The sequence below is a fragment of the Stigmatopora argus genome, chromosome 10, assembly GCF_051989625.1.
Source record: "Stigmatopora argus isolate UIUO_Sarg chromosome 10, RoL_Sarg_1.0, whole genome shotgun sequence".
In the NCBI taxonomy this organism is placed as follows: domain Eukaryota; kingdom Metazoa; phylum Chordata; class Actinopteri; order Syngnathiformes; family Syngnathidae; genus Stigmatopora; species Stigmatopora argus.
This window is the reverse complement of record NC_135396.1, coordinates 16,732,250-16,859,232: the sequence shown is the minus strand read 5'-3', so window position 1 is coordinate 16,859,232 and position 126,983 is coordinate 16,732,250. Positions and strand designations below refer to the sequence as shown.

Sequence of the window (126,983 nt, the reverse complement as noted above, 5' to 3'; positions counted from 1 at the left end):
CTTCAGATCCCGTGACAAGGCACTCTACAGCGCCAACCTGAAGAGGCATTAAGGCTGCTAAAGCAGAATACAGGGGGAAGATAGAAGGGCAACTTGACGACCCCCGAACCATGTGGCAGAGCATATGGACCCTCACCAAATGCAAGAACCGAGCTGCCACTCCTGCGGACTCAGATGCGGCATTGGCAGAGGACCTAAACAACTTTTTTGCCCGCTTCGAGTCCCAAGCCCACCACCCTGTCTCACCCCATCAACCTCGAGTACATCCCACATACAGCTCAGGAAGAAGTCCCGCCCCACTGATGGTGGAGGTAGTGGATATGAGACGTATGCTCCGATCAGTCAACCCCCGGAAGGCCACAGGACCGGACAGAATACCAGGAAATGTACTTAAGGCCTGTGCTGACCTGTCTTCACGGACATTTTTAACCTTTCACTGGAACAAGCCTCCGTCCCAACCTGTCTGAAATCGGCCACCATCAAATCAATCAAAAGCCTTTATTGTCATCATACACAGCTGCGTATAACAAAATTGGTGGTGCTACTCCACAAATGTGTTTTCCCAGTAAAAAAACATAAATAAGAAATATTAAAATATAATACTCAAATACTCCCATATAATGCTCCCAACTACCTCTTTGTAATGTCTTTTGTTCAGTGTTTTTTCCCCTTAGCCTGTTATCTCTCGTTGGCGGAGCGATCGTTGATTCAAGACTACTTCTCGTTGGCAAGTGGTCGTGCATTATCCTGTTGTGAGGACATTTTGACCTCGATATTGACTGAAAGTCATTGTGGAGGCGGGGCAAACAGAGCCAACCTGGCCGGGAGAAATGTAAAACAAAATTAGAATTAAGTTTAGTGTAAGGTTAGATTAAATTTATTTTTGAGTGTCTGCATCATAATCCAAGTTCATTTAAATTTGTTTGTTATATTATGATTCACCGGTGCAAAAAGTCACCCCGCTCGAACCCCCGCCCCTTCTATGTCCCTCTCTCTCTACCCTCCGCGTAATCCGTCTAATTTTAGTCCTATTAAACACATTTTAGTAATATTAAACCATTAGTTATGTGTTACTTTGTTAATAGATGGCGAATTAGAAGAAATAAAAAAAAATCCAATCCAATATCCGGTTTTGGGTGTTTTTTCAGAGGGTTGGAACAAATTTGTTTTTAGTTCATTTCAATGGGAAACGTTCATTCGAGTTACGAGAATATCAACATGCGAGCTCAGTCCCGGAACGAATTAAGCTCGTATCTCGAAGTACCACTGTATATAGTTCGCAGTCTAGCTCTGAATGCTCTGTTGACGCCAACATCTAGAGGCAGGAGTTCTTTTGTAAATCCACCCTAGTGAATGAAGGCAGCTGTCAATTGGTTGACAAAAGAACTATATATCCCAGTAGTCACTGCGCACTACTTTTTCTACGGGGAAAATAGAGTCGGGGGCTGTTTGCCGTAGTTGCGAGCTGTTGCGGCTCAATATTGATCCATATACAATATATAAATATATATATAGTTCACAGTCTAGCTTTGAATGCTCTGTTGATGCCAATCTGGCGGCTGGAGTTCCTCTTACCGTGGATGCGAGACCTGTAGAGGATGGTGTAGCCTATCTACTGATTTATTTTATTTTATCGTGATAACAATTTTAATATTGGTCCATATATAAGGCGCCCTGTCTATTTTGGAGAAAATTTAAGACTTTTAAATGTGCCGTATAGTTGTGAAAATACAGTAATATAAAAATGCAAGATAAGATTGGAAGATAAAATGACAGTCACTTGGCAATTGCTTGTTCATATTGTATCAGTTTTTGGAAGTATAGAAACATTGTTGTCATAGAAACTTGACACTGATTCATCGGACTTTGCCCAAAGTTTGGTCGTTGTCATGGAGACTTGACACTGATTAATCACTTTGCCCAGAGTTTGGTTGTTGTCACGGAGACTTGACACTGAATAATCAGACTTCGCCCAAAGTTTGGTTGTTGTCATAGAAACTATACTATACTCTGTTTTCCTATCTAAAGACTGACCCACTCGTCATTCGGAGAGAGTTGCAAGGACAACAGACTGAGTGGTTCACAGCTGTATGAGCTCTCTCCCCATCCTGCAGTCTGGTAATAAATCTATTTCCTTTAAATTGATCTCACTCTTTCTTAACCTGCGCCTGAAGTTGTATTACAGATCTATCATACTTTGGTGCCAAAACCCGGGACCCAACATGCCAACAATTGCCAGAGTGGCGAGGGAGCACGACAAAGGGAAAAATAAAGACTGTCGACAGCATCCTCCATCCCTCCATTGAAAGGGCCAACCCGACGGACGTTCCCTCGCCGCTCCGGTGATCTGGTGACGGGTTCCCGAACTAAGGCAGGTTCGGAACGAGAAAGATCGTGAGTTCACCCTTTGATTTCTGTCTCCGTGAATTGTGATAATTTGAATAAGTATTATTACTGCGGTAGTATTGAATGTTTGAGGTCTGGGACCAACTTGTGTAGAATATAAATGTTCGAGGTCTGGGACCTACGTACGTAGAACATAAATGTTCAAGGTCTGGGACCCACGTACATAGAACAGAAATATTCGAGGTCTGGGACCAACGTAAGTAGAACAAGAATAGAGTCAGGGACTCCGCTAAGAGACGAAGTCAGGGACTTATCTTGGTGTTCAGAAATATTGGTTGAATCACAAAGTATTGAGATCAATTTTGGGAAATTTAGACTAGAATTGTTGTTTAAACTATTAAGTAAGTGATTGTGGGTCAGAAAGCGACAAGGGAGGTAGGTTTGTTGCCAGACTGCAAAATGGAAATCGGACAAGTGTAACGCCCCCCCCCCCCACTCACTCACTCAGTCACTCACTCAGTCACTCATTCAGTCAATCTGAATTTGTGAATTAGACTTTAAGTATTAAGAATTGTTTGTTAATGATATCAAACATAAAAATATCGCAGAAATGGCATTCATCCAAATTATTAAGTAAATTGTACCTGGCTGGTTTAGATAAAATAATTGATTCAGGATAGGCATGATTTCCCTAGGACGGAAGAGGCATGGAATGTTTTCAGTGCACGGAAAAGTCCCTGTTTTGTCCTGAGCGGGTGAAATATGCTTTGTCGTGGGTCATATTAATTATTAGAATATTAATGATATACAGATTGCATAAGCATCGAACAATTGATGTCAACCAAATGACATTGACCTATTTCCTTTGAGAATGATTATTGCTGATAGGACAGCAAATTTGCAGACCACTGATGTCTGATTAGGAGTGTGAGCGTGAATGTTTGTATGTCTTTTTGTGTTTCTGATTGGCTGGCCACCAAGATATAATCAATCGATCAGATATCAAGGTGTTAAAGGATTTAGAAATTTGAAATCGATTTCTGAAATCGCCAATAAGCCCTTTTTCAGGGATGGCGGCAAAGGATTTGGAAATTTGAAATCGCCAATAAGCCCTTTTTAGGGATGGCAACGACAAATTATGAAATATATATATATATTTCGTCAAATGAAATGTGTGTATATATATATATATATATATATATATATATACACACACACACATACACACACACACATTTCGTCAAATGAAATTTTTGATGAAAATGCAGCAGCAGTACTCTGGAGGAACAAATAATCTACTCTGCGAAATGGGGAATTTGGGACCACAGAAGAAAAAAAAACAAAGACATTGATTCATAGTGATAATGGCACTTAAATTGTGTTAACAAAATAATTGACAGGATTGGTAAAAGGTTCCATATTTCGTTATGAAATCACTGCGCCTACATAACGAGGTCAACCGGAAAACAACATATGAAAATCGTATTTGGTAGACCATACAAATTGCCATTATTCACTGCACGATTGGAACTGGATGATGAGGCTAATTTGGCTAACTACATAAAAAGAAAATCTTTAAAGAAACGCATTGAATTAGGGTTAGAAGAAGGAGACTGCTTCTCAACAGGAAACAGACTGGACCAACGGTGGTGCCAGGAGCCTGGGTGCTCTACCTGCAGTGTAAAGAAGAAGCACTAGCACGACCTAAAGTGGGAACGTCCATATCAAGTGTTGCTGACCAACCAGCAGACATGAAAATAGCCGAGAGGGGGATGTGGATCCACCTTTTGCACTGGAAGAAGGTTCTCTCAGTTGAAACGTTTGGGGAGACAGGTGAGATAAACTTTCTGGCGTAATAAAACGAAACGGCAACCACTCCAATTTGATTGGAAAGATTATTGCTCAGCGAGCAATGCCAAAAAACCATAGGGAAATATTTTATATTGTCTCCATATGCAAAAAAGGTGAAAGCGTTTGAATTGAGACTAAACCTTCTTACAAAGTTTTAAAATAAACGACCAGAAAAAGAGAAGCTACAATGGGAAACAGGAGCCACTCAACACAAGAACGGCCTCTATGCAGTAGAAAAAAGCCATATGTCCCACGATCACTGTTTGAAGTGATTGCCAAATTGAGCCATGGGAGGAGCCATGTCTCAAGAGGAGGGATAGTATATCCCAGAGGTCTCCAAACATACTTTAATTTTTTTTGCAGAAACTGTCTCACCTGCTGTAGACAACTCTCAAGGCAAAGAATGACCCAAGCGCGGAACAAGGCAAACAGGGACATATCCCTTCGAGGTTCTGAACATGGATTTCATCAAACTGAACCAAAGTGGCAGATACAAGTACTGTCTTGTACCAAGTGGGTTAAAATATGCCCATCCAAGAAAGCTGAAGAGAAAGGAGAAGCAGATTCTCTCACTCACTGGTTATGTAAAATGTTCCAAGAAAGAACTGTGATAAATGCAAATGATCTGCCGACATCTTCTCTGCCTCCCACACAAGAGGTCCTGTCCCCAGGCGACCTGGTACTCGTCAAGGTGATAAAAAGAAAGTGCTGGTCATCTCCACGTTGGGACAGGACCTCACCGTGTGATTTTGACCGCTAACTTCACCAAGTTGGGCACCACCGTCAAAGCTGATGAACAAGTGTTGGAGCTCACGACCATGATCCAGTGTGGGGGTCGGATGTCCCCCTCGAACACAGACACTGGTCAGTCTCCTCCAAAATCCTGATGGCTCTGTTCCCCTGGTTCTCGTCAAGGAACAGCAGAGAACACCCTACGTCTGGAAACCATTGACTCCAGATCCCAGGCCTATGTCAACGCATCAGTCCGACTACAACAAGGCCGGGAAGTCTAAATCACCGCCGTCAAAATCGAAGGAAGAGACACCTGGATACATCAGTGCCACTGTGGACAAGTACAAGAATGAAGTGGTTGGTCATAGTCATCACCGCTCTGTGTTCCACCACATGGGGGACCTCCCGGAACCTTGGTGCACAGCCGCTGGAGGAGAGTGCCCCTCTAGCTGATTCCGGAGGCGGTCAGGGGTCCTCCAGATCTGCAGCCCGTCGGCCAGGACGCCCATCGTCGTCCAGGTCCCGTTGATCACCCCACAGCTTGCTCACTTGGGGATACAGGGGACCGACTACAAGAGATACGGTTCCACAACGAGGATGGCTTGACTGGTTCCTCTCGGGCTCATGGAGACAGACTCTTTTGAAAGCCCTAGTACCGTTCGTAAATGTTATTTCTCTCGTGCTTGTTATCCTAACCTGTTGTTTGCCCTGCTTCTCAGCTTTGATCAAATGTACCATTGTTGCCACAGTCGAACGTACCATGATTGTCAGTTTGATTTGTCGGTGTAAACTCCAGTTCGAAGTAATTTGTGAAGAATTTTGTTCAAAAGTAGTGTCGCTAACAAATGAGGTTCCGATATGTTTATTCTCACAATAGGAAGGAATTTTAAGATATGCTGACTCACTATTTGCAATTGCTTGTTAGTATTGCATCAGTTTGGTGTGAGTAATGAAAAATGTCGAGTCATGTTGAGACATCAGATCTGCAGTTGTTTGGGCGTATCAGCCCACACCCTGTTTCTGTCATTGTCTCTGTGCAGCACCATGTTTTTTATTACATATAAATAGACGCACAAACTGTTAGTTCGGAGAGAGTTGCGGCGAATAGGCTGTGCGTTCGCACCCGTTCGAGCTCTCCCCATCTTGCAGTCTGGTAATAAACTGATCTCCCTGAAATTGGTCTCCCTCTTTCTTAACCTGCTCCTGAAGTTGTTTTACAGAGATCCAACAACTGTCCTATAGACCTTTCCCTTCATTGTCACCTTTAAAAAACAAACCTGATACTACCAGCTTTTCCAGCCTGCCTGCACATGATTTTTCACTTTTCCACATTCTCCATCAGCCTGCAATGTTGGCCCAACGTACAGTGGTACCTCGACATACAATCTTAATCCGTTCCGGGACTTAGATCGTATGACGAGATTCTCGTAACTCGAGCGGAAGTTTCCCATTGAAATGAATGGGAAACAAATTAATTCGTTCCAGCCCTCTGAAAAAAACACCAAAAACAGGATATTTGATTGGAAAAAATGTTTTATTTCTTATAATTCACCATATATTGAAAAAGTAATAAATAACGAGTGGTTTGATAGTAATAGTGTGTTTAATAGGAGTAAAATTAGACACATTTCGCGGAGGGTAGAGACAGCAGCATACACGGAGGCGGGGGGGGGGGGTGTTCGGGGGGACTTTATCTACGGCAACAATGCACTCGTAAACGAACAAACAAATTTAAATTAATTTGGATAACTATATACAGACACTCAACGTTTAAAGAAAACTTAATTCTAAATTTGTTGTAATCTTTTTTACCTTAGGTAGTTCTACGGGTTGGCACAACCTGGCCGCTCCGCCAAAGTCTTCAAAACGAACGCATCAAGAGTTGTTTGTTTTTGTCTACCCTTCAAAATATTTCGATAATGTCGCATACAAATGTCATCACAATACGATAATGCGCGACCACTTGCCAGTTTGTCAGGGTGAGTCTTTTCTATAAAATCCGAAACCTCTTGCCACTTCGCGAGCATGTCTTTAATATCTTTTGTAGCCAGGGGCCCCGCCTCCTCCACCACCTCAGCGCTACTGAGTTCCGGCAACAAATGTTCACTCTCCTGTAGGTCGATTAAATCCTGTGTCATGAGTTCTTCGTGGTGCTCGGCGATTAGGTTATTCACATCTGCCTCATCAACCTCCAGCCCCAAGGAATTTCCAAGCGACATGATATCATCCACGAGTTCATCATGTGCAGCAGCTGCTGTTCCAAAGTCACTTTCAGCGGAAGCTGGCCACAATTTTTTCCATACTGAATTAAGAGTTCGTTGTGTGACGCCCTGCCATGCATGGTTAATAATTTTCAGGCAATGGACAATATTAAAGTGCTCTTTCCAAAATTCACAAAGGGTTAGCTCTGTCATCTGTCACATCGAAGCATTTCTTGAATAAATACTTCGTGTACAATTTCTTAAAATTTGAAATCACTTGTTGGTCCATGGGCTGGAGGAGTGACGTGGTGTTGGGCAGTAGATAGAGCACCTTGATGAATTTATATTCATCCACAATTTCCTCTTCGAGACCAGGAGGATGACACGGGGCATTGTCGAGGACCAGGAGACATTTCATTGGCAGGCTTTTCTCTGTCAAATACGTTTTGACTGCCGGACCAAAGCACAGATTAACCCATTCTGTGAATAAATGACGCGTAATCCAAGCTTTCGAATTAGCTCGCCACATCACTTGTAGGTTTTCTTTGTTGATGTTGTGTCTCTTGAAGGCACGCGGGTTCTCCGCATTGTACACCAGTAGCGGCTTAATTTTACAGTCACCGCTGGCATTAGCACACAACGCTAGCGTTAAGCGGTCTTTCATAGGTTTGTGTCCCGGTAATGCCTTCTCTTCTGCCACGATGAATGTCCGCCTGGGATGGGGGATATGGTTGACGTATTCCTCTCGTATTGCCGAGCGAGCTCGGTAACACGTACCCCATGCTCATGTTTTTCAATTATTTCGCGTTTCATGTCCATTGTCAACGGTCGCCTTTTCTTAGCAAAACTTTGCAGATCCATAGTAATATTGTTTACCTCGTATGTAAATGTAGACCAAGTGGGGGGAAAAACGGGTGTGGAAATGCCAAGTCCGCCCACCAGTGCTCGTAGACATATTTTATACACGAAAGAGATGCAAAAAAAGACAGTGCCATGGCCACCTGGCTTGGTCGCATCAAGAAATTTTGACCGCATCACGGGCGAATTATTCGATCGAAATTTCCCTCGTAAGACGAGAATATTGTATGAAGAGCGGTCGTATGACGAGGTACCACTGTACTTGAAGTCCTTTACATCTACTCCTTGTATCTTCACTGTTTCCTCTGGGACTTTCTCTTTCACACGTGTTGCTTTACTCTTGCTCACCTTCAATCCACTCATTTATACAGCAAATATCCACTTCTCTAAATTATCTTCTACCTGCTACCTCATCTTACTGCAGCTCACAAGATAATCTGTAAACATCATATTTCACTAATGGACACTTCAATTCAGTAATACAACTATCTACACGTCCTGAACTACTCTGACCATACTTCTCTGCTACTACAGATTTCCTTATGCAGTACTACAGTTCCTCTCTAGGTACCATGTTATACACATTCTCAAGATCTAAAAAGACACAATGCAGGTCCTCTTGACTTTCCATGGAATTCTCCATTGCTAGCCTCATCACAAATATTGCAACCCTTGGTGTTCTTCCTTGGAATAAAGCCATGTATCCACGGCAACACACTCGTAACCGAACAAACAAATTTAAATTAACTTGGATTTATATATATATATATATATATATATATATATATATATATATATATATATATATATATATATATACAGACACTCAAACATACGTTTAATGTAACTTTACACAAAACTGAATTCTAATTTTGTTTTAATTTTTTGTTCTTTGTGTTGACTCCACCCGGAGGTTCAGCGGTTTTTTTAAAACGAACGCATCACGAGTCGTTTGTTTTTGCCTTCCCTTCAAAATATTTCGAAAATGACGCGCACAAATGTCCTCACAATACAATTACGCGCGACCACTTGCCAGCTTGTCAGGGTGCCTCTTTACTACAAAATCAGAACTCTTGCCACTTCGCTAGCATGTCTTTGATACCCTTTGTAGCCAGGCGGCCCCCCTCGTCCACCTACTCCTCGCTACGGAGTTACGGCAACACCTCCAAATGTTCACTCTCCTGGAGCTCGATTAAATCCTGTGTCATCAGTTCTTCATGGTGCTCGGCGATTAGATCATTCACATCTGCCTCATTTACCTCCAGCCCCAAGGAATTTCCAAGTGACACGATATCATCCATGACAACGAGCAAGCTCTGTGACATGGGAAAATGCAAGCTCCGCCCAGTGCTCGTAGATATCTGTTATACACGAAAGAGATGCGGCAGAAAAGTGCGCTGCAATGATAAACAGCCTCATGTCATGGCCACCTGGCTTTCTCGCATCTCAAATGTTTTCTCGTATCTAGAGCTAATTATTTGCTCGAAATTTTCCTTGTATCTCGAGCATCTCGTAGGTAGAGCTGCCCGTATGTAGAGGTACCACTGTACAAGGTTTAGACTTGAAAAAATAATTAAATAAGAGTTTTCAAGCCTGTGTTAAGTGTGAAAATATATTCAACTCACAAAATTAGAATATAGGAATAAGTGAGACCTAATATCAGGAGACTGAATAAAGCCCTAGACTCTATCGAAATTATTATTATGAATTAGTAGCATTAATATAGTAGGCACTGATATATTTAAACGTAGATATATTTGGACTATAAAGTAATTAAAAATGGTCTTTATAACATCAGAGCCTTGTTATCAACACACAATGCTCTCCCATGCAAACAGTTTGCCTGGGTGAATGGCCAGATTTTGGCTTGGGTGGATGGGCTGCTGTAGATTTTAAAGTTCAAATTTGTTATTGAATTTAATTCATTCCCCACAGGGTGACATTTGGTAAAATCTTTCAACTGGAGAAAGATAATGAATACATATAATATATAAGTGTAATTTTGGATTATGTGTTGACAAAATCAGCCTTCCAAATTCAATGGTGACAAAAGAGAGAATAGTTGTTTGCTAAGATTTAAAACTAAGAGCAAAATTATAATTTAGAATAATTTAATGTATGTCAATTTGAATGTTCGGAGCGTATCCCAGATGTTTTATCAATACCATGGAGATCAGCCAAAGCAAAATTACATTTCTAAATCACCAAAGAGGGAAATGTTTTGTGAATGTTATGCTAAATTGGACGTAACTACAGTCACACCTCTACTTACAAATGCCTCTAGGTACGAAATTATTAAGGTTATGAAATATTTTTATATGCAAAGGAGTACCTCAAGATACGAAAAAGATCCAACTTACGAAATCCCCCCCAAAAGTAAATTTCCTTATCCGTAATTTTATTTTGAAAATATTGTTGCAGATGCATTGTTTGAACCGGAGAACTGCGCTACATTCCACTTTGCTCCCATTGGCTGTCTCACAACAACCACTATCCATGTTTTAAGATTGTCTGTTACATACCTGTCAACCTCGGCTAAATGTTCCCCTTATTAAGCGAGAAAAAAAGTACAAATGCGACGCGGTATTTACACGCACATACATAGGGCACACGTTCATTCATTCATTTTCTGAACCGCTTTATCCTCACTATAAACATCTAAAATTTACAACAAAATGCACGGCTTTATGACGCGACGGTCAGAGGGGAATGCACGTGCGCATATCATGCCTTGTCCACTAAAAGCTCCCCTTATTAATGATTGCAATTCCCTTAAGCGATAAAAACCTACAAATGCAACGTGGCACATTTTCACACACACACACGTCACCAGTGGCGGGCCGTGCATTTCACATCTACGCCTTCATTATTGCTACTTCTGAATCAATCCACCCCTCAATAACTATTTTATGGCTATGAAACCTTTACTGCAGCGACAGCTGCGACACATAAAAAGCATCAATAATAACCTCATACAATTAAAATATTATTTAGGAATAGAACTACATTTCACTCAACAAAAATCCTTTTTGTTTGTACACAAAAACCCTCCTTTCTTTCCTCCTTTTCTATCGCCATCGAAGCTAATGCTGAAAGTCGAGCCTGTCCTGTCGTATTTCTGGCATAGTAAGTTTTTATACGATTTAAGGCTGAAAACGTCTGTTCCCAGTTGTGACAGGCTTGCTTTCTTCGGAGTTGGCCGACCTTTCTTAATGATGTGCAGCGTTTCTTGAAAAGTCCGTCTGGAAAATGGCTTTGACAGTAAATCTGCAACCATATCAATTTCTTCTCCTCCTTCAGCCATTGTGGGTTGACAAAACCGCTATTAAATCAACACAACAATATACAGACGCTCCCCTACTTACGAACATTCAACTTACGAACAACGGTACATACGAACATGTCTGCAAATTGCGTTTAGGTCGAAAAATGTTCCTAAGTCCAATTTTGTATTTTTTTTCCGAGTAGTGCTTCTTTCCGCCGCTAATACCGACGCCTGGCGCTGTGAGAGCTCAGCTCACCCAGCATCTACCTTCTTCTTCGTTGCAATGCGGAAGTGCGTGAATGTATCTCCAGTGTGCACAGAACCTTTTTCATTTGTATCATTAAATATCTCATGCATCCATTATTGAATATGGTTGGTAAAAAGCTAAAGGCTTCTATTGAGGGAGTTGCAAGGAAGAGGCAAGCCATTTCATTTGAAACGAGTGGCAATAATAACGAAGCTTGATGCGCGTGAGAGTGGTGAGCGTTGCACATTCAACACCATTTATAAACAGAAAGATCGAGCAGCAGGACCCAAATATTGAACATTGCACAAAGTTTGCAAATCAGTTGAATGATGCCATACAGTGCTACCACATCATTTATGATGAAAAAAAGAAGAAAACTGTGCAATCGTCATTAGATCGCTTCTTTCGGCCAGTTTCTAATACATAAATCTCTCTCTCTATACAGTACTGTACATATTCTCTCCATTTTATTAAATGTTTTTTTCAGTACAAACCAATGCGTGTTACTTATACAAGCCTTAAACATACAAATGCACTTATATAAACCTTCAATATACTTATATAGGCCTTAAACATAAATTATAATACAAAATATAGCACTGAATCAACTTACAAACAAATTCAACTTATGAACAATCGCTCGGAACCTAACTCGTTCGTAAGTAGGGGAGCGTCTGTATTTGCTTGTGCCGCTCGCTCCAGGTGCAGTTTGGTAGCTCTGGCTAGTCCACTCTATCACTAGCCAATCATAGTTTGTGAAAGCGATGACGTATCCCTATGCCTGCGAGAAGGCCTCGGTGTCGCCAACTAGAAATCTGATTGGTTAAGGCAACAGTTTTATGGACGCTTATTTTATGCTACAGGGCCTGCAGAACTGATTGTGAAGGCCTCCAGGTAGATTTCTGACCCTGGCAACAAATAATGGCTGAAATGTGATTGGATAAATGCTTAATATGAAAATGCACATCTGGAAGCAGCGCAACTAGGGGAAAAGCAATGAAAGGAAACTGACAGACAATATGGAATTATTTAATTCCATATTTAAGTATTCATGGGCAAAAAATAGTAATTAACATCAGTCTGTGATTCAGATATTTTTAAGGGTGAGCACTACACTGCTACGGACATAATTCCTGGTTCTGCTCACGTTACTTCCTTTTCGTTCGTTATCTTACAGTCGCCAGGATTTAATTCCATAACAGCAGAATGCCAAATTACAAGATTCCGTAACTATCACTTATTTAGGTCTTTTTCCGAGTAAACGCAGCTCATGGAGAAGCACCACCAATTTCGTCACACGCAGTTTCTGGGGGTGATGACAAGTAGGCTTTTTTGTTGTTGATAATGACGACAGGGCCTATGTCCGATTATTATTATTATTATGAAATAAAACACAATTTCGCTTAGATTTTTTTTCTTTTTATTTCTTGTTCGAAAGTGACAACTATTCCAGTAATATTACCATCGTGATTTTTAGAAAATATATATTTCGACATTAGAAGCAATTTGGCCCCCACAACATCTTAAACTTCTGGTAAGAAAATCAATCATCAGGTTCTCATCAAGATAGACTTTTCTTTTTTCAAAATGATAATTTGATATTTTGCATTTACAAAGGCAGGCATATTAACTTCCTTATGATATTGACCCTAATAATGTGCTTTTGATTCATCCAGTATCTCAGAAATACCACGTGATTTTTCCTTAAAATTTTCCCTTCAAAGTAACACTTTTGTACTCCCTATTAAAACCCTGAATATGGAGGTGAAAATTGTGAATCAGCGGGCGGCTTATACATGAGAAATTGGAAAATTCCATAATTTTAAGGCAATTTTAAGGGTGTGGCTTATACTTGGGGTGGCTTATAAGTAAATACGATAATTTTCGTTAGTGTCATTCTATTGTCTTGGAATCAATTGAATTCTTTGTCATTGTACATAAATACATATACATACTTTGTATATTGTACTTTGCACAACAAGATGCATTCCAGGTACAGCCCAACCGGAGTTATGACATACTACAGTAATCCCTCGATTATCGCAGTTAAGGTAGACCAGACATGGCCACGGTAAACAAAAAAACGCGAAGTAGGGTCACCCCTATTTAAAAATTTATATATATATATATATATATATACATAAAAATGGGAAAATCCACGCTGAAATTCAGCACTGAAGTAAAACAAAATTTTAAAATAATAATAATAATATAAATATATTTACATATATATATATATATATATATATATATATATATATATATGTAAATATATTTATATTATTATTATTATTTTAAAATTTTGTTTTACTTCAGTGCTGAATTTCAGCGTGGATTTTCCCATTTTTATGAACTTTTAAAAATGTATTTTTTTTTTTACTTCAGTGCTGAGTTCTAATAGCAAGCGGAGGACAGGGGAATGGCTTCCGCTTGAGTTTCAGCATGGATTTTCACATTTTTATGAACTTACAAAAAAATGTAATTAACAAAAAAACATTTCCCGAGAAAAAAAACACGATGTAGTGAAACTGCGACAGTTGAAGTCGCGATATTCGACTGATTGTTGTACATACATTTACAATACAGCCAGGCTGCCTGCCGATTCGCCATTGGCGGTGCTCCTGAATCATTGTTAAAGTGAAACAATGGGTTAGGATGGGTGAAAAAGATGTGGCCTTGCACTTCCCTTTTAAGGAAGAGGAATGATAGATATGGAAAATAAGAACATTAAAAACATGAAAATCTGCACACTCGACTGCACAAGAAGACACACTGACACCATATAAGGTATGGATAGGGTTGGACGAGGGGATCTGTCCCGAGAGATTAGATTAGAATGTTCCAAAAAAACGTCCAGGACTATCATAAAGAAACTAAGATAATAGAACAATGACTGCCTCCCACACGCGGACAGGTGGAGTGGAGTCGTAAAGGTCGTGAAAACATTAAAGTAAATGTAAGTTACAAAAAAAAAATTAAATCTGGCCTGTCGCATCATTGTGTGGCCTGAAAAAAGTAAATGAGTGCCGACTTTGTTTTAATAATAATAATCGGACATAGACATTTTATGATCAAATTCAAATGAAGATTATAGATGTATGAGAATATTTACTGTTTTGCCTTTTTTAAATTAATAATTCAAATTTTTAATCCAAAATTATATATATTTTTCTTTTTGTGTTGGTTTTAGTTCAAGAGGCATTTTTTAAAATCTGTTTTAGATCTATAACAAATCGAATATTCTGGGATTTTGATAAAGTTCTTTTAATCATTTTTTTAAATATCTAAATATATCTAAAATGTTTCCTCTTTTCCCTTTTATTTTACACTGTGAATAAACAGATTTTTAAAAATGCAATAATTTCCTTTTTATACAAACAACAACGTTAAAACACATGATAGATTCAATATTTGTCCTCTTATAATTAAAACAATTTCCAAAATACACTACAAGAGAATATTTACTATTTAGAGGCTTAGAGGATATTTGTTCCAATATGAATGTCTAAAAATGATCTATTGATCAGCACGATCGAGAAAGCTGAAAATTTATCGATTAATTTTGGCAGCCTAACTGAAAGACGTACCCAGCCCTGCGGATGAAAGCAAAACTACGACGTGGCCCGCGACAAAGAGTGAGTTCAACAGCCTTGCAATAATGGAAGGACAGTTCTGATTGGTGCACATTTGGTTAATTTGTGTAAATACTTCAGCAGGAAAAGAAAAACAAATCTAGTTCTCAATCTTAACAAGGAAGCAATGATCATAATAGAATATGACCTAATATACCCTATTTTCACACCTTTAGGGCTCACTCAAGTCTAAAATTTTCTCTAAAATGGTCGATGCGCCCAATCGGTCGGTGCGTGTATGTACACTAAACTAAATTTTTGTATGGCCCTGACCGCTTAAGTGACTGGTTTTATTTCTTGCCCGCACGCTACTTATTGTGATCAACCCAGCGGACGTTCACCCTAAAAATAGCCTCCATGCGCATTCCAAGCATTACGGTAAATCCATTCAAAAAATCCCAGGGGAGTGGCAAGGCATTTAACTTCCGTGTGCTTGCAGCGCTTTTAACCCTCAAAATCACTCAATACTGAAAGAAACAGCATATTAGTGCTATGCGGAGGAAATGCCTGGTGTGAATGACAACACAATGCAGGTGTGAACGCTTGGAAAATGGACTGAAGCCATGGATTAAACACAATTTAACAGCTTTGCTAACGGATTGCTAACAGATTGCTAACGGATGGCCAACATTGTAGTTCAACATTATCAAACTTAGTTTTGCTCGTGCGGTCTTTAAAAAACCACGCTAGTGCCAAGCCTAACATAGGTACGCTAGCGGCTAGCATAACATAGGTACGCTAGCAGCTAGCATGACATAGGTACGCTAGCGGCTAGCATGACATAGGTACGCTAGCAGCTAGCATGACATAGGTACGCTAGCGGCTAGCATGACATAGGTACACTAGCGGCTAGCATAACATATGCTAACCTAGCGCCTTTTTGGACGAGGCGTCCAATGTATTGACAAAAAACTGAAAATATACCCGCAAATGAAACTGCGCCCTATCACACGGTCATGTAAAAGAATGACCCTAACTCTAAGGGAGGTCACTAATTTTAGCCGCTTGTATCTAGTCCTTTCGGTCACCACCCACAGTTCCTGACCATAGATGAGGGTGGGAACGTAGATCGACTGGTATATAGAGCCTCACCTTTTTGCTTAGCTCTTTCACCACGATGAACTGATGCAGAGTCCACATCACTGCAGACGTTCTACGGATCCACCTATCGATCTCCCGCTCCATTTGTCCCTCACTTGTGAGCAAGACCCTAAGATACTTAAACTCCTCCACCTGGGGGAGGGACCTGATCCCTGAAGGCATGCCACCTTTTTCCGACTGAGGACCATGGTCTCAGATTTGGAGGTGCTGATTCACATCCCGCCCGCTTCACACATGGTTGTGAATCGTTGCAGCAAGAGCTGGAGATCACTGCCTGATGAAGCCAACACAACCATATCATCTGCAAAAAGCAAAGATGCAATACAAAGGCCACCAAACCGGACCCCCTCAACGCCACGGCTGTGCCTAGACATTCTGTCCATAAAAGTTATGAACAGAATTGGTGAAATAGGGCAGCCCTGGCAGAGTCCAACCCCCACTGGAAACGGATCTGACTTACTGCCAGCTACGAGGACCAGACTCTGACAGCCGTCATATAGGGACCAGACTCTGACAGCCGTCATATAGGGACCAGACCCTACGCATCAGGGTTTCCAGATCCCCATACTCCTGGAGTACCCCCTACAAGACTCCCTGGGGAAAATGGTCAAATGCCTTCTCCGTGTCCACAAAGCATGTAGACTGGTTGAGTGAACCAGAGTGGGGCCCCAGTGACCCGCATCCGGGCGAGGAAATACGGTGTTAAACAATGTTTCTCATCATAAGAGGTCTTCTGAGCTATTCTTTGTCTTTTCCCTCACCTCAGACCAGTTTACCATGGGTGACCCTACCAGGGACACGAGGCCCCAGACAACATAGCTCCAAGGATCACTGGGACACACACACCCCACCACAATAAGGTGATGACTCATCGGGGGGGGATCGAAGACAATCTGCAAAAGAAATAAACACAGTGGCTCCTGTCTGGTGATCACGTGCTCACACCGACTGGAAAGATTCAGGTGCCTCCGGTACGTTTGCTCTGTGAAAGGATCCTCCACGCATTGGATGCAGTTTCCTTATAGAGCCTCATCCACGGGTTTAAAAAATGTTGCATATCAAATGCCCTGGACGGCAAGGAAGATGACGTGCTATGGGAGGAGCCTGAGGATGGGAGTGAGGACAGTGACGCTGAGCACAGCAAGGAAGGCGATGTTTGTGAAGAGTAATGTTCTGACATGACCGATCTCAGCGACTCTCAAGTTTAAATCAGTTTGCATTATTTTATTGCAATGTTTTTCCGTATTCACATTGGTTTCAAGACTCTTGAATATGTTGTTATAATTTGTTTCAGATGTACTGTAATTATTTTCTGTATAAAAATTAAATTTGGTTTTCAAAAAGTCTTTGTTAATTAGAGTCTGGAAAAAGAGGGGTCATTTTATATTCGGGCCGATACGATTGCCCGAAGAAAACAGGAAAAGGCAAGATGACGTCTTTCTTCTACAGTGAAATTTTGCTTCTTCTTGGGTTGGGTGGCTCTCAGCGCCGAAGAAGAGGTGGCCTGACTTCCGCCGTTTTTCATCTCCTGTCTTCCACTTGCGAGTTTCAGCGTGAATTTTGACATTTTTGATTTGGATACTTAATATAAAACACTGATGTACTAAAACCGAGAAATGGTGAAGGATGACAGTATATTATTCTGCTGTCCACTTTTGGTCACAATCTAGCCATCGGTTCTTCTTTTTGGGTGGATATTGAGAGTGAAAAGAGGAACCTGCTAAGTCATAGGCTGATTTTTTCAAATGTTAAGAACCCAACTGATCCTTACTATCTCTAAGCAGTTATTTTCCTAAATTACCCAAAACACTTATTCCCTGCATAGCAAGAGTGTGGCGAAATTAACCTCCTTAATTCCGTTGTTTAAACGGGAGACAGGTTTATTCCTTACATTATATTTATTGAGTGGTTTTATTGGTTTTGTATGTTAGTTGGTTTGTATTTTTTTCCACTAGCCATCAAGATTACTTTGGCCAGAAAAATAATTGTATATTGACAGGTTGACAGCAACAGCAATATTGCTAAACGAAAATACAAGGAGTAGCCTAATGTTGTAAGTCCAGACTGAAGAGACAAGGCTCCATCTAGGCTCCACTTGAACAGGCCTGCACCTTCCAAATGAGGAATTAATTTAATGAACGAGCCGAGTGATTTCACTAGGGTTTTCGCGTCAGCATTGTCATCCTATTCTTCACAAATTCCCACGGCTCAATTCACACGACAGTACAACACTTCGTGTTTGTTGACAAATGATAGGAATGCAGGCTCATACTTGAATCGGTGTCCTACTTACCTTTTAAACATCACCTCCATGTCTTTAATCTGCTTCCGGGAGAACTCCTTAAATTCAGTGTAGGGATTGAAAACGCGACTAGCCCGAGGTGGCGCGTTACCCTCGTTGATGTCCAGCCGTCGATTTAGTTTAGCAGAAAGCTCGGACGAAGTATCGCCACAAGCGGCCTCTGATTCTTGGTAATTGGCCGGGACGCAGTTCTCCTCCAGCTCTGACCTCGGCTCAGTCTCTTCATAGGTGGCAAGTCGTGATTGTAGCTTCTTGGCAAGCTCTTCAGACGCCATTCTGTGGAGGACGCTGCTCACGGTGACTGTCAAACCTTGGAAGAACGTAGTCTTCTGGGATCCGCTTGTAGTTCTACTTCTAGATCCCGCATTAAACAGGCTAGATGTCTGAAGGCAAAGTTGAATTGTAACTGAATTGCGGCCATTTTGCGTCGGACGGCTTTTTCCCCGTCATTAAAATACTTTTAGCTCCCTGAGTTCTTGACGGGTTTACAAATGGCTGGGTTTATATAAAAATATATTGGATTGGATTGGATAACTTTATTCATCCCGTATTCGGGAAATTTCGTTGTTCCAGTGGCCAGAGGGTGAGGATGCAGGAATAGGAAAGGCATTTTAGATATAAATAGATAGGTAATAAGTAGGTCAAGAAATAAATACATGAATAAATATATAATTAAATAAGCGTGTTGCTTAGCACATATATACATACATACATACATACATACAAATAAATGTACATGCATGCATACGGTAGGTCTTAACACACAGCCATTTTTTTGTTAAAGAGCCTGACAGCTGATGGGAGGAAGGATCTGCGGAAGCGCTCCTTCCTGCAATGAGGGTGCCGCAGTCTATTGCTAAAGGAGCTTCGGAGGGACTCCACAGACTCATGCAGGGGGTGGGAGGTGCTGTCCATGATGGACATCATCCTGGTCAGCATCTTCCGCTCTCCCACTTCCTCCACAGAGTCCAAAGGACAGCCCAGAACAGAGCTGGCCCTCCTGACCAGCTTATTCAGCCTGTTCCTGTCCCTCTCCGTGCTCCCGCATCCCCAACAAAGCACTGCATAAAACACTGTAGATGCCACCACAGTGTCGTAGAAAGTCCTCAGCAGTGTCCTGCACACTCCAAACGACCGTAGACTCCTCAGTAGGTAGAGGCGGCTCTGGCCCCTTTTGTACAGGGCATCTGTGTTTGTGGACCAGTCTAGTTTGTTGTTGAGGTGAACACCCAGGTACTTAAAATTCTCCACGATTTCAATGTCTGTACCCTGGATGTTCACCTGAGTGGTCTGTTGAGGATTCCTCCGAAAATCGATGACCATTTCCTTTGTCTTACTGGTGTTGATGTAGAGGTGGTTTTGCCTACACCAGTCAACAAAGGCTGTGATGACTCCCCTGTACTCCAGGTCGTTCCCGTCCGTCACTCGTCCAACAATAGCGGTGTCGTCAGAGAACTTCTGGAGGTGGCAGGTGTCTGTATTATGTTTAAAGTCCGATGTGTAGAGGGAGAAGAGGAGTGGAGAGAGCACTGTGCCTTGTGGGGCCCCCGTGCTGCAAGCTACCACATCAGACGTACAGTCCTGGAGTCTCACATATTGTGGTCTGTCAGTGAGGAAGTCGATGATCCATGCGGCTAGGTGGTTCCTTACTCCAGCCTCTTCCAGTTTCCCTCTCAGTAGAACCGGCTGAATGGTGTTGAACGCACTGGAGAGGTCAAAAAACATCATTCTCAGCGTGCTTCCCGCGTTCTCCAGGTGTGAAAGAGACCTGTGCATCAGGTAGGTGGTAGCATCTTCCACACCAATGCCTGGACGATAGGCGAACTGCAGAGGGTCCAGCTCTGCATTCATCAGGGGGCTGAGGTGATTGAGGATGATTCTCTCCAATGTCTTGATCAGGTGAGAGGTTAATGCTACCGGCCTGAAGTGGTTTGGCTCCCTGGGGTACGCCGTCTTAGGAACTGGGACCACGCAGGAAGTTTTCCACAAGTTGGGGACCTTCTGCAGACTGAGGCTGAGGTTGAAAATATGCAGAATCACTATACCAAGCTGATCCGCACACTCTCTCAGTAGTCTGGAGCTGAGGCCGTCTGGACCGGTAGCCTTCCTTGCCTCGATCTTCTTGAGCTGTTTTATCACCTGATCGACAGTAATGCAGAGACCGGTGGAAGGGGGGGAGGAAGAGGAGGAGGAGAACGAGGGGGGAGCGTTGCTTCTGGTCTGGGGGGTCAGGGGAGTGGGGGCAGGACTGAATCTGTTAAAGAACTGATTCAGTTCATTGGCCCACTCCCTGCCGCCAGACTCCGGGTCTCTCTCGCTGTTGCCTCCATGGCCCGAAATAGTCCTCAAGCTCCTCCAGACCTCTTTGGTGTTGCCTCTCTGGAGTTGGTTCTCCAGCTTCCTCCTGTAGATGGTCTTACCCTTCCTTATCTCTCTCTTCAGCTCCTTCTGGACCATTTTGAGGCTCTCTTTCTCCCCAGACCTAAAAGCCCTCTTCTTCTTGTTCAGGAGGGCCCTTAGATCCCTGGTGACCCACAGCTTATTGTTGGAGAAACAACGGACCTTCTTGGAGGGTACAATGTTCTCAACACAGAAGTTAATATAATCTGTGATGCAGTGGGTCAAGCTGTCAATGTCATTACCATGTGAATTGCACAGCACCTCCCAGTCAGTGGTCTCAAAACAGTCCCTCAGTACCATGCTGGTCTCCTCGGTCCATCTTTGTATGATCCTCGTGGTAGGTTTTATTTTCCTCACCATAGGGATGTAGGTGGGGATCAGATGGACCAGGTTGTGGTCTGAGCGGCCCAGTGGGGGGAGGGGGACTGAGCTGTATGCCTCCTTTGTGTTGGCATACAGCAGGTCCAGAGTTTTTTGTTCCCTGGTGTGGCACTTCACAAACTGAGTGAAGGTGGGGAGAGTAGAAGCCAAGGGAGCATGGTTAAAATCACCAGATATAAGAAGGAGAGACTGGGGGTGTGACGTTTGCAGCCGGGACACAGTGGCGTGAAGCAGCTCGCGGGCGACTGTCGCATCGGCCGAGGGACATATATAACGTGCGAGAACTCCCGGGGGATGTAAAACGGCCTGATGCTAACAGCTACTAGCTCGATATCTCGAGTGCAGAGTCGCTCCTTCACAGTAATGTGCCCGGGGCTGCACCATCTACTATTAATAAAAACAGCTAGTCCCCCCCCTTTCTTCCTACCGCTCTCCTCAGCATCTCTGTCCGCCCTCACCAGCTGAAAACCGTCCAAGGAGACGAGAGAGTCCGGAATTAGTTCATTCAGCCAGGTCTCCGTGAAGCACCTAATGCAGATATTCCGATATTGTCGTTGTTGTTTGGTCAGCGCTGTTAGGTCTTCCATCTTATTGGGGAGAGATCTTACGTTCCCCATAATAATAGATGGAATGCTGGGTCTGAAGCCTCGCTTTCTCTCCTGACATTTTCGTCCAGCTCTGCATCCTCTTCTCTTCCTCTTTAACTCCTCGGGGAGGTCCAGGTCCAGGGGAATCCAGGTGTTGCGTAGCGCTAACAGCTGATCCTTTGTGTAAGACACCGGAGGCATGGCTGAGTGGGTCAAAATATAATGTCCAGAATTCCCAAAGATAAACTAAACTAATAGCTCAAAGACTGCCTCTCGCACAACTTGAGTCTCGGAGTAGAGTCTTGAAAGTAAAGTTTTAAAACATTAAAGTTTGGAATATAATATATAAATCAAAGTAACAGGTAAAATCTTAAGAGACAATAAAATGTAAAAATAAAGGATAAAAAAGCTCTAAAAAAGCCCTAAAAACACAGAATACAAGTGAGGGTTTAGGGAGCCACTGCAACTAGCAGCCGCTTTGAACGGCGCCTATGATGAAAAAAATAAATAAATAAAAAATAAATAAATAAAAAAACAAATATATATATATATATATATATATATATATATATATATATATATATATATATTCATCTGGCTGTGATTCACACTAGGTGTTGAAGTAAAGAAGAAAAAATACTTTCAAGTATGCAATACAGACGCTCCCCTACTTACGAACATTCAACTTACGAACAACGGTACATACGAACATGTCTGCAAATTGCGTTTAAGTCCAAAAATGTTCGCAAGTCCAATTTTGTATTTCGCGTCTTTTTCGGAGTAGTACTTCTTTCCGCCGCTAATACCGACGCCTGGCGCTGTGAGAGCTCAGCTCACCCAGCATCTACCTTCTTCGTTGCAATGCGGAAGTGCGTGAATGTATCTCCAGTGTGCAAAGAACCTTTTTCATTTGTATCATTAAATATCTCATGCATCCAATATTGAATATGGTTGGTAAAAAGCTAAAGGCTTCTATTGAGGGAGTTGCAAGGAAGAGGCAAGCCATTTCATTTGAAACGAGTGGCAATAATAACGAAGCTTGATGCGCGTGAGAGTGGTGAGCGTTTCACGGCCATTGAATCGTTCGACCGTCAGTACCATTTATAAACAGAAAGATCGGGCAGCAGGACCCAAATATTGAACGTTGCACAAAGTTTGCAAATCAATTGAATGATGCCATACAGTGCTACCGCATCATTTATGATGAAAAAAAGAAGAAAACTGTGCAATCGTCATTAGGTCGCTTCTTTTGGCCAGTTTCTAATACATAAATCTCTCTCTCTCTCTACAGTACTGTACATATTCTCTCCATTTTATTAAATGTTTTTTTTTTCAGTACAAACCAATGTGTGTTACTTATACAAGCCTTAAACATACAAATGCACTTATATAAACCTTCAATATACTTATATAGGCCTTAAACAAAAATTATAATACAAAATATAGCACTGAATCAACTTACAAACAAATTCAACTTATGAACAATCGCTCGGAACCAATTGCGTTCGTAAGTAGGGGAGCGTCTGTAAATGTAAAACTTTAGCTTTTATGAAAATTGAGCAGTCTGTAGCTTTTTGACTTCACGTTTCATGCACTATGATGTTAGGTTTCATGAATCCGTCTGTTAGACGTATAGTTTTAGCACCTATCCCTAATTCCTTAACTCAGTCTGATCCCGTCTAACAACTGTGCGTGTTCAGCATCGAAGGAAGAGACAAGGGTTTGCGAGTTACTTCACAGATGATTTATTCCTAATATATTGATCGTTACAGAGCTCCGGGCCCCCTCCCAAATAATAAACCAGCTGAGCGTCGTAATGCACAGTGGCGGATGAGAAAGACAAAGTCCAAAACCCGAGTTTGCCCAGTTATAGTGATACGAAAATGAATATTCATTCGCTGACACAACTGTCTTGAAGGATGCCTCTTTGGGATGTTGCATTTGTCCATTCTTCCTTATCTCCCTCCGCTCCGCTCAGCTCTGGCCTTGAAGCTCCTCTCCCCTCGGCTCTGGCTTTCTTGAAGGATGCCTCCTTAGGATGTTTCAATCGTCCATTGTTCCTTATCCCCTCCGCTCTGGCCTTGGAGCTCCTCTCCGCTTGCCTCCTTATCTCTGCTGATCTTGTAGCTGTCTGTAATTCAACCTCACAAGAATCTTGGACAGAGAGCTTTTGTTTATTGTAAAAGCATTTATAGGGGAACCTTCCGTTTGCGTGGTAATCGAGTTAAAACAATTGTTTAATCATACAATAATAATATATAAAGATGAAGTAGCTGTAATAAAATATATGAGTAAAATATGTCATAGTCTTCACTAGATTATATGGTTAAAATATGTTATAGTCTTCACTAGATTATATGGTTAAAATAGTCTTCACGTCCGATGCAAAATGGCCGATAATTGACGACGTCCGGCCCCCTTTATCTGATACCTTAAATCGTATAGCTTTATATTCATTTTATCTTATTATTAAGTGTTCTTATTTTGCCCTGAATGAAGACAAGAGAAAGACAAGACATTATTGATGCTTCAAAGGTCAATTCTCTTTATGCACAAGGGAAAAGACAACCTCATAGATATGACCGCCAAGCTATCTTGTACTCTCGCTCCCTCGAAATCTGGCTCTCTCGCTCCCTCGAAATCTGGCTCTCTCGCTCCCTCGAAATCTGACTCTCTCGCGCCCTCGAAATCTGGCTCTCTCGCTCCCTCGAAATCTGGCTGTCGCCCTCTCTCTCCATCTCACTCTGTCTCCCTGTCTCCCAGTCTCCCTGTCTCTCTGTCTCCCTTGAAATCTGTCTCTCTCGCTCCCTCGAAATCTGTCTCTCTGTCTCTCTCGCTCCCTCGAAATCTGGCTCTCTCGCTCCCTCGAAATCTGGCTCTCTCGCTCCCTCGAAATCTGGCTCTCTCGCTCCCTCGAAATCTGACTCTCTCGCGCCCTCGAAATCTGGCTCTCTCGCTCCCTCGAAATCTGGCTCTCGCCCTCTCTCTTCATCTCACTCTGTTTCCCTGTCTCCCTGTCTCCCTGTCTCCCTGTCTCCCTGTCTCCCTGTCTCCCTGTCTCCCTGTCTCCCTGTCTCCCTGTCTCCCTGTCTCCCTGTCTCCCTGTCTCCCTGTCTCCCTGTCTCCCTGTCTCCCTGTCTCCCTGTCTCCCAGTCTCCCAGTCTCCCAGTCTCCCTGTCTCTCTGTCTCCCTCGAAATCTGGCTCTCTGTCTCTCTCGCTCCCTCGAAATCTGTCTCTCTGTCTCTCTGTCTCTCTCGCTCCCTCGAAATCTGTCTCTCTGTCTCTCTCGCTCCCTCGAAATCTGGCTCTCTGTCTCTCTCGCTCCCTCGAAATCTGTCTCTCTGTCTCTCTCGCTCCCTCGAAATCTGGCTCTCTCGCTCCCTCGAAATCTGGCTCTCTCGCTCCCTCGAAATCTGTCTCTCTCTCTGTCTCTCTCTCTGTCTCTCTCTGCCTCTCTCTGCCTCTCTCTGCCTCTCTCTGCCTCTCTCTGCCTCTCCCTGCCTCTCCCTGCCTCTCTCTGCCTCTCTCTGCCTCTCTCTGCCTCGCTCTGCCTCTCTCTGCCTCTCTCTGCCTCTCTCTGCCTCTCTCTGTCTCTCTCTGTCTCTCTCTGTCTATATATATATATATATATATATATATATATATATATATATATATATATATATATATATATATATACATATAGGTACACATACACGTACACATACACGTACACATACACGTACACATACACGTACACGTACACATACACGTACACGTACACGTACACGTACATACACATACACATACACATACACGTACACGTACACGTACACGTACACGTACACGTACACGTACACGTACACGTACACGTACACGTACACGTACACGTACACGTACACGTACACATACACATACACATACACATACACATACACATACACATACACATACACATACACATACACATACACATACACATACACATACACATACACATACACATACACATATATATATATATATATATATATATATATATATATAAGATACATATTAGATTAGATTAAAGGTGAACGGGATGAATAAAGGTTAAGATAATCTAATCTAATATGTAATATGTATATATATATATATGACTTTGTTTGCTTAGGTTTTTATTTTATTTTCCTTACAGTCCTAAATTTTGGTGGCAACTTGAAAGATGCCAGAGGTTAATCTTTTTGACAAAAATCTGATTCCATACAAAACTGAATACATTAAAGAAACATGCAAGGGTTCAAGCTTTAAATGAGAGAGAGAAGTTTGGCTTCCTGTCTTTGTGAATGTTTGATTTAGGTCGAAGACCACATGCAGAAGCATTGCCAGTTGATGTGAAACTCAAGACAATTTTCTGGCACAAATAGTGTCACTCACTGGCTTGTTTCGAAAATATTTATTTCTTATAATGTACACTGTACAAAGGCATTAAAACATATGAGACACAGTGACATCTTCCCCTTCACAGTCATTTGCTGTGGAGTGCTCCTTCTCAATCAGCTATACAGATTTTTTAAAGAAAACAAACAGATTTATTGTGTAATGATTCTCTACAATATTTATGACTATACAGGCACCCATTTATGTGCTACAACGCATAATATGATTGTTTTTATTTGTGCAATGATTTTTCAAACTCAAAATGCAATCATCTACAAATCAGTAATTTGTCAGTACATAGTTCTTTTTTTTTGTTCACACATGTTGGACATGTCATTCATTGCCATCAGCCATTTTAGGCTTCCTTAACCACATGAAATATTCCTTTAAAAAATAAATCAAAACACTCAAACACAACTCATGTTCTTTCCCCTACCATTATTTTTGAAGACTAAATAAAATTGGGCTGCTACAATAATACAAAACTGTCTGCTCATTAAACCCTTGTGATGACTCCATATTCTGCAACATATATTATGAAATTATTTGTTAATGAGCAATTTTGACCTTAGGTTTGTGTGAAGCAGTGAGGGCTCAAGCACATATATATAAATCTTACTCCTAACAGTCTTTTAGTCTAGATATAAGGATACGATTGTCTATGGATGGATAAGTGGTTGGCTTTTTTCACAAGTATGTGAAGAGAATGATTTTAAACCAGCACATTTGTTTGTTGTACAGTACAGATTTTGGATAAAACAAGATCAGATAGACGATGCAACTTGATTGTTATCTGTGAGTCTACAGTATGCTATACATCTGGTCTTCAATGGTCACAGTTAAGCAGCCTCAATGCCATATTTAGGAGGACAGCTAGTGCAAACATCCCTTATTTTGGCCAAAAGTTTTGAGAATGACACAAATGTTACATTTTCACAAAGTCTGTTCCTTCAGGGTTTTTAGGTGTTTACTAGATGTTTCTATCATATGACGACATACAATTAGAAGCATTTCACGTATAAAAAGCTTTTACTAAGAATTACATGCAATAGGTCAATATTTGCAATGTTGACCCTTCTTTTTCAAGACCTCTAAAATTCTCCTTGGCATGCTGTCGATCAAGTTCTGAACCAAATCCTGACTAATGGCCGTCTATTGTTGTGTAATCAATGCTTGAAGTTTGTCAGAATTTGGGGGTTTCTGATTGTCCGCCCGCCTCTTGAGGATTGACCACAAGTTCCCAAAGGGATTAAGATCTGGAGAGTTTCCTGGTCAAGGGCCCACATTTTTTTGTTCCTTAAGTCATTTTGTTATGACCTTTGCTTCTTGATCACCAAATTGCCCTTGGATGGTTGGGAGAGAGGTTCAATTGATGCCAACATGCACCAGGGCGCTCAAGAAAGTCCAGCAAGCCACAGGACCGTCTCCTGAAGTTGTTTCAGCTACAGGATCGGGCCACCGCCAGTATAGAGCTTGCTCACACATGGCAGCAGGCAGGTATGAGTGCACCTGCACGCTCAGTAAGGCGAAGACTTTTGGAGGAAGGCCTGGTTTCAAGGAGGGCAACAAAGAAGCCATTTCTCTCCAACAAAAACATCAGGGACACTGATATTCTGCAAGGACTGGACTGCTGAGGACTGCGGTAAAGTCATTTTCTATGATGAATCCCTTTCGATTGTTTGGGGCATTTGGAAGAAGGCTTGTTTGGAGAAGACGAGGTGAGCGCTGCCATCGGTCTTGTCTCATGCCAACAGTGGAGCCTCCTGAGACCATTCATGTGTGGCGTTGCTTTTTGGTCAAGGAAGTGGGCTCTTTCACAATCTTGCCTAAAAACACAGCTAAGAACAAAGAATGGTACCAGAACGTCCTCCGAGAGCAACTTCTCCCAACCATCCAGGGGCAATTTGGTGATGAAGAATGCCTTTCCCAGCATGATGGAATACCTTGTCATAAAGCAAAGGTCATATTAAAATGGATTAGGGAACAAAACATTAAGATTTGGGGCACTTGGCCAGGAAACTCTCCAGATCTTAACCCCATTGGAAACTTGTGGCCAATCCTCTAGAGGCAGGTGGACAATCAGGAACCCACAAATTCTGACAAACTCCAAACATTGATTATGCAAGAATGGATAGCCATCAGCCAGGATTTGGTTCAGAAGTTGATCGACAGCATGCCAGGGAGAATGGCAGAGGTCTTGAAAAAGAAGGGTCAACAGTGCAGCATTGACCTATTGCATGCAATTCTCAATAAAAGCTTTTTATACTTGTGAAATGCTTCTAATTGTATGTCATCATACCATAGAGACAACTGGCAAACACCTAAAATCCCTGAAGGAATAGACTATGTGAAAATTTAACATTTGTGTAATTCTCAAAACCTTTGGCCATTACTGTACTCTTTACACTGACTATTCCATCAATATATTGATGAACTCAGTTATTTGAATATTCTGTACATTTCAACGCCAATTAACATTTCTACTTTAATCATTTTGTGTTAATGAATTTTTTATGCGTAACAGTGAATTCCGATATTTGCGTGGGCAGAATTTTATAAAACTGATATGATGGAATAACAATGGAACCGATCATCTAAGTAAGACTTGAGTCTCACTTTCTTTGAACGGTAGAATTTTTTTTTAAGAATCAGAACAATTTGTTGCTAAGGCTTTCACAATTGACAGACTTTATAATGTCATTTTGTACAGCCTCATCATCACACCATTAAAGATGCAGATATTTCATCTTTCACTAGGGAGCGCATCATTTGGGTGATTCAAATGACTTTTACATCCAGTGTGATTGAGTGACTAAAAGTGCTGACTGTTTTTGAAAGGCCCAAAAAACACATTCAGCAATGTTAAATGCTATATTAAGACTCACATGTGGCCCAAATAGGATTGTGTGGATAATAGTCAACAGCATTAATTGAACTAAATATTACGACCAGGATAAACTTGTCAGTCTCAGCAAGTGTTTCAAGCAGATCGTCATTTTTTACTTGACTCTACACATTTTTGGGGAAAACTTTAAACATTATAATAGGTGAAGTAATTGGAGCTTCAGGAATGATTTTTTTTTAACTATATAGACATAATAATGATCACTCAGAAGTGGTAATCTGTCGCAGTTTAAGAATCTATCAAACGAAGAGTTCATTTTCCTGAATTGTCTCTGGTGTTAGAGCCACACAGGACATACCTTTTAAAGCTTGCTAACTACCTGTACAGGCCCACAAAACATTGGGTGGTAGACATCTAATCATTGGGTGATTTTTTGGGTGGTAGACATCTAATCAACAATTCATAACTCCATTGTTCTCAGTCTTTCCTCATCTTTTCATTGGAATAATTTTAGAAGTACAGGTTTTGCCCAATGTCACCTGGCATAGGCCACAACACCCCATTACTTTGAACAATCTAGGCTGTGTAGAATATGAATAGAAACATATATAGAAACAAATATCTTTATTCACTCTAAGTGTTCTTTAAATTGTGAAAAAATATTTTTTTCAATGGATCTTTTTGGAATTTAGGGGGAATAAATTATTTAATACATAATAAAGTATCTGAATTGTGAGAATGCAAACTTCGTGGAGGCCAAATTGGGATAATTATAAAAATGATTCATCATGCTATGTTATTCTGCTGCACCACTGTGGTTGAGTAGAGAGCATGTCTGCCTCTCATTTGTGAGGTAGAGTTTGAAGTAGAGTTCCAGCTCACCTGTGAACCTAATGAGAAAAGACTGTAAAATATATTTTGTATATGTATGTTGGGCCTGTTGGGTTAAACCCATGAAAAAAATGCCCTTTTGGGATCATTAACAAATTGAATTGATAAGGACGGGAGACTTGACATTTAAAAATGATTCAACACAAACTAATTTCCCAAATCAGCTTTCCATCTTACAAAATACTACTCCATCTTGTCATTCCCATCACCATTCATTTGCACAACACAGTCCTTGTCCAAAGGGTCTTTCGAGTGCATAGTGTCAAAGTGATGGTTGCTCACTACATACCTTCCGCATGCATCCAGCGCTAAGGGAGGCACAAAACAACGGTCAAACTGGATTTCCTGGCGAAGGTAGGAGGTCCTCTTCTGGCATGTGTCTCCTGTTCTCTCCTGTGAGGCTGACAGGAACACCACCAGCTCAAAGTGACTGGATGTACCTTCACGCAGGGCGGAATACAGAGGGCTACGGCGGTCGAGTGGGTGGTAAAAAGTTAGTGGGAAGATGAAGAAGGGGCAGCGATCTTGGCCTAGATGATCCACGTCAAAATCCAGAGAGGTTTGATGCAAGGGTTGGCCCTCATGCTCTTCATAGAGCACAGCACTCACCTTCACATCCACCAGAGGCCGCCCTAGCAAGTTTGTGGCTCTTAACATGAGGCAAGTTTGACCCTGGTGCTGGCCCACCACACCCTGATGGCTGAACTGGATGCCTGCTGCTCGCTTCTGAGGACAAGAGATCTTGGCCACAAATGCACCTGATAGACAATTGAGAATCAGCAAATGACATTGGTGACTCCTTTTTAAAGCAAATATTAGCTTTTTGCGATACCTATACTAAAAGGTTAACTGTCCAGAAAACTTTCTCTTTAACCACGTCTGTTTCTACCGCGTGCTAGGGTAATAAAAACTTTTTTATATACCTAATCTATACATACAGATTACAAAATTGTACCCACGGTTTAGTTAGCCTCTGCGGGTGCAGATTACTAAACAGTGGGTTCAGTTTAGAAATCTGTACCCACAATTTAGCAATGACCCTGAAATGCTAATCACCAATTTAATTTAATGACCATGAACAATGTCACTTTCAGGTGTTGTCCTTTGAATTTATGCTGCTGTAGTGTCTGTGTGCATGATTGACCGAGTGTTTAGCCTATTTAGCTTTATTAGCCGTGACCAGACAAAAGTGTTTCTACTGATGATCTGCGGTTTTAAAGATGGATGCTGGAGCCGATCCCAGCCGACTACAGGCACCAGGCGGGGGACACCCTAAATTGGTGGCACGCCAATTGCAGGGCACAATGAGATGGACAACCATTCACTCTCACACTCCTGCTTAGGGGCAATTTAGAGTGTTCAACATGCCTACCCTGCATGATTTTGGGATGGTGAGGGAAAACCAGAGTACGCGGAGAAAATCCAAATAGTGTTAATATATAAAACTTAATGTATAACTTGCATCAGTTGTCATCAATGTTATTGTAACACATTCAATGCTATTATTGCACTTTGTATTAAGCACTAAATACAGTACGATTTTCAGTTAAAAAGCAGGAAAGGTTTTTGCATTAGAATAGCCCCAAAGGCCTTGCCTCCCCCTGAGGAGAGGTGTGGTAGACCTCACTGTATATTCCTGTTTTGACAGAAAGGTCCAATTACATATTCCACAGCCAAACAAACACTTATGGAAGAGCATTTCCAGTTGACTTCTTCCATTTGGTCCCAAACATTTGTGTAATCAATCCAGGCCAGTTCATATTGGTCAAAAGAAGGGTTGAGTAAATGCATGTACCTGTAATGAAAGCCTCTAACATGAGTCCCAGCAGCATCTGCACGGCCAGAAGAGCTATAGCACTAGGACAGTCGCCACTGGGAAACATGGTGCCGTAGCCAATAGTGAGTTGTGTCTCAAGGGAAAATGAGAAAGCGGCAGTGAAGCTTGTAATGTGTTTCACGCAAACCACGTGCCCTTGTGGGGGTGCGTCATGATCCAGCACCTCGAGGTCTCCATTGATGTATGCCAACAAGTACCAAAGACAGGCGAACAGCAGCCAATGGGCCACAAACGATGCACAGAAGGCCAAGAGGACCCATCTCCAACGCAGACCTACTAACTGTCCCCACATGTCATGCAGGGCTAACAGCCACGCACGGCTGGGCACTCCCAGCCATGAGCCTGGGGGACACAATGGTTGGCGAACGGTGCAGTGTCCATCTTTGGTGACCAGACGTTGCCGGCTCGGTGACGAGAGAAGAGGGGAGGAGGAAACCTTGACATCCAGAATGCTGTTATTGGATTTGCTTGTCATCTTTAGAGTTCCTGAAATAAATTGAAAAAAAAAAGAATTTGTGAATAAAGCTTAACCGCCGACATCACCTAGGCTATTATTTACATGATTGACAGACATTGCACAATTGTAGATACATTCACCCTATTAAGTGTCATCCAAAATACAAATTTGATATTTCTTTTAGGAGTTTCCAATTCATGATGTCCATACCACAATGTATGTTTAGCCTTATTGATCTTAGTCAGAGAATATACAGTACATGAACTCTGACGGCCAGATGTATGTCTGATAGGCTGAGAGCTGGAGTCGTGTCCTCTCCAGAGTTTCTATTTCTATGTCAATATTGTTGCCAGGTGATTAGAGCACTTCCCAGCAGGAAATCTGTCCGTGGAACACAGCAACATGCAGAGTAGGAATGCGTTTTTCCATCTGCAAGGAGCTTAAAACTTACCACACTGCACAGCCTTTTACTGATGTTGTTCATCAAATCCTATTCACATTTAATGCCATTTAAGTTTATTTGTACTTTTCCCATTGGATGTTCAATCATTTTGCACAATGTTTTGGGAATCTTTTAAATTCCAATTAAGTAAAAAACAAAGTAAAAACTTTGTTTTTAGGTGAGCATAAAATCATAAATGTTATGGTCGAGTAAAGGGTAAACTCCATTTTCTAATCATTATTTTTTTTAACGTGCACAATTTCTCGGATGCGGTACATAAGCCATTCTCGTGTTTCACTTTGTTTATTTGGTTTATTTAAAGTTGAACATACAAGCTGAACATTGTCAAATGATTTCATATGTGGTCCATGCCGACGCGGGCGTCGTATAAAGTGGGGAACAAATGGCCTACGCTATGGGTGACACAACAATGTCAGGGTGGAAAGATGTAGTGATGATTTGTTTGAGCAACCAAAGTGGGCTGTTGACGTCGACCTTGTCCCACTCTTATCCTCTGCTTGTGCCCTGCGATTGGCTGGCCACCAATTCAGGGTGTCCCTTGCCTAGTGCCCATAGTTGGCTGGGATCGGCTCCAGCACCCTGTAGAGAAAATGAATGAATGAATACACTACTAAGGCAAACATGATTGCCATGTTAGGTTACTGCGTTATACTCCTGCATGCCACTTTGGAGGGTTTTGGAAGATTTGGTGCCTTTTTTCCAGCTTCAATCAATGAAGCACTCCTGGCAAATGAGATGCATCCATTTTCCTAGATATGAGAACTTCCCCCATAAATAGTAGAGAAGAAAAAAAATCAATGTTATCTTATTAAACAATGTGATACTGCTTCTGAAACTGGTCCAATAGGGGAAGATGACTTCAGTTTTAGAAAAGTTATGAGAGTACAGGTGACAAACTCAAAACATGGGGGGCCAAATCCACTTCATTTGGTATGGGCCGCTAAAGTAAATTATGTGCATCAACCTTATGTTACATGCTAAATTAAAATTTACATTAAATTTAAGTACTCCTCAATGAATGATTAAGGACTAACAAAGAATTTACCTATTGTTTTTTGTTCTTGATTCTTAAAGAAAAAATTAAATAAATAAAAAATGCATTTTGTTTGTTTTTAAGTAAACAAAATTAAGTAGTGATTTCATCTCATCTCATCTCATTTTCTGAACCGCTTTTTCCGCACTGGGGTCATGGGGGTTGCTGGAGCCTATCCCAGCTGAATCCGGGCCAGAGGCGGGGGACACCCTGAATCGGTGGACAGCCAATCGCACACTCACACCCATACCTAGGGGCAATTTAGAGTGTCCAATCAGCCTACTATGCATGTCTTTGGAATGTGGGAGGAAACCAGAATACCCAGAGGAAACCCCCGCAGGTCCGGGCAGAACATGCAAATTCCACACATGACCTGGATTTGAACCCGAGACCCCAGAGCTGTGAGACCGATGCGCTAACCACTCGCACCACCGGGCCACCATAAGTGGTGTTCTATCACATTTTAATGAGTCAAGAAAACGTAAATATAACTGTTTTTTTCTTCAGTAAGTTTACTTGGTCACATCGTGACACCGGACGAGATAGAAATGGATCCTGCTAATGCGTGCGTGGTTCGGGATTGGCCCGAACCGACCAATGGAAAGAAGGTGCAGAATTTCCTGGGGTTTGCTAACTTTTACCGCAAGTTTGTCCGTAATTTTAGCACATATACAGCTATTGCAGCTCCGCTACGTGTCCTTACATCACCAGTTACTCCTTTCAAATGGACTCCTTAGGCCACCGAGGCCTTCTGCCTTCTGAAAAAGGCACTTTCTTTCCGCCCCAGTGCTCACTCGCCCTGACCCATGACACCAGTTTGTGGTGGAGGCGGATGCCTCAAATGTGGACCTTGTGGAAACTGACGGCTGCTGAGGGAACTACGGTGTTGGTGATGAGGAGCTTCTTGCTGTCAAGGCGGGGATATAGGAGTGGAGGCACTGGTTGGAGGGGGCTCTGCTTCCCTTCATTGTTTGGACAGATCACAAGAACCTTAGAGTACATCCGTAAAGCCTAAGATGCTCAATCCCAGGCAGGCCCGGTGGTCGTTTTTTGGGGGGGTTAAATTTCGTACAATATTACAGGCCCGGCTTCAAAGTCCCAGAACACAGCGTCTTGGCCTATGGTTGACCAGGTAAAACACGGAATCGGTGTGGGCCCAGTACTGTGTTTCTTGTTTTTGAGTTTCCTGCCCTGTTCAAGTTTTTGGAATCATGTATTTTGTGTTGCTTCCTTGAGCTGGCCTGTGTTCATCTCCAGATCAATAAACCTTTGTCCTTGAACTTCCTCTGGCCGTCTTGTGCATTTGAGTACAAGCTGTGTCTTACCCACCCAAACCATTGTATTTTTGTTGACTGAACATTTTGACATACCACATTACTGTATGTTAATGGTAGCCATTAAGGTGTTACAGACATTAGTACTTTCTACAGGGTTACTTAATGTAAAAAAAAATGTTAGCGTTGTGTGCTGGTTCTCTGCTACTCCGCCTCTACTACATCTTTGCCAGCTTTCTCAGGTCCAGGTCATGTTGCCATCTGTAGTGCGCCTGGGAAGGCATTGTCTTCTAGAAGTGCTAAGGGTTTTTGTTTTGAGCTGGGACCTCCCAAATGACTGGCGCAGGTAGTGAGTATAGGCAAGTTGGTTTCATAGGTTTGCCAGTCATGGAGCCTGGCTTGTGGAATCTTCCCAATGTCTGACCAGCTGTTTTTCTGATTTCCAACTCCCCTGCACGTAGTCCAGCTTTCTTTAGATGGCCTCGAGGCGATAGTACTAGTTTTTCATCCTCGGCTTTGGATGAGAAGCATGGCAAATTTCCCCATCCTAACCCTGCTCTTCCTGCCTGGACCCTGCCCACGACCTTTTGATATTGGAGTCCTCTTTTGGCAAGTGGTATAGAGAAAGTCCTCGGATTACATTGTCCTAATCCTACACCGTTGTCCGCCATTAGTGTTTCAGCTCAGGTAGTTCATAGTGCTTGTCTGTGTATGTGCGCTGGGAATATCTTTGCCTTTTTGACCCTCCATTTTTCACATTGTGGCCCCAAAGAAGAGAGTTGGGTCTTTTAGCGATGCTGGTTCAGCCAAAAGAAAAGCAATTATCATGGAAAGGTGTTAAAATCAAAGTTAAACCATAGCACAAAAACACCTTGCTTGTCGCCAAAAGCAATTTTGTGTTCACACAGAGCTTTCATAGCAAGTTGTTGAGGTCCGCAAAACAAAACAACTTCCGGTTTACGTAAAAATAATTACAGTAATGGAACAAATTGGCTTCCATGTATGATGTTGATGTTGTGGATGTTATGTTTTTTGTCCTCTCCCCAATCACAATGCGTGTTTGGCTGGAGTGAGACAGAGAGGAGTGAACGTGTTGGCCCGAGCACGAAAGCTGTTTTGGTTTAATTTTGGTGGCGTTGGCTACTTTGTAATTTTATGACTTTTTTCCACGTAAGATTAATTGAATTTGCTTCCAAAACTGTATTAGAAACTATATACTGCAAGTATAAAATATGCCGTGGCAAATTATACTAGGTGGCAGCACCACTAAAACATAATTCCCGACATACTGTGATCATTCAGTACATCGCATTTTTTCAAGTATAAAAAAAGACGCAAGCGTAAGACGGGATAAAAAACATGGCGGGAGTTAGAGCCCCGCTTCATCTTTGGCGCTGAATTGGGTGGCACTCAGCGCGTAAGAAGAAGCCATATTTCACCATAGAAGAATGATATAAAAAGGTCAAGAAGGATGACTTCTTGCTTTCTTCTGTTTTGATGCGAGTGAATTTCCCGTCGTGCACATCACCTGCGCACCCTGAAGATTTCATCGATGATCCAATGCCTCTCGAATCTGAGTACAGTACTTAATGTATTTACATTTTTTTAAATTTATTGATTATATTTAGATATTAATACGTTACGGTCTTTTCATATGCCCATAATTGTAATAGTTACTAAATACACTTCTTGATAATTGTACTTGTGTACTTGTATTTTTGTATAGGCGCGAAAACATGTAGGATGGTATGTAGTAATAATAGGGGTGATCCTACAACGGGGGTTTTCCATTATCATGCCAATCTCTGATCTACATTATCCACAATATTTGAGGGATTACTGTCTACCCTTCTGCTCCTCGTCCAGATTATTGGAGTTAGTCATTGATGCTATATTGAGTGGGTTTCCAAACAATTGAGCTATTTTCAAAGACTTGGGGTGGAAAGTAATGCATGATTCTCGCATGAAATGTAATTTGGGCTTGTTTTGAATGAAACTGGTTGGGTTTTATGGTGTGATTGGGCTGGAGACTATCTTTCCAATCTGGCAACCCGGGAGACAGTTGCCAACGAAACTCAATTTGATGTGTTCAACCGTTTAGACCGTGATGACAGGGTGGAACCTCATGGAGATTCCTTCTATTTTTCTAGACCAATCTTACTCCGTGTAATCACCTGAAACATAATAGCAAAGTTTAGTCTCAATCTGTCCAATAGTTATGACACAATTTGACATTTGAAGGGTGCTTACCTCACTTCCCTACAAATTCATTGGGACCAAAGTGCTGGTTACACTTTTAGAAGGCCACACCTCATTACCATTCCAATCCTGAGTCTAACCATCCATTAAATCATGTAATTAATCTCACAGGGGCATTTAGGTGAACCTTGTTGCTACATTAATACATTAGATCAGGGGTAGGGAACCTATGGCTCGGGAGCCATATGTGGCTCTTTTGATGGGTGTATATGGCTCTCTGCTAACCTGTGTGGTAAAATATGGGAACCGCTGGTGAGAGACCACCTAAGTCCCGAACGCACCAATGGGAGCGTCACACTGTGGCGCCGACACTATCTCTTGAGGTTTTTTAATCATAATTTTTCTTCATTATGCTCTTCTGCATGCATGCTCTCATTGATACTCATTGATTAGCAACAGTGAAAAAATGTTCTTAAAAAAATTCAGATATTTTTTTACTTTCAAAGTGGTGAAATGATTAATAAATCCACACATTTTCAAGTATTTTTACGTTTAAATTCTGAGTATGGCTCTCAAGGAATAATGTTTGAAAATATCAATTGTTTATGGCTCTCTTCGTCACAAAGGTTCCCGACCCCTGCATTAGATACTGGGAGCGTTTTTGTAGGTGCAGAGGAACCAACAATATTGCTGTCCCATAAATAGAAGCAGGATTTATTTGCGTAGTAACGTTAGCACAATTAGATAATAATGCACACAGGTATAGGAAACAGTGGTAGCATAATTTGACAAAATATCTAAAAATGTGTTAATAAATGTGTCACTGCAATGGTGATGCATTTTCAGTTATAAAATGCACATTGGAAAAAAAATTACACATGGAGGTCTTTTGCACACATCTTTATATTGTATAGAATACGGTCAGCTCTACTTACTAATGCCTCTAGGTGCAAAATCTTCAGGTTTCGAAAGCTTTTTATATGCAAATGGTGCCCCTGAGATACGAAAAAGATCCAAGTTACGAAATCCCCCAAAAAGTAAATGCATTCCTTATCCGTTATTTAATTTAGAAAATATTGTCGTGGATGCATTGATTCTCATTTTAAAACATCGCTACACTCTACTGGGCTCTCATTGGCTGTCTCACAACCCACCATTTTTCTTTGACCCGTTGTCTGCTTAAATTTATGCTTGGAAGAAGCTGTGGCCGGGTGCCTTAGAGTCTATGGCAGGGATGCTCAATACGTCGATCGCGAGCTACCTGTCGATCGCGAGCTACCTGTCGATCGCTAAGGTACTGTTGGATCGCATGGCAGTAAGATTTGATCCAGTCAAAAAAGACAATAAAATTTTAAATTAGACTTGAGCTGAGAAACAGTGACATCGCGAGTCCAAGCATGATTACTACCTGCCTACACTACTGTCCTTACTCGCATCAGGTATATCATCAGCATACATAACTGCTGAACTTTGTCATTGGCTCAGCATACATAACTGCTGAACTTTGTCATTGGCCCTTAAAAAAGGGTAGATCGCGCAAAGTTGGCTACTTGAAAATTAGATCTTTAAGCTAAAAAGTTTGAGCACTGTGGTCAAAGGTTTAGATGGACTCGCAGTCGAAAACAACTCTTCATGTTTCAAGATTCTCTTATGGTTTTTTCACCGCCATTCGTCGTTCGTCATCTTGAAGTTTTTTGTGGGGGAAGCTGAGGCCGAGTGCCTTAACCTGAACAGCAGCCTGGGGTGGGCGAAATTGTGTCGTGGGGGCAGGAGATGGGGCATGTGGTCAGTAATGAGGACGTTGACGAGTTGGTTAATGTGCACCAAATCGAACTCTCACTAGAGCATGAGGAAATGTGACACTCTGCATTACACGAGGAATTCAACAAGGTGGCTGAGGAGGAAGCAGCCAACATTGCATCAGCACAAATCTGAAAAAATGCGGGAGAAGCGAACTTTCCGACTTCGTGGAAAAAACATCTTGAAAAATTGTTCACGAGTTGTGCAATCACCCACTGTGACGACGATTGTCTTGTGCATTTGAGAAACATTACTAAGGAAACTTAAATCCAAACAGGTAAGAAGCAGTGGCGATAAATAAAATAGATGAAAAATTAGATACCAAGAAATCATAAAACATTAATGAAAAAGCTTAAAAAATCATTGTAATGTTTTGAATTACTAATTTTATGTTTATCAGATTGTGTTCGTGTTCTTCCTCTTGTTCCCCTGCGTTTCAACAGATATAGATCTTGTATCTTGTTATTTATTTTAAGACATTAATAAATAATGTTCTTATACTTTTCTCTCATTTTTGTGTGTTTCTTACATCTTTCATACAAAATTGGGACACTTTGACCAATTTTAAAGGGTTTAGTTGGTAGTTGTGTGAGTACCGTGGAATGAATGAGAGAATTTACATGTAAAGTACTGCTCTCCTTACGATATTTTCAAGTTATGAAAAAAGTTCTGGGACCAATTAATTTCGTAAGTAGAGGTATTTTTTGTAAAAAAAACACTTTACAATTTTGTCTGTGCCATTTTGCAACGCAACTCAGAGAGTGGCAGCATGTCACTGACCAACGACAAGAAACGCTAATTACGGATAAAACTATCATTAACACTGTGTCCAGCGAATGATATTATGTGTTTCACGTCACGTGTGTTTACTTCCGCGGCATGAGTACATGTTAACGACATTGACTGGCTGCGTTAGTTACACGTTATGCCTGTGTTTTGCACATTAGCAACTACCTATCGGTTCTTTGTTGCTGCTGCCAAGCCTTTATCTTTGTGAAACAACCATACTGTGGCCGAACCACTCAACAAGCCAAAGTAAAAAAGAAATGCGGTTCTTTTAAGATGGAATGGCTGTCGGAGTATGTGCACATAGAAGACAAGCGGTGAAATTGGACGAGAAAGGTCTTCTCTGCAAACCATGCAGCAAAGCTCAAGTTCTAAGCGAATTTTCCGATGGAAAAATATTCCATATAAATGGAAGCTTAACTATATTCTAGTGACATTTATTAAGATGTTTTATTCAAAGATAATAATCATTACATTTTATTATAACTACATCATTTATGGCTAGTAGATATGCACCTGCTTATGGCAGGTGTGATACTGGTGTGCGCCCATAGCGAGCAATTATGATGTTGCTCACACTGGTCCTCAGTGTGCTCAGGGAGGTTGTCTGTATGCCCAGACATGAGAAAATTTAGAGGGAACATTGTTCAGGAGTGGTTGGTTCAATTCTCTTTTGCGCGGCATAGTCATGTTTTGATTGTTCACGTTGCATGTCTGAATGTAAGGTTTTCAAAGGCTTACTTTTTATAGTTAGTTTGCCATATGCAGTACATGATGACGTAACACAACACAGATTCTTCAGAAGGGAGAATGGTTCAGCATCTTCATCTGAATTAATTCCATCCTCTTTTTCTATTCGAGAACAGTTTTTCCATACTTTTGTCACTAAAGTTATTACTCATGGGGGGTTCGGCAGATTTTCTGCAGGGAACATAGTTATAGTCCTGCACATAGTTATAGTCCTGCTGCATGTAATAATCTGTTGACGAGATTCTCAATATTTGCGGTCAGTTTTCAGTTCAGTTTGGTACATGTTGACCACTATTGTGCGCACTATTGTAGACCAAGACTTGCTAGAGACCAGAGCTCAAAAGGACTTCTCCAAGATAAATAATATCTGAATGTAAAAAGGCATTAGGTTACTGCATAAAAAAAAAAAATCTAATTAACCACTAGACCAGGGGTGCCCAACTCCGGTTCTCGAGGCACAAACAGAGAAGGTGTTTTGGCTAAATGGATTCTTTCTGAAGAACACTACACAATCACCTCGAGAACCAGCTCTTGTTGATCTGTTGGAATTTCTTTTAAAAATTCTTGAATGTAAAAAGGCATCAGGTCACTGCATAAAAAAAACTTCTAATTAACCACTAGACCAGGGGTGCCCAACTCCGTTTCTTGAGGCACAAACAGAGAAGGTGTTTTGGCTAAATGGATTCTTTCTGAAGAACACTACACAATCACCTCGAGAACCAGCTCTTGTTGATCTGTTGGAATTTCTTTAACAAATTCTGGCAGTGGAAGAGGAGCTTTGTGATGGAAGACTTTGTAAAACAAGATGACACCAGCATATTTAACAGTACTATTGACCAGTGGCGGTCCGTGCATTTTCTCGTAGCGCCTTTAACGAATCAATCCAACCCTCAAAAACTATTTTATGGCTATAAAACCTCTACTGCAGCTACAGCTGCGACACATAAAAAATAATCAATACATCAATGCACAAAAATGGGGTAAAATCCACTTCCTAGCAGTATTTAATGATTTAATACAAATACTGTAGCTTTTCAGACATTACAACCGGGCCAGGGGGGTGATTTCCCCAGGAAAAGACAGCGATGGACGTCAATGGCGAAACGGCAAAAATTGCACTAAAGTGGGGTAAAATCCACTTCCTAGCAGCATTGAGTGATTAAATACAAACACTGGAGCTTAAATACAAACACTGGACTTTTCAGATATCAGAACCGGGCCCACAATTGAAATATAATTCAGGAATATAGCCATATTTTACTCACCAAAAATCGTTTTTAACTGTACACAATATCGATCCTCCTTTCTTTCTTCCTTCTTTTCTATCGCCATTGAAGCTAAAGCTGAAAGTCGAGCCTGTCCTGTCGTATTTCTGGCATAGTCCATCTTGAAAATGGCTTTAAATCAAAACAACAATATATTTGCTTGTGCAGCTCGCTTCAGATACAGTTTGGTAGCTCTGGCTAATCACTAGCCAATCATAGTTGGTGAAAGCGATGACGTATCCCTACGCCTGCGACAATGCATTGTGGTGTTGCCAACTCAAAATCTGATTGGTTAAAGCAACAGTCTTATCGACGCTTGTTTATTGCAGCAGAGCCTGCAGGACTGATTGTGAAGGCCTTGAGGCAGATTTCTGACCCTGGCAACAAATAATGGCTGAAATGTGATTGGTTAAATGCTTCAATATGAAAACACACATCTGGAAGCAGTGCAACCAGGGGGAAACACAATGAAAGGAAGCTAACAGACAATTTGGAATTATTTAATAAGTATTGATGGACAAAATATAATATATGATTCAGATATTTCTTAGGCCAGCAAAGAAGGCCTTGAAGGCCCTGACGGCCCGCCACTGCTATTGACCTAGTTTAGGCGTTTGTTTTATTTTTTTAATAGCTGACAGCGATGGAAGGTTTTTGGTTTTCTGTCCAATACTTTCAGAGGTTGCTTATAAACAGTTTCTATTGGTTTTAGTGTTGTCTTGCATGCCGATAACCAACTTGTTAGGCAGCAAGTCATGTGCGATATGATCATTGTTTCAAAATAGTTTTGCTGACTCAGGAGTTAGATTGTTTGAAATGAACCTAAAGTTGGACAAATTAAATTTGATTCTATTCAGTGTTTTTATCTGTTGTTTAAAGAGAAGTTGTGAGTGAAAAGTGATTCCTAGGTATTTAAATTCTTGGACTACATTGATTGTTTTACCTTGAACAAAAACATTGGGATCACTATCAGTTGTCGCTCTTTTTGAGAAGCACATACAGACAGGTTGCCTCATGGTGCAGAGCAGGGGTGGCGAACACGCGGCTCTCAGGCCACATGTGGCTCCCAACCAAAATGAATGCTGCTCTTTACTTCTTTGTATATACTGTGGCTTGTTTCATGTTTCTCTTATTTTTATTCTCTTTTAAAACATACTCAAATTCATCAGGGCCCATTAAAAACAAATAATGAGTAAAGGGAAGAAAGTGTTATGTTGAATAATATGGTTTTAATTATGGTTTTGTATGTCTGTCTGTCTGGCTGTTTTGGCAGGTCACTGCGTGGTGTGACTCTCAGAGTTTAAAAATGTTGCTATCTGTGTCCAACTTTTTCTTTTCTCTGGGTACTCAGGTTTCCTCCCACATTCCAAAAACATGCATGTTAGGCTGGTTGGACACTCTAAATTGCCTCTAGGTATGAGTGTGAGCATGAATAGTTGTATGTCTCATTGTGCCCTGCGATTGGCGGGCCACCAGTTCAGGGTGTCCCCTGCCTCATGCCCGAAGTCAGCTGGAATAGGCTTGAGCTCCCCCGTGACCTTTGTGAGGATAAAGCGGTTCAGAAAATTAGATGAGATGAGATGAGATTCCAATGTGATCAACAATTTACTCCGCTACTATCTTTTCCAAGACTTTTGAGACTGGTGGATGTTGTTAGTTGTCAGTTATTTAACGGAGTCTATAAAATAATAATTTAAAGTTGTAGCAATGTCCCTTGGATTATTTTTTCCTTCAACTGCAATTTGTTTATTTCTCTGTGGTTTAAAGTATTTCCTGTCTGTTGTTTAATCTACATTTTTTTCCAGATCTCTTTGGTGTTTCTTTCGCCGTAATAATTACGTTCATGATTTTTTTTTTTACCGATCAAAATTCTTTTAGTACTTTATTTATTAGAGAAGTAAATGTCTCTTCGTCACTAACCCTGTTTGTTTTAAGTGATATTGTACGACCGTGGTCTCGTTTTTTTCATTAAAACCTATTTGGCTTCAATTAACCATGGGAGGTTAATACTTTTTTGACGGTTTTGCTTTAATTTTTCTTTTAAATGGATAACAGTCATGAAAATATTACAGCTGTCATTAGCATGATTATGGACATACAGCGTATAATCGTCCCAATTGATATTGTTTAGCGCATGTGTGAAATTTGGAATCTCCCTTTTTGGTACTCTCATCTATTCTGGTATGGTTTTCTGAATGCATGAGTACCTATTTTTAGATAGCATTCTTGAGAACAGGATGAGGTTATGGTCTGACCGACCTGTGATCATATTGAACGTCTTTTGAATCCTCTCACACTTATCAGAAAAGGTCAGAGGAGGTGGAGTTCCAGCTGCCGGGGTTATGGGTGTAGGCCCAGTTAGTGGTGGTGTTGGCCCAGCTAGCAATGGTGTAGGCTTGGCTAGCAGAGGTGTAGAAGTGATGTAGATGCTTGGTAGTGGTGATTTGAGTGTGTTTTCTGAGCATAGTCAACAGGCCCGATCTACAACCTCGCTTCTGCTTCCTCTCCCAATGCCACCTATTTCGCCGGCCAGCCCTGATAGCAAGATTAGCGGGACCTCCGTGGATTTTTATCTCTTCTGGAAACTGTAGTTTCCTGCTTGGAACCAGTGTTTAATAAGTCTCTACGGTTATACTTTAGGTTAAAGTTCGTTATTGATGAACAATTAGCAAAAAAAAACACAACACGCGCAGTGTGAATAGAGAGCTTGAAGGACATCCTGAATTGGTGGCCAGCCAATCGCGGGGCACAGTTATTTTTGGGATGTGGGAGGAAAAGTACCCGGAGAGAACCCATGCAAGCCTGGGGAGAACATGCAAACACCACACAGCGAGGACCCACCTGGGATTGAACCCTCCACCCCAGAACTGTGAGGCCCACACGCTAACCACCTTCTTCTTATTTGCAGTAGCTGTACAGTACAGTATTTACAGTAGTAGATAAATATGATTGCGTGAGGCGTAATGATTACTGTTTTTTGGATAGTTTTCGACAACTTGGAGCTGCTCCCTTAGATTCGTTAAACCAGTGGTCTCAAACTGGTCCTCAAAGGGCCGGAAGGGGTGCAGATTTTCATTCAAACCGAACAAGCGGACACCTTTTGCAAGTATAATCAGTTGATTGCAGCCAGGTGCTACTTATTTTAGAAGAAGGTAAAGAACCACACTCCCCCAGATATCTGTCCAATTTACATACGCTACAGGCACACCGCTTCGCCATTTTGGATGTCCGCTACTTGTTCATCCGTTCTTGGGCTTCCGTAAAGTTCCATGGCAGTAGGCAGTTATGTAACGCTTACATTAACACAGAAATAAGTATTGCGACAATGGAGGAATGGTAAAGCTTGTCTGGGATTGTCCCTTTACAACGATTGTTTTTATAGGCGAAGTTTGCGAAAGGTGAATTATATGCTAGTAGACAACTTAGACAAAGAGTTTGATTTTGACAAAATAATATGCTACACAACTCTGAAAAGAATTAGGGGAGAATGGGTAACGGAAGTCAAAGAAACTGGATGGCAACTACAGTAATCCCTCGAATATCGCGGATAATGTAGACCAGACATGGCCACGCTAATCGAAAAACCGCGAAGTAGGACCACCCTTATTATTAGTACCATACTACGTTTTCATGCCTATACAAAAATACAAGTACAATTATCAAGATGTGTATTTATTAAATATTACAGCATATAAAAAGACTTTGATGTATTAATATCTAAATATTCATTCATGAGCTGCCTCTTGAGCAGTGTGTTGACATCCTCTCGTCATGCCAGCTTCACGGCCTCATCTACGGCGTAAATCTTTCATAAAGATGGTTCATTTTTTATTGCTAGTGGTTATCACTCGCTTGGTGTCCTTGGAAAAGGGTATTGTTGCCGTTTCAGAATATTCGCTTCTTCTTTCTTAGTACAACGCATGCTAGATTCATTTATGTTGCAATGGCATGCTACGCCTTTAGTATATAAAGCAATGTCACTTTTTCATTCACTGTCATGTGTCGTTTTTTCTTGGGCTTGTTGGATGCCTTAAATGGCCCAGGAGGCTAAGGGGGCATTTTCATCAGCAATTCAAATCTAAGGAAAACTGGAAAAGGCTTGGCGTAGTCTTTCGCCACAGGTGATATGCGCAATGGGAAATTCACTCACAACAAAACAGGAGAACACAGGATATCTTCCTTCTCAGCCTTTTATATTATTCGGCGCACCGTTCTTCTTCTTCGGTGAAATATCGCTTCTTCTTCAGCGTTGAGTGCCACCCTAATCAGCAATGAAGAAGTAGCGGAGCCCTGACTTAGCCATTTTTTCCCCGCCTATCTTCCGCATGCGAGATTCAGCGTGAGTTTTGACATTTTAATTAACTCTTTTATACTTAATATAAAAACCGCGATGTACTGAAGCCGTGAAGTGGGGAAGGATGACGGTAATTCAGAGTCTTCCCTGATAGCGAAGTCAAGAGACATGCTGTATGAGTTATATTGTATGCCTATAGTTCAACATGTTTTATTTTCTTAAATATTAGAAACCCTACACTATGTCAATAAAAGGCATCTTTGCAATTATTATAAATGATCTATTAGTGCTTCAAATGTCTAATACCACAAGCTATCCTGTATCCAAACTAGCAAAAAGCAACAACAATAGCAACAAGTCCTGAGGCCAGACTGTGGAATTCTTCAGAGAACTCTATGTAAACCATCATAACGGTGGTGACTGAGATTAGTTTGCTATTTTCCCATTTTCAACACACACTTTGGACAAACTAGTCAAAAGATATTTGACTCTCGAACTCATAAGGGTCTTTTATCTTACCTTCATTTAATTTATTGAAAATGAAATGCCAGTAATTCCCATTGCTCTTGTGTGACAGTTGATTAACATTTCTGCATTCTACCACATTATTACTGAATAACTATGTAAATTATATTGAATTGTAAATTGTTTTTTTTCCATGAGACAACAAGTCATATTAACTTAGTTTCCTCAAATGGACTAAACTGATTAAATAACAGCTCATTGTACTGATATGAGAGTCTATTCTGTGTACTCACCTCAATCTCCAGTCAGGGTTACAGAGAGGCCCTCTGACCTTTTCACCTATGAGCTTGTCTGAGGTTTTCCAAGTAGGAAAAAGTGAGGAAACCGACTGAAATGGTGCGATTACTAGTTCATTTGGCAAACAAGGCTATAAAATCCCAGAGAAGTCGTGAGACAAACCCAGTTTGTGTCACCACTAAGACTTTTAGTGGGCGCGACACTCTTGGCCCCGCCGATCAGCAACTTCCAGCTCTGGGTCGAGGAAGATTCAATTGGTCACATTACTCTGCATGGAGCCTATTAGCGTTCCCAGAAGACAGACGACAGAGGGAGGGGGGGAAAAAAAACACCTTGTCATAGTCCATTCAAAAAGCAGCTTGTTGCTGGTTGGTGTCCCGCAGCTACCGCTGACAAAAAATGAGTTGCATGTGTCTAAATGGAGTACATTCAAGGATTTATTTTGGCACAAGTAAATATTGTCCAAATTTGTTTTATGAACTTTGACATCTTAGGGAGCGGCCTGGTTCAATTTTTTCAACTATATTAATAGAGCACTTGAAAAAGTGGGAGCATTAAATGCATACCTTAAGAAGGTTTTATATATATATATATATATATATATATATATATATATATATATATATATACAGTCATACCTTTACTTATGACATTAATTGGTTTCAAGACTGTAAATTCTTTAATACCAACTAAACCCTTTAAAATTGGTCAAAGTGTCCCAATTTTGTATGAAAGATGTGAGGAAACACACAAAAAGGAGAGAAAGTTATGAAGAAATGATTTATTAAGGTATTAAAATGAATAAAAAATATGAAAATGTGTCCTGCGCCGCTGAAATATCTCCCTCCACTGCCGTTATAGATGTAATACCCGTGTTTGTCCACCAGATGACGGCAAGGGCCTGTTAGACAAGGGCCGAATGCCGTCCACTTTGTAGTACATTTTAGACTTTTACTTGTCTGTGTGTGTGTGTGTGTGTGTGTGTGTGTGTGTGAAAATTCTTTTTTGTCGCAACTGTAACCGTTCCCATTTACTTGAACTTGCTGCAACAATCTGTTATGCCATGCATTAGAGACGATTTTGAAGATGAAGAGGTTTATTTTCAGCAAGATGGTGCACCCCCACATTACCATCGCGATGTTAGGTCCTTTCTTGATGAGGTTTTGCCAAACAGGTGGATTGGACGAAGAAGTTTTGTTGAATATCCTCCCCGTTCACCTGACCTCACACCACTCGATTTTTTTCTATGGGGATACCTAAAAGACAAAGTTTACGCTACGAAATCCGCAACAATTGCCGAATTAAGAGATGCCACTGAACATGAATGACCCAAATACCAAGATAATTGTTTCATAATGTGTGCGATTCTATTGTTTGGTGTTGTCAGCAGTCCCTGGATCAAAGTGGGCGCCAGTTTGAGAACAAGCAGTGAAAAAACAGAAAATGATACTTGTAAATATTCTCACATTTTTGAAATAATAAAATTCTAATTAAACACCACGTTTACAATTATTTTTTGTGTGCATACATTTTTTTTGGGACACCCTGTATTCGTTCCATTCCGGGACTGAGCTCGTATGTCGATATTCTCGTAATTCGAACGAACGTTTCCCATTGAAATGAACTAAAAACAAATAAATTCGTTCCAACCCTCTGAAAAAAATCCAAAAACAGGATATTGGATTGGAAAAATTGTTTTAGGGGTGGGGTGTCTCGAGGGGACTTTATCCACGGCATTCATAAACGAACAAACAAATTTAAATTAACTTGGATTAATATATACAGACACACTCAAACATACGTTTAATGTAACTTTACACAAAACTGAATTCTAATTTTGTTTTAATCTTTTTTTACCTTCATTTTCCGGGTTAGTGGTTTGCCACGCCTCCACCCTCACGTTCGCTATCCATGGGCTGTTTGCTGTTGTATTTCCTTCAAAATATTCCGAAAATGATGCACACAAATGTCCTCACAATAGGATAACGCACGACCACTTGCCAATGAGAAGAAGTCTTGAATGAGCGATCGCGGGAGCTAAGGCTAAGGACATAATAACAGGAAATGCAATAGCTGAGCTTACCCACGTATTGATTGTGGGTAATGAAGTTTTATTCTGAGAAAGGGTGCCATTGCCTATGGGTGTTGTGTGCACGAGTATACTTCATTACCCAAAAAACCCTCTTTTTGCCCGCGCATGCGCGTTGTGCGTTTCCTGGTCGAAACTCGTCTGAATAAATCATTCAGTGCTCGTAGATATCGGTAATACACGAAAGAGATGCAGCAAAAAAAGACAGTGCGCTACAATGATAAACAGCCTCTCATGTCATGGCCACCTGGCTTGGTCGCATCTCAAAATTTTGATCGTATCGCGGGCGAATAAATCGATCGAAATTTTCGTCGTACCACGAGCTCATCGTAGGTCGAGGTACCACTGTATAGGCAAGCGAGGGGTGGCGTTTGCCACAGAGCTTACTCAGGAACAGGGTGAGTATTACCTGATGAGTCTAAAATCTTATCCTCAGATTTCATTAGCGCTTGGGACACAAAGCTTGAGAACTGGGACCTATGGCGAGACTGCCATCTGGGAACAGAATCAAAACAAGGTAAAATTGCACGTGTTGTATTCTCCTAGTATTGAATGTTTTCGTACACAGGGCACCTCATTGTATACAGGAGTTGTGGAACATGCAACGTTCATGGCAGCAAGCTTTTGGACAACAAGGACGCCAAACAGCTTTTGATCTCTCTGCTGGACTCACTGTGGTCCGAGTGGCTTGCCAATGTTGGACCTTGCTCCACATTGACTCCAGTCACATTTGAGGTAGATCCGAGTGTTTTTGTTAACATCCCCCGCTAACCTGTAAAAGAGGGACGGCGGAGGGCATTCCGGAGGGTTGTGGGAGGGTGAGTACTTGGGGTCAGACTCCCTTCACACTCCCATTTTGCTAATATATATATATATATATATATATATATATATATATATATATATATATATATATATATATATGTATATGTATATATATATATATATATATATATATATATATATATATATATATATATATATATATATATATATATATATATATTTTAAAGCGACCTACACTGTTTTGTTTCACCCTGGTGACTTGGGGCTCAAGGGGTCTAGAAAAAAACTCCAGTGCTTTCTTTAACAGGACGGAAATCTCAGTTAGGTGCTCATCCTGATTACCGTAAACAGCTCCAATATTCTAACCAACCCGCGTTTGAGAAATGTTCCTTGCTCTGAGTCTCTGTAGGAAACCTGAGGCTTCATCATTTACATTGCTTTAGGATTAGAAATTCGAGAGCACTAATCAAAGAACAATGAAGACGTATTATTTATGTCTCACTTGACTGAATGGACATGACTGAAAAGACTGTTTACAGACTTACACAGGGACTGGGGAAACCGCTGGGGATGCAGCAGCAAAAGAGGCAACAGACTATCAGTTGGATATTGAAGGTAATTACGTGGTAAAACAATTGCAGTGAAACATTTTTGAGTGAAGAAGTACAATAATAAAATGACATACGAGTGTCCCAACATACGAGATAAAATTTGACATACATGCATACAATGCGGTGGCTAGCTGGTCCTTTTCAAGCTGCCCAGTGATATTCATGACGAGAGAGATTGGGGCTTGTAATATGGATAAAGGAGAAACTATGAGGACTTAAACGTAAAGCAAGCAGCTGAGAAAGGCGCCAGCGGAAACCTTCAAAGCGAGTCGTGGCTGGTTTGATCTATAATCCTTATAGAGTGTGATTTATGGGTGTGTGTGTGCGTGTGTGAATGTTAAGATTCTCTTGCTACGTTTGTCCAATTTGTGCAACGTAGAGTTTACATTTGTTATGGTGGCCAGAAACGGCTGTCGGATCCTAATAGAATTTCTTCACCTTCTCTAAGTGTGTAAACTCAATCTTTTATTTGTTAAAGCAGAGTTGATGTATGAATCGTTGTTTTTACATGATGTGCCCTAAACGCACCACGTGGCTGATTGGTCGTAAGGTAGGACGCATTTTCCACCAGCGAGTTTCCAGGTGCTCCCCGAAACACTTTCCCCCCTGTTGTTACAGGAAGACTTGGCAAGACATGATGGTGCTGGCTCCGCTGACCCAATTTAGTTATAAGGTAGGACACCTTTCCACGTCATTTACAAACGTCATTTTCAGAAGAATTTCCGCCAGCGAGTTTCCAGGTGCTCCCCGGAACACTTTTTTTCTGTCGTGACGGGAGTTTTAAAACATCCACCCATCCATAAATCATGCTTCATCTATTTTATAATCCTTACGAAGCGTGATTTATGGATGGATGTGTGTGCGTGTGTGCACCTGGAATCTCGCTGGCAGAAATTATTCCGAAAATGACGCTCGTAAATGACGTGGAAAGGCGTCCTACCTTGCAACTACATTGGGTCAACGCGTCCAGAGCCATCGTGTCTCGCCGAGTCTTTCCGCCGCGACAGGAGAAAAAAGTGTTTCGGGGAGCATAGAATAGATAAAGCGTGATTTATGGATGGACGGATGTTTTATGTTAACATTCTCACGCTACATTTGTCTAAACTGTGCATCGTAGAGAGTTGACTTCATGGTGTCCAGAAACGGCTGTCGGATCCTAATAGACGAGTGATTGAATTTATTTACCTTTTCTAAGTATGTAAACTCAAGCTCGAGCATTTGCAAGGATTATCGATGAGTATGCCTGACCAGAAATATGTTAACTTGCTGCTCTCTTGTGGTAGTTTTAAGCATTACACTCTGCAGATTCGAAATATCCATACCTTCTTCAGTGCACACTGCAGTGCTTCCACTTAGTCATTTCCGCTTGAAGTTAGTTGCATGAACTACGCAACAGCACCGCTATTTTGTGAGTTTTTATTTTCGACATATTTTCACTTTGGTTTCCAATGTTTTAACAAAAATAACCCCCAAACATTGCTTAAATAGGTAAAATTCGCCATCCTTTCTTTTGAAATTGACTGTCAGTTTTCCTTACTTTTTCCTAAAAGGCATACTAATCCTGCTTCTGTATACATGAACATAATTATATACACGTTTGCTGCGCTATGCATGTAACTAAAATTTGCCTTTCTCATCTAACACATTTTTTAAAAAAGAATTCAACAACTATCTTTTGCTTCTAAACAAATAGGTGGGACCCTTTAGGCTGGAGCCTATTCGGCGGCGGCAACTCTCCCGGCCCCCTGCACGAGGGGGTTGGCGGCGGCAACTTTCCGTGCCCCATGGACGAGGGGGTCGGCAGGGGCAACTCTCCGTGCCCCCTGGACGAGGGGGTCGGCGGCGGCGACTGTCTGGCCCCCCTGGACGAGGGGGTCGGCGGCGGCGACTCTCTGGGCTCCCTGGACGAGGGGGTCGGGGCGGCTACTCTCCGGGCCACCTGGATGAGGGGGTCGGCGGACCCCCGAGCAGTCAGAGTAAGGGGGCCGACGATCTTTCTGAAATTCTGTTCAGGCCAGGGTGCTCGGCCATCACTTAAAGGGCCAGCGCTAACGCCCGCCGGACCGGCCACTCCCACTCCTTGTCAAGTGCCGACGTGGACGCCCACCAGGCCGGCCCCTCCCAGTCCGGCCCCTCCCATTCCGGCCCCTCCCAGTCCTCGTCAAGGGCCGACGCGGACGCCCGCCAGACCAGCCTCTCCAACATCTCTTCACAATGAGGGCTCTGTGGGTGGTGATTGAAATATCATTGTGCATGGTTGTCCAAATCGGTCCTCACGTGCCACTGTGGGTGCTGGTTTTCATTTCAACTGAGGAAGAGGAAATATTTTCTCCAATCTGGTGTCTTAAATGTTTAATCCGTTGATTACTATTGAGCGTTGCTTGTTTAAGAAAAAATATCATTGATTAAACTGACCTTGCTGGATCATTTGGAACAAAACCTTGCACCCACTGCAGATCTTTGTGGAATAGTTTGAGAACTCTATTTTCTGACAAGGGCAAGGGCGTCCACCATAACGTTGCCCAGAGTTTGTACTTTGAAACATTTCTGGGAAATTCCACCATCAGCTCCGCGAACCCGAGGCTCCCTGCCATTCAGTCTGCTCTGTGTACGTATTATAATGAATCAGCTTCTAGTTTTGAGGTTGTGGTAATAGAATGCAGTTCTTGACCACACCGCGTGGGTACTCGGACGTTTTGTCAAAAGACGTTTGGTCCCCGGACGTTTGGTCGACCGGACGTTTCGTAGAACGGACGGGCCGTCGATCGGACGTTTGGTCGCCGGGTTCGCTCCCTCTTATAAGAGGGAGAGAGACAGTTTACTGTTGAAAGTGAGCAACCAGGTAATCTCTCGCTCTCAAATGCTTATATGAAAGCATTTATATGAAAGTGGCGCACATACCCTTTTCCCGGCTGTAACAGGCTTGCTAGCTTCGGAGTTGACCGCCCTTTCTTAACGATGTCCATTTTTTTCTGGAAAAGTTTTGTTTTTGGTGTTTTTTTCAGAGGGCTGGAATTTTAGTATCCATTCTGGCCCGCAAGTCAAAAAGTTTGCCCACCCCTGGTATAGACAAGCTTGCCTCTTTTATACTATTATTGTCCCAAATTTAACACATTATCAATAAGCTGCCATTGACGGCGGTAGACGTCCGATTCATGTTTACTGAGGTGCAGATGCTATTTCTGTTATTAGAGCTCCATCAAGTGGATATATAATGCATAATATAATTTTGAGAGCGAGAGATTACCTGGTTGATCGCTTTCAACAGTAAACTCTCTGTCTCTCTCTGCCTCTCTCTCTGCCTCTCTCTCTGCCTCTCTCTCTGCCTCTCTCTCTGCCTCTCTCTGCCTCTCTCTCTGCCTCTCTCTCTGCCTCTCTCTCTGCCTCTCTCTCTCTGCCTCTCTCTCTCTGCCTCTCTCTCTGCCTCTCTCTCTGCCTCTCTCTCTGCCTCTCTCTCTGCCTCTCTCTCTGCCTCTCTCTCTGCCTCTCTCCCTCTCTCCCTCCCTGTTCCCCAGACATAGAATTCATGCCGTTGAGATGCAGACCCTTCTTTCTGCCCAGAGAGATAGCCATTGTTATCATCACTGCTAGAGGTGAGATCTGGCCTAAAATGTCCATCATTACTCCGGGTTGGGTGGGGCCGGCCGGGCCTCTCTCGGGAGGGAGGGAGGGAGGGCTGGAGGGAGGGAGGGAGGGAGGGAGGGGGGTAGGGAGAGGGAGGGAGGGAGAGAGGGAGAGAGGGAGAGGGGGAGAGAGGGAGAGAGGGAGAGAGGGAGGGAGGGAGGGAGGGAGGGGGAGGGAGAGGGAGGGAGAGAGAGAGAGAGAGAGAGAGAGAGAGAGAGAGAGAGAGAGAGAGAGAGAGAGAGAGAGAGAGAGAGAGAGAGAGAGAGTCCATCGGTCACTCGTGCAACAAGACACAGTCACTCTGTGGTTGCATTTAGAGTCTAAATGCAATATCACAACAAGACCGTCACTCTGTGGTTTAACCACCTCTAAATTTTAAAGGGAGCTGGTTCGGGTTTTGCAGGAGATGCTGTCCCCTCAGAGAAAATGGCTCCAGGACCAAGGTTTCACCTACATCTACTTGTAAGTCCTCTCATGTTTGGCTTGAATTATTCATCTAAATTCAGACGAGTACTGAAACATAGCTGAGTGGTAGTAATTCAAACTCACAAAATGTCCTGCCCTAGCTAACTATGTAATTTGGTAAACTTGGTAATGTTAGGTAAACTATGCAATTTGCACTTTGCGAGGATGATTGACTCACAAAATAAAAGAATAAGTTCAGGTGAAATTGATATTACTGAGCCAATTCTAAATTAGCTTTATCACTAGATACGTATGTCTCATTGTTTTCATCCTGCTTTCTAGTCTTTTGTCCTTTATTACCTTGTTGATATTATCTTCAACCCGCCAAATGACTAAAGATGGAAATTAGCCTCCGGCTACAATCTTACATATTTTCATATACCTATATGTTCATTAACATGAACATGTATATGTTCATTAATATGTATTGTGCCTGTATTAAAAAAATCTGATTCAAATATTTGAGAGAAAAAGCATCTTATTTTGCCTCATTCAAATCATGCAAAAACTGTCTATCACATATCTGAACATTCAAATATGTCACATTTGTAAATGAATGACTTCTGTTTTTTAAATGAAAATTAACCAAATTAATCTACTGTGAGAAAACAACAAAATTGCAATAACTGCATTAAACATCAGTGTAGCGTACCAGCCGAAAGATGATTTACAGTTCGTTTAATTATGTTCAGTTCCTTTGTAAAAACAGCCCACCGTGAGAAGTTGTACCACCAGCGCTAAGATGTATACTAAAAGACTAACAAACTCCTCCGTCGTTCACGCATCAGCTGTTGCTTTTAAGTTTGTGCCCTTCACATTAATAATAATAATAATAATAATCGGACATAGGCTTTGTCATCATCATTGACTCGACATCGACGATGGCTTCTCCATAAGGTGCACTTTCCCGGCAAAAGGCCCAAATAAGTGATAATTAGTATCACTTGTAATTGTATTTGTGTACAAATAACACTTTTTCAGTGTTATTTCAATGCAAAAAAAAAAACACAGTTTTATATTCGGGCCAATACGGTACGTGTTCTGTGCGTCCTGAAAAATACATTTCTGCCAAGCTGCATTTTCAATATAAAGAACAAGAGGTTTTTCGAACTCCCCTGTCTCACATTAAAAACACTTCTAGCATTTAAAGTTATTCAGCGCTATTATTCTGTGTAACAGTATGCCGTTTAAAAGAACAGGTTATACAAAACAGAAAAAGAAAATTTTAAATCAATCCATGCAATATTACACTGCCGACAAATAAAATGAAAGAAAACATTGTGAAAATCCTGTGGAAAAAACATTGCAGTTCAAGCGAGATTAATACTGTTGCAAACTGAAAATTTTCTATTGTTCCCGTAATATTAGCAATACAGCAGTGGTGGACCGTCAGGGCCTGCGAGGCCTTCTCTGCTGGCCTGAAAAAATATCTGAATCACAGACTGATGTTAATTATGTTTTGGCCATGAATACTTATTAACCCTAGAATGGTAACCCTCTATTTCAGGGGTTACCTTTTACGCTTATGAAATAGAGGGTTACCATGGTTACCGGGGGAAAAATGGGTCCTAAGCAAGACGGTGCAATGAAGGGTACCCATTCTAGGGTTAAATAATTCCAAATTGTCTGTCAGCTTCCTTCCTGGTTGCGCTGTGTTTTCATATTTAAGCATCTAACCCAGGGGTCCCCAAACTTTTTCTTGTGAGGGCCACATAACTTTTCCCTTCTCTGATGGGGGGCCGGTGTCAGTTTGTAACAGAAAAAGTGTGACGATCGTAGGGGAGCTTAATTTTTTTTTATTGTTTTCCAGAAAGCCACACATAACCAAATAACCCTTTCCAGGTTCTTTACAGAAAAAAAGTCAGGAAACATATAATAACACTATTAATGAAATAAATAATAACTAAATAACCCTCTCTGAGTTCTTCACAGAAAAAACAGGAAATAAATAACACTATTTATGAAATAAATAATAACTAAATAACTCTCTCTGGGTTCTTCATAGAAAAAAAAGCCATGGAACATTAACTTTCTGTTGTGCCATGCACAATCTTCTCCCTTTGCTCTGAAGTTTATGCACGACACCACAACCGTCATTACAGAATCCCACGTCAACATTTTGCAGCACAGTGCTTGGTGGTGAATTTGGCAGTGGACTCGTAGCGGGGCGGTGAGACCCCTTTTTTCCAACTCCCGGTTCATGCGTCCCATTATTAGACCGCGAGTTTCGGCCACCATGCTAGGAGCCCCGTCAGTCGTGATGCTAGCTAGCTTTGACCAGTCCAGGTCCAACTTCTCCATGGTTTGGCACACTTTGTCAAAAATATCCTCTCCCGTTGTAGTCCCTTTGAGACTTTGGAGGGCTGCCAGATCCTCGCAAATCTCAAAGTTTGCGCTAACTCCACGAATAAAAATGAGCAGTTGCGCTGTGTCTTGCACGTCCGTGCTTTCATCCAGTGCTAATGAAAAAAAGTCAAATTATTTTGTCTTCTGCTGCAGCTGGGCATATACATTACTCCCGATTTCTTCAACGCGTCTGGTCATTGTACTCACCGACAGACTTACGGCATTAAATGCATCTTTCTTCTCGGGACACACCTCCTCCGCGACAGTATCCATACATTTCTAAATAAACTCTCCGTCAGTGAAAGGCTTACCGCTGCTTGCTATCAATTTAGCAACCCAAAAGCTGGCCCGAACGGATGCCTGGTTCTGCTGAGATAGTAGTCCACTTTTTCGCTTTGAGAGTTTGTCTGCTCGTATTTGGCCTTGCAATCTATCTTACTTGTCTTTGTGACGGGATTCATAGTGTCGGCAAAGATTGTATTCTTTGAATACCGCCACCGTCTCTTGACAAATGAGACAAACAGCCTTTTCTTTGCATTGAACAAAAAAATAATCGTTTGTACACTCCAGGTTAAATACCCTGCATTCTGAATCAATTTTTCTCTCACCTAACTTTTTCGCCATTATTCCGTTCTCAAACAGGTTGCAGTTTTAATATGCTTGAATAGTCCGCGATGGTCCCAGGGCTCCGCCCTCACCTGCGATCGTCCAGATGTCTCGGTAACACTGCTCGTGCATGCAACGGTGGACGTGCCCGCATGCATCAAAGGGAAACACTCTCCCCGCGCGTGTCACCAAAGAAGCAATGCGAAGCCCCGCTTCACTGGGATGATTTGTGGGCTCAGCAGGGGTGCAATGAACCAAACACAAGATTAAAACGTCCCAGTCTTCAAGGCCAAATAGGAAAAAAAATCCGATAGCATCTCTGGTATTGTTCAGTGGGCCGGTCCAAATGTGCCGGCGGGCCGTATCCGGCCCGTGGGCCGTAGTTTGGTGACCCCTGATCTAACCAATCACATTTCAGCTATTATTTGTTGACAGGGTCAGAAATTTGCCTTGAGGCCTTCACAATCAGTTCTGCAGGCTCTGCTCCATAAAACAAGCGTTGATAAAACTGTTGCTTTAACCCAGGGGTCCCCAAACTTTTTCCTGTGAGGGCCACATAACTTTTCCCTTCTCTGATGGGGGGCCGGTGTCAGTTTGTAACAGAAAAAGTGTGACGATCGTAGGGGAGCTTAAAAAATGTATTGTTTTCCAGAAAGCCACACATAACCAAATAACCCTTTCCAGGTTCTTTACAGAAAAAGTCAGGAAACAAATAATAACAATATTAATAAAATAAATAATAACTAAATAACCCTCTCTGAGTTCTTCACAGAAAAAAAACAGGAAATAAATAACACTATTTATGAAATAAATAATATCTAAATAACTCTCTCTGGGTTCTTCATAGAAAAAAAGCCATGGAACATTAACTTTCTGTTGTGCCATGCACACTCTTCTCCCTTTGCCCTGATGAAGTTTATGCACGACACCACAACCTTCATTACAGAATCCCACGTCAACACTTTGCAGCACAGTGCTTAGTCCGTAGTTTGGTGACCCCTGCTTTAACCAATCAGATTTTGAGTAGGCGACACCAATGCCTTCTCGCAGGCTTAGGGATACGTCATCGTTTTCACCAACTATGATTGGCTAGTGATAGAGTGGACTAGCCAGAGCTACCAAACTGTATCTGGAGCGAGTTGCACAAGACGGACTTTTCAAGAAAAGCTGGACATCATTAAGAAAGGTCGGACAACTCCGAAGCAGGCAAGCCTGTCACAACCGGGAACGAACATTTTCAGCACTAAACTGAATAAAAACGTATGCCAGAAATACGACAGGACAGGCTCGACTTTCAGCATTAGCTTCGATGGCGATAGAAAATGAGGAAAGAAAGGACGATGGATTTTGTGTACAAATAAAAAAGATTTTTGGTGAGTAAAATACGGCTATATTCCTAAATAATATTTCAATTGTATGAGGTTATTATTGATGCTTTTTTATATGTGTCGCAGCTGTAGCTGCATTAAAGGTTTTAAAGCCAAAAAATAGTTTTTGAGGGTTGGATTGATTAAGATATAGAATTGAATGCGTCGCTTAGAAATTCACGCCCACCGCTGCAATACAGTAAACCCTCGACGTACGAGGAATTTGAGATACGAGTAAAATACCGAGCAACTATTTACCTTGAGATACGAGACAAATTTTGAGATACGAGACAAATTTTGAGATACGAGACAAATTTTGAGATACGATCATTTGAGACAGTCGCGAGAGGCTACTTATGATTTCAGCGCACTATCTTTCATGCCGCATGTCCCTCGTTCAAAGATCTCTACTAGCACTGGGCGGAACGTTGTATTTTTTCAGTGTTTTTTGCGTTAGTCAGTACAGAATTAAGGGAAACACAAAGGATCCAATGCAAGCCGGTGCAATGAAGGGTAGTGCGAAGAAAAGGATGACAATCGTTATTAAGCATGAAATAATCGAAAAAGTAGTGTAGTGTACAGGTGAATGAGCTGGCTTGCCAATACCTATGGGGAAGGAGGAAGTTCGCCTCGAAAGCCACAATGGAATGTATTAACCTCTTTGTCATGGTTATTGCACAAGAAGGTTTACATTTAGTGTAACGTGAGATAAAAACTTTTTAAGTGTGTGTGTATAGGAATCTAAGTTAATTTAAGTTAAATTTAAAAGTTGTTACGTTACGAACGCATCCGTCAAGTCTCTCTCTCTCTCCCTCTCTCTCTCTGTCTGTCTCTGTCTGTCTCTGTCTGTCTCTCTCTCTCTCTCTCTGTCTCTCTCTCTCTCTCTCTCTCTCTCTCTCTCTCTCTCTCTCTCGCTCGCTCTCGTTCTCTCTCTCTCTGTCTCTCTCTCTCTCTCTCTCTCTCTCTCCCTCTCTCTCTCTTGCTCTCTCTCTCTCTCTCTCTCTCTCTCTCTCTCTCTCGCTCTCTTGCTCTCTCTCTCTCTCTCTCACTCTCTCTCACTCTCTCTCTCTCTCTCTCACTCTCTCTCATTCTCTCACACTCTCTCTCTCTCTCTCTCTCTCTCTAAATGCAAAAATAGCAAAAATTCAGAAAAGCCAAAATAGTCTTCCTGGGCGAAGAAATAACAGCTCAAGGAGTCCAAGTTTGTCAAAATAGAGTGAGCACCATTAGAAACATGCTGCTGCATAGTGATAAGAGTGTTCATCGTTTTTTGGCATAATCAATTACGTCGGCAAATTTGTGCCAAATTTGTCTTCACACAAAGCTCACATGAGAAGTTTGCTATGCAAAGCCAATGAATGGTGTTGGGATAGTAATCATCAACAATAGTTTAAGAAACTTTAAAAAACTGATCATAGGTTCACCAATCCTCAGGTTTTATGATGAAAAATCTTAATCTCAGCAGACGCCGCCAAATCTGGGTGCAGTCCTGCTACAAGAATAGGGAAACCGATAGAGACCTGTGGTTTACACATCCAGGGCTCTTTCCACCTCTAAATGTATTAATTATGTTCCAATAGAAAAAGAGGCATTAGTACAGTCATTGAACATTTTAATTTTTTCATTTATCGGATAACTGTGTGGGCAGAGATCAATCATAAAATACTCATCACGATCCCATAAAAGGGGTTGGCATATACAGCACCCAGAGTCCAAAGGCTTTTCCTAAGTTTGTATATATACAACATTAATTTCAAATAAGGCCAATGACTAACTTGTTAGGCAGTAAGTCATGTGTGATATGATCATTGTGTCAAAATACAGTTTTGCTGATTCAGATTCTGATTGTTTCTAATAAACCTAAAATTGGACAAATTTGTCAGGCCCCAGACTAGACTGGTGGCTGGTTGCGCCTGTCACCAAATCACAGGTACAGCCCCTAATGACTCGAGTGCTGCCAGGTGTGAGTCATTACCCTACAAGGAGTATTCAAAGCCACCAGGAACATGGCCATGTTGCTGGATCGTGTAAACAGAATACTGTGAGGATTCCGACCACGGATCACGGATCACGGATCACGGATCACGGACAACGACCACAGATCACGGACAACGACCACAGATCACGGACCACGGACAACGACTGCCCCTTCGAACCTGTACACGCCACACGGACTCCACGGCAACCGATCTTCCCGCTACGGCCATCGACCCGCCTGCGCCGTCCCCTCTTGTGCTCGCCCGCCTCGCGGCCGATCGAAATAAATATTTGAACGTACCAGACTCGCACCCTTGCCTGCTTTGGGGTCCTCCATCCCCGTACGTAACAAAATTGATATCACTGCTACTGAAGGAATATTATTTAGAGAGACCAGAATAGTGGTCCCCGAAAGTTTGCGGGCAAAAATGCAGAGGGTGATCAACACAACCCAAAAAGATCAAGTGGAGTTCTCAAACTTAGAAGGACCTAATCGAGACTAATTTCTTATCTTATACTTGCACTAAAACTCCATGGGCTGCTAACCACTTTAGTCACTTTTTGTACTTTTTATTTGTTATTGAATTGAATTGAATGCTTTTATTGTCATTATACAAGTATATTGAGATTTAAAGCTTCCACCACATAGTGCACAAATAACAACAGAGACAAATAAATAATCAATAGATAAGTAGTCCAAGTGAGGTCAGTAGAGTGAAGCGAGCTTGTTCCGGCTGAAGTCCAGGATGAGTTCCATGGTTTTTGGAGACGTTCAGCGCCAATTCTCACCACTCGCTGACTCAATATATAGTAGAGATAAATACTAATAACTAAATAATCAATAAATAAAAATGCAACGACAAACAAGCAGACACATAGAAAATCAATACATAGTAGAGATAAATAATCACTAAATAATCAATAAATACGTAGTCCAAGTGAGGTCACCAGAGCGGATCTTCTGTCAGAAGTCCAGGATGGGTTCCACGGGTTAGGAGACGTTTAGCGCCTCGTTCCACCACTCTGTGTGACCACTTATTCATGTTGACTACTTATCTACGTTTATTACTTATTTATGTCGACAACTCATGTTGACGACTTATTTATTTTTATATATTTATTGATTATTTATGTGTGCACTTCATTGTGAAACTTCAAATCTCATTATACTTGGATAATAGTCTTAATAGGCGGTATCATAAGTAGCCCATTCTGGGTAACCCTATTCCTACTAGCCTTAGCCCGTTAGGATACATCGCAGCCCATCAAACTTTATGTGGTGAATCGGCCTCTTGTGGTAGCTTTTACTTCCGTATTGAATTAATAAATTGGTTTTGATTTGTATATCAGTCTTACGTGCAGATCATTTAAGAAAGAATACAGCTTATTGCTTTTTCCTATCATATCCTAATCATAGGTGGCCTTATTTTACACTTGCTTTAAACCATATTCTTACTTTCTAAACACTGAAGGAGATCTGCTTTGCTGCTTGCTTATCACAAAAACCATTAATAGCGGAATACAGGTCTAAGCTTGATGATAGCACTATTAAGTCAGGGTCACCTTAGTAGAAAAACCTCATACTTTTATTTGGTGGTTTCCTTTGCAGGTGCACGCGAAGAATATTCAGCAGAAAGTGTCCCTTGCTGTTGATATTACTGATTTTGATTGTTGTCTGCATTGCCATTCAGACATTACTACTCTACAAAGAAAGGTAAAATTAATTTATCAGACTGGATTTGGTTAGAGAAGTGTTGATTGAACAAATTAATGTCAAGAAAATCTATTCATCAGTTTTTATGTTATCGTTAACAATTCAAAACAGTTAACACCTGTGCCATTCTATTCATGATGGGAAAGAGAAAGGCACTTCTTCACCAGAGGGATGCAGTTGTGCTTCATGAGTTTCCAACTAGGGGCTCGCTGACAATTGTTCAGTTGTATTGACTTTAGTGCTGGAATGAAAAAACAAACAAGTAAATGCACATAATGCATCCGGGCATGACTGCTTTTCAAATATGCTGGTACTGCAGACCCAAGCCAGGGAAAGTACAGAATTTTTGTCACAGCATGGCACTCTCGATGGCACTTTATGCGCAGTTCTATTTACCTACGTTTGCACCTTGGGAGAGGCAGGATACTAGTGGACGCAGTGAATACTTACTACTCTACTAACACAGTAGCTAGTACCATACTCAGGGTATAGAGCTGATCCACTGTTCCACGACCAGGAAGAAAACAACATTCCGCCTCCTGAATCCACGATTCAACGTATTGGCGGACCCTCCTCTCCAGTAGCCCCGAATACACCTTCCCGGGAAGGCTGAGGAGTCTGATTCCCCTATAATTGGAACACACCTACGGTCCTCCACTACCCCTTTCTGTCAATCTAGTGGCACTGTCTCTGATGTCCACGTGATGTTGCAGAGGCGTGTCAACCAAGACAACCCTACAATATTCAGAGCCCTTGGAAACTCTGGGCGGATATCATCCAACACTGGGGCCTTGCCACTGAGGAGCTTTTTAACCACCTGAGCGACTTCAACCCCAAAGATCAGAGAATCTGCCTTAGAGTCTTCAGGCTCTGCTTCTTCATAGAAAATCCTGTCGGTGGAGTTGAGTTCGTCAAAGTATGTGGCCCTCCGATTCACAACATCCTGAGTTGAGGTCTGCAGCTCCCCATCCCCACTTTACACTGTGTTGATGGTGCACTGCTTTCCCCTCCTGTGATGCCAGATGGCCGACCAAAATTTTATTGAAACCGTCCAGATGTCGTTCTCCAAGGTCTCATCAAACTCCTCCCACATGTGGGTTTTTGCTTCAGAGACCACCAGAGCCGCGTGCCGCAGGCCAAAAAGGCCATGACAGTCACCAACCTCCTTGTGGCTACAGCTACGGTCAGCCGCCTCAGCAATAGCGGTAGGGAACGTGGACTTAATCTCTGCCACGTCGCCCCGGACATGAGAGAAGCTCTGTCGGAGGTGCTAGTTGAAACTCCTCACAGGGGACTCTACCAGGCATTCCCAGCAGACCCTCACAAAATGTTTGGTTCTGCTGGGTCGGACTGGCATCTTCTTCCACCATCGCAGCCAACTCATCCCCAGGTAGTCATCGGTTGACAGCTCTGCTCCTCTCTTTACCTGAGGGCCCAAGACATGTTGCCACAAGTCCGATGACACAACAACAAATCCAATCATTGAACTGCGGCCTAGAGTGTCCTGGTGCTAAGTGCACATACGTACCCCGTTATGCTTGAACATGGTGTTCATTAATGACCATCCATGGTCTCACTGTCATTGGCCACATGATCATTGAAGTCCCCAACCAGAACACGGCAGTTTCCAGAAGGGAACTATTCCTCAAAGGGCTGCTGTGGGTGTGGGTTTCCATTCCAATCCATAAAGAGGACACTTTTTCAACAATCTGGTGTCCTACAAGTGCAATCAGTGAATTGCAGTCAGGTGCTTCTTGTTTTCTGCATAAATCTCATTGGTCAAAGTGTCTGTGAAGGATCGGTTGGAACAAAAACCTACACCCACAGGGGCCCTGAGGACCGGTTTACCCACTCCTGAGATAGGCAGTATGGAAAATGAATGAAGGAATCATGATGCCATAAGGATTTCAGATGTTGTGAAATACGCTGTGATTTACACCACTTTAATTGAATGTAATTTCTTTCAGGTCTGACGAGATCCCACATGTAAATTCGACCCCTGCCAATAAACACTCCTTACAAGAGCAAAATATTTGGATGGACCCTCATACTCTGTCTACACTGAAAGAAATGCAGGACGTACAATCAGGGCAGACTGAAAGAAATGCAAAGCTTCATAATCAAAATGTGAAAAATGGGCAACAAGAAACTGATATCCCTTCAAACAGTGTCGATACAACAATCTTCCATTACACAGGCTCAAAGACCGGTGGTATTTCAACAGAAACATTTTTAATGTTGGATCATCAAAAGAGAATAAAGACTAGACTTGAAGATTCTTTGGCTCCAGAGAGTGATGAAATGAGTTCCATAGCTAGCAAAGACACACACCACACCAACATGCCTTCTTCTTCATATTTAGTCAAAGAAAAGACCCCAACTGTTTATACAGAAAGGAAGTGTCTCCCAGCAATTCACATTGTGTTTCTCAAGACACACAAGACAGCAAGCAGCACAATTCTAAACATTCTTTACCGCTATGGGGAAAGCAGGAACTTGACATTTGCACTTCCCCGAAACAAACAAAAACAACTTTATTATCCCAACTATTTTGCTTCAAATTTTGTGGAAGGTATCAGCAACAGAAATATGAAGGAATTTCACATCCTATGCAATCACATGAGGTTTAAAAAAGCTGAGGTGAGTGCGTATTTATAAATACTGTATATTAGATTCACACCAGATAGATTTCAATTCATGAATATCAATATATCGAGTAAAGAACCCACCTATTTAACATGAATAAAGATGCCAAAAGTGAGTGAGCATCTTTTTAAAACATTTTTGTAATTTTACAGTGAATCACATCACACCCGAAACAAACGTGATAGTGTTTCATAATTCTAAACAGTTTGTATAAAATGACTTTTGTAGTAATGACAAGTGACCTACAGATCTATTCATTAACACATTTTGACTTGTGCACATCCATGCAATTGCACCACCAGGGGGTAGCCAGGTGTGTCCACGGTAACCCTTAAATATTTGTCGGCCAGCCTACCCGCCAATATTACGCAAGTGTGTTGCATTCACTTTGAAAATTTCAACTCATCTCATCTCATTTTCTGAACCGCTTTATCCTCACAAGGGTCGTGAGTGGCGGGGGGTGCTGGAGCCTATACCAGCTGACTTCGTGCCAGAGGCGGGGACACCCTGAATTGGTGGCCAGCCAATCGCAGGGCACAAGGAGACAAACAACCATTCACGCTCACACTAATACCTAGGGGCAATTTAGAGTGTCCAATCAGCCTACCATGCATGTCTTTGGAATGTGGGAGGAAACCGGAGTGCCTGGAGAAAACCCATGCAACATGCAAACTCCACGCAGGTGGACTGACTTGGATTTGAACCCAGGTCCCCCGCTGTGAGACCGACGCACTAATCACTCAGCCGCCAGGCCGCCACTTTGAAAATTAAAAAAAGAAAAAAACCTAGATCCCTTTTTTGAGTACTGTATTTACTATATAAGCCACCTGCCCGTATAAGCCGCACCCTGAAAGTTGCCTTGAAATTTCTGAATCTTAAGAAAAATCATCACAAGTGGTATTTCTGAGATACTGTATAAATCAAAAGCACACTATTAGGGTCAATATCATAAGCTAATGTCGAAATATCTCGATTGTTTTCGATGGTTCATATTACTGCAATAGTTGTCACTTTCGAACAAGAAATAATTATTCCATAATCACAAATGTACAATCGTTTCCTTTCTGTGTTCCGATGGGGAGGGTGTTGTTTGCACGCAGACAAATTAAAAAAGGAAGTAACCGAAGCACAACCAGGAAATATGCCCATAGCGCTATACGTAGTGTTCACCAAGTCTCTGGCATAGCATACACATTACGCAGGTATCAAGGTTTATATTTTGACGATCGACCGCAAGACCTTCGATCAGCCTTAACCATTGTGGTGTGCTGACTTTTTTGCATGTCGTGTTTTAATGCGCATATAAGCCGTACTCTGGATTCAGTCATATTTTTTTGTCCGACAAAAGCGGCTTACATGCGAATAAATACGGTAGAAGAACGTATCGGCCGAACTTGTAACGTCACGCGCCGACGCAACGGCGCCATCTTGAAGTGATGTCATCGTGTCGCGGCGCCCTCAATTTGCAGGTTTTTTTTGCATGTCGTGTTTTTGTGCGCATATGCTGTATGCTCGATTCAGTCATGTTTTTTTTGTCCGACAAAAGCGGCTTATATGCGAGTAAATACAGTAATTTATTTTTGGGGTTGTTTTTTTTCCAAGTATCTCAATAACTGCTGATTGCTTGAGTTTTTTTCTGCTGGTAGGGAGTCTGAGTGCGGATTAGAAAAATGAGGGGGAAAAAAATGAACAACCTTCAATTTAAATTAGTCCGATAAGTGTTGGAAAGACAAGTAATTCAAAACATAACTCCTAAGATAAATTATTCAGAAAAACTGAGTTTAAAAAAAACAATCCCAAAATAAGTTACTCAAAAATAGTATATAACGTTATACTGTCGCAACATTACTGTAATAACTTTGCAGTTTATATAACTGTTAATATATCCATAACAGCAATAGACGGCGGAGCCAGGGTAAAACACGTGTAGCTCTTTATTGCCACTCCCCAACAACACAACCACACACAAACAAACCGGACACACAACACTACTACGTCCGGGTTACGCTGTGTTACCCCACGGCTCCAGGTGGCGTGGTTAAACACACTTCCATAACCCGAGGAAACTATCATTATCAATATATTACACTCCTCCCCCTTTAACTATGAAGTTCCTATTTAGACTTAGCACTCAACTCCAACAATTATCTTTGCCTCATTAACTTTTTATAATTTTACTTCTCAACTTGTAACTAAATTATTACTGCTAACACAACCATTAGACTCAATATTCCAGTCTTTGACATTTCAATCTCAGGAACTCTTTTCACATTTTTGTATGAACAGGAACTCTTTTATTTTAGGAACGACGTTCCTCACAACTGACCGATCACAAATTCAGTCGCTTCGGAGGTGCTCTATCTCTCACTGGGTACCTGCGCCCACACACCTCTGGGGAACTGACTGCTCGGTTGTCAGGTGTAACTATCTTGTCACAGGCCACTGAGCCTGGCGAAGATGTTACACGTGTCTCTTCAGGTGAGTACGGGCTACCACCTACTGCTCCAGGTGTGCCTTTCCCCCCCACATCTGCGTGAACCACCACAGGGTACTTGTTTGTGATGTCCAGCTGCTCATCCGGAAGCTCCAATGTCTCTGGTCTGGACGGTTGGTTGTACAGCAGATGATCAATGTGGATCGAGCGTCGGCTCACACCATTCCACACCAGGTAGGTGACTGGTCCGAGTCTCTTTTCCACTGTTCCTTTTGTCCACCTCTCCTTCCCTCCACGGAAATTCCGGATCAGAACTGAGTCACCCTCAGACAGATGTCTCAGCTTGGAGGTGGTTCTATCATGATAGTGTTTCTGCTTCTCTTGTTTTGCTTCCACCACTCGAGCGAGATCTGGTTTCAGTAAGCTGAACCTGGTCCTGATTTGACGTTTTAAAAACAGTTCCGCTGGTGCACATCCTGTAACAGTGTGCGGTGTACTCCTGTATGCTATCAGGAAGTTAGCTAGCCTGTGCTGCATAGTTATTGTGACCTTTTGTTTCTTCTCCTCGAGTACTTGTTTCAGCAGTGATGCTTTCACTGTCTGAACTGCTCGCTCTGCCGCTCCATTGGAAGCGGGATGGTAAGCTGGTACCAAAGTTTGTTTTATTCCGTTGCTCAGCAGGAATGTCTTGTACTCCTGCGAAGTGAATTGAGGTCCGTTGTCAGAAACAATCTCCTCAGGAAGCCCGTAGGAAGCAAAAATATTCCGCAACGCCTCAATCATTTTGGTTGCTGTGGTTGTTGCCATGGCGATGACCTCCAGCCATTTTGAATGACTGTCCACTAGTACTAAAAAGTGGTGTTGGTCTTTCTCTGCAAAGTCAATATGTATTCTCTGCCAAACTCTAGTCGGCCATTTCCAGACGTGTAGAGGTGCGGTTGCAGGTAGTTTCCTCACACTCTGACAGGCGTCACATTGTTATACTGTATGTTCTATGTCACTGTCCAACTGCGGCCACCACAAATAGCTCCTGGCCAAGGCCTTCATCCTGCACCCTCCCGGGTGTCCTAGGTGAAGATCATGCAGTAGTCGCTCTCGGTGTGCTGGTGGAATGATAACTCGAATTCCCCACAATATGCAACCTTGTTCCACCGACAGTTCATTTTTCCTGAAAAAGTATGGTTTCAGTCTCTCGTCCTTGTTTTGACTTGGCCATCCAGACCGAGTCAGCTCCAGTACTTTGCATAGGACTGGGTCCCTGAGAGTGCTCTGTGCAATCTCTGTAGCTTGCACGGGAAGCTCATCTACTACTGAGAAATAGAAGATGCTGTTTTCCTCCGCTGTGTTATCCTTTTCCTTCCCCGGCAGTCTAGATAACGCATCTGCATTGGCATTTTCTGCTGACGTTCTGTACTCTATACTGTAGTCATAAGCCATCAGTCTCAGCGCCCAGCGCTGCATTCGCAGAGCAGCTAAAGTGGGAATTTCAGACTTGGGTCCCAAAATAGCAAGAAGGGGCTTGTGGTCAGTTATTAAACTGAACTTTCGGCCATATAAATATTTATGAAATTTAGTCACGCCAAAAATTATGGCCAAAGCCTCTTTCTCTATCTGACTATATTTGCTTTCTGCCTCTGTCAATGTACGCGATGCAAATGCGATCGGTTTCTCATCTCCATTTTCCATTATGTGAGATATGACAGCCCCGATTCCATAAGGGGATGCATCGGAAGCTAATCTCAGGGGTTTCTTGGTGTCATAGTGCACTACTACTGAGCTTTTTACTAACTGTTCTTTTGCATCTTTGAATGCTGCTGCACATTTAGTAGTCCATTGCCAATCAACTTCCTTCTTCAGTAGTTGATGTAGCGGCTGCAGCACCGTCGACAGGTCTTTCATGAACCGACCATAATAGTTTAATAGTCCTAGAAAAGACCGTAGCTCTGTGACGTTTGTAGGCTGGGGTGCATTAACGATGGCTGCCACTTTTGTCGCAGTGGGGTGCAGTCCCTCCTTATCTATCAGATGCCCCAGGTATTCTACTTTCTCCTGCATGAAATCACATTTTGCTCTTTTCACTCTTACCCCGTAGCTCTCCAGGCGGCTCAGTACCTCCTCCAGATTCCTCAGGTGTTCAGCTCTTGTCTTTCCTGTGACCAAAATGTCGTCTAAAAAACAGGTGACATGCTCCAAGCCTTGGAGTATCTGGTCCATCACATTCTGAAATATGGAAGGAGCACTGGACACTCCGTATGAAAGTCTATGATACACATACAGTCCTTTGTGAGTATTTATTGTCAAATACTTTTCTGAGTCTTTTCCTAACTCCAGCTGTTGGTAAGCCTGTGACAAGTCTAACTTGCTGAAAAGAATGCCTCCAGCTAGGGTGGCAAAAAGGTCTTCAACGTTTGGTAGTGGATAGGTCTCCTCTTCCACACTTTGATTTACTGTGACCTTATAGTCTCCACAGATACGAATTGACTTGTCTGCTTTGGGTACCACTACTATGGCCGCGGCCCACTGACTATGTTCTTTCTTTGAGATAATGCCAGCTTTCTCTAGGCGATTTAACTCAGTCTCAACTGCATTCTTTAATGCATATGGCACTGGTCTGGCCTTCCTGAAGATCGGTTTGGTATTTGGCTTTACTGTAATGTTGGCCTTAAAATTTCGAATAGTGCCCAACTCCTCAGCAAACACTGCTTTGTGTCTCTGCAACACTGTATCCACATCTGCGTCGTTACCGCCCCTTGCTGGTATAACTGAGAAGATGCGTGCCCAGTCCAGTTTGAAGTTTTGGAGCCAGTTACGGCCAAGTAGGGCTGGTCTGTCACCTTTTACGATCACTAATGGTAACTCCCCACCCTGGGTCCCATATTTTACCTTGGCCGTCACTTGTCCCATCAAAGGAATGTTCTCTCCGGAAAAAGTTGACAGCTGCACTTTACTTACTTCCAAAGGCAGATGAGAGAGATGCTTCTTATACACAATTTCCGAAACAAGTGTTACCGCCGCCCCTGTGTCCAGTTGCATCTCTAGAGGAGTTCCTTCTACTATGACCTGTACTGTCATTTCCTTCTTCCAATTCCAGACAGCATTTGTGGGATACACGGCATTCAAGCGATATGACTCCCACAGTTCATCATCCGCATTTCCTGTTGTCTCATTTTTATTTCCTTTTACATACTGTGTGTGTCCTTGCCAATTTTTAGTTGTACACATCCTTGCTATGTGTCCTACTTTTGAACACTTGTAACATGTCTCTCCTTTATACCTGCATTCCTGAGCGGCGTGGTTGCTTAGTCCACATCTGTAACAGGGTTGGTGATTTTCTCTTCTCTGTGGTCCGAATTTTCCACTTGTGGTTTTACTTTTCCAATCGCTGGTGGCTGGTTGGTATTTCCACGCACTTTTGCTTGTCTTTTCCTGGTCAATCTTATTTAATGTGGCAGGTTCTTCCATTTTGCTAGCGAACTCCAACGTACTCTTTGATGCCAATTCCATGGATAACGACAGTTCGCATGTTTTTTTAAATGTTAGATCTTGCTCCGTGAGTAATCTTCTCTGAATAGCTTCCACTCTCAATCCACAAACAAATCTGTCTCTCATTGCTTCGTCCAAATGGAGACCAAATTCGCAGTGGCTGGATAGCTGCTTCAACGCCACAATATAATCCGACACAGACTCGTTCTCTCTCTGATTCCTCTTTTGAAACTTGAATCGCTCCGCGATCACCAGCGGTTTCGGGTTGTAATGAGATGCTAATCCTCCACTTAGCACCTCATATGAGAGGCTACTAGGCTTCTCTGGTATGCAAAGGCCCTTCAACAGTCCGTAGGCCTCTGCACCTATTATAGACAGGAACACGTTGGTTTTTTTACCTTCCTCCACTTCGTTGATGATCATCCATTGCTCAAAACGTTCCAAATAAGATTCAAAATCTTCTTTAAGTGCCTCGTATTCGCCGAGATTTCCCAGGAATCTGGCCATGATGCAGCGCCGCCGTTAGCTTAGCACTCGTGCTAATGCTAGTCTACAAAGTCACGTTACCTCCTTGTAACGCCTTAATCTCCTCGTCCGAAACTTTTAATCCCTACCGCTGGAAAGGGATCCCATCCTCGTCGCCACTGTAATAACTTTGCAGTTTATATAACTGTTAATATATCCATAACAGCAATAGACGGCGGAGCCAGGGTAAAACACGTGTAGCTCTTTATTGCCACTCCCCAACAACACACACACACACAAACAAACCGGACACACAACACTACTACGTCCGGGTTACGCTGTGCTACCCCACGGCTCCAGGTGGCGTGGTTAAACACACTTCCATAACCCGAGGCAACTATCATTATCAATATATTACAATTACTTATGCGTTTCATCCCAAATGCACAGCCAGGAATGCCATAGCTATTTGCCTTCCTTGCACCATGAGGGAAAACACATCATCAACCCCGCACAGACAATTAAGTTTGACATCCACCATCACACCGGGGAAATTATGGCATTCAATTTCCACAAGTGCTTTCGTAACTTAAATTTTCATAAGAAGAGACATATTATACAATGCTTCAATTAGTTCCAACAATTCTTAAAGCCCCGATACTATCTGTTGGAATAATGATTAATACCAGTAAATCATTATTAGTAATATTTAATTAAAATTGGAAGACATCTTTCACATATCTGGTTACAACTTGCAAGGAGGATACTCGTAACGCCGCTTCGTTCACAAGCATTCTGACGTATAGTATATTCTTCTCTGTATTTAGTCGCGACAAACTGAAAACATTTAATGTAATCTGATTCAAAACAATTGCCATTATTAGATCGAAACCAAAACACCTGCGTAAGAATTTGCAGTATAAGCATAATAATTTCTTTATAAGGTAAACTGCCGGCGTCCCAGACAAAACAATTTATGAGTCCTTTGTAGATCATTGCGAACCTGCATCTGGGTGTCTGGGTTGCGAGGTCTTTCTCCCAGTAAACAGTCCTTGGAGGGTGAGGTGTTATGTCAACAAGCTGGAGCCAGCAGGGTGACCTCGAGTTTTCCCCAGTCTCAAATTAAAGACACTCTTATACAAAAGTAATTAAAATGCATACATCTATAATATTATCATGAATTAATTTATAGCCTTATTACTTATTAAAAATGCTTACAAAACATATAGAAACATCCCATAATAAATCCAACACTATCCCTAAAACCCTAAAATTTTATATGATGTCTGAAACACACAAAAATTGGGGTGGATGAGCAAGTGCGTAGGTGAGGTCGGAGGAGTTAGTGGCAAAGACTTGGCAGCTAATTAAACATGTAGAAGTGCATTTAAACACCCACTTAAAATTGTATTATGTTTGGTAAAATATGGATCCAACAACAATTGCCTTTGATGACTTTTCATAATTTTCCTAAAATATCCAAGGCATTCATTGTCATGTTGGGCGATAGTGAGACTTGTGAACACTTTGATAACTGCACGTTTTTATTTTCACTCGCACCATAAATTTTTGGACCCATAATGAAACACCGTAACAACGAGAGCCGAATGCATATGAATCAGGAACTCACCGCCGAAGCGGCTACACCATGATGCCAGAAAGAGATCAAAAAGTGCCTGGTTAGACGTCATGCTCATACTCCGCTGGTGGCTTTTACCCCACTAAGAGTCAATGGAAGAGCAACTTGAAAATAAAATACAGGATGCTACAAGAGGATGTTTCAATTTTGGAGATTTCACGTTTGGTAACTTGGAATATCCTTCGTATCTACAGACAAAATATTCCCATTGAGGCTTTTCTTAACCTGTATCAGAGCTGCCAACTACTCCGGAATTTCCGGAGTTTACCCGGAAAAGCAAAGCAAATTCCAGGACTCCGGACAACCTCCCAAAACTCCGGAAATCCCCAAAAATTATCGCTTATTTTTTTTTTTTAAGCGACCATTTTGGAAAAGTACCAAATTTCCAATTTAAATGCCTCTAAATTCACACCATCACTACGGCTTCCGTCATCTTGATTAAACTGCACTGTAAACCGGAAGAATTCGGTAACAAGGGTTCATTGTGAATCATCCGAGCTACAAGTTCTGACGAATGATTCTTCTTGTGCGAATTCAGTGTGGCAATTGATTCAGAATCGTTTGCATAAGTAGCCTCTATCGCTCTAACATTTTTGTTTTCGTTTTATTCATAAGAGAAGTAAGTATTATTAAGGCTGACTAAAGCACGAGTCTTTTGTTTTGAAACAAATCCTATCAGTAGTTCTGAAGGAAGTTCAAGTAGGTGTACACAGCACTTATCAATATACCTCCTCGGTATAAGCGTAAAATGGATTGCAATTTGGATGAAGCTTTTAAGAAATCCAGACACACGCCAAACTTTATTGCTTCTTATTCAACGAAATATCCCATGTTGATACCGTCTCCAAAAGGACAGACATTTGCACATTGCACAACATGCATTTTTGGAATGTGAGAGGGAACCGGAGTACCCGGAGGAAACCCACGCAGGCCCGGGGAGAACCTGCAAACTCCACAAAGGTGGAACGTGACCTGGATTTGAAGCCAGGACCCCAGAGCTGTGATAATTTGCAATGATTTGCAAAAACAATATTTCTATTAATGTAAAAACATGATAATAACAGTGTGATTTAAATTGTCCTACGCTATTTTGTTTATATTTTATATCGATTTTGCGTGCATCGCATTCACTCTGGAAATAGGACAAGGGTATTCACTCCTGAAATGGGGTCAACCGAGTTTGGTGGTTCTGCTGTATACTTCCTATGTTACATACATAAGATGATAAGTAGAGGTACCATTGTGCTGCATTATATTCATATACTCTTGGCTTGGTGTGGCTCAGCTAGGAAGTAGGAAGTGGCGACCTCCAGAAAATTTTCCTCATTGTTCAGCATTCCTGATGCTAGTGAATGTTGAGGAAGAACAGTTTGAAGAACAAATTCACTTGCAAATTCGATTCAAATCAAATCAATCAATCAATCAATCAATCAAAAGCCTTTAATGTCATTATACACAGCTGCGTATAAAGAAATTGGTGGTGCTAATCCACAAACTGCGTTTTCCCAGTAAAAACATAAATAAGTAATATAAAAATGTAAAAAGTCACGTCCAGGCAAGGTAAATTCTATAACATTGCACAATCTAAGATATTGCACATTGTTATTGCAATAAAAAAGAGAAAAATTACACCAATAACTCACTTCAGCCAGGGCACACCCCAATTATGACCTAGTTTATGCATGAAACACTTCAAAATGGTACTCGGACGATTCGCCGAAAGACGTTTGGCCGACGGACAGTTCGCTGAACGGACGTTTCGCCGAAACGCTCGCCCCGCCTCCGGATCGTGTGTGTACATGTTTTTCAACCTCGGCCCGCGGGCCATATACGGCCCATTACAGATAACATTCATTTAGGAATAACAAGGGCATGTACTGCCCCCCGCTGGACATATTTCTAAATACGAGTACGTACTACACTACGATGTGCTGCCAATTTTTTATATTTTTTATTTGATCCTTGCGTTTAAAGTAGTAGCCATTTGGACACGCAATGTAATTTATCAAAGCTGGGGATTGATGTCTGACACTGAGAAAAAACAACACTTGAAGACTTATGTGAAATTCTAAGTGCCTAGGACAGACTAGAGGACTAGAGGGCTTAGAGAACAATACCTGAAAATGCCATGGAACCAATGTTCCCTCTAAGCTGCGCGCCTGTGCAATTGCGCACTACTCTCGTCTTCTCTGTGCACAGCAAATCATATGGAGCACACAAAATAAAATCCCTTTTTAAAAAAAAAAAACTATTTTTTAGCTGTGAGACCGACGCGCGAACCACTCATCCGCCAGGCTGCCCATTCATAGATATTAATCATTACATTTTATTATTACTAAATCATTTATGTGTAGTAGACATTCACCTGCTTATGGCAGGTGTGATATTGGTGTGTGCCCATAGCAAGCAATGATGATGTTGCTCACACCGGTACTGCTCAGGGAGATTGACATTCTGCCCAGACAAACAAAAAATTTGAGGGAACATTGCATGGAACCAATGTACTAGACACACATGCACACAACCACACACAGAGCAGATTTAGACATTTCTCACCCGATTTCACCGCTTGTTCTTCTAATTGCACAGTAAAGTAAAAAGGAATGTATTAAGAAATATTAAAATGTAATTAAAAAAAGATACAAGGGCTGTAAAACATGAAAAACATAAGAGTGGACAGAGCTACTGCCACTGGCTGCCACGTGAACGGCGGCCATCATGGGAAAAATAAATATATATTTTTTTAAATGGATTTTTAATCAAATGTAATGATTAATATCTATGAATGGGCAGCCTGGCGGATGAGTGGTTCGCGCGTCGGTCTCACAGCTAAAAAAATGAAAAAAAATAATTAAAAAAAAATAATTGGATTTTATTTTGTGCGCTCCATATGATTTGCTGTGCGCAGAGAAGATGAGAGTAGTGCGCAATTGCGCACGTGTGCAGTTTAGAGGGAACATTGGTTCCATGGCATTTTCAGGTATTGTTCTCTAAGCCCTCTAGTCCTCTAGTCTGCCCAAGGCACTTAGAATTTCACAAAGGTCTTCTAGTGTTGTTTTTTCTCAGTGTCAGACACCAATCCCCAGCTTTGATGAATTACATTGCGTGTCCAAATGGCTACTACTTTAAACGCAAGGATCAAATAAAAAATATAAAAAATTGGCAGCACATTGTAGTGTAGTACGTACTTGTATTTAGAAATATGTCCTTTTATTTATTCCTAAATGAATGTTATCTGTAATGGGCCGTATATGGCCCGCGGGCCGAGGTTGAAAAACATGTACACACACGATCCGGGGGCGGGGCGAGCGTTTCGGCGAAACGTCCGTTCAGCGAACTGTCCGTTGGCCAAACGTCTTTCGGCGAATTGTCCGGTCACGGTGCAAAATATGTAATGTAAAATGACTTTAGTGCCTCTTTGAATAATATTTTATATGCCCCAGGTGGAAAAGGTGATGCCTGCGGATTCATTCTACTTCTCCATCATCAGGAATCCAGTGGACATGATGGATTCCATCTTTATTTACTACAAGAGTATCCCAGCCTTTCACAAGACTTCAAGCTTGGATGACTTCCTAGACTGGAGTAGCCAAAACTACAATTCATCAGTTCCCAGTAACCATTATGCTCACAATATTTTAGCCTTTGACTTTGGCTTTGACAACGATGTTATGTCAGATGATAAAGAATTGGAAGAAAGAACTAATAATTCTATTGCTGCAATTGAACAGGACTTCCACCTCATTCTCATTTTGGAATACTTTGAAGAGTCTGTGATCTTGCTCAAATACATCCTTTGCTGGTCTCTGGATGACGTGGTCTCCTTCAAGATGAACAGTCGTAGTCAACGCACACGCAGCCCTCTTTTACCAACCACTGCAGAAAAAATTAAGAGGTGGAATGCTCTAGACTGGAGAATCTACCTGCATTTCAACAGGAGTTTTTGGCACAAAGTGGATATTGTGGTTGGACAAGACCAGATGAAAGTTGAAGTTGCTCAGTTGAGAAAAATACAGGCTAAATTAGCTATCACATGTCTGAAAGAGGGCGGGCCCGTTGACCCACTTCAGATAAAAGAAGCTAGATTAAAGCCATTTCAGTATGGAGAAGCTGTCATCCAAGGTTACAACCTTAATCCAAACATGGCTGCACAAACTAAAATTAAATGTGAAAGACTGATAACACCAGAACTGCAATATACAGATCTTCTATATGTCCGACAGTTCCCTGAGTTAGCAGCTAAGCACAAAAAATCAAAGACTGCAGGAAAAAGTCAGCAAATGGAAATAACAGACTTGCCGAGAAAGCTTATGAAAAAGAAACCTTGAAAAACGAAACTTCTAGAATCAGAGGGTCTACAAAAATACCCGCTGAAACACATTGGAATACATTGTCTATCAGGGATGTACCGCGTCAAATTTTTTTAAGTATGACAATCACTAACATTACTATGGTTAATTAATCGGACATAGACTTTGTCATCATCATTGACACGACAAAAGCCTAATTGTCATCATACCCATCTCTGCGTAGTATGACAAAATTGATAAACTGGAGAGCATTTAGCCGCTGCACCTGTGCGCGCCACCATCTTGGATCTATAGTTAAACCAAAGAAACACTGAAATGAAAATAAAGGCACGCAACTAAAATTTCAGAAAATGGGTGTATTTTGCCCTTTGCCAGTGTGAGTGAATTTTTCATCCGCTCGTACATGTATGACAAGAAAAGCTGACAAAAAGTATTATTATCAAAGATGTCTTTGGCTGAGAAATATTTACCCCAGGCTTCAGTGATATGTTCCTGTTAGCACAGTGGAAAGACAGGAACAAGGAGAGAGGAGCATATTTACTAAAACAACTGTGTTTAGTTGGCCCTTTGTAATTTCGAGGTTGCGACATAAAATAGCGGATGTTTAATTCTTAAATTACCATGATCCTTCTGGTGTTTTGACTGAACATTTGATAGCGATTCAAATGCATGTATTAGGGGTTGTGATTTAAAGGCAACTTGAGGGTTTTGTTCTGCTCTGTATTGAAAGGTACAACATCTCTGAACTTCAATATTTATGTGATGAATTTAATTTCCACATAGGCATATAGTTACTTTATTAAAATACATGAGTGTTTGAGCTGCAAATGCTAAAACAATACATTACTGAAAAAGAACGTCTCTAGTAAGATGGCAGCACATACTATGCATGCAGCAGCTTCAAGCGCTTCCTACATTTGCACTCTCACTACGGTTTCTAGCAACGTCCATCGCGCGCACCACATAACAGAGGAGATAGCGAGATCAGCAAGACGACCGTGCTAGCCGGTGCTACAGGCCCGTTAGCCGGGCCTACGCATCGGTCAGCCGGGCCTGCGCGTCGGTCAGCCGGGCCTGCGCGTCGGTCAGCCGGGCCTGCGCGTCGGTCAGCCGGGCCTGCGCGTCGGTCAGCCGGGCCTGCGCGTCGGTCAGCCGGGCCTGCGCGTCGGTCAGCCCGGCCTACGCGTCGGTCAGCCCGGCCTACGCGTCGGTCAGCCCGGCCTACGCGTCGGTCAGCCCGGCCTACGCGTCGGTCAGCCGGGCCTACGCGTCGGTCAGCCGGGCCTGCGCGTCGGTCAGCCGGGCCTGCGCGTCGGTCAGCCGGGCCTGCGCGTCGGTCAGCCGGGCCTGCGCGTCGGTCAGCCGGGCCTACGCGTCCGTCAGCCGGGCCTACGTGTCGGTCAGCCGGGCCTACGCGTCGGTCAGCCGGGCCTACGCGTCCATCAGCCGGGCCTACACATCCGCCAGCCGGTGCTACACGTACGTCAGCCGGGCCTACACATGCTGGAGTGGAAAAATGCACAACACGCTCTGGTTGCAGACAGGAAGCAAGACCAACTTTATTGAAAAACTCGGCGTCTTTTAAAGCTTCAGCATAGAACAGTGAAGGACATCCGCCGTCCAGCGCAATCGCGTCTGACGTCTGAGCACAGTACAGTGAGAACGAGAAGGAAATCTGCCCTCCTTCGTCATCGTTCCGGCTATGTCTGATATCCTTAAGGCACATGAACACCTCTAATGCATTCTATACGGTGCTTTGGGCCCTACTTAGAGGAATGTGACACAAGAAATGAAATCGTCTAGTTTGGAAATTTAAGCATTAACTGGTACGTCAAATCAAATGGGAGACAGTTAAAAATGACTTTTAATGTAATGTTAACTTTACAAAACTAATCAAGATGGATTGATTTGATAAGGGACAGCAAATATTAATGAACATATTAGATTAGAGCTTTATTTCATCCCTTATTTGGGAAATTCCCTTGGTTGCAGTAGCAAGCACAGACACAGAAGACATTGTAGACCTAGATAAAAAACTGGAGCCATACACAGGAAGTCCACAAGGTGGGGACCTTCTGCAGACTGAGGCTAAATATGCAGAATCACTCTTTCAAGCTGATCCACACTGTCCCTCAGTAGTCTGGAACTGATCATCTTCCTAGCCTAGATCCTCCTAAGCTGTCCTATCACCCAATCAGCAGCAGCGGAGAGGCCGGTGGAGGAGGATGAAGCACACAACTATCCCGTTGCAGCTCGGCAAGCAACAACAGCTCCTCCATCTGCCCGGGGAGAGATCTCACGCTTCCATAACAATGATGGAATGCTCTGTCTGAAGGGTCGCCTCTTTTCCCGGCACTATCGTCCACTGCTCGCAGCTGATCTCGCATGCATGACAGCAGAGGCACGGCTGAATGGCTACAAAGACGTTTAGGACTAGCACAACGACACCAGGCCACGCGACGGGTGGAGTCGAGTCGCAAAACAAAAAAGCAAAAAGCATATAGTACAAAGCAAAGTATAAGAGAAAGCATTAAGAAATATTAAAATACAATTAAAAGAAAAAAGAAAAGAAGCAAAAACACAAAACGAGCAAGAGCGGACGGAGCTACCGCTCTCGGCTGCCACTTGAGCAGCGCCATCAGTAGCAAGAACGTATACAGACTCGAGAAAAATACATGGGAGAGCTAGATTAAACTGGAACCACACACAGGAAGGACTGCAGACTGAGACTGAGGTTGAAAATATGCAGAATCACTCTTCCAATCTTATCCACACAGTCCCTCAGTAGTCTGGAGCTGAAGAATCAACAGTAACAACACTCCCGTTACTCCCTTTCCGGCCTGGTAAGCGCTGACAGCTCTTCCATCTTATCGGGGAGGGATCTCAATTTCCCCATTATAAAAGATGGAATCATTGGTCTGAAACATCACTTCTTCTCCCGGCACGTTTGTCCAGCTCCAGCTTTCCAGCGGCATATTCATGTGAATGAACATATAAGGCCCGGTGATGCGAGTGGTTAGTGCGTCGGCCTCACAGCTATGGGGTCCTGGGTTCAAGTCCAGGTTGGTCCACCTGTATGGAGTTTGCATGTTCTCCCCAGACCTGCGTGGGTTTCCTCCGGCTATTCCAGTTTCCTCCCAGATTCCAAAAACATGCATGGTAGGCTGATTGGGCACTAAATTGACCCTAGGAATTGTTGAGTGTGCATGGTTGTCTGTCTCCTTGTGCCCTGCGATCGGCTGGCCACCAATTCATGTTGTCCCCCGCCTCTGACCCGGAGTCAGCTGGGATAGACTCCAGCACCCTCTGTGACCCTAATGAGGCTAAATCTAGTTGTAATACTATTAAACACATTTTAGTAGTATTAAACCGCTAGTTATTTGTTACTTTGTTAATACATGGGGAAGTAGAACAAATACATGTTTTTTCAATCCAATATCCTGTTCTTGTTTTTTTTCAGAGGGTCGGAACGAATTAATTTGTTTTTAGTTCATTTCTATGGGAAACGTTCGTTTGAGTTACGAGAAAATCGACATACGAGCCCAGTCCCGGAACGCATTAAGCTTGTATCTCGAGTTACCACTGTATATATGTATGTACAGTGGTACCTCGACATTGAGAAATTAAAAAAAATTAAGCCTAAAATTGTGGGTGGAAGTGTAACTGTTGACAATGTAATAATTCATAGTAGTTAGTATCTATTTGACAATACAAATAAAAGTGTATATATATATATATATATATATATATATATATATATATCAGTAGCGGGCCGTGCATTTCACACCTAGGCCTTCAGTAGTGAATCAATCCAACCTTCAATTTCAAGTATTTTATAGCTATAAAACCTTTACTGCAGCTACAGCTGTGACACATAAAAACGAATCAATAATAACCTCAAAAATTGAAATATTATTTAGGAAAATAGACAAATTTTACTCACCAAAAATTATTTTTATTATACAATATTTATTTTCTTTCCACAAGAAGCTTTCAATTACTCTGTCGTAAAGATTACCCATGCGTTTTAGGTCCATCAAGAAGTTCTATCGCCATCAAATCTAATGCTGAATGTTGAGTCTGTTCTGTTGTATTTCTGGCATAAGTTTTTATTCTATTTAGGGCTGAAAATGTCCATTCTGCTGAAGGAAGTCAAGTAGATCAGTGGGAGATTTTCCTGCAAAATCACCAGTGGCATACATTACAATCAGTTCTGTTCTTAGCCGAGGCAGATCGAAAAGTGCTCCGTAACTCTGCGTGAAGCTGGAGAAGGCTGCATGTGGGAAAGTTTTCTGGTATTCCCGAAATTTCGGCGGGTCGAGGAGGGAGACAAACATCAGTCTTTCGTGGTCTTGAAATCTGGTCCGCGTATGGCAAATAATATTGTCCAGAATCCTGTCGTGGAGTTGGTGGTAGTACGCGCGAGAATCTTGCGCTTGACCTCTTCATGCGCTTGATCTCTTCATGCGCTTGACCTCTTCATGCGCTTGTGGCACCCGAACTGCGTTCGGTGGCCTCGTAGATTTCCTCATATTGGCTCCTCTCGCATTCAACTGTGTCACAAAACTATTTTTCTCTTGCAAGACAAAACTGTACATCCAGTTTGTTGTTCTGTAGTATTGAAAAAAGCACGCCTGAATGCTCAAAAATGCCATTGAATGTGTGAAGCAAAAAACAAAATTCAAAATCATCCAGACGTGCTTTAAATCCATCAGCACACCGCAGACTACTCGCTGTACTCGTGATGATGCTCCAGGATGTGATGAAACAGTTCCTTTAGAGCAGCTCTCTTCTCAAATACTGTATTGACCACTTTGGATGTGTACTGCCACGTTGGTGCCACACGAGGCAGACGCCGCTGGCAGATTTCGTCCAGCAGCTGTGTGCGTCGAGGTGATCTTAAAAAAATGCAGCAAAGCCATTAAGGTGAGCAAAAAATATATTGCATTCTTTAAGCTTTGAGGCCCCGAGTCAGTACTAAATTGAGCCGATGTGCATAGCAGTGTATGAATAAAGCTAACGGTGCTTTCTCCTTAACTTTAGCCTGCAACCTATTTAATCCAGAAGACATGACCACTGCACTGTCATAACACTGTACCACAACTTTACCCAGACATTCATTTTCCACCCAAAAATGAATGAATGATATATATAAACATATATATATATATATATATATATATATATATATATATATATATATACAGACGCTCCCCTACTTACGAACGAGTTAGGTTCCGAGCGATTGTTTGTAAGTTGATTCAGTGCTATATTTTGTATTATAATTTATGTTTAAGGCCTATATAAGTATATTGAAGGTTTATATAAGTGCATTTGTATGTTTAAGGCTTGTATAAGTAACACACATTGGTTTGTACTGAAAAACATTTAATAAAATGGAGAGAATATGTACAGTACTGTATATATATATAGAGAGAGAGAGATTTACGTATTAGAAACTGGCCGAAAGAAGCAATCTAACAACGATTGCACAGTTTTCTTCTTTTTTTCATCATAAATGATGCGGTAGCACTGTATGGCATCATTCAATTGATTTGCAAACTTTGTGCAACGTTCAATATTTGGGTCCTGCTGCTCGATCTTTCTGTTTATAAATGGTACTGACGGTCGAACGATTCAAGTTGTTATATGTGCAACTCTCACCACTCTCACGCGCATCAAGCTTCGCTATTATTGCCACTCGTTTCAAATGAAATGGCTTGCCTCTTCCTTGCAACTCCCTCAATAGAAGCCTTTCACTTTTTACCAACCATATTCAATAATGGATGCACGAGATATTTAATGATACAAATGAAAAAGGTTCTTTGCGCACTGGAGATACGTTCACGCACTTCCGCATTGCAACGAAGAAGGTAGATGCTGGGTGAGCTGAGCCCTCACAGCGCCAGGCGTATTAGCGGCGGAAAGAAGCACTACTCGGAAAAAAATACAAAATTGGACTTACGAACAGTTTTTGACTTAAACGCAATTTTCAGACATGTTCGTATGTACCGTTGTGTGTATATGTGTGTATGTGTGTGTATGTGTGTGTATATGTGTGTGTATATGTGTGTGTGTGTGTATGTGTGTATATGTGTGTGTATATGTGATGGAATAATGATTAATACAATTTAATCATTATTAGTAATATTTAATTAAAGAGGAAGACATCATTAACATACACTGATTTCAACTTGCAAGGAGAAATCACTCATAACGCGGCTTTGTTGAAAAGTATTTCTGACGTGCGGCATACTCTTCTCTCTATTTAGTCGCGACATACTGAAAACATTTAATGTAATCTGATTCAAAACAATTGCATAAGCTAACCGAATAACACCCTTAAAGTCAAAAAACAACTGCTCCTATTAGATCGAAACCAAAACACCTGCGTAAGAATTTGCAGTATAAGCATAATAATTTCTTTATAAGGTAAACTGCTGGCGTCCCAGTCAAAGCAATTTATGAGTCCTTCGTAGATCAGCATCCTTGGCCTGGAACAAGGGGTTTGTTGCCGTCAATAGTCCTGAAAACAATTAACTGGCCTCGAAAGCAGCTGTGGGGGAAAGTGTCCTCTTGTTTGGTCCAACATAAAGCATAAATTAATTTATAGCTTTATTACCTATTAAAAATGCTTACAAAACATATAGAAACATCCCAGAATAAACCCAACATTCCCCCATTTTTATTATATATTTGTTATTCATTTTATGGCAAATACAAAAAGGGAGGGATATGTCCGTTGGCTGCTTTAATTTTACCCGCATTTTCCTTACTCGCACGGCTGGTCTGAAAAAGAAAGAACAAAATCATTTTCGCCGAATTCGTTCTCGGAATTACCATGCTCCTGGAATTCACTGCTCCCCTCAGTACGTTTCATCAGCAGAGGATATAATTCATGCAATTTAGAATTTGTAGGGGCAATCGCAGTGGTTATAAGTCAACTTAGCAAGGATCTTAAGCAGGGAATAAGACAACATCCACATAATGACAAAGTCGTAGCAAAAATGGCTACTGAAATTACAACAGATAGGGCCAAACCTTTGTATGTACGAAGGCCTTATCCCACCAATCTGTCAAGCGGATAATTCTACTCCAGGATGCTTTTTCATATTGCGGTTTAGGGTCTGCAGGCCTTTGTTGGCCCTGGTGAGGGACCCAGTGGGGGACGTGTTGTTGAGTGCAACATTTTCAAACATTGCATACGCCCCCTGCTCCTTCAAGAAGCATTTCAACCGCTATGCGATCCTGGAACGCCATCAGACTAGTGGCTGCCAGTTGTTCCTTTATCGCCACAAATCCCTGTTTAGTATAATTTCCAAGGTTTTGGACATTGTAATGCAGGTAATTTATCCTATCCACATTTTTGTTTTGGGGTACTCCAAAGAAAAATAGACTCCCAACCTGCTGCAACCTGATTAGCCAACTTACACTCATCTGGTACGCCCCGGGGATGCCAATCGCATCAATGTATGTTGGATCTCCCTCTCTTCATACCGATCGACGCCGTCGGGAGAGACCCACCATCATACTGGATTTCAGCCAATTGTATCTCCTCCACTGCAGATGGAAAAACAGACAGTGGTAAAAGCAGTGACCCCAAGGCACAAAGTCCTGCCGCATTTCGGCAGGAGTCGTATAATTTATTTCCACCACACCATCACCATAGGTCAGAACGTGGTATCAGGGTGTAGTCTGTTTTAGGACGTGGGCACACCACGTCTCATTTATCGCCTCCAGCTTCAGACCATGCCCTGTAAGGTTTAAGCAGGTAAAATGATCAAACACAACATGTGTTGAAAAGTTAGCTTTGTCCTTTGCTGCTCTTGGAACGGGGTATACATTATTTCTCACACTTTGGCTTACATCTTCTTTTATCATTATCTCCTTTACACAATCAGGGGTAATTTGCGCGGGTACTACTCTTAAGAGAGGTCGGGCCCCATACATTTTATACAGGTTTGATTTACAATAGCTGCATTTTCCATCAACAATAACCAATTGTTTCTTACCGCCTCCCGTTTGGGAAATCCCTGTTGCGGAAATGAAGTCATCATCCCTGGTCATCTCAGATTTCAATTTCACTATGGCGGTTCTGGGTGTTTCCATCTCTGACAGTTTTCCATAGACATGGTCATTGTTGTTGAGACACAAATGTAAAATTTGTAAAAAGGGTCTTCTCCACCTGCCCATGGACTTAGGAAAAACGTCAGACAAGGATCTTTTCCACAAGTTAATTTGTCAGTCTGAATAATGATGTGTAATGCCCCCACCATATGGGTTAATTTTATCAAAGGCCTGATGATTTTTGCGCACGCGTGTGTCATCCAAGCTTGCCAATCTTGACCAGTTTCTGCAACAAGGTTTCCCCAATCTCTGTTTTAGGACTGTTATGTACCACACATATTCTCTATAAAATCCATATGTATCCTTTGAAATGGATATGTAGCTTTTGTAGCTTGACATAAGGGGGAATTGCCCGTATATTTGCATATAAATTGAATCCATAAGTTTTGTAGCGCCTACCAATCTCCCCCTTTTTGAGGCATGGAATTTCCCATGACTCAAAATGGCAGCCCTCCGAGATAAGTCTTTTGTTTTTGTTTAGTCCCCCAGGTTCCCAAATTTCCCATTGCAGAAATCAAAAAAAATCATTTGCCGAAATTCTTTTCCCTTCTTTTTGTTTCTGTCCTACTCTGCCACCGCCGTCCTCGAAAGGCTTATCAGCGATTTCAGAAATCAAATTTCCAAATCCTTTTCCACCTTGATATTAGAAGATTGATATATCATATCTTGGTGGCCAGCCAATTAAAACACAAAAGATAGACTCTCATCCATGCTCGCACTCATAATCAGGGAATTTAGAGTGTTCCACCAGTCATCCATAATTTTGGTTTGTTGGAGTAAAACTGGAGTACCCGGAGAAAACCTACGAATTCTTGAGGACACCAGGAATACTCCACACTATGGAAGGTCTGGATCCACCCCGCTTTCATTAGTATATCCTCGAACCGCAAGGTTGATGCGTTAATCACTAGTCAATTTGGGTCGTTCACTCATACCTCAGTGACCCGTAAATTTTCACCACAGGTGTAAACCACCATCCCCAGTGGGGCCTTGGTAGTTCACCCCATCTTGCTGCCCCGTCAGCAATAATCATTCCTGAAGGAACTAGGTAATTAATGTATTAGATTCGCGTGCCACATATCTAAAAATAGAAATTTGTTCTGGAAGTTCAATTGCCACCGCTCCTTACCCCAGTCAGTCAGCATGTGGACTGCCATGCGAGTGGCTGTGATTAACTATCTATTCACCAATAATGCAATAATGGAAAAGTTGTGACACATTGAAACACACACACACACCCCTTAAGTATTTTAACGGTTTGTAAAAACTTTACCTCCATGTTCTGCATTAAGTTACACCCCCTTTCAATGCTATCGAATTGTGCCCATTCTAGACAACCCATCTACATAAAGCATTACTCAAAGGTTGATATTTTATAATTTGGAGATGCTATTTTTGAAACATACATTATTTCATCACTTGTTTCACACCATGAAAGGCCCCACCAGAATTTGGGAATCCAGTGCCAAAATAGAGCCTATTTCCAAATTTCTCTTGAATTTGTTGTAGATATTACCCAAATATCTAAAAATTCATGTGCCAATGCACTATGTCAAAACCAAAAGCGACAAACAATCTGATTCTTTAGACAGATTTTGGAACTTGGAGAATTGTTCCTTTTCCCCTTATCTAAGCTTGTTATTGCCAATCGTTATCACTGTAACATTTAGGTGTATTAACCCCATAATTGAAATGCTGTAAGTTTTGGCTGAAGTTCTCTAAATTTGTATGCCCCTAAAGCAATAGACAGCGACGTTAGGGAGACAACAGTTAGAACCTTCACGAGGTGTCTCCCGAGAGGCCGCCCGCCGCGGCCTGCGAATCCAACACAACCACCCAGCGCTGCCACCCAGGAACATGGCGCCCTATGTTTTTCATCCAGCCGGAGATGTCCGCCCTGCCCCACACCTCCGGAAACAGAGTCGTCTGAACACCTATGGCTCCGCTGTCCGGCCTTAATGACCGAACGCTACCATCGCGGCCTGGGCAACTCCCTGGATGAACTAATCCGTGTTCCAGTGGCAGCTCTAGCGCTGCTGAGGGTAATCCTCAGGCGCCTGGGGTGAAAAAGAAGAAGAAGAACAGCAACGTCATTTGGTTGTATCAATTGCTCAATGCTAATATCCTAATAGTCATCAATATGACCTATACCAAAGCATATTTCCCCCTTCAGGACAAACAGGGAATGTCTTCTGTGCACTTTAAAAACACTCCATGTTTCTTCTAGGGAAACTATGCCTATCCTAAATCAAGTATCTTATCTACCCCAGCCAGGTCCAATTTACCTAATAATTTGGACGAATGCCATGAATTTTCTCATGCCATTTCTTCATTGTTAATTTCATGTATGATCTCTGTCACAACCAAATAACTCTTAATATCTAAGACATAATTCACCTCATACCATGTTTACTTAAGATAAGAGCTATTTCCTATAGCTCTCTGTTACCACAATAAAAATCTACAATAATTAAATTACAGAAATAAACCTTTTACTAGGTATTCCCTAATTAAAATTTTCAAAGTTTAATAAAGGACCCACAAATTGTCACCAATATGCCATAATATTGAAAATTTTCCAATCCCTTTTTTTCTTTAACCAGCCAATCTCCTATATTAAATATTTTGAACAATCCAACCATTCAAAAACAGTATTAATATTCTTATATCCTCCAAAACTAGCTCTTTAATTAAGAGCCCTTTCCACAAATTAAAATAAAATAATAATAATAGCTATCCTGCTCTATTCCCAATTCCAAAGCTTTTACCAAATCAATCTTTGCTAACCAGATTTTCTATCACCTCGAAAGACATTTCTGATTAAATCCAAAGAATAAATGTGAAGGTAATTGCGGAAACCCTGCTTCTTTTATTATGAATTGTTTAACGGAAGCGCGCTCTTAGCTGCTAACTGTGACCTTCACGCTCGCTGCAAAGCAGCATTCTTATCTTGTTTACACATTCCAAAACGCTCTCTTTTTCTTTTTGTGCACAATGCTTCGCCTCCTGTGCACAATTCTAACACTTTTTAGACAAGACTAAATTAATTCCTCTCCCGATATCAAACTATATCACAATATTTTAACAAGACCCCATAATCACAATATGCTGCAAGCATAACTATATCATAGCAAACCGATTTTTGCCCTCAAGTTTGTTTCAGCATCCCCAAGGCCAATTATTGTAATGTCTTCACGGAGGGGGTCCAAAAAAAATTAATCGCTTGTGCGGTCCACGCGCACACTGAATGCCTAACACCATCAAATCAGCCACCCCGCGGCCCACATGTTTCTCCGCGTTCAAATCAGCAGCCGCACCAAAAACAGCCGCGATCCCCCGCAGTCGAGGCATTATTTGACCAGTTTGGAGTATGACAAAAACGCAGGTTTGGCAACCCCGCTAAACATTTAATTGGCCGTTTTGCATTTCTTTTCATCTGTTAACCAAAATATTCCCGCTAGCGGACGGGATCAAAACCAGGATAAGCTGCAATAAGCCATTTCATTCCAGTACATTGACAGTACATTTAGTTACTATTAACAAAGTATGTATAGCCCTTGGAAATAAGGGCTATTCCAATTGCCGTTTTACAAGCTTCAACATCACACAAAAATTCCAATTGAATTCCATTCACAAAAAATGTGATCTCTGGTTTAACCAAATCAAATGCCAGTGTTTCCTCCTATTCAAAATCCTCATTCAAATCATTTTAGCAGGCATTTCTTGGTTTCAGAACAAAACAGCCCATCACCTCGCTCCTATCAACCAGCCGAGGAACGCTATTTTTTACAAAACAGCACGTTTTGCCTTTCCCCGCTTCGCCATCAAAAACAATAATTAGTATCTGTGGAACAAGCCGCGTCGCTTCTATCTCCATTCATATATTATACATATATATTACTTCTATGCATTAGTACGTACATTATCCCGTAGTATCAATATTTTATGCATATTAAGCTAGCAATACCATATTTATTTTATCTATAAGTTTAGATGTCTAATCCTAAAAGCGCTCTGATTTTCAACAAATTTCCAATCTTTACACGGCAGACGCATCTTTGGATCGTCGTCTCTAGCCGATTTATTATTTGAGCCACCCATTTTGGAGTGGATTCGTGTGCAACCTCGTAGTAACTTTTTTCTCTTGTTTCTCCTTAGGCCTTATCAAAACTACACACACAACCAAAACAACGTCGACCACCACGTTTTATAGACCACACTCGTGTCTACCTACTAGTACTAAAAATCGCTAATCCCCAGGATGCGAGCCTTATTTCTAAAAATAAAGGCCATCGCATGAGATGCCCTTCGCGCATTTGGAACCCATCAACAACATGCAGACATTTCACGCGGACTCACCAGAGATGTTCTCAGATGTCTCTCCGTGTTGGAATAGTCTTCAACCGTCGAGAATCCAGGCGCTGCCGTGAAATAATCCACCCTGGAAAAGGAAATTTGTTGCCGTGCACGCTCCCCCGATATTGAACCGCAGCGTCTGGATTCCTTATCGGTGTGTTGACCCCGGCTACTCGAAGGACCAAAATGTTGGAATAATGATCAATACCATTTAATCATTAGTAGTAATATTTAATTAAACAGGAAGACATCGTTAACATACACGGATTACAACTTGCAAGGAGAAATCACTCATAACACGGCTTCGTTCAAAAGTATTTCTGACGTGCGGCATACTCTTCTCTCTATTTAGTCACGACATACTGAAAACATTTAATGTAATCTGATTCAAAACAATTGCATAAGCTAACCGAATAACACCGTTAAGGTAAAAAAAACAATTGCTCATATTAGATCGAAACCAAAACACCTGCGTAAGAATTTGCAGTAAAAGCATAATAATTTCTTTATGAGGTAAACTGCCAGCGTCCCAGTCAAAGCAATTTATGAGTCCTTGGTAGATCAGCATCCTTGGCCTGGAACAAGGGGTTTGTTGGTGTCAATAGTCCTGAAAACAATTAACTGGCCTCGAAAGCAGCTGTGGGGGAAAGTGTCCTCTTGTTTGGTCCAACATAAAGCATAAATTAATTTATAGCTTTATTACCTATTAAAAATGCTTACAAAACATATAGAAACATCCCAGAATAAACCCAACAATATGTGTATATATGTGTGTGTATGTGTGTGTACGTGTGTATATGTGTGTACGTGTGTATGTGTATATGAGTGTGTGTATGTATGTGCATACATGTGTGTGCATGTGTTTGTGTATGTGTGTACATGTGTATGTGTGTATGTGTGTATGTGTATGAGTGTGTGTATATGTGTGTGCATACATGTGTGTGCATGTGTGTGTGTATATGTGTGTGTACATACATATACACACACACAGTGGTACCTCGACATACGAGTGGCCCGACATAACGGCAATTCGAGATACAAGTAAAATTTCGGGCAAATATTTATCTTGAGATAAGACAAATTTAGATATACGAGCAGACAGCGGACGTGAGATGCTTCTCATAAGAACATCATGGGCACTGTCTCTCTCCCCGCAACTCCCTCATGTAATGTCTCTGTTCGCAACTCCCTCTTTGTAATGTCTCTGCGAGCACTGGGCGGAACATTGGATTTTTTCAGTGTTTTTTTCCCGTTAGTAAGTGCGAATGGCATATATACTACTTCTTGTTGGCAAGTGGTCGTGCGTTATCCCTCCCTCCCTCCCTCCCTCCTTCCCTCCCTCCTTCCCTCCCTCCTCCTCCTTTAGTAATATTAAACCACTAGTTATGTGTTACTTTGTTAATAGATGGCGAATTAGAACAAATAAAAAAAATCAAATCCAATATCCTGTTTTTGGTGTTTTTTTAGAGGGTTGGAACAAATTAATTTGTTTTTAGTTCATTTCAATGGGAAACGTTCGTTTGAGTTGGGAGAAAATCGACATACCAGCTCAGTCCCGGAACGAATTAAGCTCGTTTCTCGAGGTACCACTGTATGTGTGTATATGTGCGTGTATGAATGTACATTGGTACCTCGACCTACGATCAGCTCTACCTATGACATGCTTGAGGTACGATGAAAATTTCGATCAAATAATTCGCCCTAGATACGATCAAAATTTCGAGATGCGACCAAGCCAGGTGGCCATGACATGAGAGGCTGTTTATCATTGTAGCGCACTGTCTTTTTTTGCCGCATCTCTTTCGTGTATAACAGATATCTACGAGCACTGAACGATTTATTCAGACGAGTTTCCGCTACACATGGATCAGAAAACGCACAACGAGCATGCGCGGGCGAAAAGAGGGCTATCTGGCTAATGAAGTATACTCGTGCACACAACACCTATAGCCAATGTCCCCCTTTCTCAGAATAAAACTTCATTACCCACAATCAATACGTGGGTAAGCTCAGCTGTTGCATTTCCTGTTATTCTTTCCTTAGCCTGTTAGCTCCCGCGATTGCTCATTCAAGACTACTTCTCGTTGGCAAGTGGTCTTGCGTTATCCTATTGTGAGGACATTTGTGCATCATTTTCGGAATATTTTGAAGGGAATACAACAGCAAACAGCCCATCGATAGCAAACGTGAGGGTGCATATGTATTTATATATATATGTATTTGTATATATATATATATATATATATATATATATATATATATATATGTATTTGTGTATATATGTGTATTTGTGTATATATATATATATATATATATGTATTTGTGTATATATATATGTATTTGTATATATATATATATATATATATATATATATATATGTATTTGTATATATATATATATATATATATAAATTAACGATTTGTGTGGAGATTTTTAGCTACATACACTAGACCTCAGCATTGTACATATGTCTCAACATAGCCAGTTGACACATTTTGCGGTTTTCTTTTATTCAGACAAACCAAATAAAAGGCACATTAAAACATTGCGCATAGGTTTACATAATAATTCTCCATTAACATACATTTTTTAAAAATGTAGGAATGTTTTACCTTTCTGCTAATCAGAAAGACTAGCCTTCGTATGTACAAAACATTTTAAATCTAATACAAAATTATTTTATAAAAAAGACTTTCTTGCATGTCTGTCATAACTATATCTAAGTCCTCGGATCTAAACGTTTGTACAAAGATATACATTCATTTGCCTTCACAACATTTGCCATTATCCCCCCCCTAAAAAAAAGATTATTTGGCCAGATACACATTTAATAAGCACCCCACCCCTACCCCCAAGTTATCTTGAGGGAAAAAAATGTGTCTCTTTCATAATCCAACCTCCTATCTATTTCTGTTTTAACTGGAGAAACACCACATTCATGTTGCAGAAAATAAAATTCTAATGCCAAAGTTTGGTTGTCAGATATCTACCAACATCTGTAAAAGTCTTCCATCACAATAAAATTATGGAAAAGTCTTGCAAAGTATTTCAGGCACATTTGTTCACACCCACTACAGAAGGACATATGACAGCACATGCTTCAATTCACCCTAATTTTTTTTTTTTGACATATTACTATCATTCTAAAAAAATGTTTCTGAACTTAAACCTATACCAGACTAAATTAGTCCACATGCGACATTATATATTAAAGTAGTAGCTATTAAATGAATAAAAATGTCCAAGATCATAATGCCATTCCACATTTTGTAGCATTTTCCTTGGAGGACAGTGTTGACATGCATACAATGAAATGAGAACAATTGGACTAGCAGGACGCCAAAAAAATGAAAGCCTGCTAACTACATACAACAAATTGAAATGCTTCTTAATGTACCATTCACTCTCGTAGTGTGCATATGCTTGTTTGCTGCAAGTGCTTCAATAAGTCGACACTTTTCAAAATCAACTTAATAGAGGGTTCAGTTTGACAAATTTGCTTGGACCAAACATCAAAGAAAGCTCCAGCTACTTGTTGAGGCGGAGATAAAAAAATAAATACATTAAAAAAATAGCACTGCACGGCATTGAGGCCAGTAAAGAAAAAAGATCAAGCTCATCTTAAAGGATGGTTAAAAATGAATCAAATTTGCAACACAGTTGGCAATTTGATGGCAATACACGAGGCTTCGAAATGTTAGAAACCATCATCTGGAAGAAAAATGCTGTAACGCCAAAAATGAGACAATCTATAATCCCTTGATGCTTATTGTTGCAAAATAGACACATTAGAGATCCAAGCAGCCTCAATCTTTTTTTAACCATAGCTGCCTATTTTTGATAATTTGAATCATTATTGTTTATTATTATAGAATTATTTCTTATGTATTTGAATTATTTTAGAATCAGCTTGACAGCAAAACAAGTAACAGCTTTTATATCTTAATTTTTAAAATTGTATGGTACTTTTCAAAATAAATCCATGTGCACTATGTGGTGAAAGCTTTAAATCTCATTATACTTGTATAATGACGATAAAAGCATTCAATTCAATATTATACTCTACATAGATAATGGATTCATATTTAAGGTTTAAGAATTGAAACATTGGTATGATTCAAATCTAAATTGCCTTAATTTCATCGGAAATAAATCCTATGTTTAAATCACAGCCTCGCTTTAAGTTTCACGTTGACCTGAAAATATTTGTAAAATGTAATCTGTACAATAAAAATTCAGTTCAAAAGAATAATGCTGGTGATAATGTTACCCACTTTACCCCCTAAATCTTTGGAGAGCTCAAAATATACAGTTTTTTGTTTGTTGGTTTTACAACTAAAAGTTTATTTTAAACAAATTAAACCAGGTACTTTTGTGCAATGGATGGGGGAAAAATATTAATTGGTCATTTTTTGGCATTCTTGCTGTTGGTTGCACACCTCAATGCTGATAGTTCTTAATTGGAGCTTGTGGTGCAAAATCAGACTGACGCTTCCATTGGTTGAAGGCGACAGTGTTTTTTTCCAACTATTTAAAAAAAAAAGGTGATACAATTCATTTATTTTAAAATACTTATCTCAGTCATCTGGGTTTTATTTGAGGAATTATATCCTATGCGTGCTAATGTAAACATTCTAACCGACCCAACAACTGTAGGCATGCACTGTCCATGTGCAACTAAGCAAACCTATTCAACTCCAAGATATAAAAAAAAAAAAAAAAGAAGAAAAAAACCTTCCCATTTGACCTTTGAAAATAGTGGCAAGGGCGAAAGCTCAGCAGAATTTTTATTGTGGGAGAGAAGAGGGAAAAAACACTCTCCCATCTTACTGTACCAATACCTGACATGTTCTAATATAAATATATTAAAATAATCCCATATTGATGATGTCATACAAGTTTGTAGTGTATCAAGCAGTGATATCAAGTGCCCAGATTCCGACCAATTCAACAGAGAGACATTGGAGGAGTTGATTACAGATTAATTTGAAACAGCTCTTCAGACCAGCCTCAGAAAATTCAAAGAAATCAAAAATATTGCTCAACACAGCGTTCCTAAATGAAAGCTGTCTTTTTCTGGTGAAATCTTGAAAGACATGCACTATTAAATATTTATTAGACCTCTAAAAAATTTAAAATAATTAAAACAGAAACTGGAAGCATTTTTCACTGTTAAATACAACAGTTGTAAGATGTCATACGTTTTGACATCAGATCCCCAGAATGCAGTAAATCTTAGTCCAGCTGTTCACTTAGACACTGTTGTTAAGTAATTTAACAGAAATTGAGAAATTAATTTTTTTAAGCCTAAAATTGTGGGTGGAAGTGTAACTGTTGACAATGTAATAATTCATAGTAGTTGGTATCTATTTGACAATACAATTAAAAAAAAATATATATATATATACAGATACATACACACATATTTATATATGTATATATATATATATACAGACACACACACACATATATATATATATATATATATGTATGTATATATATATATATATATATATATATATATATATATATATATATATATATATATATGTGTATATATATATATATATATATATACATACACACATACACTGGTACCTCGACATACAAGCAATTTGAGATACGAGGAAAATTTTGAGCAAATATTTATCTTGAGATACGAGACAAATTTTGATATACAAGCAGACAGCGGACGCGAGAGGCTGCTCATAAGAACATCATGGGCACGGTCTCCCTCCCCGCAACTCCCTCGTGTAATGTCTTTGTGGTCGCAACTCCCTCGTGTAATGTCTTTGTGGTCGCAACTCCCTCGTGTAATGTCTCTGCGAGCACTGGGCGGAGCACTGTCAGAATTCAATTATAAAGGTAGCCAAAAGTGATAAATTTCCGTGAAAATGAGCGAGTTACACACGAGTTTCTTTGGTAAATTTGCAAAATATTAAAAACTGGATTTAGAAATATATAGCAATAATTTTCAAATATTACATATATATACATACACATATATCCATACACATATATAAACTACTTTTAATTGTATTGTCAAATATACTAACCACTATGAACTTCATACACACACACAAACACACATACACAAATCCACGCTGCAATCCTGGAACAGATTCGAATTTGACGCCTCGCAGTTGCATTTGGGCTCCCAAAATATTTAAAAATATAGAACTCACAAGAGAAATGTGTTGCTTGAAAAATCTTTGGTATTAAAAAAGAACATTAAGTGGAATAACTTAAAAACAAGAGCAGACAGTCTCACACTGTTCCTGTTGCTTTTCCCTTTTATAGATAAAGATAAGAAAGTACTTTTTCTTTCTTAGTTAGGGAATAGCATTAAACTGCTTTTTTCTTGGCAAATTGAAAGGGACGGCTTCAAAGGTTATTTGATTGACAGCATTTTGCATCAATGTGATGAATCAATTTGTCTAATATGTCAATCAAGTTTACAACGCATTTTTGTCATGTTTTAGCAGGAGCTTTTCCAAGCATTTCCTTCTCTTATAAATAATAATTTTAGTACTGATTTCAAATCTATGTGAGTTTGTGGATGATGATGTAGAAAATCGGACGGTATACGAACTCAACATTTTGCTGATATACTAAGAATGCTATTATACAAAGATTTGACAGGTTATGTCTATTATTAGGTGGTTACATTCTCAACAGTTACTCACTGACTCAATAAACAAACTACCAAGGAGGTGAGGATGGCAGAACTTGAGATAGAAAAGGCATGCTCTCCATTGGCCTCATTGCAATGTTAAGTGGGCCGGTGATATTCATGGACATCGGGGTTGTGATGGCCACGGAATGGGCAATATTCATGTGGGCTGTGGTGGGGATGTTGACGGAAGCTAGGTTTACTGGGGCCGTAATTGTGACCGGGTGTTGTAGGTTGACGGGGTTTGTTATGTTGACCGTGCTGGTTGTGATGTTCATCTGAGCAGCAATGGTGACAGGGCTGCTGGCATTGCCACCACGGTTCATGGCTGAGGTGATGGCTGCCGTGTTGGTGACTGGCGTGCTTGTGGCGGAATTGTTGTGCATATTGTTGGCATCTGCAAATTGAAAAAAAGGAGGAAAAAAACAAGACAAATAAAAGCCTATTCACCTAGGTATGAATTTTAATTAATTTTGAAACAAAGTGCAGTAAAGCCACAAGTCCATTCACCGCCTTGGTCACTGAAAATGTAAATAAATTATTTGTACATCATGTCAACTAAAGTAATATTGCTGGAGAAACCTACCTTTGTGAGAGTTGTCAATTAGGACTTGGAAGGAGTTATTTAAAATCTCTCCTACCGTCAAATCACCTAAGGGGTAAATTCAAAAAGCAGGATCAATAGACTAAACAGCTAACTTTCTGAGTGTTAAAAAGCTCTAGGTTTGAACATTAAAACAGTGTAAAATCACCCCCAGATCTATGTGCAGAAGGCTACATGAACAGAACAATGCATAACTGTTAACATGACTATCTAATCAGTTTAAGGCAGGGACAATTTCGGTAAATCTTGTCCAAACCAGCATCAAGATGGGTAGCTGCTGGAGTATTTAAGTCCCAATTCATCGAGGGAGAGCTAACAGTCAGGTAGTGTGCATCTAGCCTGCATGATGGTCCAGTTTTGTGTTCATTCCAAAAAAATCTACTGATCCTGCTTCATGAACTTTAACCTAAGACACACAACTGTACATGCTATAAACATAGAAACCGTAATCACATCAGCTCTCAGAGAAAGCACAGGTCATCAAGGCGAAATTGTGTAACAAGACTAAAAACTGGCCACTTATGTTTAGTAAAGTTTAAAATGGATTTTAAAACGTTTTGGTTTCGGCTACCAACTACAGGACTGAATTACCTTTTCGTGGCCCTGAGTGATTCCACTGCCAGTCATTTATGCCTAGTCAAAAATACAGACACAAGGAGTTACAAAAACATAAGGCAATATTGCCACCATTGAGGGGCGAGGTTAACATGGTTAAGAGTATGGCTTTGTTCGAAAGGTGGGTGAACTTTGGATCCTTCATCGCTTAACGGCTTCAGTAAATCGCATTTTTCTTATATTGAGTATATAAAATAAATATTCGTTAATATGTCCAAATTCACGCTGAAACTCGCAAGTGGAAGACAGGAGAGGAAAAATAGCGGAAGTGAGGCCCCCTGCTTCTTTTTCGGCCGATGTCGTCTATTTTCTTCCGATTAGATTTCGCATCGCCTGCACAATTCCAGCATGGCTTGGATTTTGAATCTGCGTTGAAAATGCATTCCTAAACGCCCAGCGACATCTAAGGCATCCAACGAGCCCAGGAAAAATTTAAACATGATGACAGTGATGGAAAAATTGAAGTTTCTAGATATGCTGAAGGTGGGCAACAAGTATTCCCATTATTGCATTCTGGATACCTACATGACTAGAACCAAAGCCAAGAGCTTTTACGATAGCATAGCTCCTGACGAAGACAATGAAGACGGAGCTAAGCATTGTACCAGTGCTGCTAGTGAGGCTTGTGATTTTATTGCAAGCAGAATGGTTTGAAAAGTTTAAGAAGAGTTATGGTCTACAAGAGGGGTGGCCAAGTCTGGTCCTCGAGAGCCCCTATCCAGTCTGTTTTCCATGTCTTCCTCCACCAACAAACCTGGCTCAAATAATCGGGTTCGGTATGAAGCTTCTGGACATTTGATTCACGTGTGGTAGATAGAGGAGGGAGATATGGAAAACAGACTGGATAGAGGCTGTGGAGGACCGGACCTGGCCACCCCTGGTCTACAAAGTGTTTCGCTCTATGGGGAAGCCTCCTCGGCAGACCAAGAGGCAGCAAAACGGTACGTCGAGGAAGAATTCCCTAACATAAATGAAGACAATGGCTATCTTTTGGAGAAAGTTTTTAACATGGATGAGACCAGCCTTTTTTTGGAAGAGTATGCCTTCCTGGACATTCTTATTCAAAGATGAACTGAAAGTTCCAGGGTTCAAGGTTTACGAGGATCACCGACGCTCATCATGTGTGGGAATGCTGCTGGCTTCATGGGAGAGCCAGCCTTAACTTGCGTGTTTGACCTTCCTCATGCTTTAAAAAACAAGAAAAAGGACTTGCCTGTCTACTGGAAGAGCAACAGGAAGGCCAGGATCTCGAAAGCCCTCACAAACGACTGGTTCTTAAACTGTTTCATCCCGAATGCGAAGCTGTACCTCACTAAAAGGGTACTACCATTCAAGGCCCTCATGCTACTGTTATAGGAGGCCATGGACCGTGTTGTCAATAATAAGGACGTTGACGAGTTAGTTGCCCGATGTCCACCAAAACGGACGCATGGCTAAATGCAACTCTCCGCCCAGTGCTCGTAGAGACATTTACACAAGGGAGTTGCGATGAGAAAGACAGTGCCCATGTTGTTCCTCTAGCTTTGGCCACACCTCACACCTGGCTGTATGCTCATATACCAAAATCTGTCTCGTATCTCAGGGTAAATATTTGCTCGAGATTTTACTCGCATCTCAAATTGCTCGTATGCTGGGGCACTCGTATCTCAAGGTATCACTGTATATATGTGCATATATGTAAAAATAATCAATAAATTAATGCACAAAAATGGGGTAAAATCCACTTCCTAGCAGCATTTCATGATCAAATACAAATACTGGAGCTTTTCAGACATTAAAACCAGGCCAGGGGGTGATTTTCCCGGGAAAAGAGAGTGATGAACGTCAATGGCGTACGGGCAAACATTGCCCGAAAAAGGGGTAAAATCCAGCCAAAAACAGCATTTATTGATTAAATGCAAATACTGGAGCTTTTTAGACATCAGAACCAGCCCCGGAGTATCATTTCCCCGGTAAAAAGACAGCGATGAACGTCGATACGTCCATACGTGAAATGACAAAAAATGCACTAAAATACTAAAATTAGGTAAAATCCACTTCCTAGCATCATTTATTGATTGAATACAAATACTGGAGCTTTTGAGACATTACAACCAGGCCAGGGGGGTGATTTTTCCCGGGAAAAGACAGCGATGGAAGTCAATGGTGAAACGCCAAAAATTAAACTGGGGTAAAATCCACTTCCTAGCAGCATTTTGTGATTAAATACAAACACTGGAGCTTTTCAGATATCAGAACTTGGCCCACAATTGAAATATTATTTAGGAATATAGCCATATTTGTAATTTTACTCACCAAAAATCCTTTTTACACAATATCCATTCTCCTTTCTTTCTTTCTTCTTTCCTATCGCCATCGAAGCTAATGATGAAAGTCGAGCCTGTCCTGTCATATTTCCGGCATAGTCCGTTTTGAAAATGGCATTAAATCAACACAACAATATATTATTTGCTTGTGGAGCTAAGTTAGCGCGCTGAAAGTGCCCCACACACCATTTTCCCGGCTGTAACAGGCTTGCTAGCTTCGGAGTTGACCGCCCTTTCTTAATGATGTCCATTTTTTTCCTGAAAAAGTCCGTCTAGAAAATAGCTTTGTGAGCAAACAGAATCTATTTGTTTTTGCTTCTGTCGGCCATAGTGGGTGGAGTTTGCGATCTCGGCTGCCTCGGTACTGCTTTGGCCCGCCTACTAGCCAATCATAGTTTGTGAAAGCAATGACATGTGCCGGCCAGCAAAATGCTAACGCCTATGAAAAATCATTGTGGGGTTGCCAACTCGAAATCTGATTGGTTAAAAGCAACAGTCTAGTTTAATGCAGCAGAGGCCGCAAGAACTGATTGTGCAGGCTTTGAGGCAGATCTGATCTGGCAACAAATTATGGCTGAAATGTGATTGGTTAAATGCTTCAATATGAAAACACACATCTGGAAGCAGTGCAACCAGGGGGAAAAGCAATGAAAGGAAGCTAACAGACCATTTGGAATAATAAGTACGTATTGATGGACAAAATATAATATGATTCAGATATTTCTTAGGCCAGCAGAGAAGGCCTTGAGGCCCTGACGGCCCGCCACTGGTTTAATGTAACTTTACACAAAACTGAATTTTAATTTTGTTGTAATCTTTTGTTACCTTCGTTTTCCTGGTTGGCGGTTTGCCACGCCTCCACCCTCACGTTCGCTATCGATGGGCTGTTTGCTGTTGTACTACGTATTCCCGTCAAAATATTCCGAAAATGATTCACACAAATGTCCTCACAATAGGATAACCCACGACCACTTGCCAACGAGAAATAGTCTTGTAGTACATTTTAGCGATCGCTCCGCTGCTCATAAAGACCGGCTCGCAACTCCCTCGTTGAAATGGGTCTGGCGCAGCCGCTTTGAACGGCGCCTATGAGAGAGTTGCGACCAGAAATATTACAAAGAGGGAATTGCGAGCCAGTGCCGCTGATGTTCTTACGAGCAGCGAACGAGAAGTAATATAATACTCCTCGTATTAGATAATAAAAATAACAGGAAATGCAACAACTGAGCTTACCCACATATTGATTGTGGTTAATGAAGTTTCATTCTGAGAATGAGTGCCATTGCCTATCGGCGTTGTGTGCACGAGTATACTTCATTACCCATAAAGCCCTCTTTTTGCCCGCGCGTTGTGCGTTTCCTGGTCGATGCGTAGTAGAAACTCGTCTGAATTAATCGTTCAGTGCTCGTAGATATTGTTATACACGAAAGATATGCAAAAAAGGCTTGGTCGCATCACGAAATTTTGATCGCATGACGGGCAAATTATTCGATCGAAATTTCCGTCGTAAGACGAGAATATTGTATGACGAGCGGTCGTGTGACGAGGTACCACTGTGTGTGTATGTGTATATATATATATATATATATATGTATATATGGTTATAGCTGTAATATTTAATAAATAAAATTTATTAAATATTACAGCTATAATCATAAAATTATCTGAATCACCGACTGATGTTAATGATATTTTTTGTCCATGAATATTTATTAAATAATTCCAAATTGTCTTTCAACTTCTTTTCGTTGCTTTTGCCCTGGTTGCGCTGCTTCCAGATGTTTTCATATTTAAGCATTTAACCAATCACATTTCAGCCATTTTTGTTGCTTGAGTCAGAAATCTACCTAGAGGCCTTCACAATCAGTTCTGCAGGCCCTGTATCATAAAATAAGCGTCGATAAATCTGTTGCTTTAACCCAGGGGTGTCAAACCGGTCCTCAAAGGGCCGCAGTGGGTGCAGGTTTTCATTCCAACTCAACAAGAGAATACCTTTTGCAAGTGTAATCAGTTAATTAAAGTCAGGTGCTACTTATTTTAGAAGACACCTGATTGGTTAAAATGTCAGCACTGGATCGGTTGGACCAAAGACCAGGACCCACTGTGGCCCTCGGTGGAATCGGTTTGAGACATGTGCTTGAACCAATCAGATTTCGAGTTGTCAACACCAAGGTCTTCTCGCAGGCGTAGGGATAGGTCATTGCTTTAACAAACTCTGATTGGCTAGTGATCGAGTGGACTAGCCAGAGCTACCAAACTGTATCTGTCACGAGCTGCACAAGCAAATATATTGTTGTGTTGATTTAATAGCGGTTTTGTCAACCCACAATGGCTGAAGGAGGAGAACAAATGGATTTGGTTGCAGATTTAATGTCAAAGCCATTTTCAAGACGGATTGTTCAAGAAAAGCTGAACATCATTGAGAAAGGTCGGACAACCAGAGTGGAGCTACAGCTCACCGAGCAAGTGCACAGGCAAATGGAGCGCCACAACGAAAAGGTGAAGAAAAATAGGGAAATCTTTAAAAAGACTGATAGACTGTCATTTTTGGGGTCTGGGGGCAAGCAGGAACTTTCATTTCAGGGACACGGCGAAAGCGCTGGATCCAAAAACAAAGGAAACTGTGGAGCTTCCTTCTCTCATTGTTGAGAGAAACACAGATTTACATTACCACCTGTCCACTAAGAAAGTGTTTAGTGGTACATCAGGCAAAATACAAAATGACCTGATCACTGCTATTGCTGAAGTGGTGGGGGATAAGATCAGAAGGGAAGTTAATAAAGCACCATTTGTCTCTGTTATGGTGGATGAGACGGCAGACACGAGTAACGCACGGCAGCTCGCACTGATTTTTGGTGACTACAATGTGGTTATATTCCTAAATATTTCAATTTTCTGAGGTTACTATTGACGCGTTTTATGCGTCGCAGCTGTAGCTTCAGCAAAGGTTTTATAGCCATTCATTCCTTTTCTGAACCGCTTTATCCTCATTAGGGTTACAGGGGGTGCTGTAGCCTATCCCAGCTGACTCCGAGCCAGAGGCGGGGGACACCCTGAATCGGTGGCCAGCGGATCGTAAAGCAAAAGGAGACGGACATGCTTTCACTCTCACACTCATACCTACGGGCAATTTAGAGTGTCCAATCACCCTACCATGCATGTTTTTGGAATGTGGGAGGAAACCGGAGTACCCGGAGGAAACCCACGCAGGCCGGGAGTGAGCATGCAAACTCCAAACAGGTGGACCAACCAGGATTTTAACCCAGGAGCCCAGAGCTGTGAGGGCGACACGCTAACCACACGCACCACCGAGCCGTCCAGTTTTATAGCCATAAAATAGTTAATGAGGGTTGGATTGATTCAGACGCAGCACTACTGAAGGCCTAGGTGTGAAATGCATGGCCCGCCACTGATAAATATACACTTTTTGATAATTTTACTTTTGTATTTGTATTTCTGGATAGGCGCGAAAACATGTACAGACGTACCCCTATTTACGAAATTAATTGGTTCCAACACATATGAAGGTTATGATCTTCATTACTAAAACGTGGCATTACTCAGTACAGACTTAACGTGGAGTGCCCGGACAAGACAGAGAGTACAGGAGTGAGACTTGACGAACAGCAACGTACTCGCAACGGCATAAACTTTAACTTTAACTTAAATAAACTTAGATTACTATACAAACACACTTAAAAAATAAGTTTGTGTTACGTTACACTAAATTTAACCCTTGTGCGATAACCGAGGCAAAGATGTTAATGTATTCTCCCGCGGATTTCGAGTCGGAACTTCCTGCTTCTCCATGCTTTAGAACCAGGTGCATCCCAGTTCATTTTAAAAAATTATTGAACCAGCTACGACTTGGTTTGAAGGGTTTTGCTTGTATCTTTTTCATTTGTTTATTTTTTGCTTTCAAGTCCACGTAGATTCTGCTGACCAAACGTCCGGCGACCAAACGCCCGGCGACCAAAAGTCCGGCGACCAAAAGTCCGGCGACCAAAAGTCCGGCGACCAAAAGTCCGGCGACCAAAAGTCCGGCGACCAAACAAGGTAAAACAACACGGTCTACGCATCAATCAAAGCCAACAATGGCCCTGAGCAGTTTCACTGAGCGGACGTGTGAGTGTATAAGAGTGTGTATGTACATGGGGTGTCCCCTTAGGAAGGGACGTCAGTCAGGGTCTTAACAAGTTCTCCAACAAAACACAATAAAAGTACGGGAAATTTTGAGCTTTTCTTTTGCCTAATAATTAATAGGGCATGAAGTATGACAAAATAATAATTTGCAGTTTGTATTTAGGGAATTTGAGCAACAATTTTAAATGGTAATTATCAATAACCTTCCGGGCGACCAAAAGTCCGGCGACCAAACGTCTCAGTACCGCTGGGCAGATTATCGACTCGGTCACGCTATCTCCAGTAAGAAATGCAACGGTGCTCGTAGATATCTTTACGCGCAGGAGATGAAAGACAGAGCGTTCCTGTTCTCATAAGCTGCCTCTCACATATTCGGCCACCCGGACGACCGCATCGGAAACCATCTTGTATGCTCGTATCTCAAATTTGTCTCAAATCTCAGGGCAAAAATTTGCTTGGAATTTTCCTCGCATCTCAAATTTCTCATATGTTGGGACCAATGTTCCCTCTAAGCTGCGCGCGTGCGCAAGTGCGCACTACTCTCGTCTTCTCTGCGCAGCAGCAATCATATGGCGCGCAGTAATTTTTTTGGGGGTATTTTTTTTTTTACCCCTTTCCCCATTATGGCGCCGTTTAAGCGGCAGCCAGTGGCAGTAGCGCTGTCCACTCTTATGTTTTTCGTGTTTTACAGCATGTTTTACATGAAAAATTAGAGGTAACATTGACATGCACCTGCTTGTGGCAGGTGTGATACTGGTGTGCCCATAGCGAGCAATGATGATGTCGTGACCGGATGATTCGCCTAAAGACGTTTTGCCGACGGACGTTTGACAGACGGACAGGTCGCAGAATGAACGTTCGTTCAAACAGCGTTTAATGATTACCGTAATTACTCGAATATAACACGCATATTTTTGCTATATAATTAATTCCAATAGTTGGGGGTGCGTGTTATAATCAATAACTAAAATAAATTACAAATTTTCGATCGAAAAAAGCATTGTCAAACTCACTTTGACGCACGGACATTGTGCAATTTCCAACTTTGAATTCAAAATACACGCATATTAAAGATCGTCAAACCTCACAAACATCACAATCCTGCATTAATAAGCTGGAAAGTAGAATACTACATTGTAGTGTAGTACGTACTTGTATTTAGAAATATGTCCAGCGGGGGGCAGTACATTCCCTTGTTACATGTGATAGTCTTTTCCATTGTGCATATCTTCAAATCATTTATTTATTCAATTTGTATGTTCCTTTTCTTGTTTGAGAATGACAATAGATATTTGAATTAAAACATGGTATTGTCAATTGAAATGTAGTCAATGTTCAAGGAAGTCTAAAAGGTATTGCAACATAACATGTCTACATGATATGTTTGTCCACTCTGTGTATCATCTATTGCCCTAAAATTCAAACGCATAACTCGACCAACTGCACGACACTCGACACGCTCGTACCTGAAGATTTCTCTTTCCGGTTTTGAACAAAACAATCGTGAAACGAAGAAAAAAAGGTAAGATTTCTGATTTTCGTCAGCGGGAAATTTTAGGTGCGCACTATATTCGAGTACTGCGTTTTTCCAGATTTTTTTGGCCCAAAATTACCTGCGTGTTATTTTCGAGTGCGCGTTATATTCGAGTAATTACAGTAAATACAAATACTAGTATTTGTATTTAATCATTAAACGCTGTTTTCAGCTGGATTTGACCGAATTTGAGAGCATTTTGAGCCGTTTGGCGAATGGACGTATATGGACGTTTTTTTGCCTCTATCGCGACATCATCGCGACATTTTACCGAGGAATTCACTTCCCTGGGCTCGGTTCTAATGTCCAAAGAGCTCCAGTATTTGTATTTAATCATTAAACGCTGTTTTCGGCTGGATGTGAACGAATTTGAGAGCATTTTGAGCCGTTTGGCGAATGGACGTATATAGACGTTTTTTGCCTCCATCGCGACATCATCGCGACATTTTACCGAGGAATTCACTTCCCTGGGCTCGGTTCTAATGTCCAAAGAGCTCCAGTATTGGTATTTAATCATTAAATGCTGTTTTAGGATGGATTTGACCCGATTGCTGTCATTTTACGGCTCGGTTCTGCTACATCTGCCCGCCCAAGAGTGCTTATTCCCGGGCTGCCATTGATGGTAGACTAACATTGATTTTTACTATAATTTGGACAACGCCGGCTGCGGGCCGGATTAAAAATCTTAACGGGCCATATATGGCCCGCGGGCCGAGGTTGAAAAACTTGTACACACGATCCGGGGGCGGGGCGAGCGCGCGGATCCCGTTTCGGCGAAACCTCCGTTCGGCCGAACGTCCATTCGGCGACCTGCCCGTCTGTCAAACGTCTGTCGGCGAAACGTCTTTAGGCGAATCATTCGAGTACCGATGATGTCGCTCACACTGGTACTCAGTGCGCTCAGGGAGGTTGTCTTTCTGCCCAGACCAACGAAAAATTAGAGGGAACATTGGTTGGGACATTCGTATGTCAAGGTATTACTGTATAAATAGAGATATTGACCACGATAATGGAACACTGCAAAGTAGGATAACCCTATTATTACTAGCATACTACATATTTTCTCGCCTATACACATATACCAGTACACAAGTACAATTATCAAGAAATGTAGCCATACCTATACTTATGAAATTAATTGGTTCAGAACTTTTTTCGTAACTTGAAAATGTTGTAAGTAGGTGTAATTCTAAATAAAAGCATAATTTAAAAACTGCATTTTCTATTTGCTTGGGTTTTCTCTGTCTTACTAAAATTGATTTGATCTGAAACCTTTGTGTGATGAATATGCAAAAAACAGAAATCAGGAAGGTGGGAAATTCTTTTTCACGGCACTGTATACAGACGCTCCCCTACTTACGAACGAGTTAGGTTCCGAGCGATTGTTCATAAGTTGAATTTGTTTGTAAGTTGATTCAGTGCTATATTTTGTATTATAATTTATGTTTAAGGCCTATATAAGTATATTGAAGGTTTATATAAGTGCATTTGTATGTTTAAGGCTTGTATAAGTAACACGCATTGGTCTGTACTGAAAAAAACATTTAATAAAATGGAGAGAATATGTACAGTACTGTATAGAGAGAGAGAGAGATTTATGTATTAGAAACTGCCGAAAGAAGCGATCTAACGACGATTGCACAGTTTTCTTCTTTTTTTCATCATAAATGATGCGGTAGCACTGTATGGCATCATTCAATTGATTTGCAAACTTTGTGCAACGTTCAATATTTGGGTCCTGCTGCTCAATCTTTCTGTTTATAAATGGTACTGACGGTCGAACGATTCAAGTTGTATGCCCGTGAAACGCTCACCACTCTCACGCGCATCAAGCTTCGTTATTTTTGCCACTCGTTTGAAATGAAATGGCTTGCCTCTTCCTTGCAACTCCCTCAATAGAAGCCTTTTGCTTTTTACCAACCATATTCAATAATGGATGCACGAGATATTTAATGATACAAATGAAAATGGTTCTTTGCACACTGGAGATGCGTTCACGCACTTCCGCATTGCAGCGAAGAAGGTAGATGCTGGGTGAGCTGAGCCCTCACAGCGCCAGGCGTATTAGCGGCGGAAAGAAGCACTACTCGTAAAAAAATACAAAATCGAACTTACGAACATTTTTCGACATAAACGCAATTTGCAGACATGTTCGTGTGTACCGTTGTTCATAAGTCGTATGTTCGTAAGTAGGGGAGCGTCTGTATATGCCAATCAAAGTAATTGACATCTGTGGGGATAGTGATATTTTAAGGCTGATCCATTCAAGGTTGTGTACGTTGACGCATTCTATCTGTTTACATTTAAGGTGTTCCTAACGTAGAACCTCACTCCCCTGCCACAGTTTCCCTTACAGTCCCTTCTGAAGATATTGTAACCCGGTGTTTGCAACCCTGCCATCGGTGAATTTACCTTTAGCCAGGTCTCGATTAAGCATATAAAAAAATAATAATAATGGATGAATTTGGTCAGACTTTGGAAAGATGATTCTGATATTTAAATGACCACCGAGGAGTCCTTTTGGTTTATGTCGTGGGTCCCATTGCGCCTTGGCTTGGTTAAGTGTACTGTATAAATGGCCAGTTCTTCTTTTCTTAAATACAATGTTTCTTAGAAATACATCATTTTGGGACTTATCCACCGCTGGTTTAAGTTGAGGAGTTGAAAGCTCCTCGGCTAACAGGTGTCTAGGTCCGCAGAAATCCCTCTGGGACTTTAAAAACGGCTGATTTAGCTTAAAGAGTTGAAAGTCCGGCTAACGGACACATAGGTCCGCATAAAACCCTCGAAAACTCACCCATTGTTGGTTCATCTTGAAGAAGTTTAAATCCGGCAAAGCGGCGAGTTATCTGTGTAGCTAAACGTGTAAGTTCAGCTAATTTAGCTAATGGCGTAGCAAACGGTGTAGGTTCATCTTATCTGGCTAATGGTGTAGCCTCAGTTAACTTTCTGGGTTTAGTTAATCGGCCCACTCTACAACCTCGCTTTCGCAACCTATTCCGACGCCGAGGTCTTGGCTGTTCAGATCCGACAATGATCCATGGTCGTGGTCCTGTCGATCTCACTATCTCTTTCCGTATATTGTGCGCGTGATGGAAGTCGTTATAAACCGTAGTTATGTGCCGGAGACCGATGTTTAATAAATCTTAGCAGCTGGATTTGATATTAAAGTGTGGTATTAACGAACAACTTGCAAAAAAGACATGAAAAACACGAAGAGTAAAAAAGTAGGTAGTTTGACGCTACATGCATTGGCGTTGGCATCTTGTCATTTTGTCTTCGTCCATCCCTCATGGTTAAGAACGTGTTTTAACTTGGGGCACCTCGCTTTACATCTACGGAAACTCACCATTGTCTTTTTGACTTGTCTAAGATGATTTTCCAGCTGCCTCCACTTGCAAACCATGGACTCGTTTATGTTGGGGGGCCCCACTGCGTAGCGGATCGCTGCCAGTTTGAACTGCGCCTCGTCAGCGTCTCTTTGCAGGTGCCATTTTTGGGGGTCAAACTGATATTGGTTTGCATAACGCATACCTGCACTATTTTTAGGCACGTGCTCCATTCATTCCCAACCGCCCTTTCACACCCACATCCTGTCATCAGTCATGTCCGTCTTTTGACTATATCAATACAACGCGTCTGCACGAAATGAACCCACACAGTCAAGCGGTCAGAGTCATTTAACGACATCTATAGCATCTTGAATTTAGTGCATACACAAGGATCACCGACTGCTGGGGCACCCGATCCACGAATTTCAGACTTTCAAGTCAGAATGGGATTGCAATATATGAAAACAGCTTACCTTTATTGTTACATTGGTTGCTGAAGCTGGCCTGACCATGAGTCTTGAGGTGACTTGTGATGTATGCAGCACTTAGCATTTTGCCACAGATGTTACAGGTGACTTTGCCTTCATGTCTAATCATATGAGAGCGTAGACGGTCTTTGGTAGCAAAAGCAGATGTACAGGCCTGAGAAAAAATATATATTTATAGCGCAAAAACGGAAATCATTACTCCTAAAAAGCTGAATAGCTATTTAAACACTTGAGAATTATATACAAACTTGCTTCAAGCAAAACTACTACTACTTGGCCACGTGAGGGGTCGCCACAGAAAATCATTTTTTTCCATTTGACCCTTTCATCTTCCTCCCCTACAACAGCCGCTTTCATGCCCACGCTTACTGCATCCATGTATCTTCTCCCAGGTCAACCACTAGCCCTGTTCTCTGGCAGCTCCACCCTCATTATCCTTCTACCGATATAGTCCCTATCTCTCCTCTGGACATGCCTAAACCATCGAAGTCTGGTCTCTTTGACCTTGTTACCAAAACACCTCACCCTTACGGACCCTCTTGTGGTCTCCTTTCTTAGTTTACAAAATCTCCCAACACAAAGCCCCCACGCCACTGCAAGATTTTGTACAAAAAAATCCAACACATCAACAAGGGCTGGCTCTAGAGGTGACTGTGTAATTCCCTTCAAAAAGAGTACTTTCAGCCAAAGCAGCTTCTCTGTCCCTGCCATACCTGGAACACAATACCAAATAACATATAAGAACTCCCGTCTCTGAACCTCTTCGCCAATCACCTTAAAGCCCGGCTGTTAGACGAACATAATTGCGATCACAACACTATCTAAAACTGTGCTACGTGTGTGTGTGTGTGTGTGTGTGTGTGTGTGTATGTGTGTCTAGTATGCGCCATCGTCTATCTTTAACCTACACCAGGGACTAAAGATGGAAATTAGCCCTTAGATACAATCTTACATATATACATATAAAATGTCAATCATTACTTCGGGTTCGGGTCGGGCCGGGCTTCTCTCTTGCTGAAAAAAATATATGAAAAAGATGTGTGGTCTCTCTCGCTGACTTTTTAAAAAATATGTTTATAAAAATGTATACTAAAATAATGTGTGGACACCAAATTAAGGAATACTTCTTATAAAATAAATAATTAGGATAAAACAGACAGCTGCCAACCTCCATTGACCCCATTTCAGGAGTTTACCCTTGTCCCATTCCTGGGGTATTTCCGAGGTGAATGAATTCACGCAAAATTGATCTAAATTCTAAAATGTAAACAAAAATAAGCGTAGGACAATTTAAATCAAACTTTTATGATCATGTTTTTACCTCAATTGAAATAGTTTTTACACAATTGAAAAAGTACACCATAATGCAAATACCGTATTTACTCGCATATAAGCCGCTTTTGATGACTGAAACGAGGGTATGGCTTAAATGCGCATAAAAACAACTAAAAACTGCAATTTGACGGCGCCGTGACACGATGACGTGACACGATGATTTCACTTCAGAATGGCACCCATGCGTGTGCCATGACGTGACGACGCAAGCGAATGCCGATACGGTCATTTATTTCAAAATAGAGAAAAGATAAACAGATAAAACGCTAAACAAAATTTATTTTGACGTCTATGAATGAAATTCATGAGAAAAAAAGTATCTTGAATAAAACGCAAAATGTTCCCGTAACTGCTCGCTCGGGGCACGGCCATCTTAGTGAGGTCGCGGGGGGCAGCCTTCTTAGCGAGGTCGGGGCCCGGCCATCTTAGGGAGGTCGGGGCATAGCCATCTTAGTGAGGTCAGGGCGCTGCCATCTACATTTTTTTGGCAAGACGCGAGTAGCCTTGATTTTGAAATGAAACAAAATTACACCTTGATTTTTGGGGGGTTTATTTCTTGTTCGAAAGTGACAACTGTTATAGACTGCGATTGTGTCACAGTAAGAATGTACCCCGGAACCTTAAGTATTTGCCACAGTTTCTCCACGTCACTGTTATGATGGGTTGATTCCCGCCACTGATTGTAAACGACTAAGTGTTTTGTTTACTAAAATGTTCTGAAACTGTTATTTACTCAGGTTATAACAACAACTATTTGAGTAATATGAACCATCGAAAGAATTGAGATATTTTGACGTTAGAAGCAATATGGCTGCCACAACATCTTAAGCTTGTGGTAAGTTCTCATCAAGATAGACTTATTTCTTTTTTCTAATTGAATAATTTGATATTTTGCATTTACAAACAGGCATATTAACTTCCATATGATATTGACCCTAATAATGTGCTTTTGATTGACAGTATCTCAGAAATACCACTTGTGATGATTTTTCTTAAGATTTTCCCTTCAAAGTAAAACATTTGTACTCCCTATTAAAACCATATGCGAGTAAATACGGTTAGTATAAAAGTGAATAAAGTATAATTTGTTGATCATTTATTGGCAAATTCAAATTTCTACAAAATGAACATAAATGTTTCAGCTGTCCCTTACCCGCAGTGTTGTGCAATGTGCAAATATCGACCATTTTGGAGGCGTGAACATGGGATATTTTGTCGAATAAGAGGGAAAAAAGTTCTGCAAGTGTCTGTGTTGTATAAATTTCCTGTTTTCTTGTTGTGTTTTCATTAAAACGGAGGTAACCGTATTTACTCGCACATAGGCCACCCGCGCGTGTAAGCCACACCCTGAAAATTGCCTTGAAATGTTTGAATTTTACAATTTCTCGCATATAAGCAGCCTTCCTGATTCACAATTTCCACCTCCACATTTATGGTTTTAATAGGGAGTACAAATGTTTTACTTTGAAGGGAAAATCTTAAGAAAAATCATCAGAAGTGGTATTTCTGAGATACTGTATGAATGAAAAGCACATTATTAGGGTCAATATCATATGGAAATTAACATACCTGTCTTTGTAAATGCAAAATATCAAATTATTCAATTTGAAAAAAGAAAAAGTCTATATTAACGAGAACCTGATGCTTTCTAATTACAGAAATTACAATTTACTTAACAGAATTTTATGTTGTGGGAGCCATATTGCTTCTAATGTTAAAATATCTCAATTTCGATGGTTCATATTACTCCAATAGTTGTAACTTTTGAACAAGAAATACAATGAAAAAATCAATATTAGCGAGTTAGCTTAGCGTTGCCTCATCTACCCAGATACTCCGGTCAGAGAGTGAGACAAAGGCACACAGATTATTCTTCAGCTTCTTTTATATCAATTCCAAGTAATTGACAATGTAGAGCATTCTTCTTTGACAACAGATTACAGTCAACTTTGATGAACACTGAATCAAACTCTGCAGGAAAAGTTCGCAGTGCTCTCTACTAAAGACTACAACTCAAACTACAACTATAGGACCCCAAGCTGTCCGCCTAGGTGCCTGAACGAAAAGGATATAACCTGCCTTTTAATGAAAACAACGGAAAACATGAAATTTCTAACAATCAAAGTGGAATTTCAAAATTAAGGCTAGGCAACTAGGTTTATACGTCAGTGCCCTAGGTAAGATGGCTGCCCTGGACCTAGGTAAGATGGATGTGGCCCGAGCGAGCAGTGACGGGAACGTGAGTTTTTTCATGTTTTATGCAAGATACGTATGTTTTTTTTCCTCTTGAATTTCAGTCATAGACATCAAAATAAATTTTGTTTAGTGTTTATCTGTTTATCTTTTCTCTATTTTAAAATAGATGGCTGCCCTGGACCTAGGTAAGATGGATGTGGCCCGAGCGAGCAGTGACGTGTCGTCTTTTTATGTGCATATAAGCAGTACCCTCGATTCAGTCATCATTTTTTTGTCCGACAAAAGCGGCTTATATGCGAGTAAATAGATTGGATTGGATAACTTTATTCATCCCGTATTCGGGAAATTTCATTGTGCCAGTAGCAAGAGGGTGATTAGACAGAATAAAGCAAAAGCACAAAGTACAAAGCAAATTAGAGTAAATGGGATCATTAAGAATCACCAAATCAAATCATTAAGACAGAAAAGCAGCAAAAACCCGAAACGAGCAAGAGTGGACGGAGCTACCGCCGCTGGCTGCCACTTGAACTTGAATATGGTATATTGTTTCTTTTAGTTTCGACATCTAAGTGGACAGCTCAGGATCCTTAAGTTTTTCTTGCTATGTTTGTCGAGGCACATAGGCGGACAGCTTGGGGTCCTAAGGTTGTAGTTTTGTATGGAGTACCGCATACATCTTAGGCTCAGGAGTTTTTCAATGTTCGGAAAAATTTGACTGTGATGCGTGGAGAAAAATATCATGTACTATCAATTGCTTGAAACTCATAAAGGAAGCTGATCAATCATCTGTGTGCCTACGTGTCACTCTCTGACTGGAGTATCTGTGTAGAGGAGTCACAGTGCTATCAACGAACACTGTGACGTTACGTTAATTCGCTAATAGTCTGGATTTCTTATAGGTTTCTTCTAAATTGTCATCCATTTTGCACTTATTCCGAGGAAGCGTATTGATAAGTGCTGTGTACTACTACTTGAACTTCCCTTCGAACCCCGGAAATGATAGGATTTTTTTCAAAACAAAAGACTGGTAGTTTAGTCAGCCTGAGTAATACTTCCCTTATGAAAAAAACGAAAACAAAAACGTGAAAGCGATCAAGGCTACCTATGCAATCGATTACGAATCGATTGCCACGCTGAAGTCACACAAGACAAATCATTTGTCAGAACTTGTACCTCGGATGATTGACAGCGCACTCGTGTTACCGAATTCTTTCGGTTTATAGTGCAGTTGAATCAAGAGGGTGGAAGCTGTAGCGATTGTTTCAATTTCAAGGCATTTAAATTGGAAATGTTGTACTTTTCCGAAATGATTGCTTAAAAAAATTTAAGAGACCATTTCTTTGGATTTCGAGACTTTAGGGAGGCTGTACGGGGTCCCGGAGTTTGCATTGCATTTTCGGGTAAACTTTGGAAATTCCGGGGTAGTTGGCAGCTCTGAACAGAGAAGGCGCTGTAATGTAATTGCTATGTAACTATCCTAAACAGGAGCCGCAAAACCGGAGCATGCGCTGCACACGTCACGTGAACGCCGCTTTCTTAATAATCTTCCCCTCCACAAGACTGCATTTATTTTGACCTGGTATCCCCAGTATGGAGGAGCAAGAAGTTAAGGATGAACTAAAGACAGCAGAACTGAAAAGAAAAATATGCACCGATAAAAGTGAGGTGTGGAAAAACTTCAAATTAATTGTTGAATGTGCTAGAGAAACTTGCGTTGGCTTCGCTAAATGTAGTCAATGTGTCGGTTTGCTTTCATACAAAAGCAAAAAGACTGGCACCTTGACACTGAGCAAGCATTTAAACAGCTGTACTGGCTAAAGTGATGATCATCAAACATCTATATTATCATATAAAAGCTGTAAAAGTGTTTAAATGAGCTTTCGTTACAAAAGACAGGCTTCAACTTGTTATTATAAACCCTCCTCCTGAGTCGGGAGTCCCAAGTCTTCACAAATAAAAAATGAAATTTTAGGTATGCTTCGGGCTCTGGCCTGCAAATGAAGTTAATTGCTCGGGCCGGGTCGAGTTGGGCTGGATTTTTTCAGCCCAATGTTTACCTCTAGTCAGTTTACTCATCACCATGGCAAACAAAAAGCATCTCAGAGCTGACCCCTGGTGTAATAGCACCTCAACACGAAACTCTTCTCTCACTGCTGGAGTACGATTGTCATACATGTCCTGAACTATGAGTCCAGACTTCCTCATTTCTAGGTATTCTCAAGATCTATAAAGACAACGCAGTTCCTTCTGGCCTTCCCTGTACTTGTCCATTGCCAGCCTCAATGCAAGCGTTGCATCTGTGGTATTCTTCCTCATCATAAACCCATACTGCTGCTTACAAATATTTACTTCTGTCTTTAGTCTAGCATCCATAACTTCATAGTATGACTTATTAGTTTTATTCCCCTAGTTTCCACAACGTTGTGCTTCTTCTAGAACAGGGAACCTTTTTGATGGAAAGAGCCATAAACAATTCATATTTTTTAAATGTTAATCCTTGAGAGCCATGCTCCGAATTTAAAAGTCAACATACATGAAAATGTGTGCCTTTTTAGTCACTTCACCACTTCTAAAGTACAAAAGTCAGAAATCTTTTGACAACATTGTTACGTTTCTTGCTAATCAAAGAGTATCAATGAGAATATCCATGCAGAAGAGTGTAATGGAAAAAAAAGTATGATTACAAGGCACTTTAGGTAGTTTCAATGCTTTAATACCAACGTAAGGCTCCTATTCCTGCGCTTTCTCGCCAGCAGTTTCCAAAGTTTACCTCGCAGGTTAGCGGAGAGCCATATGCACCCATCAAAAGAGCGATATGTGGTTCCCGAGCCATAGGTTCCCTACCCCTGTTCTAGAAGATGGCATGAGTACACTTCTTCATTCCTCTGGCATTTTCTTTTTCATGATTCATGATCACAAAATAAGTTTTCTAATCCTTTGTATTTGATAAGGTAACAACATAGAGGTTACAGCAGGGGAGGGCAAACCGGTCCGAGGGCCGCTGTGGGTGCAGGTTTTTGTTCCAGCCGATCCAGCACAGACACTTCGACCAATGAGATTTCTGCAGAAAACAAGAAGCACCTGACTGCAATCCACTGATTGCACTTGTAGGATAACAGATTGGTGAAAAGGTGTCCTCTTCATGGGTTGGAATGAAAACCCGCACCCACTGCGGCCCTTTGTGGAATAGTTTGCCCATCCCTGGGTTAGAGCCAGGGGTGGGCAAACTATTCCACAAAGGGCCATAGTGGGTGCGGTTTTTCGTTCCAATCCATAAAGAGGACACCTTTTCACCAATCCGGTGTATTACTAGCAGTGGATTGAAGTCAGGTGCTTCTTTTTTCTGCACAGTACCTGTTTGTCCAGCCCTAGGTTAGACAAAAGGTATGCACTGGTTTAAATTGATATGGATGGTATCATTAGTTTGTCAAGAATTTCTCCTTGAGTGAAGCAAGTCCTAAAGCATATTTAGATTTATAGTCAGTATGACGTGGTTCAAATCTGTGGACACATTCTCATACAGTTGTTTCATATGCTGAAGCAGCAGCATTTGGCTATGTTAAAACTTATACAGTGGTACCTCGACATACGAGTGTAATCCGTTCCGAGACTGAGATCGTATGACGAGGTTCTCGTAACTCGAGCGGACGTTTCCCATTGAAATGAATTGGAAAAAAATTTAATTCGTTCCAGCCCTCTGAAAAAACACCAAAACAGGATATTGGATTGGAAAAATGTTTTATTTCTTCTAATTCCCCATCTATTAACAAAGTAACACATAACTAGTGGTTTAATAGAAATAAAGTGTTTAATCTAACTAAAATTGGGTGGATTTCGCCGAGGGGAGAGGGGCACAAAAGGGGCGGGGGGCTTCGTTTTTTTTTTTTCCACACAACGCACTCGTAAACAGAACAAACACTCCACCCTCACGTTCGCTATCGATGGGCTGTTTGCTGTCGTACTATTCCCTTCAAAATATTCCGAAAATGATGCACACAAATGTCCTCACAATCGGAGAACGCACGACCACTTGCCAACGAGCAGCAGTCTTATCAGCGATCGCACCACTGCTCATGGGAGCTTCGGGGGCGCTGGCTAGCGGCTCCTTTTAGCTTATAGCATCTGTGTTCGCATCCCCTCGAACGGCGCCTATGATAGAGTTGCTACCGGGGATGCTGTTGCGAGCCAGTGCCCCCGATGTTCTTATGAGCAGCCAACGAGCAGAGTCTTTTATCAGCGATCGCCCCGCTGCTCATGGGAGCTTCGAGGGCGCTGGCTAGCGGCTCCTTTTAGCTTGTAGCATCTGTGTTCGCATCCCCTCGAACGGCGCATATGATAGAGTTGCTACCGGGGATGCTGTTGCGAGCACGAGTATACTTCATTACCCAGAAAGCCCTCTTTTCCCCGCGCATGCGCGTTGTGCGTTTCCTGGTCTGAATAGCTCATCCGGTGCTCGTAAATATTGTTATACATGAAAGATATGCAAAAAAAAAAATGCCATGGCCACCTGGCTTGGTCGCATCACGAAATTTTGACCGCATCACGGGCGAATTATTCGATCGAAATTTCCCCCGTAAGACGAGCATTTTGTATGATGAGCGGTCGTATGACGAGGTACCACTGTATTCACAAAACACACAAGTGTTAAATATGGTGTTGAAAACGATTACCGTTACTTGGCACTTGAAAGGCCTCTCTGAGGAATGGACATGTTTGACATGACAGCTTAGGTGATCAGGCCTGAACCAAAAGATAAAGACATTTAGGACAATTGAGGGTAGGCATGGGCGATATGACAAAAATTGTTATCACGATTTTAAAAAAAATCAGTCGATATCTACAATTATTACGATAATTATCACTTTTTTTCAAATTTAAAACTTCAAACTTCTTTGAATATGTAATTACTTTTCTCGTTATTCATTAATGAAAGTAACTAACTATCTAATTTTATAAGAAAAGAACATAAATTATGATTTTAAAGTCTTTTTGTTGTTCTGTTGTGCAATAAAGATAAGACAACTCCTTACACTATGAAAATTAATGAATAACAAAACCTGCAAATATTTTGACAGCCATCTATTTTTATAAATTTTCCTTCAAATCAAAAGTTGCTGTACAATATGAAATCAAGAAAATCAACTGGAGAGACCACTATTGTCAAGAAGACTATTTTCAGCCTCACAAAAAGAAATGATGGAAATTTACGTCAGGTAGCCTATTTACGTCAGGTAGCTTATTATAAAATTTATTTCAAAAAGTTGGATGAACTTAACCCATTTTAACCCAATTTAACAAATTTTAGATTTTTGAAATGATTTCATAACATTTGCATAAATGGGGAAACTCCTTGATATCAACTAAGAAAACAATTACACGCTGTCCTCAAATGAAATCAGTGGTTAAAATGGGTTTAGCACATTTTCGATAAGGCTACTGTTTGTGCATATTTATGGCCCATTAATTATTTTTTTTAAATAAAAAAAACCGATAGGGAAACTTCATTTGGATATTTTACTAGGTGTCCTGCATTTCATAAGCGCTCATTTTGGCTGTGTTATTGTCTTTTTGCTTTCATTTTCCATGTTAGCTGCCTTATCATGACCGGGCGTTTCGTCGAAAGACATTTGGTCGAGGGACAGTTCATCGAACCGACGTTTCGTCGAAAGGACGTTCCGTCGACGGATTCGCCGCCGGACATTTCGTCGAACGGATGTTTCGTCGCCGGGTTCGCTCGCTCCCAAAATTATAATCATGAGAGAGAGAGACAGACGGAGAGTTTACTGTTGAAAGCGATCAACCAGGTAATCTCTCGCTCTCAAAATTATAATCATGAGTGTTTGTAATTGCATTGACAATGGAAGAGCATTAATATCTAAATATCTAATATCAAAATGATCAATAAGTTGCGTATAATCATGAGAGTGAGTTTGTAATTGCATTGACAACGTAAGAGCATTAATATCTAAATATCGCGATCAACCAGGTAATCTCTCACTCTTAAAATTCTAATCATGAGAGAGAGTGAGTTTGTAATTGCATTGACAATGTAAGAGCATTAATATCTAAATATCTAATATCAAAATTATCAATAAGTTGCGTATTATTGGCGTGTGTGTGTGTACATGTTACTCGTCGCCGGATTCCCTCGCTCGCCCCGCCCCCGGATTCGCTCCTATTGGCGTGTGTGTACATGTTTTTCAAACTACGCCCCGTTAGGCTTTTTAATCATAATTTAATAATATCAAAATGATCAATAAGAGCACTCATTTAACTCATCGGACGTCTACCGCCGTCAATGGGAGCCGATGTGTTAAATGAGTGCTCTTATTGATAATTTTGATATTTCAACACCTTGCTGTATTGCAAGTTATAGAGAGAATGAAGGTTCATCGGACATCTACCGCCGTCAATGGCAGCCGGACGGCGGTAGACGTCCGATTCATGTTGACTGCTGCGTTATATATCCACTTAATGGAGCTCTAATAACATAAATAGCATCTGCACCTCAGTCAAGATAAATCGTACGTCTACCGCCGTCAATAGCAGCTTATTGATAGATAGTGTGTTTAATTTGAGACAAAAATAGTATAAAAGAGGCAAGTTTGTCTATACCAGGGGTGGGCAAACTTTTTGACTTGCGGGCCGGAATGGACACTAAAATTTGACAGCATTTGGACACGCAATGTAATTTATCAAACCTGGGGATTGAAATATAAGAAAAGACAATTGAAGGTGAAAATTTATTTTTAAATTTACTTTCAACATTAAGAACATTATTCTTCAACGAAAGAAAGCAGTCTTTAAATTGAGAGCAATGAGCGGTATTGCGGGGCAAAGGGAAATGAATGAGGTCATTGATTTTTACTATAATGTGGACAACGTCGGCGGGCCGGATTAAAAAGCCTAATGGGCCGTATATGGCCCGCAGGCCGTAGTTTGAAAAACATGTACACACACGCCAATACGAGCGAATTCGGGGGCGGGGCGAGCGAGGGAATCTGGTGACGAGTAACATGTACACATGCGCTAATAATACGTAAAATTATTGATAATTTTGATATTAGATATTTAGATATTAATGCTCTTACATTGTCAATGTAATTACAAACTCACTCTCTCATGATTATACGCAACTTATTGATAATTTTGATATTAGATATTTAGATATTAATGCTCTTACATTGTCAATGCAATTACAAACTCACTCTCTCTCTCTCATGATTATAATTTTGAGCGCAAGAGATTACCTGGTTGATCGCTTTCAACAGTAAACTGTCTCTCTCTCTCATGATTATAATTTTGAGAGTGAGCGGACTCGGCGACGAAACGTCCGTTTGACGAAATGTCCACCGGCGAATCCGTCGACCAAACGTTCCGTTCGACGAAACGTTCCGTTCGACGAAACGTTCCGTTCGACGAAACGTTCCGTTCGACGAAACGTTCCGTTCGACGAAACGTTCCGTTCGACGAAACGTTCCGTTCGACGAAACGTTCCGTTCGACGAAACGTTCCGTTCGACGAAACGTTCCGTTCGACGAAACGTTCCGTTCGACGAAACGTTCCGTTCGACGAAACGTTCCGTTCGACGAAACGTTCCGTCCGACGAAACGTTCCGTCCGACGAAACGTTCCGTTCGACGAAACGTTCCGTTCGACGAAACGTTCCGTTCGACGAAACGTTCCGTTCGACGAAACGTTCCGTTCGACGAAACGTTCCGTTCGACGAAACGTTCCGTTCGACGAAACGTTCCGTTCGACGAAACGTTCCGTTCGACGAAACGTTCCGTTCGACGAAACGTTCCGTTCGACGAAACGTTCCGTTCGACGAAACGTACGTTCGAAGAAACGTACGTTCGAAGAAACGTACGTTCGACGAAACGTACGTTCGACGAAACGTACGTTCGACAAACTGTCCGTCGACCAAACGTCCGTCGACGAAACGACCAGGTAGGTTTATTGCTAACCATGCTAAATACAGCTTTTCCTTACCATTTTCTTCTATTGAACGAACATTGGTCTGGAACTACCATTCACGTCGCATCAGCGCCCCTGTTCTTTGCGGTGTTCGGGTGATGTTTTTGCAGTTTAAATTCATCGAAAGTTTATATTATGGTTGACAAAAATTAGTTGCCGATATTTATCATTGTCGTTTTATCGCCCAGGTCTAATTGAGGATGATATAGAGTAGCAGTCACAAACTCAACTGATCTGAGGGCGACTGTAGTTGAGTCTGGGCCGCATCAAGTATCCCACAGATAAGGTTTCTAATATTTATAAAAATAACAACTACAGTAGCGGCCCGGTGGAGCGAGTGGTTAGAGCGTCAGCCTCACAGCTCTGGGGTGTTCAAATCCAGGTCACGTCCATCTGTGTGGAGTTTGCATGTTCTCCCCGGGCCTGCGTGGGTTTCTTCCGGTTAATCTGGTTTCCACCCACATTCCAAAGACATGCATGGTAGGCTGATTGGACACTCTAAATTGCCCCTAGATATGGGTGTGAGTGTGCATGGTTGTCCGTATGCTTGTGCCCTGCGATCGGCTGGCCACTGATTCAGGGTGTCCCCCGCCTCTAGCCCGGAGACAGCTGGGATAGGCTCCAGCACCCCCCACGGCCCTAATGAGGATAAAGCGGTTCAGAAAATGAGATGAGATAAAATGTGGCATGTACCTACCTGGAGAACCCTTTTCCACATACAGAACAAATATAAGGCTTGTGAACTCCACCATCATGGGAGCGTGCGTGATATGTCATTCGATCCTTCCTCTTGAACCTCTGATGGCAGATGGGACATTCAAATGGCTTCTCGTCAGAGTGTGACAACTTGTGGCGGTTCAGATGATAAACATCCCTGAAGGCCTTTCCACACATATCACAGCCGTGATTCTTTTTTACTGGTTTGGGGTTTTTTTTAGGGATGTTCTGCTGCTGTTGGTGTTGCATGGGGGTCATAATACTCGTACCTGATGCTGTTGATGTGGTGGCTGTTGTCAAAATACCAGCTACAGTAGTGACATAAGAAGGGTTTCCATTATTATCGCGAGGTACAGTGGATATGATTGGCACCATGGTGGGAGCTGTTTGTGCTTTCTTTGGCCGCGAAACCATCTTAATGCCAGTGTGGCAGGATTCGTGCCGTCGAAGGTGGTAGCTGTCCCTGAAAGCCTTGTTGCAATAACCACAAATGAATGGCGTCTTCGATTTAGGCTCTTTTTTGACACTAGCAAGTGGAGGTCCTCCTCCGCCTCCTCCCCCAGTTGCACTGGCCACATTATCTTTAAGAAGTTCTGCAGCACTGACTGGTGGTTTCTGGTCCAACAATATGGGAAGCACTGGTTTCTGATCAGGAGGTTCTGTTCCAGAAGTGAGTAAAGGCAAGAGGCTATTCCCGGCTAATTGATGCTGGTGGTGAAGCGCCTCATTGGCCTGCTACCAGGAAGAAAACAAAGGTAGATAATGATTATTCAGTCAGACAGAATAGAAAATGAATGATATATGCACTGAAATGCAGTAGTATCAGAACATGATAATCAAACTAAATAACTGATGTGCACAGATTTTAATAAGCTAAATAATCGATGTGCACAGTTGCAGCTCAACTTTGCTCAGATTGATAAGGGGTGGCCAGTATTCATCTTCCGTAGAAGGGAAAAAAACACCACATTGAGGACATTAGCTGAAAATGTTTTTGTGCAGAACATCGGCATCATTAGGCCAGTTTTGTAAAACCCTCCCTAAAAAATTCTTAGCCCCCTCCTAAAAAAGTTGGTGTTTTATAGTTTTTTTTAAAGAAAAAAGGACAACCTATTCAACATTAAGTGGCGAGGATATGTAAATAATCATAGCCAGAATATAACAATATTCATATAACCTTCATTAATTTAATCATACAACCTCTCATTATTCTCTTAAATAAGATGACAAATCTGTCAGTTTCCCCTCAGTTTTTGTTTTAAATGTGATTCAAACTTGTGTACTCCCCCACTCTTTTGTAGCCCTGTTTTTTCCTGGCAGAACACCCACCATGCTTAGAAAGCACTACGGAAATCCTGTGTAGGGAATACCGACAAGAAATCACACAAAAAAATGCCACATTAAAACTTGACTTCTAGAGCAACTGACTCCTACAGAGTGCCAAGTGTAGCTAGGGACCCTGTCCTTATTCCCTATACATGGCAATTCTTTCAAATTTGTCAAGCTTGTTAACAATGTATGTGGTCTTTGTCATATTTATTAGGGATGTCCTGATGCAGATTTTTTTTCTCACTTTCAGGACTTATTTTCAAATGTTTGGCCATGGTGCAATAGCTGAGTTTGGGCTGGGAATCAACAAAGTAGACAATAAGATTAAAAAATAAATAAATAAATACTTCCTGAACCTTGCAAAATAAACACTCTATTCAAGAGGGCACTTGAATGTAAGGTCAGCACAACAGAAACTTTTGAAACAATCGGTACAGAGAACATCTTAAGTCTGCAGCTGCTAGCACCCATTGTTCAATTGGTTATGGCAGATTCCCAGTGGGATAGACAGAAAAGAGGCTAGTGTGTACTAATATTTTGGCAAGAGAAAAATGAAAAAAATCACCATTCTAGTGGGCTAGTTTACAACTGGTCAGCTCAGAAATGTGATGATTGTGAAAGCTTGTCCCCCCACACTAATTTCCAAGGGGCAAGGTTAAAGACCTGACCCTTGGCTTTTCAGATTCGGCCAAGCATCCCTACCCTGTCAGCCAATCAAGGGGGATGTAGGGATTTTTTTTTTACGGCGGGGGAAGCCAAGGTGCTGTTTTACCCCATTGTGTTCCTTTATGTACAACAAATCTGAGGTGGGTGGGGAATGTTTGGCTGCCACCCGTATCCCTACTGAATAAAAGGAGCCATGCTATTTGTTTTAGCATGGTGGGGTGAGTTGGGGTCTGTTCCGCATTGGCCAATCGCTTTTATATTTGCCACACTGCAGTACTTTGAGAAGAAACATTACTGCATTACTGTTACATTTTTTTACTGGAGATCGTGTGACCGAGTCGATAATCTGCCAATTTGCCCTAAAAAGCCAGCGGAATCTACATGGACTTGAAAGCAAGCATCTGAAAAAGACACCAGTGAAACCCTTCAAAGCAAGTCATGGCTGGTTCAAGGATTTAAAAAAACGAACACTCGGTTCTGAGCCATGAAGAAGTCACGAAGTTCCGAACAAAAGCCCCGGTGTGTGTATCGTAATCGAAGTTCATTTAAGTTAAATTTAAAGTGTATGTTGTTACGAGCGCGTTGCCGTCAAGTCTCACTCCTGTCCTTTCTCTCTCTCCTCTAGACACTCTGTGCTACCGTCTGTCTGTACTAAATAATGTCACATTTTAGTATTGAATATCATAATGTCTAGATTGAAATTTGTTACTTTTTGATTAGGTGGTGAACTAGAACAAATAAAAAGAGGTTTTTCCATTGTGATATCTTGTTTTTGGTTTTTTCAGAAGGTTGGAACGGATTAATTTGTATTTGGCTGATTTCTATGGGAAACATTGATTTGAGATACGAGTAAATTGACATACAAGCTCGATGCCGGGACACATTAAGCCCGTATCTCAAGGAATTACTGTACTACGCCATTTAAAGACATTACACCCCAATCACGCTGATAAGATGCTTGAGTTTTTTCAGCAAATGCTACTGATGTTATTGTCCAAACAGGTAAAGACTCCCACCCACAACCAGTTGCAAGTGTAATCCATTTTAATTGAATTGTTTTGATGAATGAATATACCCAACTTTTTGCAAAGCCAATCGAGCATCCAATAAACATCAATTCAACAATCTACAGAACTAATTAACAAATCTCAACTGTACAATCAGTTTTCCTAAATAATTATTTTCTCATCAAAATGGAGATGAACCGAAACTTAAATTCTAAAAAAGCCAAAGTATCCAAAATTCAGAACAGCAACTGATGTGAAAATCATAGACGTAAAGAATATTTACTTGGATGTCAGCAGTATGTCAATGTGATTACCAAAAATAATATACTAAATCGAATAATCTCAACCACAGTTGAAATCTCCATTCATTAAAATCTATGTTATTCAAGGTTTGGGTGATCTACTGTCAAATGACCTTAGAGAATGTACGAAAAACATTTTCCAGAGAAACATTGATTTATTAACAAATTGTTACAAAGAAAATAAGTATAAGAACTGGGGCTGTTTATATGTGAAATGTGTTGTTGTTTTAGAGAGACCCAACAGACAGAACATTGTAATTATGCATGACCACATATTGTAATCAATTAAAATATTTTTCTTTTCATCTTTTATTTTATCCCCTTCATGCACTGTTGTCACTCGGGTGAGAAAAGGCAAATGGAGTCACAACTTCTTAATTGTGACCTGTTTCACGTTTCTAATTTATCAGGGGCCAACAAACTTTCCAATAATAGTCGATTCTCAACAAAAATCTTTTAAAGACTTGATGCGCTGCATTCTCTGATGAAATTATTGTAGTTGAAATCAATGCTGCCACGGGTTGTTTGAACATACAAAACTTTTTAATTGTTGAGTTTCAGATTTTCACAAGGGTCCCCCGCGTGCTTCCCATCATTGACTTGAGTTAACATTTTGTTATCAGCTAACTTGGTTATGTTGCCAGCCCACTTTCCTCTAACGTCCTATATGGGCGTATCCTCGGTAGTTATAGTAAATCACTCACAGAAATCTGCGAATTGAACGGCGAATGTGGTTGATGTACTGCTGAGGAGACGCGAAGCCTCCTGTGCTAAACGATTAGCCGACAAGCTTAGCATGGCTAAATGGAACAGCAATCGCTAGGGCTTTTCACGTAACGCGCGCGCAACAGAAGCTCATTGGAGATTTGGTGAAAATACAAGAATGTATAACAGCGTAAAAAATGCGAGAAGAATGCTATACGAACATCTCAAATACACTGATCTTGAGGTCATCGACGCATTACACCGAAGTGGCACTCATCTTGATACAGTAGTTTGCTTATGGGTGAGCTAGTTGGAAAGCTAATGCTAACACCTTTGTTTTTGCTGAGCAAACTGTACTTCAAATTCAGAAAGCAATTGGAACATCTTTACTTGGCTAAGATTATTTGCAGATTTCTAGAACGTGCATGCCCTTGCTTCGACGACTTAAGTCCTGTGTTACTTACTTGAAATAAAAACGTACTCCAGCTCGGTTCCATTTCAACTCTTGTGCCAAAACCCGCAGGAAACCAAGAATCCTCAACAAAGCAGCCGCTGAACATGGCAGCAACTTCCTGTCACCCAGCGGTCTGAAACAAATAAAACAGACCAGTGGCATAAAAATGTTTATTTCCACACAAACGCTAAAATATGATGTTTTAAATAGAGGGGAACAATATTATATCTATACTATTTATTAATTATTATGCCGCAAACGATAGAAAAACATTACATTACAACTTTGGGGGAAAAACGAGAACATCTACACAAACCTACGACTGCTTGACCAATCCGACAACAACATCCACTTTCTGCAACTCAATGTTTATTTGTTTACTATGAGTGTAGTTGTTGTTGTTAGAAAATTCTTTGTCTGATAGTGCCACACCAGAGAAAAACTGCACGTCCAAACGACACACTAAACACGTAACTAGAAGAAAGGCTGTGCAAAATGGACCCACCCCATTTTTTTCTCAAGACAACATAAAACAATTAATTTTCGGTAATTTTAAAAATGTTTTTGGTGATAATTTTCAATTTTTTGAAAAAAATGC

General features: G+C 41.3%; 4 protein-coding genes and 1 long non-coding RNA gene across 13 annotated transcripts in view; 1 reads left to right on the top strand and 4 right to left on the bottom strand.

Moving 5' to 3' along the window:
- efhd1 (EF-hand domain family, member D1) overlaps positions 1-18,937 on the bottom strand; it is a 36,056-nt gene extending 17,119 nt beyond the window's left edge. Inside the window, exon 1 of the mRNA XM_077611402.1 lies at positions 18,527-18,937. Coding sequence (XP_077467528.1) covers positions 18,527-18,810 — 284 coding nt within the window. The 5' untranslated portion in view covers positions 18,811-18,937. The remainder of the gene's footprint in view (positions 1-18,526) is intronic.
- Positions 18,938-28,657: 9,720 nt separating this feature from the next.
- kcnj13 (potassium inwardly rectifying channel subfamily J member 13) lies at positions 28,658-47,212 on the bottom strand. 2 transcript variants are annotated; one of them, XM_077611661.1, is made up of 3 exons: positions 46,955-47,212; positions 31,834-32,361; positions 28,658-30,796 (listed from the first exon to the last, which is right to left on the bottom strand). In XM_077611661.1, the coding sequence occupies exons 2-3, from the start codon at positions 32,348-32,350 to the stop codon at positions 30,222-30,224; spliced, it is 1,092 nt and encodes a 363-aa protein (XP_077467787.1). In that variant the 5' UTR covers positions 32,351-32,361; positions 46,955-47,212; the 3' UTR covers positions 28,658-30,221. The 2 variants fall into 2 exon arrangements, with proteins under 2 accessions (XP_077467787.1, XP_077467788.1); XM_077611662.1 differs by lacking the exon at positions 46,955-47,212 and having other exon boundaries at positions 31,834-32,400.
- A 6,624-nt stretch (positions 47,213-53,836) lies between these two features.
- On the top strand, positions 53,837-78,625 carry LOC144083565 (galactose-3-O-sulfotransferase 2-like). 5 transcript variants are annotated; one of them, XM_077611527.1, is made up of 5 exons: positions 53,940-54,037; positions 54,472-54,530; positions 62,439-62,543; positions 64,511-65,183; positions 76,654-78,625. In XM_077611527.1, exons 2-5 carry the CDS (start codon positions 54,475-54,477, stop codon positions 77,536-77,538), a joined length of 1,719 nt encoding a protein of 572 aa, XP_077467653.1. In that variant the 5' UTR covers positions 53,940-54,037; positions 54,472-54,474; the 3' UTR covers positions 77,539-78,625. The 5 variants fall into 5 exon arrangements, with proteins under 5 accessions (XP_077467654.1, XP_077467656.1, XP_077467653.1 ...); XM_077611528.1 differs by lacking the exon at positions 64,511-65,183 and having other exon boundaries at positions 53,837-54,037; XM_077611530.1 differs by lacking the exons at positions 62,439-62,543; positions 64,511-65,183 and having other exon boundaries at positions 53,837-54,037.
- Positions 78,626-81,453: 2,828 nt separating this feature from the next.
- LOC144083877 (uncharacterized) lies at positions 81,454-91,301 on the bottom strand. The gene is made up of 2 exons (XR_013303651.1): positions 90,007-91,301; positions 81,454-87,704 (listed from the first exon to the last, which is right to left on the bottom strand). It is a non-coding gene; the product is annotated as an uncharacterized LOC144083877 (long non-coding RNA).
- Positions 91,302-92,492: 1,191 nt separating this feature from the next.
- On the bottom strand, positions 92,493-126,524 carry vezf1b (vascular endothelial zinc finger 1b). 4 transcript variants are annotated; one of them, XM_077612031.1, is made up of 7 exons: positions 126,396-126,524; positions 121,903-122,657; positions 117,900-117,969; positions 109,684-109,852; positions 97,872-97,913; positions 97,263-97,328; positions 92,493-97,073 (listed from the first exon to the last, which is right to left on the bottom strand). In XM_077612031.1, exons 1-7 carry the CDS (start codon positions 126,489-126,491, stop codon positions 96,706-96,708), a joined length of 1,566 nt encoding a protein of 521 aa, XP_077468157.1. In that variant the 5' UTR covers positions 126,492-126,524; the 3' UTR covers positions 92,493-96,705. The 4 variants fall into 4 exon arrangements, with proteins under 4 accessions (XP_077468157.1, XP_077468159.1, XP_077468158.1 ...); XM_077612033.1 differs by lacking the exon at positions 97,263-97,328; XM_077612032.1 differs by lacking the exon at positions 97,872-97,913.
- Between the last annotated feature and the right edge of the window lie 459 nt (positions 126,525-126,983).

Excerpts from the sequence above, each read along its gene's own strand:
- kcnj13 (XM_077611661.1), bottom strand. The coding sequence starts at position 32,350 with ATGACAAGCAAATCCAATAACAGCATTCTGGATGTCAAGGTTTCCTCC. Across the intron at positions 30,797-31,833 it reads GTTAGAGGCTTTCATTACAG|GTGCATTTGTGGCCAAGATC; the intron begins GTACATGCATTT and ends ATTGTCTATCAG.
- LOC144083565 (XM_077611527.1), top strand. The coding sequence starts at position 54,475 with ATGCTGTCCCCTCAGAGAAAATGGCTCCAGGACCAAGGTTTCACCTAC. Across the intron at positions 62,544-64,510 it reads TTACTACTCTACAAAGAAAG|GTCTGACGAGATCCCACATG; the intron begins GTAAAATTAATT and ends AATTTCTTTCAG. Across the intron at positions 65,184-76,653 it reads TGAGGTTTAAAAAAGCTGAG|GTGGAAAAGGTGATGCCTGC; the intron begins GTGAGTGCGTAT and ends TATATGCCCCAG.
- vezf1b (XM_077612031.1), bottom strand. The coding sequence starts at position 126,491 with ATGTTCAGCGGCTGCTTTGTTGAGGATTCTTGGTTTCCTGCGGGTTTT. Across the intron at positions 122,658-126,395 it reads GGAGTACGTTTTTATTTCAA|CAGGCCAATGAGGCGCTTCA; the intron begins GTAAGTAACACA and ends TCTTCCTGGTAG. Across the intron at positions 109,853-117,899 it reads CTTTCAAGTGCCAAGTAACG|GCCTGTACATCTGCTTTTGC; the intron begins GTAATCGTTTTC and ends ATTTTTTCTCAG.